This window comes from Piliocolobus tephrosceles, chromosome 7, assembly GCF_002776525.5.
Source record: "Piliocolobus tephrosceles isolate RC106 chromosome 7, ASM277652v3, whole genome shotgun sequence".
Taxonomy (NCBI): Eukaryota; Metazoa; Chordata; class Mammalia; order Primates; family Cercopithecidae; genus Piliocolobus; species Piliocolobus tephrosceles.
Genome location: NC_045440.1, coordinates 95,560,129 through 95,681,942, shown reverse-complemented (window position 1 = coordinate 95,681,942; position 121,814 = coordinate 95,560,129). Strand labels below are relative to the sequence as shown.

At 40.4% G+C, this 121,814-nt stretch overlaps 3 protein-coding genes and 1 pseudogene across 11 annotated transcripts in view; 1 reads left to right on the top strand and 3 right to left on the bottom strand.

The window, feature by feature from the left end:
- The first annotated feature begins 9,037 nt into the window (after nt 1-9,037).
- Nucleotides 9,038-25,048, top strand: CCNE2 (cyclin E2). Of its 5 annotated transcripts, none has more exons than XM_023222900.2 (12): nt 9,038-9,181; nt 10,447-10,486; nt 10,572-10,668; nt 10,747-10,800; nt 11,722-11,873; nt 14,395-14,530; nt 17,216-17,362; nt 19,744-19,839; nt 20,100-20,234; nt 22,071-22,182; nt 22,688-22,845; nt 23,533-25,033. In XM_023222900.2, the coding sequence occupies exons 2-12, from the start codon at nt 10,473-10,475 to the stop codon at nt 23,644-23,646; spliced, it is 1,215 nt and encodes a 404-aa protein (XP_023078668.1). In that variant the 5' UTR covers nt 9,038-9,181; nt 10,447-10,472; the 3' UTR covers nt 23,647-25,033. The 5 variants fall into 5 exon arrangements, with proteins under 5 accessions (XP_023078668.1, XP_031791739.1, XP_023078667.1 ...); XM_031935879.1 differs by lacking the exon at nt 9,038-9,181 and adding an exon at nt 9,453-9,530 and having other exon boundaries at nt 23,533-25,048; XM_023222899.1 differs by lacking the exon at nt 9,038-9,181 and adding an exon at nt 9,492-9,538 and having other exon boundaries at nt 23,533-25,048.
- INTS8 (integrator complex subunit 8) lies at nt 24,945-82,080 on the bottom strand. 2 transcript variants are annotated; one of them, XM_023222897.2, is made up of 27 exons: nt 81,790-82,064; nt 80,315-80,489; nt 78,293-78,433; nt 77,922-77,993; nt 76,348-76,399; nt 72,884-73,066; nt 68,820-68,927; nt 66,873-67,028; nt 63,603-63,703; nt 62,745-62,886; nt 55,024-55,094; nt 54,468-54,643; nt 53,175-53,308; nt 50,937-51,047; nt 47,544-47,745; nt 44,893-45,014; nt 39,803-39,987; nt 39,302-39,335; nt 38,301-38,357; nt 38,164-38,225; nt 33,493-33,611; nt 32,014-32,117; nt 30,906-30,956; nt 29,361-29,434; nt 29,223-29,287; nt 29,022-29,065; nt 24,945-25,154 (listed from the first exon to the last, which is right to left on the bottom strand). In XM_023222897.2, exons 1-27 carry the CDS (start codon nt 81,917-81,919, stop codon nt 25,038-25,040), a joined length of 2,988 nt encoding a protein of 995 aa, XP_023078665.1. In that variant the 5' UTR covers nt 81,920-82,064; the 3' UTR covers nt 24,945-25,037. The 2 variants fall into 2 exon arrangements, with proteins under 2 accessions (XP_023078665.1, XP_023078666.1); XM_023222898.2 differs by lacking the exons at nt 24,945-25,154; nt 29,022-29,065; nt 29,223-29,287; nt 29,361-29,434; nt 30,906-30,956 and adding an exon at nt 31,071-31,107 and having other exon boundaries at nt 81,790-82,080.
- A 17,481-nt stretch (nt 82,081-99,561) lies between these two features.
- On the bottom strand, nt 99,562-99,737 carry LOC111549737 (annotated as a pseudogene).
- Nucleotides 99,738-107,261: 7,524 nt separating this feature from the next.
- Nucleotides 107,262-121,814, bottom strand: part of DPY19L4 (dpy-19 like 4) — a 74,577-nt gene continuing 60,024 nt past the window's right edge. For all 4 annotated transcript variants that reach the window (XM_023222871.2, XM_023222868.3, XM_023222867.3 and 1 more), the window contains 6 exons: nt 119,275-119,395; nt 116,668-116,724; nt 115,915-115,997; nt 113,208-113,340; nt 108,729-108,887; nt 107,262-107,918 (listed from right to left, as the gene is read on the bottom strand). In XM_023222871.2, coding sequence (XP_023078639.1) covers nt 107,754-107,918; nt 108,729-108,887; nt 113,208-113,340; nt 115,915-115,997; nt 116,668-116,724; nt 119,275-119,395 — 718 coding nt within the window. In that variant the 3' untranslated portion in view covers nt 107,262-107,753. The remainder of the gene's footprint in view (nt 107,919-108,728; nt 108,888-113,207; nt 113,341-115,914; nt 115,998-116,667; nt 116,725-119,274; nt 119,396-121,814) is intronic.

Genomic DNA, 121,814 nt, shown 5'->3' with positions numbered 1-121,814 from the left:
AAAAAAAAAAAAAAAAGAGAAAAAAACCTTTGTTACCTTATTAAGGAGAGGTTTAAGTATAACCAAAAAAGCATGATCCATACATTTTAGGGCTTTTTTCAGTTTGTGTTTCATTTCAGGTAGTTTCAATTGCTGTTGCTTCAAGTTCACTAATCTTTTCTTTTACATTGTCAAATCTTCTATCAGTTCCATTCAGTGTCTTCATCTCAGGCATGAAAGTTTTTCATTTCTAAAAGTTTGATTTGAGTAATTTTATAACATTCATTTATTGAACCACTTCTGTATTCTACTTCTTGAACATGTGGAATTATTAAAACAAATTATTTTAATGTAAAAAAAAAAACTGCTTTAGGAAAGAAATGGGACAGAAATACAAACACACTGCAGGAAAAAAAAACAAAACAAAACAAATTACAAGGAACACAAGGGAGAAGAGACACTACTGTGAAAGACACTGTGGAAGACATAACAGAATTAAGAAAAGTAAAAAATAGGAACTTCAAATCATTAGAGAAGTGATAGGCAAATGAAACTGCATAAAGTTAGTCTCTGAAGAGAAACAATGGAACAGAACAAATTATTTTAAAACACGGTTCAAGGTTCAATTTTAAGCAGGGTTTGGAACTGGGATTGGAAGGACAGCTTGGCCCAGTTCACAGACCTAGATTTAGGAACCAAGAGGGGAAGGAAGGCCTGGAAGTTATCTCAGGGCCAGGGAGCCAGGGGCAGGGCAGAGGTGCTCTGCCCCGGGTCTCTAAGAAGAGGGAGTCACAGGAGTGGGAAAGGACAGTGCTGTCTGCCCCACACATCCTGGTTCAGCCCAGCCTCAATTATCTACAGAATTACGGGTTACAGGGTGGACGGGGGTGGGGGTAGTGAGTAAATAGTTCAGAAACAGCACCCTAAAAACTAACAAGTTACCAAATAACAGAACCAAAAAGTAGAGATTAATCTCTGTGCATCCATCACTCAGTTTATTAACTATTAACATTTTACCCTACTTGTTTCAGATGCTTTTAAAGAAATACAAATGCTACAGACATAGCTGAAGTCTATTATAAACCCCTGTGATCTCATTCATCACCTCCCCCCACCCAAGATGCCACTGTCCTGAAATTGATGACTACTTTGGTGAAGCATGCTTTTATGCTATTACTGCATAAGTATGTATCTATAACTACATGTAATTTGTATCACATGCTTTCAAATTTTATATAAATGGTATCATATTGAACATGACCTATAATTTGCTTTTGTTTTTGAAAAACATTGTTTCTGAGATTTATCCTGGTTGATACACATGGCTGTACTTCATTGTAACTATGGCAGTTTTGTTGTTGTTTTCTTTGTTTTTTTCCAGACAGGGTCTCTCTCTGTTGCCTAGGCTAGAGTGCAGTGGTGCAATCTCAGCTCACTGTAGCCTCAACCTCCTGGGCTCAAGTGATCCTCCCACCTCAGCCTCCTGAGTAGTTAGGGCCACAGGGGCACAACGCCACACCCAGCTAACTTCTTTAATTTTTGTGGAGCGAGGGTTGCCCAGGGTGGTCTTGAACTCTTAGGCTCAAGCGATCCTCCCGTCTCCACTTCCCAAAGTGCTGGGATTATAGGTGTGAGCCACTGCACCCAGCCCCTATTAGTTCTCAAAATAAAATATATACCTAGCCTGTGACCTCACAATTCCACTCTTAGGTATATGTTTAAAAGAAATGAATACGGGCTGGGCGCGGTGGCTCACGCCTGTAATTCCAGCACTTTGAGAGGCCAAGGCGGGCGGATCACCTGATGTCAGGAGTTCGAGACCAGCCTGGCCAACATCGTGAAACCCCATTTAGTAGTCTCTACTAAAAATATAAAAATTAGCTGGGCGTGGTGGTGGGTGCCTGTAATCCCAACTACTAGGGAGGCTGAGGCAGGAGAATTGCTTGAACCCAGGAGAGGGAGGTTGCAGTGAGTTGACATGGTGCCCCTGAACTCCAGGCTGGGTGACACTAAAAAAGAAAAAAAAGAAAGTACGTATGTCCATAAAAAGGCTTCCTTGTGGACATACAAGAATGTTCACAATGCCTTTATTCACAATAGCTAATAATTTAAAAATAACAAAGTGTAGTATATCCATACAATGGAATACTAAACAACAAAAAGGAGCAAAGTACTGATACATGCAACAACATGAATGAAATTCAAAAACACTGTGATGGTAATGTTCCACAACCTGACAAGAGTTTGGGTTACACAAGGCTATTTATTAAGATTATATACCTAAGATTTATCTTTTCTTTTTCTTTTTTTGAGACAGGGCCTCACTCTGTCACCCAGGCTGGGGTGCACTGGCATGATCTGGGCTCACTGCAATGTCCACCTCCTGGGTTCAAACAATTCTTGTGCCTTAGCTTCCAGAGTGACTGGAATTACAGGCATGGATGGGTCATCATGCTGAGCTAATTTTTGTTTTTTAGATAGGGTTTCACCATGTTAGCCAGGCTGGTTTTGAACTCCTGGTCTCAAGTGATCCACCTGCCTTGGCCTCTCAAAGTGCTGGGATTACAGGTGGGAGCCACCACGCCCGGGCTATACGTTTCATATTGAACTGCTAATGCTATGCATGCTAAAGTACTTAGGGAGATGTGTACTGATATCTCCTGTTTTTTTTTTTTTTTTGGAAATATACCAGAAAATAAGAGGGAATCATGGATGGATAGATGGAGAGATCTGTGATGAAGTAAGCATAGCAAAATGTTGATAGTGGAACGTAGGTGATATGGCATATGGGTGTTCATTATAAAATCCTTTCAACTTTGATGGATGTTTAAAATTTTTCATAATAGGCTGGGCACAGTGGCTTACGCCTGCAATCCCAGCACTTTGGGAGGCTGAGGCCAGAGGATCACTTGAGGCCAGGAGTTGAAGACCAGCCTGGTCAACATGGTGAAACCCTGACTCTATAAAAAATACAAAAAAAACCCCAAAAACTTAGCCAGGCACGTGATGGCATGCCTGTAATATGATCTACTTCGAAGGCTGAGGCATCAGAATCGCTTGAACCTGGGAGGTGGAGGTTGCAGTGAGCTGAGATCGCACCACTGCACTCCAGCCTGGGTGACAGGGCAAGATGCTGTCTCAAAATAATAATAATAAAATGTAGAGGAAATTTTAAAACATTTAACCTGTCCAAAACCAACTCCTGATTCTGTCCTACCCCACAGCTGTTCCTCTGAGTGACAGCCATTCACCCATCTAGTTGCTTGCCTTTTACTTGTCTCTGTCGCCTCAATCTATCCATCAGCACAGCTCTACTTTCAGCGTATATCCTTTGTGTGCTTCTCCCCATCTCCACCACCCAGCCTGCTCCCACAAACCATCCCCTTCCCTGCATTGCACCCATCTCCTATCCAGTCTCCCTGCTTCTACTCTTTTCCCCTGCTGGAGTCTATGCTTCACAAAGCAGCCAGCTGGATGCTTTTAAAACATTCTCTCCCACTGCATCTCCTTTCCATCACTCCCTTGCTCACTACATTCCAGCCATATTCCTTGTGCACTAAATATGCCAAGGTCCTCCGGGCTTTTCTGTTCCTCTGCTTAGGAAGTTCTTCCTTCCTATCTGCATGGCTTACTCTCTCTTCATAGCTCTCTGCTCTAATGTCTCACCAAGACACCTTCCCTGAAGAGCTAACATAGCATCTCCTGTTATCTCTTACCCTGCTCCTATTTTTCATCTTAGTTCTTATTACTATCTGACATATTTACTAGTTTCTATGACATTCCCCCTCCCTTACACTAGATTTAAGCTCTAAGGGGCAGGAATCGTTTGCTTTACTGTGCCCTAGTGTTGTTGAATTAATGATTGAACTAAATAAAATGTCACCTCCTCTGTGAGTCCTCCCCAGATCACTCCCCGCCCCTGCAGTCCCCTCTGCCATATCATCTTTTCTTTTGCATCACGCTTAACAATAGTTATCCATTCCACATTTATCCTCTGTTCCCCAGTCCAACAGAACTCAAGCTCTGGGGACACAGAACAGTGTTTCTTGGTGACTTCCATATCCTCCTCAGTGGAGAGCAGGGCCCCGGCCACAGCACTCTGTGCCCTCCCACCTATTCCAACCTCCCAGAGCTTCTGGATTTCCATCACTGCCCGACTTTTCTGTTCTCTCTCCTCACTGTGGAGTTTCAGGGATCATGAAGGAGCTGAACTGACCATCTCTGAGGTGTGCTGTCTACGTCTCACAATCTACAATGCCTTCCTTCTTAAGGGCCCTCCCTCTGAGGTGGCAGCCAAGCGCAGCACTGGCAGAGCCAGAGGCTCATCTGCCTAGACTCCCTGGTGCCTCTGGTGTACTCAGAGCTCAGGAGCAGAGGTAGTGCTCTGCTGCCACCCTGCTGAGCCCTCCAAGGTGCCAGCTGCGAAGCTCTTTCAAGAAGTGTTTCCTGGAGTTAGGTTCCAAGGGCCACCCCAAGAGCACACCTCTGCCCCCTCCCCTCCATTTATTCCACAAAGAGGACTGGGGTCCACCAGGCCCCAGGCCAGCCCTTAAAGTGATAGTCCCTGCCCTCAGGGGCTCCCTACAGCCTGGCAGAGACAAGCAAGGGTAGAGGCAAGCGTAAGTTGGAGAACAGATGGTATAAAGGAAAGTCCTACTTCAGAACAGGGCAAGACAACTTTCTAGAAAAGGCAGTGTTTGAGTATTAATGAATAAATGGGATCTAGCTGGGGAAAGGCAATGGGGGTGGGGAGAATGAGGTGCAGGTGCAAAGGTCCCAAGGTGTGAAGGGCAGGGGATGTGGAGAGCTCCATGTAGGGGGATCTTCTGGGCCCAAGAGGTCTTGTGTGTTTAAGTTTTGGGATTTGACTGTTAATCCAAGTGGAGGCATAAAAAGGTTTTAAGGAGTGGCATCTGTGCTTTGGAAGGGCAGTTTGGCAACAGGTTGGAAGGCAGACGGCAAGGGGCAATGCATGTCAGGAAAACCAGTTAGAAGAGTATTGCACTGAAGACAGAATGGTGTCCTGAAATAAGGCAGAGAGAAATAAAGCATGAATGTGGAAATGACTTGGAAACAGAACAGAAAGGAATTTGGTGATAAATGGAGGCAGCACAGCACAGGGGAGCTGGAGTTAGACTCTACTGTGGATCTTGGGCAAACTACATTTGTGCCTCAGCTTCCTCATTTATAAACCAGGAATGATAGTCATTAGCACCTGTCTCAGTGTTGGTGGAAGACTGAAGGAGTGAATAGTATGTGAAGGCTTGGGGTACAGCCTATCACACTATCTTACCCAGGAAATATTAACTATGATTATGGAGCTCAGAAAAAAAGAAGAAAGGAATGACTAAGTTCACTCCCAGGATTCTAGTTTGGGCAACTATCTATGCAGTTCTCAAAGTGTGTTCTGTGGACATCTAGAGGTCCCAATGACCCTTCCACATAGTATGTGAAGTCAAAACTATCTTACAGTAAAATGTATTTTAACAATAAAATTGTTTTTAAAACTGCATCTCACCTGATTCTAATTTTAAAAATTGGCCAGGTGCAGTGGCTCCTGCCTGTAATCCCAGCACTTTGGGAGGCTGAGGTGGGCAGATGATTTGAGGTCAGGAGTTCAAGGCCAGCCTGACCAACATGGTGAAACCTCATCTCTACTAAAATACAAAGTGTTTTTTTCGTTTAGGTATGTTTTAGATAAGCATGAAGGATAAGCAAGTTTCATTAAATGCGAAGAAAATGTTTTATTCCTTTCTTGTTACGTGAGAAATATTGATTATCATTAAGCACCATTCATTTTTGCTTAGCTTCAAATGAGTCTCATGACAATAAAACCACGTGAAAAATACCTTGGTGAAAGTTTTGAACAATCTGACCAACAAAATAAATGTATTATTTAATTATAATTCAAATTATAAAATGAATACCCATGAGTGCATACTGATAGGAATAAATGACTAAGTTAATGAATGGGGAAGAAGAGACAAATCTCTAATGCAGAATAAATTAAAATAATAGAGATACTTCACCCTAAAAAAGATCACTCCTCAGTCCTTAGGTGTGGGCTGCACACAGTGACTTCTTTCCAAAGAGCACAGTATGGAAAGGGAGGAAAAAGAATAATTTTACAACGGAGAAACCTGACAAACATTACCTCAGCCAGGTGATCAAGATCAACATCAATAGTAATAAATCATGATGTCGGTATGAACTCTTAGTACGATGTGATGGAAATGGTACTTTATCTCTATGATCTTCCTCCCCAAACCCATAACCCCAGTCAACTCCTCTACTGGAATTCATCTGATGTTTTTGTCTCATGGTTAGTCTACAAAATACTTGACCAGCACTCCTCAAAACTGTCAAGGTCGTCAAAACAAGAAAAGTCTGAGAAACTGCCATGGCCAAGAGGAACCTAAGACATGACATCTAAATGTTATGGTTATCCTGGATGAGATCCTAGAGCAGTAAAAAGATATTAGATAAAAACTAAAGACACAGGAATAAAGTATGGACTTTAGTTAATAATAACACATTGACATTGATTCATTAATAGCAAACACATCATAGGGTAATAAATGTCCCATACTACAAGATGTCAATAACAAGGGAAACTGTGCATGTGTGGTGGGTGGGAGACGGGAGCGGGTATATGCAAGTCCTGTTCCACCTGATCAATTTTTCTTTAAAACTGTTCTAAAAAAGAGTCTATTAATGTTTTTAAGAGTCTGATATTTACTGGGAATAATTCCACCATCCATCTATCATCCATCATGGTAACCTAGAGACTTAAAGTTTTGTAACGGGATATCCTACACATAATTCAAACCAGCATTTACCCAAATCCTACTATATATGCCTTTGAACTGCTGAATACTGGCTAGAAAAAGGTGAACGAAACGACTTCCGAGGCCTAGCTGGAAATAAAAGACATTTAATTTTTGTCCTGTAAGATGAGCATAACTGTAGCACAGAGAAAAGGATCTGTGAAGCTTCGACAGAGGAGATATACTAAAGAAAAGGTATAGAATAAAGAAATGGGTGGGCTAAGCCTGAATTTTTTTTTTTAAGCCTGTGCCTCCAAGAATCTTCTGGGGTTTTTTCCTCCTGAAAATGAATGTTGGAGCAATCAAAACAGTTACCCCAAAGAAGCATGGTAGAGGCCAACAGTTTATTTACCATGGTGTTTTAACTTTACATGTACAATAGGGGAAATATACTTTAGGTGAATTTTAAAACGGATAAGTAGGAGAAAAAAGCAAGCTAAAAACAAACATACCCGCCCCCCGCCCTTTATTTTCTCTTTTTTTTAACAGACCCACTTGTCTACTGACCAGGTACCTGTAATATGGGAGAATTCACTCTATTCCTTTCCACACAAAGAAGTCTTGGAATTTTCTAATTTCTCCTTTACTATGATTGTATTCTGTTGACATAATAGCCAAGAGTATGGCAAAGGACATTTATAAGAGCAGTGTCTTTGAAAACCAATTTACTAGTTAACTCAGTACTGAGCATACATTCATCATTCAAAGATGAACCCCACAAACGTTACTCGACATACTGGTTTTCAGTACATTTAATCAAATTCAACCACGAGGGCCACCAGTTCTGCTCACTATCAGGTGATGTTTGCTGGGAGACCCCGACCCCTTTTCTTGACATCATGCTGTTGGACCTTTAAGCTAGCTATACCGGTAACTGCGTTTTGAGTGACTGCAAAAGGGAGGCAACTTCTGCCCCGCCCAGAACCTTCCTAAGCGTTAGAAATGGCAGAAAGTTTCTTGGGACTGACAAGGCATGAACTTCTCCTGATGCTGTCACCTTGGGCAAAGCTCTTACAGGTAAATTAGGGAGAGAAACAATTACTTTGTCGGCGTCACGAGACGAAGAATGGAAAAAGTGTGGAAAAGGACTTCGCCCGCCCCAAAGCGACCGTCCGGCGGCGGCTATTTCCCGGGCCTCAAGCGCGCTCCAGCGGCGCAGCACAAAAGACCGGGCGGGAGCCGGGGTCGCCGGGCGCCGCCTCCCGGTGCATCTCGGGAAGGGCTCCCGCCCGCGCAGCTCCGTCTCCCCTGCGTGGCCCGCTCGCCCTCCCGCTCGCTCAGGGCCGGGGCAGACGTGGCCCGCCCGAGCTGCCGCGGGTCTCCGAGAGGGCTTCGCACTGCTCCTCCACTCGGGGGATCTTTGTTCCCAGATCTGTTCCCCGTCTCGCTGCTCCCGCCGCAAAACCTCTTTGCGGAATACCCGCCGCAAGTCTAACTTGACGATGTGCAGTTTTGGGGTGCGCTAGTTGTGGGGGCATTCATAGAGGCAGCGAAGGGACCCCTAAGTTTAAACACTCCGGGACGGTAAAGGAAGAGCGTCGGGCCCGCCTCCTCCCAACAGCGCTCGGGCGCGAACGGCGCCCTCCCGCGCTGCCGGCTCGCGCGGGCTCCGCAGGGCGCGCTGGCGGCGGCGGCGGGGCGGGGCGCGGCAGGCAGGTCCGGGGCCTGCACGTGGTGGCGACCGTTCTTCCCACCCGGCCATGTCCCCAGGGACCACCGCGCTCATGGGAAGGGGGAATGCCGTTCTCGGGCCCCGCTCCGAAGAGGGGTTTTACCCTCGGGGACCCCAGAATTGGAGATGGGGACTAGAGAGGGAGCAAGGAAGGGCGCGGCGTGGCGCGAGCGTTTCCTGCGCGAGGACTGCGGGGTGGCAGCTGGAGGCCACTGCAGGGGCAGGGCGGCGGGCTGAGGGAGCGACCCACCCAGGGGGAAAGAAACCCGGTAGGGGGGGCGGGGAGCCGGAAAACAGGGTTGATACATACCTGGGTGGGCGGGCTGGAGATTCCTTTCCTGAGCGTGCAGCGCAGGGCTGGGGGAGCAGACTCGGAGTGGTCGCGGGCCGGAACTGAGGAGCACAGAGCCGCACGTGGCCCGGCGCGCGGCTGAGCGATGTTTACATTCTGCAGCCACTCCACGTTGTGCTGCCGCCCGCGCTTCCCATTGGCCAGCTCTTCAGCCAACGCTTCTCTCCTCCCCGAGGGGCGGGCCCTCGGGTCCCCGCGTCGCTCAGGAAAGACCCCGGTTCCCTGAGGCCTTGGCGGGACAGCTAGGGCGCGACCCAGGACGGCCACTTCCCAGCCACCCTATGGTCGCCCGAGTCGCGTCACCCTGTTATGCGCCCGGGCTGAGCTGCAGCCTGACACCCCCGAAATGCAGTAGGAGGGAGCAAGACCAAACTGGCGGGAGATGCGGGAGCCGGGCGGTGGGGAGGCTAGCCGCGGAGAAGGAGCCCCTGAGAGTTTCCCTGCCACCGCCGGCCGCGACGTGGAGCGCGGTGGACGCGGGCCGAAGTCCTGGGAGAGTGGACCCCGCAGCCGCTCCGGGTGGCGGGCGCGCACTGAGAGCAGGGCGCGGCGCGCGGGCGCGCGGGCTGACGGGCGGGAGAGGGGAGCGCGCAGTCCGGAGGTGTCAGTCTGAGGCGCATGCGTGTGGGGCGGGCCCGGCCTGGCCTATATATTGGGTTGGCGCCGGCGCCAGCTGAGCTGAGCGGTAGCGGGTCCGGCGGTGAGGAGGTGCTGCGCGAAGGGGGATGCGGGAGGAAAGAAAGCCCAGTTGGGCCGATCCCTTACCACAGGCGGGAGCCTCAGGGAGGAAAAACGGGAGGGCTGAGAACTAGACGGCTGGGGGTCATGGGTCCCCGCGTTCCGTCCCTGTCAGGAATCTTGGCAGGGGACCGGGAAGCAGCAGGGCATGGAGAGCCGCCCCTCATTCTAGGAGCTTCTCTATCCCATCCTCATTTAGGGAGCTATCCCGTGGGAGAGAGGATGGGAGGCCGGGTCCCCTCCATGGGGAGAAAAGTTCCCGGCCAGCCCAGTCTCCCCTTTCTTTAGCTCCTTTTCCTGCTCTCCCCCTCCCCCCCGCTTCCCATCTGGAGTTGGGGTCCGGGTGCCTCTCCGAGCGGCGGTAGGGCGGCGGGACCGGGAAGTAGGGAAAGGAGACTGAAGGCCGTGACACCAGTCTCGGTTCCTCCGCCCCCTGCTTCCCCGCCACCGCCGCTCTCCAAATTGGCGCGGAACCGGCTTCTCCACAGCCTTTGCCTCCACAACCCCCTCTCCGCGCTCGTCTAGGATGGGAGGCGGGACGTGGGGGCGCTACCCAAGCCCCACTCTCGGTGTACGGGGGAGAGGGTGGAGGACCCAGAAAAACCCGTTTGAGGAAGATGTGCCTCCCTACGTGTTCAAGGTGCCAGGAGTGCTTGGTAAATTTTTGGACACCCGCGTCCCGGCTGTACATTCAGTTGAGAAAATGCAGGCGTGTATCCAAAATGAATTACCATGAGCTAGCTAACATAGCATAGAAGATGGCAGGGTCACACGGCCCAGGCCCCCTTCGGAGGGACTGAGCTTTCACCTCCAAATCAGCACTTGGAGAATGTGAATGACAATGTACTTGACTGCGGCTTTTCCTCTCCCCCCTTCAGCGGTTTTACACACCTGAAAGAAGAGAATGTCAAGACGAAGGTAACATCTGTCTTAGAGACATGTTTCAAATTAGTTGCCGCCTTTAACTTACTAATTACACTTCCTTTTTAAAAATTCACCACAGTAGCCGTTTACAAGCTAAGCAGCAGCCCCAGCCCAGCCAGACGGAATCACCCCAAGAAGTCCAGATAATCCAGGCCAAGAAGAGGAAAACCACCCAGGTGATTTAAGGAGAAAGAGGGAGGAACGAAATGCCATGCTGGGACTTTAGTTTACCAATGGTCTTTTCTACTTTCCAGGATGTCAAAAAAAGAAGAGAGGAGGTCACCAAGAAACATCAGTATGAAATTAGGGTAATGCAGAACTGGACGGGTGGGTTTGGGGAGAAAATGGAGGATAGACGAATAAGAATAGAATTATGTGTTTATTGCTTTGCAATAGATTCCTCTGACACTTTTACTTTTTTAATGCCCCTAGAGGTCAGCAGGAAGGCGCTAATCTTTGGGTGGTTTCTATGTGCCCGAATCCTACTACAGCTGCAGAGTAAGTGCCTTCAAGCAGCTGGTTCCTTTTTGTAAATCCCTCCCTCTTGGAACTGCCTGGTGCACCAGGGCCCGCCTAATCTGTCCAATATACTGCTCTTTGTTCCCTCGCAGACTCTAGTAGACGGTCCTAATAGCTGCTTCTTGGGCATAAATAGGATGTGAGATCATTGACAGCCTGGCACGCAGCCCTTTGGTACCTCTTCTTCCTATGTGTTTTACAGAAAGCACTTTGGAGATAGTGATTGCCTTTGAAACCAACATTATTGGGAAAAGGATCCTTTAAGTAATTGATTCCATTTTTAAGGTTTTGCCTTCAAATATTCAAAGGTATCAGAGCACACTTTTTTTAAAAAGAGCTTTTTATTTGGGGGAAAAAAAAAAGTCCCTGCTACTATTGCTAGATACAGAGAACTGCGATTCTGTGGTCTTGAAAGTGATTAGTATTTTAGACTACAGATGCATTTTGTTATTACTGCCTCCTTCAACACCTAGTGTCTTATATTACCAGAATTGCATTTTGTTGTCTAAAATATCCTATTACTCTATAAAAATCAACATGAGTTATATGGCTTGTTTATAAAATATGAATGTCAAATTAGCTATATTGCCATCTATGTTAGCTAAAATTACAATTCTTTAGACATATTAGCTTTCATTTATAAAAGATCCATTATAAAAACTAAGGTTTTCCTTGCACAAATTGATATTCTTCTTTATTTTTAATGACAGAATTGTTGGCCACCTGTATTATCTGGGGGGATCAGTCCTTGCATTATCATTGAAACACCTCACAAAGAAATAGGAACAAGTGATTTCTCCAGATTTACAAATTACAGATTTAAAAATCTTTTTATTAATCCTTCACCTTTGCCTGATTTAAGGTAAGAAAAATTTCAGTAATTTTATTTCAAAGATATAAAGTTGTGCTGATTTAATACATGGCACTATTTTGTCTTTTGCTGTCATAAAATAGAAAAACTTGTAAAAATTGTTTTCTTTACTAATATTTAAACATATGTCATTTTATCTAAGAGTAGTGCAAATGATATGGGTATTTAAAACGCCGATTCCATAAAATTATTTTCATTTGGTTGCTGAGGACTGTAAAGATTTAACAGGACTGAATTAGTTTTTTGTTAAGATAGAAACATTTTTTCATGTACAGCTTTTTCCTTTAAAATTTTTATTCTTGTTTCTTGCAGCTTCAACTCAAAGGAAGCTTTTTCAATAGATGTATCAACCCTATTTATTTCTTACCAAACTTAGTAAGGTCTATACTACTTTTTTCTAGTCCACAAGTATACTAAAGGTACAGTTTATACAAAACATGTAGTGTATTATGATTGGCCTTAATAAGGAATTTAATGGAATCAGACACTTAAACTCATCAATCCCCCTTTCCCTGGACTCTGTCCCACCTTACCCATCCCATAGGTGATCCTGCTATAGATGATCTATTTAGAGGTGACTGAGACTTCTCAACTGTGATCACATGCTTTACGTATTTAAATTTTTGTATTGCTCTTGAGAAAACTTTTTTTTTTCACTTTTAATTGCATTATTTTAATGCTGAATTTACTTCTGTGCCATAAGTTTTTGTTTCTTCTGGGATATCTTTTTCTTCTGGGCAACCTCCTCTTCTGGTGTAAGAACAATTTGTTCCTTTTCACTAAAGATCATTTCGATGCGGCAGGGAGAGATCATGTATGAGTTAATCTGACCATGAGCTCTGTAGGTCCGTTGGCACATCATAGGTACTTTGTTCACTCGGAGATGCTCAATGACCGGAGACTCTACATCTAAACTCTTAAGTTCAGCATTACTCTCTGCATTTTTAAGCATGTGCAGCAAACATTAAGCACTCTTTGGACCACCAACCTTGTGTCCAGTCCCACTGCTTGGCCTGGGCACACCTACCAACTCCACCATTGTAATAACAGAATGGTACATGCTGTTTCTGTAAAGACATTTTAAAAATACTTCATGGTGTTTCTTTTCTTTTTTTTTTTTTTTGGAGACGGCGCTTCGCTGTTGTTGCCCAGGCTGGACTGCAATGGTGCGATCTCGCTACCTCCACCTCCCAGGTTCAAGTGATTCTCCTGCCTCAGCGTCCTGAGTAGCTGGGATTACAGGCATGCCACCACACCCAGCTAATTTTTTATGTTTTTAGTAGAGATGGCGTTTCACCATGTTGGCCAGGCTGGTCTCGAACTCCTGACCTTAGGTGATCCACCTGCCTCGGCCTCCCAAAGTGCAGGGATTACAGGTGTGAGCCACCGTGCCTGGCTACTTCGTGGTTTTCCATATATGCATACCCTTGATAGCCTGGGCAGTTTCACGAGTGTTCTTACAATGAACACAAAGATTTGAACCTCTTGAGTTGCGTGATTTTTTTGGGGTTTTCCAGGTCAAGTGAATAGCCAACCATTTTCACAGATTACCTCAGACCACTTAGGGGAAAAGCAACATGGTTATCTTTTATCAGCAACCTTTGTAAAGTATAAATAAGTGGGACTAGAAAGCACTTCCTTGAAATCTGCGAGTTTGGATGATCATAGTCCAGGTTCCCACTGTTATTTCAGGCTTCTATTTATTCATGCAAAGGAAATTGTTTCCAAAAATTAAGGTAGAAGTTTTTTTTCTAATTTACTTTAAGAGTTTCTTCCAAGTTCTAATTAAAAGTTGCATTTCAGGCCGGGCGCGGTGGCTCAAGCCTGTAATCCCAGCACTTGGGGAGGCGGATCACGAGGTCAGGAGATCGAGACCATCCTGGCTAATACGTTGAAACCCCGTCTCTACTAAAAAAAAAATACAAAAAGCTAGCTGGGTGAGGTGGCGGGCGCCTGTAGTCCCAGCTATTCGGGAGGCTGAGGCAGGAGAATGGCATAAGCCCGGGAGGCGGAGCTTGCAGTGAGCTGAGATCCAGCCACTGCACTCCAGCCTGGGCAACAGAACGAGACTCTGTCTCCAAAAAAAAAAAAAAAAGTTGCATTTCAGTGTCTGAAAGTTGAATTTTATCTATGTGAAACAGAGTTTGTATATTACATGGATTGCACAATTTAAATCATGGTTTTTAGCCGGGCATGGTGGGTCACACCTGTAATCACAGCACTTTTGAGTGGCTGAGGCAGGTGGATCACTTGAGGTCAGGAGTTCAAGACCAGCCCAGCCAACATGGTGAAACCCCATCTCTACTAAAAATACAAAAACTAGCCAGGCTTGGTGGCAGGCACCTATAACTCCTAGATACTTGGGAGGCTGAGGCACAATAATCACTTGAACCCAGGAGGTGGAGATTACAGTGAGCCAAGATTGTGCCGCTGCACTCCAGCCTGGGCCACAGAGCGAGACTCTGTCTCAAAAAAAAAAAAAATTATGGTTTTTTTCCCTCTCTTTCCGTAGCTGGGGATGTTCAAAAGAAGTCTGGCTAAACATGTTAAAAAAGGAGAGCAGATACGTTCATGAAAAACATTTTGAAGTTCTGCATTCTGACTTGGAACCACAGATGAGGTCCATACTTCTAGACTGGCTTTTAGAGGTATGTTATACCAATACAAATTTCCTTTGTCTCTGTATGATGGAAAAATATTTAGCTGTAAATGTGCTTTCCATGTACTCTCCAGAGTTTATTGTTCATCCCCAGGAAGCTGTCTTTTTTGAGGTACTTACTGTAGCTGATGGTACCCAAAGTGGAAAGTGACTCTATAAATAAGAGTAAAATGACAAACCTACTACATGTAACTAAACCCAATCCAGAACTCCTGTTATCTGTGGGTACTGCTATGTACCAGCCACTTTCTAGGTGCCACAGATACACAAGGTGAATGGAACGTATAGTTGATTAGGTTTTGAATTATGCTACACAAAGTGAAGAACTAGAACTAGGCTTTAGGGCCCTCTCAAGTCTTTTTCTGTATTAACAAAATCAACTGATCATGAGGAATCCTGATTTCTATATCCTAAACCGTAATGAGATTATGGATATCTGGAAGCTCTAAGCCCTCTATAGTCCAGACACCTTCTTTTTATTATATTATTCTATTCTTTTCTGAAATATAAAATTAATTTGAAGGAATGGTGATCCTGAAGCCCCTATATATTTGTGCCAGAATTTTCTCTCTTATTTCGGTCCATTCCTTTTCTCTGGATAATAGCTCTAAAAAAGTCTCTAAAATTATTATTGAGGAAATGATTACCTAAGTTGATGACAAACTGATTTTTCCTCCAACTCTTGGGTATTTACTCTGTAGTCTGTCTTTAAGACAGAGATGAAGCATTCTAAGGGAAAAAGACCATAGACTTTTTGGAGGAGTAGCACATGGCAGAATAGATCTCAGAAGCTATCAGAACAGTTTTTAAGACTATACAATGTTGTCCGTTTGCATCAGGTCATCTTTTTCCTTATTCCGACTAGAAGGAAAGATTGTATTTTATTTTATTTTATTTTATTTTATTTTTTTTGAGACGGAGTCTCGCTCTGTCGCCCAGGCTGGAGTGCAGTGGCCGGATCTCAGCTCACTGCAAGCTCCGCCTCCCGGGCTCACGCCATTCTCCTGCCTCAGCCTCCCAAGTAGCTGGGTAAGGCACCTGCCACCTCGCCCGGCTAGTTTTTTTTGTAGTTTTTAGTAGAGACAGGGTTTCACCGTGTTAGCCAGGATGGTCTCGATCTCCTGACCTCGTGATCCGCCCGTCTCGGCCTCCCAAAGTGCTGGGATTACAGGCTTGAGCCACCGCGCCCGGCCAAGATTGTATTTTAATTGTGGGCACAAGAAGGCATTGGGTTTTGACTTTTTCTGAGTGTCTAGTGATCATGGAATCAACCTAAGCATAATTACGTTAATTTTTAATTTTTTTCCTTTTTGTTATACCGATATTCATCCAGTCATCCAGTGGTCATCCTATTCAATTTATTCCTCTTTTTACCTAAATATGATTATGTATGGAACAGCATAGAGAATATATCAAATCCGGCAGTGTTAAACTCTGTCTTAGTATATTCTTCACTCTAAGAATGTAAACTTGATTCAACATTTGAAAATCTATTCATGTATTACCTTAACAGTAAATGAGAAAAATGCTAAGATCTCAATAGATGCAAAAGATATGTTTTGAAATTCAACTTTTTTTTTTTTTTTTTTTTTTTGAGGTGGAGCCTTGCTGTGGTCGCCCAGGCTCGAGTGCAATGGCACGATCTCGGCTCACTGCAACTTTTGCATCCTGGGTTCAAGTGACTCTTGTGCCTCAGCCACCTAAGTAGCTGGGATTACAGGCGCGGGCCACCACACCTGTCTTTATTTTGTATTTTTAATAGAGATGGGGTTTTACCACATTGGCCAGGCTGGTCTTCAACTGCTGACCTCAAGTTATCCGCCTGCCTTGGTCTCCCAAAGTGCTGGGATTACAGATGTGAGCCATCGCACTTGGCCAGCAAATGAGATTTTCTTAACTCATTATTAGAAACTCAGGTGGCCAGGTATGGGGCCTTACACCTGTAATGTCAGCATTTTGGGAGGCTGAGGCAGGCAGATCAGTTGAAGCCAGGAGTTTGAGACCAGCGTGGCCAACATGGCAAAATCCCATCTCTACTAAAAATACAAAAAATTAGCTGGGCATGGTGGCACATACCTGTAATCTCAGCTACTCAGTAGGCTGAGGTAGGAGAATCACCTGAACCTGGGAGGCAGAGGTTGCAGTGAGCCACTGCACTCCAGCCGGGGTGAAAAAGTGAGACCCTGTAAAAAAAAAAAAAAAAAAAAAAAAAAAACTCTGGTATATATCTCTATTTCCTCACCTCCAAAATGGGGATAATGGTACCTACTTAAGGAGTTACTGTGCGAATTAAAAGCTTTTCCTAAAAGTGTGGAAATGACAGATACTATTTATTATTATTAACAATATTGAAACATCAGGGCAATTCCTATCAAAGTCAGAAATAAAGGATAAGATTTTATGACCAATGTTAAACATTCAGTATCCTTCGATAATATTTAACTAGTGCAGTAAAATATGAAAAATAAATGAGGTAAGAAAAACTGTAAAACTAGTAAATGTGGATAGTAATAGATCTGTTTATCCTAAAAACACGTTAGTTTCTTTTTTTCCCTTCCTATCTTAGCTTTGCTATCAGTTTGGCTTAAACATATTTTAAAATCTGATATGCTGAGAGATGACTTTCTAATCTGAGAAATTCAGAGTATAATATTTAAATGTTTGGATTCTTTAGGTATGTGAAGTATACACACTTCATAGGGAAACATTTTATCTTGCACAAGACTTTTTTGATAGATTTATGTTGACACAAAAGGATATAAATAAAAATATGCTTCAACTCATTGGAATTACCTCATTATTCATTGCTTCCAAACTTGAGGTAAGTTCTCAAAGTGTATCCTTAGATATATTTATCCCAAACTTTTTTTTTTAATCAATGTATTAATCCCAAAGAATACTATGTCTTATATTAACTCCTTAGAAAAGTGAATGTTTTTGTTTCTCAGTACATTTTCTGAACATTATCACAGGGATAAATGATAAATTATCATAGTTCCCTCTGTAATGTCTGAGCCTTATTATAAATCTCTAGTTTAGATTGTGGGATTAGTATCTAAGTGAAATGTCCCATGGCTCATTCTGCCAAACGAAACATTGATGCTCTATTTGTATACATAGTTATAGCATTTGTATTAAACAGAATGACCTTTGAAAACTAAACAGCTAATAAAATGAAATGAAATGAATACTGTGTTGGGTTAGAATAATGGTTTATCCAGCCTTTTATTTTTATTTTTATTTTTTTTTTGGAGGCAAAGTCTCACTCTTTCACCCAGGCTGGAGTGTAATGGGATGATCTGGGTTCACTACAACCTCTGCCTCCCAGGTTCAAGTGGTTCTCCTGCCTCAGCCTCCTAAGTAGTTGGATTACAGGCGCTTGCCACCACACCCAGCTGATTTTTGTATTTTTAGTAGAGATGGGGTTTCACCATGTTGGCCAGGCTGGTCTTGAACTCCTGACTCAGGCGATCCACCCGCCTCGGCCTCCCAATGTGCTGGGACTACAGGCATGAGCCACCGCACCTGGCTAGCCTAATATTTTTGTATCTGATGGTGCTGCCATGATAGAAGGCAACCCCTTTCTTAAGGTTTCCTTCGCATAAGCTCAATTTACTTTTCTTAATACGTGATGGATATCATCGGTACTTTCACCTAAGACTTTTATAGCTGGTATCATTTTGAGGGAAGAGAGATTGTGATCATATATTAATTTTTTAAGTGTTTTCCTTTTTCTTTTAAATGTCTTTTGAGCTTTAAGAGCCATCCCCAAATTCTGCTGAATTTGACACATAAACTTGTGTTCAGTCTATACTTACTTGAAATTATACTGTTTTAGACAGCTTTCTAGACTGAAATCCTGATCTTTTAGCCTGTTCTCCTATGTGGGAGACACCTAATCCTTTGATGATTCTAATTCTTCTCTGGAGTGCTAAAACGGACCTGTTAGCCAAACTGCACGAAGTATTTTTTGACTAACCATTATTTTTGTACTAGGGTAAAGGAAATGTTTTTAGTTTCTAGACCTTGTTTGTTGGGTGCTTTGCTTTTGTTTTTTGAGACACGGTCTTGCTGTCACACAGGCTGGATGCAGTGGCACTATCACCCCTCAGTACAGCCTCGATCTCCCAGGCTACAGCGATCCTCTCACCTCAGCCTCTGGAATAGCTGAGACTACAGGGATGCACCACCATGCCTGGCTATTTTTTCTTGCAGAGACAGTGTTTCTCTTTGTTGCTCATGCTGATCTTAAATTCCTGGGTTCAGGTGATCCTCCTACCTTGACCTCCCAAAGTGCTGGGATTATACGTGTGAGCTGCTGCACTGCACCCGGCAGGGTGTCTCCTTTTGATCTGACCAATGTATCAGGCAATCTTAAAACAAGTTTGGCTGTTCTTTAACTGAAATGACATAAGATATTCTAGTTGTATTAATGCAAATTCAAAGTCAATTCTATGAAAAGAAGTCTTGATAATCAATATAGTTACTAGATACCTAGATATGAAAATGTCTAAGTTTGACTATAGAATTATTTTACTGAGATTTATATTTACTTAGTGAAGCTGTCCTTAAATCTGAAGCTTGTGTGTGATTTGTATATAGATGGTCCCCTACTTACCAGGGTTTGACCTACAATGTTTTGACTTTATGATGGTTGAAAACCTGCATTCATTATGCCCCTTGACATACAACAGGGCTATGTCTGCATAGGTTGAAAATACCGTAAGTTGAAAGTGCACTTTCTGGCCAGGTGCGGTGGTTAATCCCAGCACTTTGGGAGGCCAAGGTGGGCAAATCATTTGCAGTCAGGAGTTCGAGACCAACTTGGCCTACATGGTGAAACCCTGTCTCTACTGAAAATACAAAAAATAGCTGGGCATAGTGGCACACACCTGTAATCCCAGCTACTGGGGAGGCTGAGACACAAGAATCACTTGAGCCTGGAAGGTGGAAGTTGCAGTGAGCCAAGACTGCACCACTGCACTCCAGCCTGAGTGACAGAGTGAGACTCTGCCTCAAAAAAAAAAAAAAAAGAAAAAAGAAAATGTACTTTTTTTATTTTTGCTTATTTCTCCAAGAAAATAAAAATGTACTTTTTACTGATAGTTTGGTTTATTGGGATGTAACCCCATTGTAAACTGAGGAACATTTGTAATTAATTTCTATCTCAACTGTACTCAATAAAAAAATTACAATTTAAAGGAAATCTACGCTCCTAAACTCCAAGAGTTTGCTTACGTCACTGATGGTGCTTGCAGTGAAGAGGATATCTTAAGGATGGAACTCATTATATTAAAGGTAATAATAATTATATTTTCCTAGTTGCAAAAAAGAAACCGTGTTACGAAGTAACATAAGTAGTTGTGATTGAATCTCAAATACTACAATGTAAAAAGTCAAAACTGAGGTATTAGGATCCAGTTCTAAGACGTTAATGCATCAAAATATTGACAATGGTTATGGTTGGATGGGGAATTTACTTAACCTCTAAACTCTACCATATAACGTGGTATATGTGTCTACATTCATTAACAGCCATTTTTAAATTTTGTTAACAGGCTTTGAAATGGGAACTTTGTCCTGTAACAATCATCTCCTGGCTAAATCTCTTTCTCCAAGTTGATGCTCTTAAAGATGCTCCTAAAGTTCTTCTACCTCAATATTCTCAGGAAACATTCATTCAAATAGCTCAGGTACTGACATTTTTATTGATTCAATGGTAATATCATTATTAATTACAGGTTTTAGTGTATAGTCTTAAATAGGCTATATCACAAAATAATGACACTGACTTCACTCCTTAATTCTAGAACAAAACTTTTGATGCATAAAGTTCTGTCCCCGTTTATGTTGCTTAATGTTTCTAGAAAACAAAGTCCTTACACTTTTCTGAATACTTTCATTCTTTAGGAGTCCAAACTAAAGTATCTTTTTGATATAAAATGGGGAAAAGCATTTTTTAGCCAGTTGTGTTTAAGCTTTGTAATGGCACAGAATTATTCTGTATGATGTCTTTACATTTGGATACACAGAGTACCTATCAAGTTAAATATCAGAATTAAAATTACTTTGTTAAAAAAAATTTTTTAGAACATAAATTCAAAGTAAACTTTTCCAGGCTAGCATATTTAACAAAGTAATTAGAGGAGGAGGAGGATCTGGCTGGGCGCTGTGGCTCAGGTCTGTAATCCCAGCACTTTGGGCAGATGAGGCAGGCAGATCACTTGAGGTCAGGAGTTTGAGACCAGCCTAGCCAACATGTTACTTGGGAGGCTGAGGCAAGAGAATCGCTTGAACCTGGGAGATGGAGGTTGCAGTGAGCCGAGATCACACCACTGCACTCCAGCCTGAGCAACAGAGTGAGACTCCATCTCAAATTTTAAAAACAAAAGGATATCCCATTCTTTCTTGCTTACTTCTCGTAAGTAAGCTTAAGGCTGCTGTATCTGTCATATAACAAAAGTGAAGAAAATCTACATTCTTATTCTGTGTGGGAAGTGAAAAATTCAACATATGGAAGACATTTGGGGATGAATATTAAGCCACCTAGGTTAAAATTTGTGGGCAATGGTGCTTACATCTAGCACATTATGAATACTCAAATTGGATAACCACTAAGTATACTGGAATTGGTTTATAAAACTTTTTATTAAAAGCTTAATTTTTTCATCCAGAATTCCTAACATCCCAGATTGTCCTAGGCAGCTATTACCTTCTGATAGGGTAAATCTTTGATAAGCCAATAAACAATGTAGAGTTTCTAGAGGTATATAACAGTAATATTTCACTTCCAATTCCCAACTCTTCTCCCATTTCTCTTACTTTCTGGACCAATGAGGACAAACAGAATTGAAATTTAATTCCGCTGCACAAGTATCTTCTCAAATGTGTGAAATCTTGCCCTTTTACACTATACCATTCTACTGCTACTTGTTCAGCTCTTATTGCCTAGATTATTATACAGCCTTTTAACTAATCTCACTGCTTAATAAACAGGTTTTCTTCTAGTCTGTTTTACTGCATTCTAAGGTATCTTTCTTAAAATGGAACTTTCTTGATTTAAAAATCTTCCAGTAGCTTCAAGAATCAGCCTATGAAGTTCTGACTTCTTAAAGACCCTTTGTGATCCAATCTAGACCATGCCTCTCTCTAGCCACCACCCCTCATCTTTCTTGATAAGAAAAGAAGGAAAGGTACTCCTTGCTTATTTCATATTTTTCACCTTAGGAGTTCTGAACTATGAACTGAGTTCCAAGTGATGTTCCTATACCTAGAACATTCTATGCCTCCCAATCTTCCTGGCTACTCTATAAGACTCATTTATGGCAATTTGAGGCCATCACTCTCTTTTCCAATCTGGATTTAGGTGCCCTTCCTGCTAGTACATGTCACATTGTATTGCAACGGTCCTTCCTTGTCTACTTCCTTCAGGTTGGTGGCTTATCTCTGGGTCCCTAAAGTTTTAGCAAGAGACATTTAGTACTCATCTGTCTCCTAAATTGCTTGTACTTTTGTTTTTCCTTTGTTAGCTTTTAGATCTGTGTATTCTAGCCATTGATTCATTAGAGTTCCAGTACAGAATACTGACTGCTGCTGCCTTGTGCCATTTTACCTCCATTGAAGTGGTTAAGAAAGCCTCAGGTAAGACTCTCTATTTGTTGTCTTCTTACTTTTTCACAACTACTAATGGGACTATAGTCTCTGAACTTTAACATTCTGCTAAACGTGAATTTAAAACTTTGGCAAAAAAAAAAAAATTAGCTGTTCAGTGATTACCTTTCTGTTAGAAGTACTTTCCAATCCTGAATGTGTATCTACAAACAAAAAGACCAAATGGAATTTAAATATAGTTGAAACGAATCAACATTACAGTTCTGCTTTAAGAGTTCTTTGGGATTTGACCATTTCAATTTCACATGTAGAAGGTACTGGTTAAGAAGTTCTTTAGTCCCTTTTCCCTTCAACATAGTCAAATAAATAGTTTGAGAGTGATAATCTGTTCTGACATGCTAAACTTTTTGGTTATGATTTGTTTTGGTTTCTTTTTAAAATAACTTGTCTCAAAAACAGCACCAAGTACATCAGGCATATGTAAGATAGTTTCTGAAGTACAACCTTCATGCTTTTCTAACTTTTTTCTATCTAGGTTTGGAGTGGGACAGTATTTCAGAATGTGTAGACTGGATGGTACCTTTTGTCAATGTAGTAAAAAGTACTAGTCCAGTGAAGCTGAAGACTTTTAAGAAGATTCCTATGGAAGACAGACATAATATCCAGACACATACAAATTATTTGGCCATGCTGGTATGTTTTTTTGTGAGTTTTTTGGCTTTGCTATCTGAATCTAGTAAGTAACTGAAACTGATGGTAGGAATAGAGTTCTCCTTCAGGCAGTTACGTAAGATGATCAGGGGAAAGAAAGCTGTAATGGGCACACTGATTTCAAAATGTAGAAAAGTTAATAAAATTACTTTGAAATCAAAGCAAGATGTGTGAAGTGTCTCAAGATCAATGCCAACAGTCTAAATAAGAGTTAAAAATATATATAACATATTACAGAAACTTTCAGAATATGACCCTTCACACTTGCAAAGACATAAAATGACTATTAAAATTAGACCTAGGCCGGACGCGGTGGCTCAAGCCTGTAATCCCAGCACTTTGGGAGGCCGAGACGGGCGGATCACGAGGTCAGGAGATCGAGACCATCCTAGCTAACATGGTGAAACCCCGTTTCTACTAAAAAATACAAAAAACTAGCCGGGTGCGGTGGCGGGCGCCTGTAGTCCCAGCTACATGGGAGGCTGAGGCAGGAGAATGGCGTAAACCCGGGAGGCGGAGCTTGCAGTGAGCTGAGATCTGGCCACTGCACTCCAGCCTGGGTGACAGAGCAAGACTCCGTCTCAAAAAAAAAAAAAAAAAATTAGACCTAAATAATCTCAAATAAGTACCCAGAAATCTGGTTTGACTATGATTTCTTCCCATGTATAGGAAGAAGTAAATTACATAAACACCTTCAGAAAAGGGGGACAGTTGTCACCAGTGTGCAATGGAGGCATTATGACACCACCGAAGAGCACCGAAAAACCACCAGGAAAATACTAAAGAAGATAACTAAGCAAAGAAGTTGGAATTCACCAAGTACTGGGTAGAACTGGTATCACTGAACTACTAAAGTTTTACAGGAAAATAGTGCTGTGATTGATTGTCCTAGCCAATTCATAAGTTACACTGCCATTCTTTGATTTTAAAACTCACAATTGGCACTAAAGAATACATTTAATTATTTCCTATGTTAGCTGTAAAAGAAACAGCAGGACTTGTTTACAAAGATGTCTTCATTCCCAAGGTTACTGGATAGAAGCCAACCACAATCTATACCATAGCAATGTTTTTCCTTTAATCCAGTGTTACTATGTTTATCTTGATAAACTAGGAATTTTATCATTGGAGTTTTCGACTGGGTAAGTGCTACCTTAAAGGGTATATACTAAGTGATATAGTACTTTGAATCTAGTTGTTAGATTCTCAAAATTCCTATACTCTTGACTAGTGCAATTTGGTTCTTGAAAATTAAACTTGTTTACAAAGGTTTAGTTTTGTAATAAGGTGACTAATTTATCTATAGCTGCTATAGCAAGCTATTATAAAACTTGAATTTCTACAAATGGTGAAAATTAATGTTTTTTAAACTAGTTTATTTGCCTTGCCATAACACATTTTTTAACTAATAAGGCTTAGATGAACATGGTGTTCAACCTGTGCTCTAAACAGTGGGAGTACCAAAGAAATTATAAACAAGATAAATGCTGTCGCTCCTTCCTAACTGGGGCTTTATTGACATGTAGATTGCTTGGTAATAACCTTTTTGTATATCACAATTTGGGTGAAAAACTTAAGTACCCTTTCAAACTATTTATATGAGGAAGTCACTTTATTACTCTAAGATATCCCTAAGGAATTTTTTTTTTTTAATTTAGTGTGACTAAGGCTTTATTTATGTTTGTAAAACTGTTAAGGTCCTTTCTAAATTCCTCCATTGTGAGATAAGGACAGTGTCAAAGTGATAAAGCTGAACACTTGACCTAAACTTCTATTTTCTTAAGGAAGAGTATCAAATATATACTGACTCCTAGAAATCTATTTATTAAAAAAAGACACAAAAACTTGCTGTACATAGGCTAGCTATTTCTAAATATTTTAAATTAGCTTAAAAAAAATCCAGCATCATAAAGTAGATTTAATTAGAAAACTAGATTGCTAGTTTATCAGATATGTGAATCTCTTCTCCCTTTGAAGAAATTATAAATTTAAGCTATTGTTATGGTATGAAGTCTTCTGTATAGTTTGTTTTTAAACTAATATTTGTTTCAGTATTTTGTCTGAAAAGAAAACACCACTAATTGTGTACATATGTATTATATAAACTTAACCTTTTAATACTGTTTATTTTTAGCTCATTGTTTAAAAAATAAAAGTTAAAAAAATTTAACTGCTTAAAAGTAAAGTTTTGCCATTGCTTGGAGAAACTTTTTTTTCCTTCTCTGCGCTGCCAGCTGTAACACTTCTTCTGGATTGCTTGCATTCAACTCTGTCTGGCCGATGGCTTTGATCTTCCAAAACAGAAAAGTGATGTTATTAGAGGTGTGTCAAAAATTAAGTTTTGTTGGTACAAGTAAATATAAAGCTATCTACATGCTAACAATGATAAAGTTTAATGATTAACTGAACCTCTAACTGTAAAACCCAAGAGTCTTGGGAAAAAATTAACATAAAGATTAACCAGGCCAGGCGCGGTGGTGGCTCATGCCTGTAATCCCCGCACTTTGGGAGGCCGAGGTGGGCGGATCACGAGGTCAGGAGATCGAGACCATCCTGGCTAACACGGTGAAACCCCGTCTCTAGTAAAAATACAAAAAATTAGCCAGGCATGGTGGTGGGCACCTGTAGTCCCAGCTACTCGGGAGGCTGAGGCAGGAGAATGGCATGAACCCGGGAGGCAGAGCTTGCAGTGAGCCGAGATCGCACCACTGCACTCCAGCCTGGGCACAGAGCGAGACTCCATCTCAAAAAAAAAAAAAGAAAAAGAAAAAAAATTAACCAGAGCCACTCTCAAGGAAAGATGGACTGCTGAGCCATAGTTTATGGAATTAATTAAGTGGCATTTTAATATATTAAGTAAATTCATATAAATTTATTTCAAAGTATAAGTAAGCTCTACATGGTAATTTTTAGAGTTAAACTAGGGCTTGTTAATGTGCAAAAATAACCAGTGGCTCAGCACTATAGTGGCATACAGTGGCTCAACTTCACGATTAGAAAGAAGTGCCTCAACCAACTAAATATACACTAGTTTTTTTGCTATGGAGTGTTTAGGACCTTAAAATCTATAGATTTTTTTTTTAAAAATTAGAATTTTTTTTTTTTTTTGAGACGGAGTTTCACTCTTGTCGCCCAGGTTGGAGTGCAATGGCGTCATCTTAGCTCACTGCAGCCTCTGCCTCCCAGGTTCAAGGGATTCTCCTGCCTCAGCCTCCCAAGTAGCTGGGATTACAGATGCCCGCCACCTGGCCCAGCTGATTTTTGTATTTTTTAGTAGAGACGGGGTTTCACCACATTGGCCAGGCTGCTCTCAAACTCCTGACCTCAGGTGATCCGCCACCTCAGCCTCTCGAAGGGGTAGGATTACAGGCGTGAGCCACTGCACCTGGCCTAGAATTTCTTTAAACAATAAGACTTCTGATATGTGGCTTGAAGAGAGAGATGACTATTCAGATATGATCATCAGGTATAGGAAGTTAGGGAATAGGAGAAATTGCTGGATGATGCCATTCAACATGAAGGAATGCATGTGGCAAAAGTTGGTAGCAGAGTATAACCACAGTTGTTTCACACAGGTATCCCAAAGATAACTGGCTATAATAACCCGAAGTGTGAGACAGAAATTGGAACAGGAGCCAGATATTTGAGAGAAGTAATACACCCCATGTGGACACTAATCAAAACCAAGAGTGGATTAAATTACCTAGGGGGAATGTAGGGTTATAGAAAAGTAACCGAAGGACTAACTTCTTGAGAAAACCAAGTTTAAGGAGTAGGCAGAGGGAGACACCCACAACAAAGAAAAGGAAGAAATAGAGAAAGCAGTCCAATAAAAATGATGTCAGGGAAGCCAAAGGAATAAAGACTTTCAAGAAGGAAGGAGATGTAATCAGGAAAAGGACTGGAAAGTATCCAGTGGATCTGGCGTTTAGTGGCTCTTGAGAGAAAAGTAAGAGCAGTGATAGCATTAGTCAAATTGCTGGCTTGAAGAGCTTCAAAAGCTAGGCTGAGAGGGATAAGGGGGCCGGAGGTGGAGGCACAGACAACAAAAACTTGTATTAGGATGAAATATCTTACAGACTATGGAGAGGCTGACGACATAGGAAATCATATAACTCATTAAAAGGTTACTGAGGGGAGAGAATTCAAAGCATAAAAATTTGCCTTCATCAAAGAGTAGTATAACCTCTTACGGGCTGCATAGTGGGCTTAACAATGAGTACAGCTGTAGATTATTTTAAAGGCAAGAAGCAGCGAATGAAATAGGAATTTGAAGCTAGCACTCACAAGGTCACCATTCCCAAGACTAACATCCATGAGGACAGAGCCTGGCCAGTCTTCACTGGTATATGCCAAGCATAGAGGAGGTAAAGAAGTATGGAAAAGGTAGAGAGAGGACGGGGGCTTAAACAGGAAAGTCTAAAAATTAGAGTACACAAAGAGAATGTGGACCACCGAACTAGTGGCAGGTAAAAAAGCTGACGGGCCAACTAAGGTTGGAGACTGGTTTGGCAGTGGCACCAGTTGTAGAACTTTTTCCAATAGTCTCAGTGGCCCAAGAAAATAAAACACGTAAGTTACTGAACTTATGCAGGGCTAGGGCTTTCCCAGGTCAGGTAAAGGATAAAGTGAAGATGCTAAAAATATTGATCAAGAGTAGCTCTATCATAGCAGGGGTTCCCAAACCTGGTTCATCATCAGACTACCCGGGCAACAAAAAAGGGATTCCAGGGTCCCACTTCAGACCAACTGAATCAGTATTTCTCAGTGTGCAGAATGGTATTTGTCGTACTTGAGATAAGTAGAGAAGGGAAGATGGAAGGGAATGACTGGGAAAAAAAATGTCACAAACCTGAACATCTCACTGATCGTGAGGGGCTCAGGAACCAGGAAGTAAGAGAAGGATAGGTTATGGGCAGAAAGTGGGTTGCAGTAAGATCTTACGTAGAGTAATTGTGAGTGGCTGGTACAGAGTAAAAATAACACTCCATAGATCTGAGGCTGACAAGGACTTGTAAAGTCCTTGGTGACGTCAGGGTGACAGGTAAATTCATCACGTCTTTTGACACATGTAGACAACAACCAGATGCTTACATGAGCTAGTAAGGAAGTAAGGTATGAAAGATAAGGGTCTCAAAAAATGATAGAAGTAGAAGTGGTTTGGAAATAGCAAAAGGGAGCTAGGAAAATTTTTCAATATTGCCTTCCAGCCCCAGGTAAATCAGAAAAGGGAGAATGAATAGCCTCCAATCAAGTAGAACTGGCCTTCATGTTCTTTTTACTTTTTTTTTTTTTAAGTGCTGTTATTATTCTGTTTCTTCTAAACAATGGGCATACACTTTAGTCCAAGTACAAAGTTTAAAAGACACTTAATAAATAGCATTTTTTTAAATGTAAGTGAAAGAACAAAGAAAAGATATGTGGTGATACTGCTGCAGTAAATGTTAGACAAGTAAATATGGCCATACAATTTAAAATGTTTTGGCCCATACATCAAATTTAGATACAGAGTTCATCTAATCAGTGATTCTGGGGCACCTAATATGTGCCAGACACCATTCTAGGTAACAACTATGACAAAACAAGTCCTTATCCTCATGGGGAAATAGATATTAGGTAAATATACAGTATGTTAGATGTTGACAACTGTTCCAGAGAAAAATGTAAAAAGAAATGAGAATAAGAGTACTGGAGGGAAAAGGAAAGCAGACATTGTTACTTTATAAGACGATCCGGAAAGGATTGAGGAGATACCTGAGGGAAGTTGGATGTTCTTGGAAGAGAAAATTTCAAAGGCCCTTTTTAGGTGGTGAATGTTCTTGGCTTGTTCAAAAAACAGAAGGGGTACTGGTGTAGCAGAAATTAGCAAGGAGGAAAAGTCAGATGGATAGGCTAGAGGTCAACTTGTATATAGCCTTATAAGCCATTGTAAGACTTTTAACTTTGTGTGAGATGATAAGCCATTGGAAGGTTTGGGGCTGAGAAGTGACATGGAACAGCTAAAATTATCAAAAAAGGATCTTTTATGACGTAAATACTGATGATAAAGTTCTGGCAGTAACTAGGCACACAAAATCTATTTTTTGTTGGTTCACATCTTAACAATTGTTTAATATTCTGGGAACTATACCACTGAAGAAAGGTGTAAGGTAACTTACTGCAATTTGTCTTTTATCTGTTTCTCCTCTTTTATGATGAAGATCTAATGAATCAGTTAAGAAAAATAAATCTGACAGTATTAAATATGAGAGAATCTCAACTCATTTTCAGTTTTGATTTGGAAAATATACAATATTAAATATTCCTTTAACTTATAGAAATGGATCATTCTAACATCACACACATTGATGAAAGGATACAAGTCAAGTATTCCAAAATGGTAACATCCCATATGTAGTCATAGTAGGAGTCCATAGCATCGTGACTGAAAGACAGAATTCAGTTACTTCTTAAGCAGAAAAATGTTGACCTCATTATTTTAAAAAAATTATTCATACCTGTTTTGTTCTTGCAGAGATTTAAACGCTGTTTTGTAGTCAATTTCTCTGAGGAACTGACATAAAATGGCCACCTACATTAACAAAGATTTGAAAATGGTTTCATGTAATGAAAGCTTGGTTTTACAGAGTAATCTTGAATTATTTATATGAAGAATATATTCTTTAAGAAGCCTTATAGATCACATCGAATCAGCTCATTTATGGATTCCACCCAATTTTAAGTTCAAAAACCTTTATACACGTGTCTGTCTGACCAATATTTTCTTCATCAGTGACCTAAACCACAAATTTTTAGAGGTCTGTTTGAATGAGAAGCTGGCAAAAAGCCAGTTCAGAAAACTGAAAGGGGTGGAAAACTGCCAAGCAAAAGTGTCATGACATTCAAGGACATACAGAGCAGGCAATTAAACCTTTCACAGCTGGCAAGTATACATGCTCATTTTGGCAAAATTTAGGCTGCCAGTCTGCTTAACATAGAAAACATTTCACTCAGGTCATAATGTCCATCTCTTTAAAAAATAGTTTTTATTGATTTAATTCACAAACCATAATAGTTACCTTCTTAAAGTACCCAATCTCGTGGGTTTTAGTATATTCACCAAGTTGTACAACCATCACCACTATGTAATTTCAAAACATTTTCACTATTTCCCTCAAAAAAGTCCATTAATTAGCAGTCACTCTCCATTCCCTCTCACCTCAAGCCTCTGATAACCACTAATTTACTTTGTCTCCATACTCTGAACATTTCATATGAATGGAATCATAGACTATGTAGCCTTTTATGTCTAGCTTCTTTCACTTAGCATAATCTTTCAAGGTTCAGCCATGCTGTATCACGCAACATAACTCATTCCTTTCTATGGCTGAATAATATGTCATTGCATGGATATGCTGCATTGTGTTTAGTCATTCATCATTTGATAGACATTAGGGTTGTTTCTACTTTTTGGCTATTATGAATAAGGCTGCTGTGAACGCTTGTGTACCACTTTTTCTGTGGACATATGTTTTCAATTCTTTTGAGTATACACCTAGGAGTGAAACTGCTGGGTCATATAATACTTTTTTACCTTTTTGAGGAACTGGGAAACTGTTTTCCTGAGGCTGCACCATTTCGATGCTACACCACTTTATATTCCCACCAGCAACATATGAGGGTGCCAGTGTCCCCACATCCTCACCAACATTTGTTTTTAAATGTCTTTAGATTACGGCCATCCCAGTGGGTAGGAAGTGGTATCTCATGGTTTTGATTTGCATTTCCCTAATGACTAATGCACATTTCTAATCTAAAGTATCTTTAAAAACTTGAAAAATACTTTTTTCCCATTTAGGAGGTTTAAAGGTCAATGTTTTTAATTCATACTTTCATTTTAGTTGACACTGTATAAACTATTAAAAAAATTAAAGAATATGCCAAACTCTTACATACCCTAAGTGATTTCGATATGTAAAATAAATATAATTTCCAGTTCAATGCTTCATTATAAACTCTAACATACATAAAAACAAAACAACTTCATAATATTATAAACTAACCTGTGTGTGGCAATTCAGCAAAGAACAACATTTTATCATTCGTTTTATTACCTACAAAAGCAAAATTCTCATTATTTTCAAAAACCAGCTAACATGGATTGTAACAAATGTGCCACTTCACAAATGTGAAGCTGTGTGTGGAGGAACAGGGTATATGGGAACTCTGTACCTTTTATTCAATTTTGCTGTGAACCTAAAAGTGCTGTAAAAAAAAAAAAAAAACTAAAAATCTAATAAATGTTCAATCTTATTTCAAAAGCCATTATAAGTGTTTTTAAAATATCATTTAAGTTACGATACTGGTAGCCTACATCGGAGGAAATAGCAACGCATATCAAAAAAAAAAAAAAATGGACAAAATTTGATACCAGGTGCAGGAATGAGGAGGAAATGGGAAGAAGTAGTTCAAAGGGCACAGATTTGCAATTAGAGTAAGTCCAGCAAGCTGATATACAGTATGAGGACTAGAATTCATTATACTGTACTGTATACTAACAATTTGCTGAGAGATTTTAGGTGCTCTTATCACAAAAAATGGGTAACTAAGGAAGGCAACGGATATGTTTCTTTGTAGTAATCATTTCACTGTGTATATTAAAACATAATTCTGTATATCTTAAATATACACCAAAGAAATTAAGAAAAAAAAAAAGGGATTTAGGAGATAGAATCTATATGATTTGAGAGCTAACTGGATGGTGGCAGGAGGATCAGTAAAGAAAAAAGTCAAAAATGATGGCCAGGGTTTGGGCTTGAATAACTCAGATGGTTAAACAAAAAAGTTTGTTTGGTATTTTGCAGTTTTTTTTTTGTTTTTGAAAGGGCACGTGAATTTATTAGGAGTGTATTAGGAGTTTATTACTTTATGGTAAAGTTAAGATACAAATCAGTTTGGACAAGTTGAATTTGAGGTGTTTTGGGGGAATCAGGATAGCTATAAGTGCTAGAAATAGGGACAATGAAAATACGGAGAGCAATCTGTTCTAGAGTCATGAATCTGGGACTTACAATCACATTACAAGGAAATGGGTAAGTTCAGCCAAAAGGGGGCCCATGAAGAACATATACAGGTAGGCAAGAAGCCAGCCAGCCCATGAAAACAATTTACCTGGTCTGTATAAACATCAGGGGGCACAGCCTTGTTAAAGAAGTCAGAACACACAGCTCCTGCCTGGAGGTAATAGTGAAGAGCTGCTGAATACTGATTCGTTGCTGAAACAGAAAAACAGACATAAAGCATTAGAGGTAACAGCTGAAAAACGGCTTCCTTTGTGAAGAGTCAGGTGAAACTTCATAAGTTAACACAAGCAGATTAAACCACAGATCTAGAAATAAAACATTAGTTCATATTTCTTGCCAAATGTCCTAGCACAGAATTTAGTATTTGGAGATTTTACTTCCCAAATGTCCAAACTAGAAACAAATTATAATTTTGTGAAGTAGTTCAGAATCGGTATATCAAGAACTTGACAGCTATCAAGCTGATATCTTGAATTTGATAGATATCGAGAACCTGATAGCTTCTTTTGGGGACTGGGGTGGAAATGAGCATTAAAATCAGCATTTGCGTCAAAGTAATCCAGAGGAGAGAGGAATGATGTGGGAAAGGGCACACATGAAACAAGACTGGCCATGAGCTAATTACTGTTAATTAGTAGCTGGGTGGTAGATACATGGGTGTTCAGCCCACTATCCCTTTTATCTTCATATCTTGAACTTTCCCTTTAAAAAATTCAACTCATTAGGAAACAAATACGATAGGAAAAAAATCTTAATAAAAAACCAACTCCTAAAACACAGATTCTGAAATGATTCTAGTCAGAAATTTTATTTGATCTGTAGAGTGACAGAAGCACTGAAAGTTTCGTACCAAGTGGGAAAACCTTATCACATACAACCTAGCACAGGGGTAATGGGAAGAGTTAGGATCTATCTCCAAGAATAAAAATAATGATCAAGTGTACCTGGAGAGAGTTTAGAACCTCTAAACAGCATTTTAAAAAGAAAACCTCATTCTCCTTAAAGATGTTTTACCAATTAGATTAAAAAAATTCATGCCGGGCGCAGGGACTCACGCCTGTAATCCTAACACTGTGGGAGGCCGAGGCGGGCGGATCACCTGAGGTGAGGAGTTCAAGACCAGCCTGGCCAACATAGCAAAAACCAGTATCTACTAAAAATACAAAAATTAGCCAGTCATGGTGGTGGGTGCCTATAATCCCAGCTACTTGCAAGGCTAAGGCAGGAGAATCGCTTGAACCCGGGAGGCGAAGGTTGCAGTGAGTCAAGAGATCATGCCACTTCACTTCACTCCAGCCTGGGCGATAGAGCAAGACTCCATCTCAAAAAAAAAAAAAATTCACTACTTTTTTAAAAAAGAGAATAAAGGTAGCCCACACAAAATCAAAAGCATCTGAACCAAAGGTTCCACACTAAAAAAAAGTATAAATACTTTTACCACTTTAATTTACTAAAGTAAATCTCAAGAAAACTTAACAAGTATTGCAATAAAATAGGTCATATATTTACTTTCACTTCAGAAAGTGCTATAAAAACAAAACACAAAGCAACTAAACATCTCACTTACCAAAGTAAATATCTGCCTGGATAATTAACCAGGAATGGTTATTTGGATTTATACTTAGTGTGTATCGAACTAGCTCTTTCACTGTGATTGCCACAGCTTCAAAGTCCACAGACTGCAGGCTAAAAGGAAAGTCACATAACATTAATCTCTATTTTAAAAGTCAACTTTAAATTCCATGCATGCATTTATTAAAAACAAAAAGACTCAGCCAAGATTTAGGTGAACATAAATATAATGCTAAATACTAGGAGTAAATGTACTATAAGAACTATCAACACAACTAAGTCTAAGAAAGTGTGATGGGCTAACCTTTTATGAGGGGTTGAAAACAATCTGATATTTGTTCTCTTTTCTTCAAAATGTCAAAGGTAGACAAGGCTGCACCAAGAAAGTGTATTTGCATCTTTTACAAATGATTAAAGCATATAAAAGTAGTAAGACACTTACCTTTGCTTTTAGCACGATTTATGGGCAACAAAAGAGACTCATAAAATGTCCCCAAATTATTTTTCTTTTTCTTTTTTTTTTGAGAGTCTCACTCTGTCGCCCAGGTTGGAGTGAAGTGGCGCGATCTCAGCTCACTGCAACCTCCACCTCCCGGGTTCAAGCGACTCCTCTGCCTCAGCCTCCTGAGTAGCTGGGATTACAGGCACCCACCACCACACCAGCTAATTTTTTTTTTTTTTTGGTATTTTTAGTAGAGACGGGGTTTCACCATGTTGGCCAGGCTGGTCTCAAATTCCTGGCCTCAGGCAATCTGCCCATCTCAGCCTCCCAAAGTGCTGGGATTACAGGCCTGAGTCACCGCACCTGGCCCCCAAATGATTTTTAAGTTCTGTTATCTATGAGAAGCCACAAAAAAATCAAGGACTCGACACTGACAATGTTGCCATGTGGCCTTACATCCACCTTAAGGCTTCTTGCAAGAGTTACTGACTCCCCTCGAGATGTTTCAGGGGCCCTAATGGGGTGAGGGGCTGGATGTCCAAGTACATCACGTCAGTGCATTTGGCAGCCCCCAAGAATCAAGAAAAGGGTACTGTGAGCCTGGCTAAATGTGGACACCTTGAGGTACAGAAGATGGAACTGTGAAGAGAAAAGCGAGGCTGGCACTCAAGAAACTGCTAACTGCTACCACCTCCTAAGAGCAGTAAAGCACAGGGGTAAAGAGAATACAAGCTGTGGATTCAGACACATGGCTCTATCATTTACAAGGTGAATTCAGACAAGGTACTTCTGTTTCCCTGAGGGGTTACAGTTTACCCTAACTCACCACTGTGCCCAGTACAGTGGAAAATGAATTGTGGGATTATTAGCAAATAGTCAATTATTTACTTAAACTTAAATAGTTATATAAGTTAAATTGGCTTATAATTGTATAGACATTTACAAAATATTACAAATCTAAGAATTCTATACATCAAATAGTTGGTTTTAAAAACGTAATCTTCAATCCAGTGCCATTTCCACTATTCTTGGAATCAATAAAGACTCCCACTCAGGAGAAATACTTTTCTCTAGTCAAACATTTAGTCATATTTTGTTTTCTCTGGGTCAATTTACATTAAAGTATTTTCATCATGAAGATAATAGTTAAGCCTACTATGTACCAGTCTTTATTCTAAATATCTAGCTTAGAAAATGTATTATTTCAGGCAGGGCACGGTGGCTCACACCTGTAATCCCAGCACTTTGGGAGGCTGAGGCAGGTGGATCACAAGGTCAGGAGATCAAGACCATCCTGGCTAACACGGTGCAATCCCGTCTCTACTAAAAATACAAAACATTAGCCAGACGTGGTGGTGGGCACCTGTAGTCCCGGCTACTCGGGAGGCTGAGGCAGGAGAATGGCATGAACCCAGGAGGTGGAGCTTGCAGTGAGCCGAGATCACGCTACTGCACTCCAGCCTGGGTAACAGAGCAAGACTCCGTCTCAAAAAAACAAAAAATAAAAAATAAAATTAAAAAAAGAAAAAAAGAAAAAGAAAAGAAAATGTACTATTTCATCCTCACAATTCTGAGGTAGGTACTATTTTAGAGACGGGGAACATTGCACAGAAAGCAACTTACTGAAGGCATATACCTCTAAGTGAAAAGGCTAGGGCTCAAACCCTGTGTGTCTGACCCATAGCCCCTAGGGTAAACAATTCCTATGCCTCATTTATAAACACGCTGGAAATCAATCATTACAGTCTAAACTTAGGCCACAGAGGTAATACTACAGAGGCTAAAAAACACAACCACTGGGTGGGGCGTGGTGGCTCATGCCTGTAATCCCAGCACTTTGGGAGGCCGAGGAAGGCAGATCACAAGGTCAGGAGTTCGAGACCAGCCTGACCAACATATTGAAACCTCATCTCTCCTAAAAATACAAAAATTAGCTGGGTGTGCTGGCATGTGCCTGTAATCCCAGCTACTCAGGAGGCTGAGGCAGGAGAACTGCTTGAACCTGTGAGGCGGAGGTTGCACTGAGCCGAGATTATGCCACAGCACTCCAGCCTGGGCAACAGAGCAAGACTCTGTCTCAAAAAAAAAAAAAAAAAATTAGCCAGGTGTGGTGGCACATGCCTCAGCTACTCAAGAGGCTGAGGCTGGAGAATTGCTCAAACCCGGAAGGTGGAGGTTGCAGTAAGCCGAGATCATACCACTGCACTCCAGCTTAGGTGACAAGAGTGAGACTCTGTCTCAAAAAAAACCCCAAAAAAACCAAAAACGCAACCACTGAAACCACCAATTAAAAATGCAAAACTGGGCTGGCCACGGTGGCTTATGCCTGTAATCCTAGCACTTTGGGAGGCTGAGAGGTACAGATCACCTGAGGTCAGGAGTTTGGGACCTGCCTGACCAACATGGAGAAACCCTGTATCTACTAAAAATACAAAATTTGCCAAGCGTAGTGGCCCACAACTGTAATCCCAAGTACTCGGGAGGCTGAGGCAGGAGAATCGCTTGAACCGGGGAGAGAGAAGTTGTGGTAAGCTGAGATTGCGCCATTGTACTCCAGCCTGGGCAAAAAGAGTGAAACTTTGTCTCAGAAAGAAAAAAAAAAAAAATCCAAAACTGGCAGGCATGGTACTCACGCCTATAATCCCAGAGCTCTGGGAGGCCAAGGTGGGCAGATCTCTTGAGGCTAGGGGTTCAAGACCAGCATAGGAAACATGGTGAAACCCCATCTCTACTAAAAATATAAAAATAAATAGCTGGGGGTGGTGGCGTGCACCTGTAACCTCAGATACTTGGGAGGCTGAGGCATGAGAATTGCTTGAACCTGGCAGATGTAGGTTGCAGTGAGCTGAGATCTCGCCACTGCACTCCAGCCTGGGCAAGAGAGCAACACTATGTCTCAAAAAAAAAAAAAAAGAAAGAAAGAAAAAGTGTTTCCACCTGATTCTTGGATTGCTATCTAACAGATTTTATATAAAAATCAGAAACACAGCATGACGGACTCTGCAGTTCAAATGCTGTGAAGCACGCACATGTGCTACATGCAGCATGGTGCTCCCTTGGGAAACAAGCCTCAGTAAGTGGAAGGCAGGGGCACTCACCTGCTCTGACCCTCCAAATCCCTGGACAAGACAAGGGAGCTTTTCCAATCTCTAAGATTGAGATGGAAATAAATTCTTTACTGTTATTCTATTATCAGCTTGCCTATGCACTGAAATCTTTTCTTCCTCAAAGATACCACTAAGAGTAATAACACAAGGCTTGGACAAGCACAAAGTAAGAAGAGTGAGAGGGAAGGCAGGGAGGAAAAACACTTGGGAGGAAACAAGTGGATTCCCCTATATGAGAAGTTGCTATGTGTGGGAAAAGAAAAATGTAAATGATTCCTTCAAGTAAATGAACACTTTTTCCTTCCCTAAAAAATGTCCCCATCATCTTACTGTGATTCTTAGGTAATGCATGCAAAAGGAAATATTTCTCAAAGTAATGAAAGAAGTTTAGCATAGTTCCTACAGCAACTAAAAGAGATTGGGAGACTTTTTGATAACTGCAGCATTAGATGAGACATACAAAAAACTTATGAAAAAACAAATCACTTTCAAATGGATACTTGTAAAAGAAATAAGATGCTGGAAACCTGATAGAAAGTCATTCTTTCATTGGCCCCAATTTTCAAATTCTACTGACAATCAGGACCACTTTATCTTCTGTTCTAAGGCTGATAAATCTTAACTCCTACTTAAGAGTTATGCTGGGCCGGGTGTGGTAGCTCCTGCCCGTAATCCCAGCACTTTGGGAGGCTGAGGTAGGTGCATCACTTGAGGTCAGGAGTTTGAGACCAGCCTGGCCAACATGGCAAACCCACGTCTCTACTAAAAATACAAAAATTAGCCAGGCGTGGTGGCAGACACCTGTAATCCCAGCTATTTGGGAGGCTGAGGCATGAGAATCGCTTGAACCCGGGAGACGGGGGGTGCAGTGAGCAGAAATTGTATCACTACATTCCAGCCTGGGCAACTGAGTGAGACTCTGCCTCAAAAAACAAAAAAGTTATGCCTTACCCACAATCTATAGGAAGATAATTATCAAATAGAGAAACACAAAGACTGTAGAATCTTAGCAGATTTCTGGTCCCTTAATAAAATTATCTAAAGGTATCTTTGCTAGTCAGAACGGTTTCCAAATACATAACTCATTTAATAAAATATAAGCTATACCACTACTTACTTGGGAATGGAAGATGGCCAAATAGAAATGTGTTCAGCTGTAATATCATTCACAATGTCCTCCTTTAAAAAGAAAAAAGGTGTGATTTACAAAGAAATTTCTTTCAAAATTTTTAAATGAAATTATGAAATACTTACCCGAACATTGTGAAGTTTCACAAAGAGTGATAAAATAATAGTCAAAACCAGTGGTTCCTATGAGAAAGAAAACACAGAATCCTTAAATAGTGTGTGTGTATATTTATTTTTCTCCTGTCAACCTCACAGACATCAAGCAATTTAAAAGACCCTTGCCTTTTTAAAATTTAGCATCTGTTTTAGCATGTGCTTTAGCACACTAAAAATCAATTTTATTTTTAATCGCATGTGGGCAGGGGGGTGGATCACAGCACATAATTTATATAAAATTAGCATATTTAAATGTTTGGCTTATGGTGCTATCTCCAAGCTCAACTCCTCACATAACTCTTAAGTGACTTTTTATTCCTTCAAATAATGTTAAAAGGGTGAAACCTAGGTTATGTCCAGTAAATAAATATGACATTGATCCTACTAAGCAAAAATTAAAGCCAGGCTTCACACATCTAGTCCCTATTATGAAGACTTTTTTTACAATTTAAAGAAATACCTGCTCCGTTCACTAAAACATAGTAAAGTAAATTTCCAATCAGATTATCCCACCCAACAATAATGATCACTGAAGAAAAGCACATTAACAGGCCACTGTAATAATTTAAGCAGAAGCCAGGCAAGGTGGCTAACACCTGTAATCCCAGCACTTTGAGGGGCCAAGGAGGGAGGATCATGAGACCAGGAGTTAGAAACTAGCCTGGGCAACAAGGGGAGACTTCATCTCTACAAAAAGTGAGCTGGGCATGGTGACATGTGCCTGTAGTCCCAGTTCCTCAGAAAGCTGAGGCGGAACGACTGCTGAACCTCAAGAGTTAGAAGATGCAGTGAGTTCTGATCACACCTCGGCACTCCAGCTTGGGTGACAGATCAAGACCCTGTCTCTTAAAAAGAAATTTAAATTAAAAAACAAACAATAATTTAATCAGTATTTGAAGTACCCAGTAATTTTTAGTCATAGTCTACAATAACCAGCAATAGTAATTAGAGCAATTTTTAATAAAACTTACTCGTAATTTTTTGATAAAAGAAAGCAGTTCGCTCCTACAAAACAAAAATTTTTGAATACACATTAAATATCAGAAATTAAAAATAAAATCAAGAAAGTAAATTATAGATGAAGGATTATTCTTAATGCTCCAATTCGGCAAGTATGAAAAGGAATGTAATATTCTATCGTCATACTAACCTAGTAACATTTCTTCCCTGTTTTAATCACATGTGAAGTCTTCAATACTATCCAACCTTAAACACTACTGATTTTTAATTCCAGTTGATTAAATGATTAATAGTTTCTTAAAATGACATATAAACAGAAGATATTTCCAAAGGTGGCCAAGGCAGACAAGTTCATCACAGATGAGTACTACAGAACTCGTAAGATTGTCCAACTTTATGATATACACAATAAAAGCTGATGTTCTTGAAATCAACCTTTAATAGGTCAATAGTATAAACAGGACAATTATTAAGAACTCGAACACAACTGACAGAAACATACCCATACATACCGATACATGATACCTAATGTAGATTCCCTCTGCTTTATTAGACTAACTCTGCCATCATTTCCTCGTTTGTGCTGACTGGACACACTACAGATTTGAACAACAACTTCCCAAAGGTCTTTGGCAGTCCGTCTACTTTCTTTAGGGCCTGGAAGTTCTTTGCATGTAGCTGCTAAAAGCTGTCCAAGCTATAACATGAAAAACAAAACACACAAAAGATAATCTGTAATGTCATGCACATTAGTTCTATTATCAAGGCACACTGGAGGAAAGACGGAATGACTGCCCAAACATACTAAGCACAGTTATTTTATGCTGTGCATTGTGTACGACCTTTGAGGAATTTAGGGCTCACTGTCTACTGACAGATCTGAATCTGAGAAAGATCCTCTGGTTCGAGCATACAAACTTTGTCTCTGAACAATTATAGTCTAGTGAAAATGAAAATGAGACAATGGGAAGAGATAGGTGATTTATTAAGTGGAAAAAAAACCGAGATGCTAAATACACATAGTATTATCCCACGTTACATTGGGAAAAAATTGTGTAATGGAAGGCATACACCTAGATGTTAACTGTAGTAAAAGCCCAGGGGGTGAGATTAAAATACTGCTTAGATTTTTTCTCTCTCCCTTGCACATATATGCACACATACAACTTCTAACCACTTAAAAAAAAAAAAAACTTGTTTCAATGAAAAAAATAAGGAAAAAAATAAGGAAACTGAAGTTGGTGGAATTAAGGGATACAGATTTAAAGCAATTTTTCTCTAAGAAAATTGGTAGCAACTGGGAATGGAGCTACTGCTCATCTGAGGAGGTAGAATTAAGGCAGGACAGGTTATATAAAGTGACTGGTGTGAATAAATGCAGCCTCAAGGACCTAAGACGTAGGGAGCACCCAGAAATAAAGAGTGGAGAAGCTAAAAACAAAAGACAGAGAAACACTAACTTACAATAAATTCAGAATTTCTTTTTTTTTTTTTTGGAGGCAGGGTCTTGCTCTGCACCCAGGCTGGAGTGCAGTGGCATGATCTTGGCTCACTGCAACCACCGCCTCCCAGGCTCAAACGACTCTTGTGCCTCAGCCTCCCGAGTAGCTGGAATTACAGGCATGTGCCATCATGCCCAGCTAATTTCTGTATTTTTAGTAGAGATGGGGTTTCACCATGTTGGCCAGGCTGGTCTCAAACTTCTGGCCTCAAATGATCCATCCACTTCGGCCTCCCAAAGTGTTGAGATCACAGGCGTGAGCCATGGCACCTGGCCAAATTCAGAATTGGGACCCGTTATTCTTGTTCATATTAACTTTTATACTCCATGGCTCTTGTAGAGGGTGCAGTAACAAGGATAATTTCAAATCCATCAGGAAACCCTTGTTTCTACTTAAAATGGACCTAGAAAATTTTCTAGGGGTCCCTACTGCTTAAGGCAGCTTTTTTAAGGCAGCAGCAAGATTGCGACAAAGACAAAAATTGGTGGTTTTTCTCTACATTTTCTGTTACGAAAAATTTCAAACAGAAAAATAAAAAAAAAAAAATTCAATAAATACCTGACACATTGTGACTATTCTGCCATGTTTGCTTTATATATCTACATAAATTGTTTTGTTAAACCATATTAAACTAAGTTAGACACAATATTTCATCCCTAAATACTTCCATATACATCTTCTAAGGACAAGGACATTCTTCTCCATAACCACAACTCTGTGATCATGTCTAAGAAAATTAACAAGAGTACTGTGGCTTTCCAAAGCTCATAAGAATAACATAAAAACCCTACCTATACCAGGTGAATGGATATGGACCAATGGCCTAGTAGGATATTTCATCCTGCATGCTCACCTAAAATACTCGCCTCTGACAAATGGAATCATGATACACGCAGCTATTCACTGCAGTGTAACGCCAGGGCTACCGGTGCTCTTAGTTCAAATTCATCTTCTGTTGTCAGGGATCATATGCTTTAGGTCACTGAATTTATTACATAAATTACATTTTTAAAATGTTCAGAGGTCTTAGGCCCCAAATCAACTGAATTCCACAAACATTCTTGAGCACCGACTATGTGGTGGGCATCATGGAAAGCACAACATAAAAATTAACTGCCCTGAAGCAGTTCATTGTCTTATAAAGAAGACAAGTGGATAAATAATTTATTATTCAGCATAAACACAACAAAAGAAATAGTCAACAGTACAACAGTACAAAGGAAGCAAGAAGATGAAGTGATTTACTCATTTACAGAGAAAAGAATATGGGAAAGCATCGAAGAAATCACACAAACAGGCAAAGCTGGGAAGGACATCCTGGCTAAGATGACAAACAGCATGTGCACAGGTGCAAAATGGAAACATGGCGTGGGCATGCTGGTGCTGCCAGCACAGGGCTGGAACACCAAGGGGCAGGTGAGCTGCATCTGGAGGAGGAGAAGCACGCACACCTTAAGAGGGTGGTAGGCCACATGAACAACCTAAGGTTTTAGCCTACACTAGGACCACTGTGGCTGCCAACCCCTACTACTACCACCTAGGCTCTTATCATCTGAGTGCCTATAAACCTGTGCCCTTTCCATTATGTGACACTACCACTCACTCTGATCTAAGGGGCAGACTAGACAGTTTTACATTATTTCAAAAGGGTGCATTTTAGTCACATGCTTAAGAATTTTCTGTGCCTATTTGTGTTACATAATACATGAGTAGGAAAATATATAACAGAATAGAAAACATTAAAATCACTAATACCCCATTATCCAGAGATAATGGCTGTTAATATCCTTTCAGACTTTTTCCTACACGTGTGTGCGTGTGTGTGTGGTGTATTCCACACCAAACTGGAAGTGTGGACACTGATTCAGATTATATTTGTTTTCAAAACACCATCCCTCATTCTAAACTTTCTCTAATTCCTTTTTCCTTGACATTAACAAGGCAGTGAGAGGGCAATTATGTATGGAAGGTGGCACACAAAACCTTAACCACCAGATGACATATGAGGAGACACCTAAGTGACAATTCTTTCGCAAAGTCACCACACATCCTTCCTGCTTTTGGACCAGATCAGGGGAACTGCAGGAAGCAGTGAGACAGCCTCTCCCAGAGTTAGGCAACCAACAAAACAATTTCCTGTGTCCTTACACATTGCAGACCCTCAAGCATTCATTACACAAACACATGCCTATCTCTCCTGGTGCAAAGCTCCACAGAAGTCACTGCCAGAGGTAAAGAGAAGAGTTACTCTACTGTCTTTGCACTCAGTGACAAGCTACGATTCTAAGTGTAAATGATAGTAACCTTGGAACAAAATGGTTCCCTCATCTGATTTTCTTAAAGGCTAAGAAAAGACCGTTGGGCATAATGAGACAAGTACCCAAGATATTAAGAACTCACATTCCAGAAAGTTCACTAAAGAGATGGAAATGATTCAGGCTGGGTGCAGTGGCTTATGCCTGTAATCCCAGCACTTTGGGAGGCCCAGGCGGATGGATCACCTGAGGTCAGGAGTTCGAGACCAGCTGTGGCGAAACCCATCTCTATTAAAAATACAAAACAAAACAAAAAATTACCCGGGTGTGGTGGCGCACGCCTGTAATCCCAGCTACTTAGGAAGCTGAAACTGGGAGGTGGAGGTTGCAGTGAGCTGAGCCGGTGCCAATGCACTCCAGCCTGGGCGACAGAGGGAGACACAGTCTCCAAAAAAAGAAGAGATAGATATGATTCAATGCCTGAAATTTCAAAGAAAAGGATAATTCAAGTATGGCAATTTTCATGAGCAAGTGTAAAGATAACAAAAAGAGGGGGAAAACTGAAAAAAAATCAATAAACTCTCAATAAATCCTCAAAGGGTTAAAATGAAATCAGCTCAGTTTTTAAAATGACATACATGAAATATGAAGGAAGAAACAAGTAACCAAACACAAATGTTACAAAGTGGTACAGTTTTACAAGAGTTCCCAGATAAACACAGATTTAAAGGATTTTGTATTACTAAAGACAAGTTGGGACAAACAAGGAAGAATAACAAGAGGTAATAGGAACACATAGAAATAATGAGAAAATCTGAAGGACCAAATATACCCAAAAAGGAGAGTGGGACTTACAATGTTAAATCACTACATGTTTCACTTTGTTTCTTGGTGTTTTTTTTGAGATGCAGTTTTGCTCTTGTTGCCCAGGCTGGAGTACAATGGCGTGATCTGGGCTCACTGCAACCTCTGCCTCCCGGGTTCAAGCGATTCTCCTGCCTCAGCCTCCTGAGTAGCTAGGACTACAGGTGCCCGCCACCATGCCCAGCTAATTTTTGTATTTTTAGCAGAGACAGGGTTTCACCATATTGGCCAGGCTGGTCTCAAACTCCTGACCTTGCGATCCACACACCCTGGCCTCCCAAAGTGCTGGGATTACAGGCATAAGCCCCTGTGCCTGGCCTTCTTTGTTTTTTTAAACTGTAACACCAGAAAGTGAGAAAAACCTACTACTTATTCAGTGTGTATAATACTAACACATGAAAGATATAATCTTAGAAAAAACCTCCAGTTTCTCATTAGTTTTGATATTTTCTGTACTCAGAAGCATTTTAGGTTGCAAAGGATGTAATTAAGACAACAAAATAAACAACTTACTACCAATTTACTGAATAAATTCTTTTATTAAGGGAATAATTACTAATAGCAAACCTGTTAGAGATTCAGAGATAGCAAACTTAGAAGGGTAAAACTCTAAAGAAGAATAAAGTGTTCAAATGGAAATAAGGAGAAGTGCATCCCTGACGGACTCCATCAGTCTAGAGTGTGATTATAGCAACCAAAGCAAAGAAAGTCAATCTCTCATTATCTTAGGATTACACCAACGTGTTATCTGTTAACTAAATAATCTGTGACTACATGCTCATGAATTATAGGGCATTAGAAAGAAATATTAGAACAAGGTCAAGTGCATGAATTACCAAAAACTATCCTTCAACTAAAAATCAACAAACATTTGTCCAATCATTTGTATCACAGAAATTAGACAAGTTCCCAAACTAGTATAAAGTTAAAGAAACAAGTATAATACTATCCTCACAATCCTTTTATTTAAACATTAATTACCTTAACATATGGATTACTCTGAAGCAAAAATGCAGGAACTTGGAGTGTAAGGTATTCACTTTCCCTCCAGTTTAACATAAAGGCAACACATTCCTCAGCTATAACTTGACGAAGAGGAATATCTAAAAAGCAAAGAGGAAAACAGTTGGAATTACCATCACAACATTAAGAACAAAGCAAATACTTGCTCAGATTTCAACTGAATAAAAAAACAGGCTGGGTATGGTGGCTGACACCTGTAATCCCAACACTTTGGGAGGCCAAGGCAGGAGGATCACTTGAGACCAGGAGTTCAAGTCCAGCCTGGGCAACAGAGTGAGACCTTGTCTCAAAAAACAAACAAAATTTTGTAGAGACAGGGTCTCGCTCTGTCACCAGAATGGAGTGCAATGGTGTGATCACGGCTCACTGCAGCCTTGAGCTCCCAGGCTCAAGCGATCCTTCCACCTCAACCTCCCCAAGTAGCTGGGACCACAGGTCCCACCACACCTGGCTAATGTCACCATATCTGGCTAATTTTTGCATTTTTGTAGAGATGGGGTCTCATACGTTGCCCAGGCCGGTTTTGAACTCCTGAACTCCAGTGATCTGCCTGCTTCGGCCTCCCAAAGTGCTGGGATTACAGGCATGAGCCACCACACCCAGCCTCCTTATTTTAAATACTGTTTATAAGCACAAGCTATAGGACAAGTTGCTGAACATTTAGTAAGTTAGGAGTTTACAAAAATTATATGCAGAGCTATCAGTCCTTTACCCTCCCTATCCCCAAAAAAGGGAAGTGAACTACAAACTGATAAGCCAAAAAGGTAGAACAAAGAGACTAATAATTTAAAGGAACTTTCACCCATTTCAAAGAGTAAAAGCACAGGCTTCGAAGTTGGGCTGATGGAGTAAAGTCATAGTTCTGTCTCTTCCTGTGTGACTGTGGGCAAATTCCTCAACCTCTCTGCACCTCGGTTTCTTAGTTACAAAATGGGGATAAGGAAACAGCAGCTACTTCACAGAGCTGCTATGAGGACTAAATGAGTTATGCACCTGAAGCTTAGAACAATGCCTGACATGTAGTTAGCACCCAACAAACATTAGGGTTTAAACATTCTGTCTCATTTCAGAAAAACCATGCATGGAAAACCTACCTCCCACTTTTACAAAGTAAACATGCATACAGCAGCATGTGTCTTTTAGTGCCAGCATATTATTAGATCAATTCTCATGAAGACATTACAATATTTAAGAGCACTGACGTGTTAAAGCTCAAAGGCATTCTCTCTATAGGGTACTAAAAAGTTGTGATCTATCACTGCATGCCCCTGCTGGAAACTAGACTTTAATTAGAAATTAAGTTAACCCCATAGGACTCAAGATGGTAGCACTTGCTTCTGTTCTGACATTACTATCACCTTCCTTTATAATGCAATTCCACTGTTTATACTATTAAATGTGTACAGTATGATTTAATTGCTCTAAATACTCCTAAAGCAGAAAAATAAGAAACTGCTTTAACTAAGAAAGATTTATATGTGTCACAGATGATCATTTATATGGTAAGCCCCTTTTCATAGTAAGATATTTACAATTAGAATCTAACACTCAAGATGTGTTCCAAAATTAGCCACCAGTGAATTTCTAGCCCACTGGCAATCAGTGTGAACGCATTTTATGGCTGTAATGAGGAAATAAAACTTCAATCTGTATACTAAAGGACATTTTGAATCTTTCAAACACCTGAAAATTGCAATATAGTTTCTCTAGTGTGTAGAAGTATCCCCTAAAATTCATGTGTACCTGGAACCTGAGAATGTGACCTTATTTGGAAATAGTCTTTGCAGATGTAATTAGCTATGATCAAGTCAGCTGAGTTAGGGCTGAACCTGGATCCAATGATTGGTGTCCTTATAAGAAGAGAACATGGACACACACAGGGAGAAGGCCATGTGAAGACAGCAACAGAGACTGAGCAATGCAGCCACAAACCAAAGATTGCTGGGCCGCCAGAAGCTAGGAAGATGCAAGGAAAGAGTCTTTCCTGGAGCCTTTCCGGGCAGCACAGCCCTGTAGACACCCTGACTTCAGACATCCGGCCTCCAGAACTGGGAGATAATGTATTTCCATTGTGTTAAGTTACCCAGTTTGTGGTACCTTGTCACAGAAACCCAGAAACGAACAGTTTCCTTCATTTTTCCCAATGTTCTCAAGTGAACACTAAACCCAAATTCTGTTTTAGGAGTGAAATAACTTTTTTCAAAGATGATAAAAACTCAGTTGGGTGTGGTGATTCATGCCTCTAATCCCACCACTTTGCGGGGGCGAGGAGAGTGGATCACCTGAGGTCAGGAGTTCAAAACCAGCCTGGCCAACATGGTGAAACTCCATCTCTACAAAAATACAAAAATTAGCCGGGCATGATGGGGGGTTCCTGAAATCCCAGCAACTCAGGAGGCTGAGGCAGGAGAGTCACTTTAACCCAAAAGGCAGAGATTGCAGTGGGCCGAGATCACGCCATTACACTCCAGCCTGAGTGACAGCCACATTCTGTCTCAAAAAAAAAAAAAAAAGATGATTACAAACTCAAATAAATGTGCTTTTAAATTTTCCCCCACAATTATCTAAGTACTGAGTTTCTGAAATTTGTCTTTGTGAACCAGTCTTACCAGGAAGCCTCATTTCCAGATAGCCTCGTACCCTACTTATAAGGTCGGACGGCGGTCTCTCTCCTGCCTGCCCTGTCCCAGCTTCATGTGTATGAATATCCAAAAGCAACATCTCATTCAGCATGACTTGACGAAGCTTTGGTGAGAACTCTGTTACCAACTCCAAACAAGCAGCAAAGAGCTGTTTAGCATGGGAAAAGTCCTATGAAAAGAAAAAGAATAGCCTGGGTCACCTTTCCTTTGGCACCAAAAAATGTGTGCCTTTATGACGACAGAGCGAAGAGGAGAAGGATTAGTTCAAATGGTTAACGTTGCTTTTCTCAGGGAGTAAGGCTCGATAGGATTTTCATCTCTGTATTGTTGATTTATTCCAATACATATTTAATACCTTTGTAATTTAAAAAAATCCAGTAAACAATATAAAATACCTGCTATATTATGCAACTTTCATAAAAGTTATAAAATAACCAAAGACTTCTGTATTATACAGGTTAAAATTCTATTACAAGCACCCTCCTCCATCCAACATATTCAGAATTACATCTTAGACCATTCAAGGGTTACACATTTCAAAATCTTTGCACACCACCCTACTAGCCTAGAAAATTGGCTAACAAATAAAATGAAATAAATCAGCTATGATCCAAGTCCTTTCCTACGCATCTCTTATGTTTCTAAAGACTAGATTCTATCGCTCCACATACTTCATTCACTCCCATAATCTGGCTTCTACCCCCATCATTACAAAGAAATAGCTCTCACAAGCCAAAGACCTTTTTCTTTTTTTTTTTTTTTTTTTTTTGAGGCAGAGTCTCGCTCTGTCGCCCAGGCTGGAGTGCAGTGGCTGGATCTCAGCTCACTGCAAGCTCCACCTCCCGGGTTTACACCATTCTCCTGCCTCAGCCTCCCGAGTAGCTGGGACTACAGGCGCCCGCCACCTTGCCCGGCTAGTTTTTTGTATTTTTTAGTAGAGATGGGGTTTCACCGGGTTAGCCAGAACGGTCTCGATCTCCTGACCTCGTGATCCGCCCGTTTCAGCCTCCCAAAGTGCTGGGATTACAGGCTTGAGCCACCGCGCCCGGCCAAGCCAAAGATCTTTTAATTGTCCAATCTACTGAACACTCTTCTGTTATCTTACAGGAATTAGGGGGCTGCAACTCGGTGCTGTGTATTGCCCTTTTCTTGACATTTTCTTTTCCCCTAGCTATTACACCTTCTACATTTGTCTGATCCTCACGCCCATCACACCACTATTTCTTGGACCTAGTATTGCATTCCCGAGGGTCTCATGCTCTTTATATTCTCTCTGGGTGATCTTTGGTAACTCCCAAATCTGTAACTCCAGTCCAGACCATTCTCCAAGCTTTAGGCTGTTTCCAACTGTAGCTTCAAATTAAAATTTTAAAAATAAACTCGTAATCTGCCCTGCAAAAATGTGTTTCTGCACATTTACTTGCTAGCATTGCCACTGGTTCTCTGACTCTCAAACCAGAAGTCTGAGCATCAAGCTCAATTCGTTCTCCTCTTGCCTTCCACATGAAGTCAGTTACCAACTGCTTCCAGATTTTATCTCCTAAATATTTCTCTAATATGTTCTCTTCTCTCTATCCCTTCTAACACTTGTGATACTTACTAGCTGTGTGCCACTGGACAATTTAATACCTTTAAAACTGAGATAATACCTTCCACAAAGTTTTTGTGAATAAATGCAACAATAAACATATATGAAATTGCAGAACAGTCTCTGTGCCCAGTAAATGTTATTTTAGGTGTGGAAGGAGAAAAGCTGCTAACTACATTCCTCCTATTAAAACTTTTCAATGGCTTACAATTGTCTCATGATGCACTGTCCAATATGGCAGCCACTAGATAAGATGTGGCTATTGAGCATGTGAAATGTGACTAGTCCAAATTGAGAGATTCTGTAAGTATAAAACACTTACTGGATTTTGAAGACTTAGCACATACATTTTCAAAAGAATACAAAACATCTCAACTTTTTATATCAATTACACATTGAAATGATAGTGTAGACACATTGAGTTAAATAAATCATTTCAATCAATCACACTTTTTAATGAAATTATAGATTACACACGTGGCCTACATTATGCTTCCACTGGACAATGATGGTCTACAGCAGCAGTTCTCAAACTTTAGCATGCAACAGAATTACTTTGAGGGTTTATTTAAAAAGATGTTGGGCCTCATCCCAGAATTTCTGATTCATTAGGTCTAGGATGGGACCCCCAAATTTTTATTCCAGCAAGTTCCAGCCACGTGCAGTGGTTCATGCCTGTAATGTCAGCACTTTGGGAGGCTGATGTGGAAGGATTGTTTGAGCCCAGGAGTTCAAGGTCAGCCTGGGCAATATAAGGAGACGCTGCCTCTGAAAAAAAAAAAAAAAAAAAATTCTTTCAAATAAGCTGGGCATGGTGGCACATGCCTGTGGTCTCAGCTACTTAGGGGGCTGAGGTGGGAGGATTGCTTGAGCCAAGGAAGTCCAGGCTGCAGTGAGCCGTGATCATGCCACTGCACCTGGTCTGGGAGACAAAGCAATATCCTGTCTCAAACAAAAAGTTTCCAAATGTCACAGATGCTGCTGGTGTGGGGACGTAGTTAACTTATTTAAGCCTCAATTTTAGTTCATTTCTGCCTTCCAGATGCTGTCTTTAACCTTCCTAAAGAACTCAGTGTATGATCAGTCACGCAACTGCACTGTCTTATATGATTTAACATTACACTTAAGTCTCAACATCCCAGACTACAAACTCATGTAAAATACACTACAAAAGTAATTTTTAAAAATTTTGTTTTTTAATCTTGGTACACAATCTTTACTAGCTGAATCCTAAAGAATACAAATAATATCTTTGCATATTCTCTAAACTTTTAAAAAGGCACAGAGCAGTATTCATTTGATCAAGACCATTTCAGTATAACTATAACAGTAAAGGAAAGAGAACAAACCAAAATGCCTTTTCAAATATCCTTTTAAGCCTATGATTGTGATTTTAAAGATTAGGAAAAGGTAAGTTCTGGTTCCTGACTTCCTGCTAAAATTAGTAAAGCATATTCTTTTTTTTTTTTTGAGATGGACTATCACTCTGTCACCCAGGTTGGAGTGCAGTGATGCAATCTCAGCTCACTCCAACCTCCACCTCCCATGAGATTCTCCTGCCTCAGACTCCAGAGTAGCTGACATTACAGGCACCAGGCTGATTTTTGTATTTTTAGTAGAAATAAGGTTTCAACATGTTGGCCAGGCTGGTCCTGACCTCAGTCGATCTGCCCACCTCAGTCTCCCAAAGTGCTGGGGATTATAGGTGTGAGCCACGGCACCTGGCCATAAAGCATATTCTTAACAAGTGTTTGATACACACTTTTACTCACCTTAACAGTACTGCAGTGCAAACCTTTGGCCATAAGAATATAAACCAAATCTCTTGTTAAATTGTCTTTAATTCCCAGGATAACACCACTATAGACAGAAGGTACTTCCCACTAAAAGAAACAAAAAATACATACATACATATATATATATGCACACACACACACACGCAGAGAAAGCCAAATCTAGATAAGAATCTTTCAATAATCTTCAATCGCATTAAAAAAAATTAATTCACAGGTCGTCTCTTAAAGAGAAAGGAAAATCACAGCCATAATATAACACTAATGAAAATGAACACATTCACTACAATCAACAAGTAATAAATAATGGATTGGGATTACTATTAGGAAAAAAAGACAAAGACTAGGAGTTTTATATATATTAATTCAGGTAATCCTCAAAACAATACCAAGGTAAGTACTATTATGCTACTACTGTCATTTTGCAAATGAGAAAACTGCAACACAAAGAAGTTAAACAACTTATTCAAGATTATACGGCTATTTAAGTATGAGCTGGCATTCAAGCTCAAGCAGGCAGTTAGTCCCAGAATCCCCTATCATAACTATTATGCTATACTTGTTCATCTTAAAAATTTTTGGTTTTTGATTTTTGAGAGTCTTGCTCCATCACCCAGGCTGGAGTGCAGTGGCGTGATCTCTGCTCACTGCAACCTCTGTCTCCCAGGTTTGAGTGATTCTCCTGCCTCATCCTCCCAAGTAGCTGGAAATACAGGTGCATGCCACCATGCCCGGCTAATTTTTGTATTTTTAGTAGAGACGGGGTTTTGCTATGTTCGCTAGGCTGGTCTTTAACTCCTGGCCTCAAGTGATCCACCCACCTCAGGTCCCCAAAGTGCTGGGATTACAGGCATGAGCCACTGCACCTGGCCTTCATCTTAAAAATTCACACTAACAAATAGCATCAATACTAAAAAAAAACTCAACTAACTTTTAGAGCAATTTTTTTCTTTTCACGCTACTTGTATGTTTAAACCCAATTTTAAAAAATACAGGTCAGGCGCAGTGGCTCATACCTATAATCCCAGCACTTTGGGAGGCTGAGGCAGGCGGATCACCTGAGGTCAGGAGGTCAGGAGTTTGAGACCAGCCTGACCAACATGGAGAACAACATGGAGAAACCTGTCTCTACTAAAAATACAAAATTAGTCAGGTGTGGTGGGGCAAGCCTGTAATCCCAGCTACTTGGGAGGCTGAGGCAGGAGAATTCGCTTGAACCCAGGAGGCAAAGGTTGCAGTGTGCCAAGATCGCACCACTGCACTCCAACCTGGGCAACAATAATAAAACTCCGTCCCCCCCCAAAAAAAAACCCATACATTTCTGGCTGCCTTTTTACTACATCTTCAGCAGAGGAAGAGTAAGTACGTAGTTAATCAGGAGCATTACGATATTGCTTTAATTTCTACTGTATCTGTAGATTACTTCCCTTGTATCTCTAAGCTACATTCCACTGATATGGCATTTTAAAAGCTATTTTCATTTGCACTTTCTATGCAGGAAAACTTTCTAATACATAAACTCAGAAACAGGTAAATGTATTAGCTGGGAATTTTTAAAGGAACATTTAAAGCCAAAAATGCTCCATAATGAAGTATTATGCTACAGAATGCATAAATAATATACCAGTTACATATATTTACAACTGTATTTAAAATGCAGCCAGGCGTGGTGGCTCACACCTGTAATCCCAACACTCGGGGAGGCAGAGGCGGGTAGATCACTTGTGGTCAGGAATTCAAGACCATCCTAGCCAACATGGTGAAACCCCATCTCTACCAAAAATACAAAAATTAGTCAGACACGGTGACAGATGCCTGTAATCCCAGCTACCTGGGAGGCTGAGGCAGGAGAATCACTTGAATCTGGGAGGCAGAGGTTGCAGTGAACCAAGATCATACCACTGCACTCCAGCCTAAGCGACAGAGTGAGATTCCATCTCAAAAAATAAATAAATGAAATAAAATGCATATATTTTTGTCAACAAATGGAAAAACTGATTTTTAGATGTTATTCATTCAATGGTATCTTTTTGTTTCTGATATTTCCTATTTTTTCTGTCAATGGATGTTAAAAATGCAAATATGGTCATGTGAAGGTCTTAAAACTGTTAAGTAAAAGTGGTCCTTATTATCAAAAAGGTTAGGGAACAGCTTTTCTACTAAATTACCTCAGAAAACAACAGCAATTTTCTTATTTGTTCTTGACATAGGGTTTACCTTATTAGACACCGTCCAGAATTGGCGCTCTGAAGTCATACCATGTAATTCAATCAAAATTTGTCTAATCCTCCAAGGATCCACTGACAATATCAGTTGATGCTCTAACTGACCAATGTTGACACTTGCTGAAGCTAAAAAAAGATTTATATTTCAAAGATATACATATGAGAATGAAAATTTACTTAAAATTATGTATTCTGTATTACATCTATAAATTAAAAGCTGCTATCATCTTGAGAACTAATTCAACATTGTGTATATTACATATTAACTTTATCCTCACATAGAAAACCTAACACAGTTTTACTATATCTACATTTAATAAATGAATGCATTTTAAAAATAAAGATAATGAAAATATAAACAAGATAAAATCAACATTTAATTCATGCAAAGAACTATGTGGAATATATGAAAATAATTAACTTATACACAAACTTACACACTACTTATACACTACTTTTGAACATCATGTGTTAACAAAAGCATATATAAAATGTTAATTTTGAGTAATAAACATTAAGCATGTGGTTTTTGAGAGAAAGGGGCATGCTCTTCCCAGAGAACCAAAAATGATGACCAAAATACCTAATTACAGCTCAGCTATCAGGCACAGTCTTCAATAATGCATTTCCAGCATTTCTGTATGTGTTAACCTTACCCTTTTCCTTTACAACTGGACATTCAACCAGTTTAAATCTAGTGAAGGTCAAAGAAACTAAAATTTTGCTTTTGTTAAACCAACTGAATTCTCTCTCATCTATATTAAATGTTGAAGTGTATGTTTCTTATTTAAAACTAGCATTGTATTTTCTACTTATATTTGTAAGGGCAAAAATGGGGAAAAAAAATAAAATAAATAAGGCAAAAATGGCAATATTGACAAAAATGTTCAGCCAGCAGATACTAGCAGTGATACAGACTGACATGCACGAAAGTCTGTCGTCTTTTTGGTCCCAGCATCTCTCATCACTCCTCTCCCCTCCCCACTTTTTTTTTTTTTTTTACCTCCATGAACATATTGGCAGCAGTGTTACCTTGCTCTATTTCCCCAGCTAAAATCTTTTATGTATCTAGGCCTGAATCTGCACTAATCATTGGCTTGGCAGAGCTCCAGAGCATAGCTGCTTATACAGAAATCTGATATGGAAGACAGGTGAATTTCTATTAATTACCAACACAAGTGTTAATTAAAACAAATAAGAGAGAATCCTCAAATATATTTCAATGTTAATTTGAATAGAGGGGCAAAACATGCCAATATTTTGGCTGGCAGACTAGAGAGCTAACCTGGGATATCATAAAATGAAGTTACAGGTTTAATGCACAGATTTACTCTAGGGGATCTCTTCCTCATCTGATCAACAAGTAGCTTTCGTTCTTCATCTTTCAACAATGTAATGAAAAGCTCATGTGAAGAAATCATGAAAACATACTGCAGATCTTCCAACCCCAGACACACATTCCTAGATCAGTAAGAAATATTGTGAAACAAAAAAGTGTATAATTTAGTTTGAGAAAAACAATCATATCAACCAATTTTAATAAGCTATTTAAAAAGTCACCATTAAAGAAGCTGTATAACGATATTTTAAAATAGATTTTAAAATTTCCTTTTGGTCCTTATTTAAAATTGTGATGTCAATGCCACAATATTAAAAAATGGTAACTATATAATCCTAACGTCTCATGTGGCTATACAAATTTGAACTTAATGGGTTCTCAAACACCAGTTACTGCTTGGTTAAAAGATACCCAAGACAAAAACAAAAGATAATACAGATATTTTTTTCACAGGACTAAGTTCAAAGTTAAAAAAATAAAGAAAGAAAAGAAAGATACTTACTTTAGAAAAGCAGCCATGTTTCCTTTCAAAGACTCTGAAGCTTTTTCTAAATTTATTGATCTTGAACATACCTAGGAATTTGAGTAATTTTCATTTGAATATGGGTACTTTTAAAAATGTAAATTATAATTTGAAAAGGTAGGATTTAAAAACAACTGAATTTTCCTTTTTCAACCATGTACCAATCACAGATTTGGTTAAGTAACTTAACAGAAGAGATGAGACCAAGGAATAAGAACCCATCACAAAGAGGGAATGGAATGTGACCATTTTAATAAGTACAGGTGTATACATGTACCAAAGAATAACCTAGTTACCATGCTATACAGTTCTCACAGAATTTATCAAGTATGTTGCCAAATTATATTAAGTGATAAACCACAGAAATCAGTAGCTCCTGTCAGAAAAGAGTTAAAAAAATAAAAAATGTTAAAACCAAAAAGAAAATAATTGAAAAGAATAACTGATTTATCACAAATATAGAACTAATGGTTCTATATTCATGAGCTATTCATGAATAGTTTAAAAAGGTAAGCAAGGTTTAAAAAGTAAACAATGCAAACAAAGAATAGAAACTAGTTATGGTTATATCACTTATCTACAAATAATATTTTCATATTATTTTGAATTTATTCATTAGATTAGGATTCCTCCCCAAATATTATTTATAAGAAGCCAAAATAAAATATAACTAGCATAAAAGTCCATAATCTCAAGAAATTGCTAAATATTTTCTACGTTGACACACACAAAAAATAGAACATTCATAGTAGTACTAATCACAGTAGCCAAAAAGTAGAAATCACTTGCAGTCTACCAACTGATGAACACACAAACACAGTATATATCCATTCAATGAAGTACTATTCAGCCATAAAAAATGAAGTACTGATACACTTTACAATATTGAAAACATGCTAAGTGAAGGAAGCCAGTTACAAAAGATCATCTATTTCATAGTTCCATTTACATAAAATATCCAGAACAGATAAATCTATAGAGATAGAAAGCAGATTAGCAGTTGCCTCAGGTGATGCGAGATTGAGAGAAAATGAAGAGTGACAGGTAATGAATAAGAGATTATTTTTCTAGGGTGAAAACAGGAAGTGAAGTGATAGTTGCCCAACTCTATACTAAAACCCACTGACTTACACACTTTAAGTGTGTGAACTATATGGTATGTGAATTATATCTTGATGAAACTGTTATTTAAAAAAACAGGCTGGGTGCTCCTGCCTCTAATCCCAGCACTTTAGGAGGCTGAGACAGGTGGATCACCTGAGGTCAAGAGTTTGAGACCAGCCTGGCCAACATGGTGAAACCTTGTCTCTACTAAAAATACAAAAAAAATTATGTGGGTGTGGTGGCGCACACCTGTAGTCCCAGCTACTCGGGGAGGCTGAGGCAGGAGTATCACTTCAACCCAGGAGGCAGAGGTTGCAGTGAGCCGAGATCAGGCCACTGTACTCCAGCCTGGGCAACAGAGAGAGACACCCTCTCAAAAAAAAAAAAAAGCAGTGTTTTAAAAGTACTGTGTTCAAATACCATTCTCTGATTAACAAATTAACCTATCAGTAAATAATATCTGAGCATCTTGGAATATGTATTATACACTTACATTCTAATAATTTTGCTCCTTTGCTGCCATATGTAAATATATTATGGTAAGTAATAAATATCTGAGTCTCCTTTTACAACAGATTATTTATTCACATAATGAGATGCATTTTACATGTGTCATGGAACAATGTAGGGAACATGGGTTAACTTCTGATTAGCAAACCTAACAATATAAAGAAAATTAAGCAGGGCATGGTGGGTCATGCCTGTAATCACAGTGCTTTGGGAAGCCGAGGTGGGTGGATCACCTGAGCTAACAGATCATGTTATGTGAATTTCACGCACCTCAATTTTAAAAAAGAAAAATTCAAACTAGTGGGCATCTCGGTAGATGCTTTAATATTAAAATAATAAATTTTAATACTAATAAGATGAAATGGACAAATCCTTAGAAAGTAACTTTTAAAACTAACTCTAGAAAAATAAGAATACAGCTCTATGATCACTGATCAAAAACCTTCCCACAGAAAAATTACCCAGGCCCAGACTTTACTGGTAAATTCTACCCAACACTGAAAGAGCAATGACTTCATTTTTACACAGACTCTTCCAGACAACAAAAAAGACAGATGCCTCAACTTATTTATAAGGCAAGCATGACCTTGACACCAAAATCAAAGGCAGGACAAGAAAAAAAGAAATTTGTGCATCGGCTGGGTATGGTGGCTCACACCTGTAATCCTAGCACTTTGGGAGGCAGAGGTGGGAGGATCACTTGAGATAAGGAGTTTGAAACCAGCCTGGCCAACATGGTAAAACCATGTCTCTATTAAAAACACAAAAAAATTAGCTGGGCATGGTGGTGGGTGCCTGTAATCTCAGCTACTCTGGAGGCTGAGGCAGGATAATCACTTGAATCCGGCGAAGGAAGTTGCAGTGAGCCGAAATCACACCACTGCACTCCAGTCTGGGCGACAAAGTGAGACTCCATCTCAAAAAATAAAAAATAAAAATATGTGCATCAATCTCACACATGAATGTAGAAAAAAAAAAACTTCATATATTGGCAAACCAAGTTCAGCAATTTCTATTAAAAAAAGATCATGACCTAGTTGCGTCTATTCCCGACATGCAAAGGTGGTTTAACACTTGAAAATCAATTATACTTTATCACATGAACAGGTAAGGAGAGAAATTATGTGATCACTTCAAAAGACATAGAAAAAGCATTTAATACAATCTACAAATAATTCATTATTTTAAAAACAGGACCTTCAGTGAACTAAGGAGAGAAGGGAACTTCCTTAATCAGATAAGGAATAGCTACAAGAAAAACCTACAATAAACATCATTCTAAATGGTGAAATAGTGCAAGCTTTCCTTCTGAGACTGGGAGTGAGATGAGGCAGTTCACTATTCCCACTTCTACTGAACACTGTACTGGAGGTAATAGCCAGCACATTAAGAATAAGTAAAACGAGGCCGGGCGCGGTGGCTCACACCTATAACCCCAGTACCCTGGGAGGCCGAGGCGGGTGGATCACCTGGGGTCGGGAGTTTGAGACCTGCCTGACCAACAAGGAGAAACCCGTCTCTACCAAAAATACAAAATTAGCCGGGCATGGTGGCGCATGCCTGTAGTCCCAGCTACTCAGGAGGCTGAGGCAGGAGAATCACTTGAACCTGGGATGCAGAGGTTGCACTGAGCAGAGATCGCATCATTGCACTCCAATCTGGGCAACAAGAAAGAAACTCCATCTCAAAAAACTAAAAGTAAAAATAAATCAAAATTAAAAGGTTAGAAAAGGAATAAACAAAATGCATTCTTTACAGATGACTGCATACATAGAAAAATGAAAACAATATGGATAAAATAGAATTTTTAGAAGCTAAGCAAAGTCGTTGGATATAAAATTATCAGAAAGTTAAATTATACCTCTGTATCAATGCATAAACCATTTTCAAGTCTACATTTTAAGAACTATATAAAAATTTCAGACTTCTATGGAAAAATTAGAAAGTTCTAAAGGATACTAAAGACTACCTAAAGAAATCAAGAGCCCTCATACCCATTCACGGGTTAGGACACCCAATAATGTAAAGATGTAAATTATTGGGGGTCTCCCTAAGCACACTTTGGCTTGGGACACTGCCCATAAAATTTTTTCTAATATAAAAATGAAGCTAAAAAAAAAAAAAGAGAGAGACATAATTTCTTTCTAAACTGGTTTCTAAATTTAATGTAATTCCAAACAAAAATACAACAGATTTGTGGAACTTGACAATCTGAGTCTAATGTTCACACATAAAAATGCAAAGGACTACCGGGTGTGGTAGCTCACGCCTGTAATCCCAGCACTTTGGGAGGCCGACACGGGTGGGTCATGAGGTCAGGAGTTTGAGACCAGCCTGGCCAATATGGTGAAACCCCGTCTCTACTAAAAACACAAAAATAAGCCGGGCATGGTGGCGCATGCCTGTAATCCCAGCTACTTGGGAGGCTGACGCAGAAGAATCGCTTGAACCCGGGGGGCAGAGGTTGCAGTGAGCTGAGATCATGCCACTGCACTCCAGCCTGGGCAACAGCATGAGGGACAAGAATAACCAATACAACCTTGAAAAAAAGGTAGAACTTGCTCTCAATGGTATCAGGATGTGGACATAATGAGGTATGGATAAACAAATAGAAAAGTGGTATAAAACAGCTCAGAAACAGGCCCGTACATATATGAACACCCGGCATACAATAAAGGTGGCCCTAGAGATTGATGGAAAAAGATTAACCTTTCAGTAAATGGTGCTGGAACACTTCCTACTTCACACAAAAATCAACTGTAGGTTGATTAAAGATGTAAATGTGAAAGGAAGGCTATGCTATAAAGCTTTTAGAAGTTATAACAGAAGAATATCTTCATGACATGATAGGAAAAAGCTTTCTTAAGCAACACACAGAAATCACTATAATGGAAAAAAATTGGTAAACTTGATATTAAATTTAGGAGCTTTGGAACAATATAAAGAAAATTAAGCTGGGCATGGTGGCTCATGCCTGTAATCACAGCACTTTGGGAAGTCGAGGTGCGTGGATCACCTGAGCTCAGCAGTTCAAGACCAGCCTGGCCAACATGATCAAATCCCATATTTACCAAGAATAAAAAAATTAGCCAGGAGTGGTGGCACGTGCCTGCAGTCCCAGCTACTCAGGAGGCTGAGGTGGGAGGATGGCTTGAACCCAGGAGGTGGAGGTTACAGTGAGCTGAGATCACATCACTGCACTCCAACCTGGGTGAGAGAGTGAGACCCATCTCAAAAAAAAAAAAAAAACAAAAAAGAAAAGTCAAACTCAGTGAAGATATCTGCAATATTTAAAATTGGTTAAAAAAAAAAGAGAGAGCCAGGCGCAGTGGCTCAAGCCTGTAATCCCGGCACTTTGGGAGGCCGAGACGGGTGGATCACGAGGTCAGGAGATCGAGACCATCCTGGCTAACACAGTGAAACCCCCTCTCTACTAAAAAATACAAAAAACTAGCCGGGCGAGGTGGCGGGCGCCTGTAGTCCCAGCTACTCAGGAGGCTGAGGCAGGAGAATGGCGTAAACCCGGGAGGCGGAGCTTGCAGTGAGCTGAGATCCAGCCACTGCACTCCAGCCCGGGCGACAGAGCAAGACGCTGTCTCAAAAAAAAAAAAAAAAGAGAGAGAGAATATACAGATCTCCTACAAAAATAAAGCTCCTTCCAAAAAATAGATCAACAATGTAAGAGAAAAATGAGGCATAACATGGCTGGGCATGGCTCATGCCTGTAATCCCAGGACTTTGGGAGGCCAAGGTGGGCGGATCACTTGAGGTCAAGAGTTGAAGACCGGCCGGGTGCGGTGGCTCAAGCCTGTAATCCCAGCACTTTGGGAGGCCGAGACGGGTGGATCACGAGGTCAGGAGATCGAGACCATCCTGGCTAACATGGTGAAACCCCGTCTCTACTAAAAATACAAAAAAAAAAAACTAGCTGGGCGAGGTGGCGGGCGCCTGTAGTCTCAGCTACTCGGGAGGCTGAGGCAGGAGAATGGGTAAACCCGGGAGGCAGAGCTTGCAGTGAGCTGAGATCCGGCCACTGCACTCCAGTCCGGGCAACAGAGCGAGACTCCGCCTCAAAAAAAAAAAAGGGTTCAAGACCAGCCTGGCCAAAATGGCGAAACCTCATCTCTACTAAAAATACAAAAATTAGCTGGGCGTGGTGGTGGGCACCTGTAATCCCAGCTACCCCAGGAACTGAGGCCGGAGAATCACTTGAAACTGGGAGGTGGAGGTTGCAGTGAGCTGAGATTGTACCACTGCACTCCAGCCTGGGCGAACTCCAGCCAGGCGCAGTGGCTCACACCTGTAATCCTATCACATCAGGAGGCCAAGGCAAGCGGATAACCTGAGGTCAGGAGTTTGAGACCAGCCAGGCCAACATGGCAAAACCCTGTCTCTACTAAAAATATAAAAATTAGCCAGGCATATTAGCACACACCTGTAGTACCAGCTACTCAGGAGGCTGAGACAGGAGAATCGCTTGAACCTGGGAGACGGAGGTTGCAGTGAGCCGAGATTGTGCCACTGCACTCCAGCCTGGCCAGACAACAGAGGAGGTGCCATCTCAAAAAAATAAAAAAAGCAGAACTCCATCTCAAAAAAAAAAAGAGACATAACACTTGGAAAAGTTACCTCAAAAAACAAGATCCATGAGTAAAAATTAAATGAAGAGTTGTAGAAATGAAAACCTCAATGAGATACTGTTATACAACCACCTCACAGGCGATCTGACAACATCAAATGTTAACAAGGATATTGACCAAAGAGAACACTCAGCCATCCTGGTGGTATAAGCCACTCGGTTTTTAAAAATTAATGTTGCAGATATATTTTTCCCTAGGTATATAACATAAACTGGTACATATGCACACCTAGATATATGTACAAGTATGTTCCAAGCAACAAAAACTACAAACACCACAAATGTCCCTCACCATATGTGTATATAGCCAAAAACTGTAAAAAACACAAATGTCCCCTATCATAAAACTGAAGAAATTGTGGCGTGGTCCATATAATATTCTAACTTTTTTTTTTTTTTTGGAGATGGAGTCTCTCACTGTCACCCAGGCTGGAGTACAGTGGTGTGATCTCCGCTCACTGAAACCTCTCCCTCCCGGGTTCAAGTGAGTCTCCTGCCTCAGCCTCCCGAGGAGCTGGGATTACAGGCGCCTGCCAGCACGCTTGGCTAATTTTTTGTATTTTTAGTAGAGACGGGGTTTCACTATGTTAACCAGGCTGGTCTTGAACCCCTGCCTCATGATCCACTCGCCTCAGCCTCCCAAAGTGCTGAGATTACAGGCGTGAGTCACCGTGCCCAGCCTCTTAAAGCAAGGAAAAAATTGTTATTTATATACAACTTGAGTAAATCTCACAAACCTCTTCAGTGAAAGAAGAAGAATACATATGGTATGATTCCATTTATATGAAGTTGAAAATAGGCAAATTAAAGAATGTTCTTTAAGGATGCATACAGAGGTAATACAATTATAAAAGCAAGGAAGAAAATTATGATCACAAAAGCCGGGGGAGTGGCTACCTCGAGGGAAGGTAGAGGAGGCTGAGAGCAAAGGCTTCTAAGGTGCTGGCAACGTATTTTTGGAAGTGGTATTATCTGCGCTTTATGTACTTCTCTCAATGTCTGTAACATTAAGACTGTTAAGAAAGAAGTAGAGTGATCCAGTAGAAACACAGATTCCACAGCACACATGAGAGACTAGAGGTTTGATTTGGGAGTTCTTAGTAAACAGGTGATGAAACAGATGAGTGAAGTTTTGGAAGTAAATCAAAAATGATGAGTGAGCCAAGGACAAAAGTTCCATGAAAAGAAATACTAAAGGAAGAGCAATAGAAGTCAGTGAAGGACTAAGGAGAATCCAATAAAGATGCTGAAGAAACATGGGGGAGAACTAGAAAAAGAGCTACAGCAGAAGACCAGGCAGAAGGGCAGAGTCTGTCAAAAGTGCCAACTGTCAGGTACAGAAAGGCAAGGCAGACAGGAAAAAAGGAACTGGATTTGGCAATTAAGAGGTCACTGGTAAGCTTAAAGCAAATTATAAATCAAAAGGGGAAAGAAAAATATGTCATACCTCAAGAAGAAAGTCTATTTTCTCTTTATTTGGTCTAAGAAATAGTTGGTTAAATTGAACACTAATTGTTCTGCCTTCCAGTATATCACGAACTGTATTACAGGCACAAACTTTAAAACAGATTTCATCTAGAGCTTCATTTCTGTAGAATACAAAAGTAGATCAACTAATGTTATTTTTACTACAAAAGAAAGGTGTATATTACAAAACTATATTCACAAGAATGAGCCATTTGTTCTTGAGAGGTAAAATTTTAGAATATTCAAGCGTACTAATAAATATATACCAAATCATGGGGAGAAAAAAAGCAGAATAGGTTTTGAATTTATCAAGGGACAACTTAGTTACACATTAGACAACAGAATGAAATTTTGCTATGTATTATTTTTCCCCCAAGAGCTTTTTTTTTTTTTTTTTTGAGACAGAGTCTTGCTTTGTCACCCAGGCTGGAGTACAGTGGCGCAATCTCGGCTCACTGCAACTTCCACCTCCTGGGTTCAAGTGATTCTCGTGCCTCAGCCTCCTGAGTGGCTGGGACTACAGGTGTGCACCACCACGCCCGGCTAATTTTTGTATCTTTTGGTAGAGACGTGGTTTCACCATGTTGGCCAGACTAGTCTCAAACTCCTGACCTCAAGTGATCCACCCACCTTGGCCTCTCAAAGTGCTGGGATTACAGGCATGAGCCACCGTGCCCGGCCCCACAAGCACTATTTAAAACAGACTATATTAATTTTCCGTATATTAACAACATGAAAATAATGTCACAGAGCCATAGGTAATTTGAAGATGTGGTTTTGATAACCAGAATGCACTTGCTGTTCTATTCAAAAATCAAAAAGTAATTTTTCAACTTACCCCTGTTGAGCTTTCTGAAAGAGTTCCCTTAGGACTGACTGTCGGAACTGGACAGGTAAACTCAAGGTTAAGTTGTCTTCAGTGAAAATCTGTATTACCTCCTAGAACACATACATAAAGTTGCACCCATTTCAAAAATCATGGTAAAGTGTTTTACTTTAAACAAGTCTTTGTATAATGGAAAATACAAGTTGAAAAAATCACAAAAATATCTTACTATGAAAACCTTTTCTTCCTAAAATTTTAAAATTTGATTAAGGGCAAAAACAGCCCTGCTATCCCTTTTTTAAAACTGAAGATCACAAACCAAAAATAAGAGGTAAGAAAGGAATTATTCAATAAGAGGCAATCCAGCTATGTTATTAGAAAAAAATTTTAGGCCAGGCGTGGTGGCTCATGCCTGTAATCCCAGTACTTTGGGAGGCCAAGGCAGGTGGATCATGAGGTCAGGAATTTAAGACCAGCCTGGCCAACATGGTGAAACTCCGTCTCTACTAAAAATACAAAAATTAGCCAGGTGTCGTGGTGCGTGCATGTAATCCCAGCTACTGGAGAGGCTGAGGAAGGAGAATCGCTTGAACTCAGGAGGTGGAGGGTGCTTTGAGCCAAGATGGCACCATTGCACTCCAGCCTGGTCGACAGAGCGATACTCCATCTCAAAAAAAAAAAAAAAAAAAAAAGTTAATACTCTAAGCATAAGTTCATAAAACAAACTAAAAAACACTAATTATATGGCCAGACACGGCGGTTCATACCTGTAATCCCAGCACTTTGGGAGGCCAAGGCAGGTGAATCATGAGGTCAGGAATTCAGGACCAGCCTGACCAAGATGGTGAAACCTTGTCTCTACTAAAAACTACAAAAATTAGCCAGGCACGGTGGCAGGCACTTGTAATCCCAGCTACTTGGGAGGCTGAGGCAGGAGAATCGCTTGAACCTGGGCAACAGAGATTTCAGTGAACCAAGATCGCGCCACTGCACTTCAGCCTGGGTGACAGAGTGAGACTCTGTTTCAAACAAACAAACAAATTTAAAAATTTAGCTGAAAAAACATGCTAAGAAGTGATTCTAATAAATTTAAATGATTTAAAATATATTATCTGTGAACTACAAAAAATACCCACATTATAACATACTGACATTTTCTTAGCTACTTCTCAAGAATGGAAGAGTAGAAAAGAAAGAAAGGGTGTTGGTGAGAGGAGGGGGAAAGGAGATTTCTGAAAATGAAACTAATCAGCCACTACCAGAAAAGTACTGACATAAGTGGTTTCGAAACTATGGAGCAACCACTAGCTTCACCTCCGTAACAAAACACGAGCAAGGCAGGGCTCCACAGGAGCAACACAGCAGCTTCGCAAGTGTGAGAAAACACACCTGTTATAGCTGCTCAACTACTACTTCCTCAGCACTAAACAAAACCCACAGAGTTCATGAAAACACAATCCCATTTGAAGAAATACAGTTTCTACCATACTCCTGAATGTATAAGTGATGAATCTCAAAGATGCAACAAAATTGCTATTTTCCCCTTCTTAGCTACCCATTACACTATTTTCTGATTTTCGTATTTTGGAACTTTATTAAAGTCACAGTAACATGTGCTTTTCTCTGGATGATATTCCTAAGGTCTTGTTGGCACAAGTTTAACCACTCCAGTGAGGTTTTTTGTTTTTGAGGCAGGGTCTTGCTCTGTCACCCAAGCTGCAGTGTATCAGTGCTATCATAGATCACTGCAACCTTGAACTCCTGGGCTCAAGCGATCCTCCCACCTTGGCCTCCCAAGTGCTGGGATTACAGGTGTGAGCCACCACACCCAGCCAACTTGTTAAATAAACTGTATTTTATGATAATTGATCTCACCCTTCATAAACCTTTACTAGGGAGATGTAACTGAAAGAGCTCTAGCCTTTATTAAGTTCACTTACATCGGTAATTAAACTTTAAGAAAGTTTAATTTTCTTTCCTAGGACAAAGCAATACTTTTAAAAAGGGCCAAAGACAGAGGAAAGAAGTGCCATCTTGTTTCCTCTCTTCATCTATTTTCTGTGAAAAACAAAAAAACCCTAAGTAAGAGAACTATAAAGCTGGAATAATACCCAATTAGAGACACAAAACTAAAAGTAAGTTAAGGCTTTATCATTTCATGATTCCTATTTTGAGTTAAACATGAATGAATGCACTGTTTATTCTCTAGAATGGAGGCTTTCCAATAAAGACTTTAAAAGCACAATTCTAATTCCCAGTTATTTTCATAACAAAACTGAAGATAAACACCCAGAGGTATGTGGGGGGTGGGGGGAGGGGGTGTCAATAAAAGTCTGAAGAGACTCATTAAGGCCTTTTCATGAACCAAACCAAGATGATGAGGAGGCTCAAGACCAGATGGGCTGTTTTTGTTAACAGACCATCCAAACCCACCAGAACAACTGCCGTGTTCACTGTGCTCCCTTTCTCCTTCAGTCTTACTATTTGGAAGGACTAATAAGGCTGGGCTACAAGCCACATGTCCAAAAGACACAAGACTTAATGTTTTGTAAAACCAAAAGCTATTAATATCTTAGCAGCCAACAATCCCAGCTGCTAAACAAACGCACACACAACTAAAAGCTGTCTACCTGTAATTTTTAAATGTTAAAAGTTCTGCTTACAAGCATTTCTTACAAAATTTATTTAAAATAGGTCAACTCTATACCTTTAAGATAACAGCAATGATGAAGTAACATCTGTAGAATGCTTTGCCTTAGAATTTATGAACTATAACTTCTCACTAGATTTTCTTTTCTTTTTTTTTTTTTTTTTTTTGAGACGGAGTCTTGCTCTGTTGCCCAGGCTGGAGTGCAGTGGCCGGATCTCAGCTCACTGCAAGCTCCGCCTCCTGGGTTCATGCCATTCTCCTGCCTCAGCCTCCTGAGTAGCTGGGACTACAGGCGCCCGCCACCACGCCCAGCTAGTTTTTTGTATTTTTTAGTAGAAACGGGGTTTCACCATGTTAGCCAGGATGGTCTCGATCTCCTGACCTCATGATCCGCCCGTCTCGGCCTCCCAAAGTGCTGGGATTACAGGCTTGAGCCACCGCGCCCAGCCTCTCACTAGATTTGCATAAGAATCTTAGGAAATGAGATAATTATTACCATTATGTTACAGGCCAGTCTGACAGTGTAAATGACGTGCCCCAAAAGGCATAACTGGTAAATGGGTGGGGCGAGGATTTGAACTTAGTTTTGTCTGGCTTCCAAAACTTCACTGCATCCCCCTCATACATCTTACCTGATAGTTGCCAGATCTCAAACAAATATGGACTTGACTATATGGAGTCAACTGTTGAGATGTACTGTCAGAAGAAGGTACAAGAACATCACATGCTTGACAATAGCCAGCTAACCGCTTCTCATCTATGGTACAATGAAGAGATAATGAACCTATCTGTAAAGTAAGAGGTATATACCATTATCCATTCATGTAATATAAACAATAGTCTAGCACCCCCTTAGCATATTTTAACAGTACAAGGAAATGCTAATGAAAAATTCAAGCCGGGCTGGGCACAGTGGCTCATGCCTGTAATCCCAGCACTTTGGGAGGCCGAGGCTGGTGGATCACCAGGAGTTCGAGACCAGCCTGGCCAACATGGTGAAACTCTGTCTCTACTAAAAATACAAAAATTAGCCAGGCATGGTGGCAGGCACCTGTAGGCCCAGCTACTCGGGAGGCTGCGGCAGGAGAATCGCTTGAGCCTGGGAGGTGGAGGTTGCAGTGAGCCAAGATGGCGCCATTGCACTCCAGCCTGGGTGACAAAGCGAGACTCCATCTCAGAAAAAAAAAGAGAGAAAAATTTAAAACTGGAGGAATTAAAAAACAAAAGGTTAAAGGTTTAGAACAGGGGTCAAAAAACTATTGCTCATAGGCCAAATCCAGTCTATTGTCTGTTTTTGTCTCTCTTGAGCTAAGAACAATTTTTATAGGCTGTAAACTACGCAAAGGGGACAAAAAAATAGTAAGAATATGCACTAGAGACTGAATGTGGCCCAGAAAGCCTAGAATATTTGCTAACTGGCCCTTTACAAAGAAAGTTTGCTGAAGCTTAGAGTTTTCAGGTCAACATACAAAAGGTGGACATGATTATCATACCAAGTAGGTATGACAAGACATTAACAAAGAGTGCTAACATTAAAAACAAGCTTAAAGGTTTTAAAAGACATATACCAGCAGAGATTTAAAGGAGACAGCAAAGAAAGCATAATCATCACTCAATTGGGAAGAACAGAAATGCTTCTACCCAAACAGGATTTAAAAAAAAAAGTTTGAAAAAATATGTAATATTAAATTACTATACCTGAAATGCCGTAAAATTAGAAACCAGATGAATTTCCTAGGCAAAGTAAAATGGGGATTTCTAACAGGTCTATCTAGAATAGCTAGAGTACTTAAACCTCTAGGGTATTTAATCAATATCTCTACTAAGAATAGCAGATTGAAGTGGGAATTTTTCCATACACCAGGCATACAAAAACCTAGCTATATATATATATACTTTACAATTCAGTCATCTGAATCATAAAAAGAAAAATGCAAATGAAAAACACAGTAAAAATGTTTACCCATATTAGGAATTAATGAGAGGCAAGTTTATAAAAGATACTATATTTCACGCATCAGGTTAGCAAAAAAAAAAAAAAATTGTTAAAAACTCACTGCTAACTGAAGTGCCCTGTGAGAAATTTACCTAGAAAGTAATTTGGTTTGATAAATTATAGCCTCAGAAAAATAAATAACCATTGACATGGTAATAACTGTAGGAACTTAAACGCATCTGCAATCTGAAGAAACATTTAGGCTTCAAGGTACAAATATTGCAGCTATATAATAAACAACCTCAATGCCCAAACATAAGGGAAATTAGTACTTCCCCATAACATGGTACATGTATAATACCTAGTCAAAGATTTAAGCAAGATACAGAGTATCTACGATATGAGTTTAACTGCACAAAAACAGAGAGAAAAGAAACTGGAAGAAAATTTACTAGATTTATAAAAGGGGTTATATTTCCAGATTATATTATTACAGATTTTTAAAAACCAGTTTTAGTACTTTCTTGAACTTCACACATTTATAATAATGAACATGTTTGTATCATCAGAAAAATCAAAGCCAAAAAAATGTATAGATGTTTTAAAGAACTGAATATTAAGTGCCCATTATGACTGGACTTACCTCTGCAATTAGTTCTTTGGTTCTAAAAAACTTTTCCCTGGCATTTTCATAGACAGCTGAATTTGTGGAGCCTTGCTGGAAGTATGCTGCGCCCAAATCATAGCACACCTGAAATAATAATGAACACCGATTTGCTTAACAATTTCCCAGGTACTTAAGAGCTGACAGAACCAAAACTGTATCTCAGGAAAACACAGAAGAAAAGACACACACAAAAAATACATATTCCAAGGAGCGGTGCTGCCATCAGTGTTCTTAGTCACAAGCAACATAAACCAACTCTGGTCAATTTAAGCAGAATATTGATTTACTGAGTAGATTTTAGGTCGCCTACAGAATTGTTAAAAAGGCTAAAGAATCTGTCTAGAAAAAAGGGCAGGGGAGGCATGCAGTCAGGATGACAGCCAACACTAGTCTAGTGAAGAATCTCAACAGTAGATTCCACAGCTCCTGTCACCCGCAGCCACCAGGACCAGACCCTGAAAGCAGCAGCTACACTCCTGCAAGTGCTGTCCCCGGAAACTAGATTTTACTGTCACTGTTATCGCTACCCACCACCACAATGGATTCCATCACCCTCTATGCTATGACTTACTAGGACTAGCTCCTGATTCAGTCTAAAAGAAGCATACCCATCTGTTTGTGAAACTTACATGATATGCCGGCCCTCAAGCCAGATAAGGCTAGAGAAAGCTAGTATTGGGAGTTTTTAGTTTATTCTGTAAGAAGCAGGCTCTGCCTCCTGCAAGTCTGAAAAGAACGGGAATTCTTATCACACAGTAGAGGGAAAAAAAAAAAAGCTGAGGAGCCCCTCAAAAGTGAAGATGGTGCACATCTACCATAACATACTGGTTAAATTGAGAATTGAATGCTAACTATAAAACTTCTCCAGTCGTATGTTTCTATGACAGAATTTGTATGTAAGATGTGGACACTAGGCAAAAAAGAAAATAATTTGTATGTTTTTCAAAAAGCTTATATTGACACCCGGAATTACCGAATGCAAACCTCAAAAGACTCAGATTATTTAGTTCAACTTGGCCATTTTATGGATAAGAATACAAAGGCCCAGAAAGTGACATGAAAAGCATATAACCAAGTAGTGGAACAGCCAAAGTTTGAACTCAGATTCCTAAGCTCGTAATATTCTGACTTGAATTTATTCTACACATGGCTGACAGATCAAGTCTTCTTAATCTGACTAAGAAGTCTTCAATTATTCCCCAAAACAGAAGAAAGTTCAAACTCCTCGGCTTGATCTCTAAGGATCTCAGAATCTGGCCTGATCTCTCTTTCCAAACCTCTCTACTGTGCTCTATTTTAATCACATCAGCCTTCCCAAGTCCCCATTCACATGAGATCCTAGAAATATGCTTCATTCCACACCCCTTACTCCTTTTATACCACCAAACCAACCTTTGGCAACAGATACTTACTCCTCTTCCAAACTCCTAAGCTATGATCATGCCTGGTATTCATCATGAAACCACTCTTCACTGATATGCTTTATAAATACAGTTCTGTCCAATTCAATGAAACCAGGTTAACTCTCCTTAGCTTCTACAACATTGCTTTGCACTATTTAGTCCACACTACATGTTTGGCCTTTTTTTTTTTTTTCTGAGATGGAGTTTCACTCTTGTCACTCAGGCTGGAATGCAATGGTGTGATCTCGGCTCACTGCAACCTCCTCCTTCCGGGTTCAAGCGATTCTCCTGCCTCAGCCTTCAGAGTAGCTGGGATTACAGGCACGTGCCACAATGCCTAGATAATTTTGTGTTTTTCGTAGAAACAGGATTTTGACACGTTAGCCAGGCTGGTCTAGAACTTCTGACCTCAGGTGATCTGCTCATCTCGGCTTCCCTTGGCTGATTTTCATTCTAGAGAGTTTCCTCATTTAGCATAGGGATGCTAAAAGAGCAAAAAATACACACATACACACACACACACACCCATGCACATATATGCGTACTTACTATAGTTATATATAATTCCCCTTTCTAGGCAAAGATAGACTGCAAAATACCAAAAAGATATTTTCAAGTATTACTCTAGCAATTGACTAGCCATTACAATGAGTTTAGAGGTTAAGAAGTGGTCAATGGATTTACTGTAAAAACAAAAAAGCCTGATAATGAAGCTGCCCTGAAGGTCAATAAGGCCTGGTTTCACTGGGAAAAAAATAACAATTTTTCTTTTTAAGTCTAAGGTAAATTTTAGCATTGTAAAGAACCTACTTTAAATATGATCTGGTGACTACACCTGTAATCCCAGCACTTCGGGAGGCTGAGGCGGGTGGATCACCGGAAGTCGGGAGTTTGAGACCAGCCTGACCAACATGGAGAAACCCCATCTCTACTAAATATACAAAAATTAGCCAGGCAAGGTGGTGCACGCCTGTAATCCCAGCTACTTGGGAGGCTGAGGCAGGAGAATCACTTGAACCCAGGAGGTGGAGGTTGCGGTGAGCCGAGATCATGACATGAGGCACTCTAGCCTGGGCAACAAGAGCGAAACTCCATCTCAAAAAAAAAAAAAAATTATCATGCCAGGGAATGAGTGTTACCACTAATTTGCCTTTCAAAACACAGGAATTGTCACTCAGCTAGCACATACAGATGTTTTATAGGAGTTTTGATTTCAGGTTGTATCATCCACCATATTGTGAAAATCAGAAGTGTCATCAACACTTTTAAACAGGTTCTGAAAGATTATGAGATACTAAGTACCAGTAACACTCCTATATGCAAGTTTCATCAGTGATTTTAAAAGGTTACCAAGTATCCTGTTATCCCAGCACTTTGGGAGGCCTAGGTGGGAGGGATCCCTTGAGCCCAGGAGTTCGGGACCAGCCTGGACAACATAGGGAGACCCTGTCTCTATCAAAAAAAAAAAAAAAAAAAAAAAAAAGGTTACGAAGTATCAATTCATTACTCTTACTACTGCTGCAAACTCCAGCTCATCAGGCCTTGAATAAATGATTACCTTTAGCTCTAGAAATAGCTAATCTGCAAAGGCACCTTCCCAAAACTGTCATTACTATTTTTACCCCTTTCCAGAAAAAGAATTAGTGATCAAAGAAGCCATGCTAACTCATACGAATAAGGAAAGATGATACAGTTTAGAAGGTACAATCCTAGTAGCCCTCTCTAGGCAACTGCTGAATACTTTAGAATTTTCATTTTACTAAAGGTCCTATTATAGAAAGTAAGACACAGAACATACAAAAAAAAGATGTCAAGGAGTTCATAATCCAGTAGGGAAAAAGAAGACATAAACACATAATATAATATGTGACAACGAGCATCAACTGAAAGCTGTGAAAGGAACTAGGGGCCCAGAGTTAGAGAAAGCGAGCAAACTTAAGATCCCTGAAAAGCTAGACACTATCTCTTGAGGTCTAGATTTTTCAAAGTCTAGCACAATATTAGTTCTTGTTTTCTTCTGGTCTATTAGATTTCTAATCATATGAATGAACTGTAAATCAATTACATATAACTGTATTCTCAGTACTTAAACTCTGTCTCCTAAACACAATCCGGAAACTATTTCAGAGACAACAGACGACATAAAATTTCCCTTCCATTTCTTTTAGAAAAATGTCAATTCTTATAAATGTATAAATTTAATACAATGCAGTTTTAATAGCATCTTAAGAGACAAAGGCAGAAATAAATTCTAACTAAAAATAGGAGGATGATCTCATATTAAGATTTTCCAAGGCCGGGCGCAGTGGCTCACACCTGTAATCCCAGCACTTTGGGAGGCCAAGATGGGCAGATCACAAGGTCAGGAGATGGAGACCATCCTGGCTAACATGGTGAAACCCCGTCTCTACTAAAAATACAAAAAAAATTAGCCGGGCGTGGTGGCGGGCGCCTATAGTCCCAGTTACTTGGGAGGCTAAGGCAGGAGAATGGCGTGAACCCAGGAGGTGGACCTTGCAGTGAGCTGAGACTGCGCCACTGCACTCCAGCCTGGGTGACAGAGTGAGATTCTGTCTCAAAAAAAAAAAAATTTTTACCAAAAAATTGCCCTACATAAATTAAATATCAAATGAATACCTGGCACTGCATTTCTTCGGTTTTGACTTTCAATCCAGCAGTAGAACTCTCAGTTTCTCCATTTACCATGCCTGGTTCCATGGCCAATAAATCTAGAGTTCTCATCGTATGGACATAAAGATCCTTGTTTAATTTTAGGGCTGCTTCTAGTACCAAAATAGAATCAGCGGCTTGTTCTTTCAGCTACAGAAATCAATAAACAAAAAAAATACAAAAATAGCAACTGATTATAATAACCAAAAATATTTACAGTCTATTTAGTAGCTCAGTACACTAAGCTATTAAAAAAAAAAATTTAACACAGCAAGAATACAATTAAATTTGTTGAAATAAAGTTACCTTATATGAAAGAAAATAAGTTTCTATTGTGACGTTAGAAAATATAAAAAACAGGAGGGCTCGGCACGGTGGCTCACACCTATAATCCCAGCACTTTGGGAGGCTGAGGAGGGCAGATCATGAAGTCAGGAGTTTGAGACCAGCCTGACCAACAGGGTGAAACCTCGTCTCTACTAAAAATACAAAAATTAGCTGGGCATGGTCGCACACGCCTGTAATCCCAGCTACTCAGGAGGCTGAGGCAGGAGGATCGCTTGAATCCGGGAGGTGGAGGTTGCAGTGAGCCAGGATCACGCCACTGCACTCCAGCTTGGGTGACAGAGCGGGACTCCATCTCAAAAAAAAAAAAAAAAAAAAGAAAAAGATAATATAAAAAACATGAAAGACTGGTATCTCTTTTTCTGTAGAAAAGTTAATACTTTCGGTCTGGGGCAGTGGCTCAAACCTATAATCCCAACACTTTGGGAGGCCGAGTGAGGCAGGAGGATCATTTGTGGCCAGGGGTTCAGGACCAGCCTGGCCAAGATGGTGAAGCCTGTTTCTACTAAAACTACAAAAATTAGCTGGGCGTGGTAGTGTACACTTGTAATCCCAGCTACTCGGGAGGCTGAGGCATGAGAATTGCTTGAACTCAGGAGGCAGAAGTTGTAGTGAGCCGAGATCATGCCACTGCACTCCAGCCTGGGTGACAGAGTAATATTCTGTCGAAAAAAGAAAAGTTGGCCGGGCGCGGTGGCTAACGCCTGTAATCCCAGCACTTTGGGAGGCTGAGGCGGGAGGATCACGAGGTCAGGAGATTGAGACCATCCTGGCTAACACGGTGAAACCCCGTCTCTACTAAAAATGCAAAAAAATTAGCTGGGCGTGGTGGCGGGCGCCTGTAGTCCCAGCTACTTGGGAGGCTGAGGCAGGAGAATGGCGTCAACCCAGGAGGCAGAGCTTGCAGTGAGCCGAGATCACGCCACTGCACTCCAGCCTGGGCGAGTGAGGGAGACTCCGTCTCAAAAAAAAAAAAAAAAAAAAAACAAGAAAAGTTAACGCTTTAAAGATTTAGCTGGTGGCTGTGCACGGGGCTCATGCCTGTAATCCCAGCACTTTAGGAGGCCGAGAGGGGCAGATCATGAGGTCATGAGTTCGAGACCAGCCTGGCCAACATGGCGAAACCCCGTCTCTACTAAAAATACAAAAATTAGCCAGGCATGGTGCTACCTGCGAGGCTGAGGCAGAAGAATCACTTGAACCCAGGAGGTGGAGATTGCAGTGAGCTGAGATCGCACCACTGCACTCCAGCCTGGGCGACAGAGCAAGACCATCTCAAAAAAAAAAAAAAGACTTAGCTGGACACAGTGACTCATGTATGTAATACCAGCACTTTGGGGGGTCTGAAGTGGGTGGATCGCTTGAGTCCAGAAGTTCGAGACCAGACTGAACGACATGGCAAAATCACATCTCTACAAAAAATACCAAAATTAGCCAAGTGCAGTGGCACATGCATGTAGTCCCAGCTACTGGAAACACAGATGGGAGGATCACTTGAGGCTGGGAGGTGGAGGTTGCAATGAGCCAAGATCAGGCCACTGCACTGTAGCCTGGGCAAAAGAGTCAGACCCTGTCTAAAAAAGAAAAAACTTGCATTGTTCCACTTGATTTATTCAAGGAATGTCTATGCTTCACTGTGCCAGCCATTTTATTAGGAACTAGATAATAACAATGAAATGATACAGGCTTTGGCTTCCACATTCAAAATACTACAGCATATTTGCTATAGTGAGATACAGATCATTTCTTACCTTTTTCTCTCCTCACCCAGCCCCTATACCTCACATGGTAATCTGGAACATTGTTGGTGCTAATTACAGAAATCATTTCTAAATTACAGAAACTGTCAGGTTTCTAATTTTCCATTATGTAGATCAATTTAAAAATAACTGCTAGGCCAGGAGCAGTGGTTCACACCTGTAATCCCAGCACTTTGGAAGGCCAAGGTGGGCGGATCACTTGAGGTCAGGAGTTCGAGACCACCCTGACCAACACGGTGAAACTCCGTCTCTACTAAAAATACAAAAAATTAGCTGGGCCCAGTGGTGGCACATGCCTGTAATCCCAGCTATTCAGGAGGCTGAGGCAGGAGAATTGCTTGAAGCCGGGAGACAGAGGTTGCAGTGAGCTGAGATCACACCACTGCCTCCAGCCTGAGCAACAGAGCAAGACTGTGTCTCAAAAAAATAAAAAAAAAGTAAAATAAAAAAAATAAAAATAAACTGCTATTATAAAAGTAATTTTAAATTATAAACTATACATGTTTATCATAGAGTTTTTGGAAAATACAAAAGACTATAAAGACATCATCTGTAAAATCAGTTTCTCATATCTACTAATGTATCATGAAATAGTCAAAAATAGAATCAATCAGTGGTAAAGTACTCTACTATTAAAACTGAAAGTCTACACGTGATTTAGAATACTACCTACATCCTAATAGTAAAAACCTTAATGCCACGGCACTTAGACCTTCACAACTCTCATGTCCCCAAGATTAGAAGATACATCTATACATGCTTTAAAGGCAGGGGTCCCCAAGGCCATGGACTGGTACCAGGAACCAGGCTACACAGCAGGAAGTGAGCAGCGGGTGAGCAAGAGACGCTTCATCTGTATTTACAGCCGCTCCCCATCGCTTGCATTACGGCCTGAACTCCACCTCCTGTCAGATCAATGGGGGCATCAGATTCACATAGGAGCGCAAACCCTACTGTGAACTACACATGTGAGGGATCCATCTTGCGTCCTCCTTGTGAGAATTAATGCCTGGTGATCTGTCACTCTCATCACCCCCAGATGGGACCATCTAGTTGTAGGAAAACAAGCTCAGGGCTCCCACTGATTCTACATTATGGTGAGTTGGATAATTATTTCCTTACATATTATAATATAATAATAATGGAAACAAAGTACACAATAAATGTAATGTGCTTGAATCATCCTAAAACCATCCTCGCCCCCCACCACATCCGGTTTCATGGAAATTGCCTTCCACAAAACCAGTCCCTGGTGCCAAAAAAGTGGGAACTGCTGCTCTAAAGTTGTTCCTGAAATGTTACTGTGTAACTGATGCCAATACTTACCACTTTCAAAATGTTTTCTGTTAGCTCTTTTTCCTGTTGCATTTGATTCATCCTAAAAGAGAAACAATGGAAAACAAAAGTATCAGAAGTTACTCTCAAGACTAAAAAATTCAAAACTTAAGAGAATCATTCTTGAAAGTCAGGTTCAATTTAAATAAGAGTGTTTTTAATGTTATTTATTTTCATGTTTGAAAAAACAAAACCGTCAACTATTACGACGCTTATTAATGTACCAGTATTTTCTCATTTACTTTGTTTGGGTTTTTTGTTTGTTTTTGAGACAGGGTCTCCCTGTCACCAGTTTGGAGTGCAGTGGCAGCCTCAACCTCCCGGGCTCAAGTAATCCTCCCACCTCAACCTCCCAAAGTGTTAGGATTACAGGTGTGAGCCACAGCACCCAGTCTCATTTACTCAATTTAAGAGCAAAACTTACAACAAAAGCTCATTTGAATCAAGTTAGAAACTATGCTCTCTAGCTCCAAATGTGGGTAAGCTGCCATGTGGAAATTAAGAATCAGGTTTAAAACTCCATCCTCCACTCCCCCTGCTTCACTTGATTAGCCTTAAAAATAAAAAATTTTAAAAAAAGGAAACCTCCAGATATGATCAACTTTTGTAACTGTACTCTAATATTTACATATATTAATTTCCCCACATACAAATGTATCTTTTTCAAGACAATTTAATTAAATGAAAAAAATAGGCCGGGCGTGGTGGCTCAAGCCTGTAATCCCAGCACTTTGGGAGGCCGAGACGGGCAGATCACGAGGTCAGGAGATCGAGACCATCCTGGCTAACACGGTGAAACCCCATCTCTACTAAAAAATACAAAAGACTAGCCAGGCGAGGTGGCGGGCGCCTGTAGTCCCAGCTACTCGGGAGGCTGAGGCAGGAGAATGGCGTAAACCCAGGAGGCGGAGCTTGCAGTGAGCTGAGATCTGGCCACTGCACTCCAGCCTGGGCGGCAGAGCGAGACTCCGTCTCAAAAAAAAAAAAAAAAAAAAATGAAAAAAATATCAGGCTGGGTGCCATGGCTCACACCTGTAATCCCAGCACTTTGGAAGGCCAAGGGAGGGGGATCACCTGAGGTCAGGAGTTCGACACCAGCCTGGCCTACATGGCGAAACCCCGTCTCTACGAAAAAATGCAAAAATTAGCAGGGTGTGGTGGCACACACCTGCAATCCCAGCTACTTGGGAGGCTGAGGTGGGAGAAACACTTGTACCCAGTAGGCGGAGGCTGCAGTGAGCCGAGATCGCACCACTGCATTCCAGCATGGGTGACAGAGTGAGTCTCCAGCTCAAAAAAAAAAAAGCTGTACAAAACAAAAAAGGCCTTAGTGCTTTCAGATAAATGGCACAATTCCTAAAGCACTTCCCTTCTTAGAACTCTGTATCTAGCACATTACCTGACTCTCCAGCCCCTCTAACTCCTTCAAACAAACCTTCACACAGGCCTTCTGCCCTCCTATTCCTGTTCTACTTCTTCCATAGCAGAGGTTATTAAAAACTTGCAAATATTTTTAAAACTCTAATGAAAAAAGGGCCAAGTAAGGGTCATAGCCACCAACTTACACACTTAACTGAGGGGGTCCGGGTTTTGCCTGTTTGACTGGAAAACTACTTTGAACAATTGTCCTAATTGCCCTGAAGAAAAGACAGGAAAAAGAAAATTTCATACTTATAAATGTCATCTCAATTATTTTTTCAAGTACTCCTTAGGTTTGCATAAATTATCTGAAGCATTAAGTGATAAATCATCCACATTTTTATCAGACTGCCTTTCATCTATGCAGTCACAAATTTTCTCCACCATCAGACTCGCAGTTCCCAAGATTTGGGAAATCCCTGCAACAGAACGGGTCCATTAAAAGCATACCCTTGAAAGCCACAGTGCAATAAAACAGAGGTTGCCCAACGCATTCTGAGTTTCTGAAAATATTTACCATCTATTGTAGAGAAGTACAGCCATGGCAGTGGTCGGAGGTAAAGTGGCCAGATCCATGTCTACATGCTTCGTCCCAGGAGGAACTTTACTGATGCAGAGTAGTTCATTTAGCAGCATATTCAATACTGGAACAGACAAACTTAAAAGGAAGAAGCAAAACGTACATGTTTGCATGTTAATTGTGAAAGAAACACAAAATACATGCAGAATTCCATATCCTCACTGAAAATACCTACTTTGTTAAGGAACCACATCTCCGGGTTTAGCTATCAAATGCGAAAAGATTTTTAAAGCTTTTTATTATGAAAAAACTATGAAAAAACTTAAAACACAAAAGTAGACAGAACATAATGAACCCCTATGTACCATCATTTAGCAATTATCATCTGATGGCCAATTTTATTTCATCTCTACTCTTTCCCACTTCCCAAATCATTTCATCCATAAATATTTCAGAATATATCTCAAAAAATTAACTCTTAATATAAGCACAATATTAATTTCGCATCTAAAAATTTAGACTTGCTTACTGTCAAACAGCCTATCAGTGTTCAATTTTCCAGCTGCTTCATATATACCATACTTCTTTGTACCCATTGCTATCTGTTGATGTCTCTTCAGTTTGTAACATACAGGTTCCCCCCCTTAGGTTAAAAATATGCTTTATGGTGACGGACGCCTGTAGTCCCAGCTGCTCGGGAGGCTGAGGCAGGAGAATGGCGTCAACCCAGGAGGCGGAGCTTGCAGTGAGCCCAGATCGTGCCACTGCACTACAGCCTGGGTGACTGAGCGAGACTCCATCTCATAAAAAAAAAAAAAAAAAAAAAAAACACACTTTAAAAATTCTAATATTTAATGCTGAAGAATGTGGTTAAAAAGAGGATTTCTGAATACTACTGGTGTGAGTATAAACTCTTTTGGAATGCAATCTGGCAATATCCATGTGTCTTAAAAATGTTTATACTGCATGATCCAGCAATTTAAGGAGCTATCCTAAGAATCCAACTCAAAATACAGATAAATTTATTGTACGGGCAAAGATATTTAAGTCCTGTGATTTATATCAGTGAAAAACTAGAAATAAACTAAATGACTGTCAATTAAGGAACAGTTAATAAATTATCCATACAAAGGAATTATCTCCAAAAAATAAAAAAGGGGAAATATTCATGATACTGGTAGGTGAAAAAAACCAGAAATCAAAAAGAGTATATAGGATATGATCACAACTTTAAGCCTATGGAGAACAAAGAACAAAAATTACATGAAAATGTTACAAAAATACTCTCTCCTCCCCCAATTATTTCCTATTTTTTGAATTTTTCCCAACTTCCTATAAGGGATTTCTTTTATATTGTGATGAGAAGGGGATAATAAATCATTTTCTAATCACAGCCATGAAAGTATTTATTTTTAAGCAAATAAGCACTGACTCTTATCAGCTGTTTTAACAGGAGACAGTGATTTATGACCAGTAAAATTAACTCAATTATTCAATAGCAAATCATCCATATTACACATCTATCAATTTTTATTCAGTTTCTTCAGATATGTAAAAGTCACTTGAGAAATTTACAACAGTTTAGGTGTGGATTTTCTCTAGTTACCACATCAAAAGTAATGTTATACTTGCATATTTTATCAAGAACATATAATCTTTATTTTTTTCCCAAGTATTACTCTATCGCCCAGGCTGGAGTGCAGTAGCGCCATCTCGGTTCACTGCAACCTCAGCCTGCTGGGTTCAAGTGATTCTCATGTCTCAGCCTCCCAAGTAGCTGAAATTACAGGCATCCTGCCCAGCTAGGGACGCGGTTTCACCATGATAGCCTGGCTGGTCTCAAACTCCTGACCTCAAGTAATCCGCCTGCCTTGGCCTCCCAAAGTGCTGGGATTATAGGCGTGAGCCAAGGCGCCCAGTCTGTAAGTTCTAAGAGCCAATATCATAAAAGCAGATATAGAAATAAACTAAGATATCTAAATAGTACTTCAAATGAAATTTCACTGAAATCTTATATACCTTTTCTCTAATATGTCTAAGTCCCACTTCAAATGTGCAGCAACTTTAAGAGCAAGTAGTTTTAAAATACGATTTCTCTTGTTATCAGGCGGAGGTTGAACTTGGTTTTGTTCATTAACTGAAGGTTTGGAAGCCTGTTCCAAAAACTGAACTATAAGTTGAACTGGTGCAGGATCTAGGATTTAAAAGAAAATAAATTCTTAAATTTAAGTTTTAATTATGAAGATACAAAAGGATTCACTATTGGTTTTTGTTTGTTCTTTTTTTTTGCCACAAAAGGAATCCAAACAGCTGTGCTGTTAAAATGACTAAGGAATCCCATATGTAAGAAGTGTGCTTGGGGGTTAAAGGAGATGAGGAAGAGTGGTAAGGAGGAAGGGTAACAGATTAGAGTGGAAGAAAGCAAAAAAAAAAAAAAAAAACCTCACGGGGAAGAACATAACAGTCACAGATTTCTGGTTCTGCAAATAACCACTGCCAATTAGAAGACTGAGATACAAGTATTAGAACTACTATTTTGACACTTAATTAGGGGGACCTCCATCAAGTGACCTCTCTGCACCTGTTTCCTCCAATGCAAAATAGAAGATACTATCACCTACCTCACAGGATCATTATGAAGATTAAATTAAAGGAGTAACAGCTATGAACAATTAAGCACAGTGCATAGCACCCTGGCAGCACTCAACAAGTATCTTTCAAAAGGAATGAATTAAGGGCATCATACAGGTGGCAAAACTGCCTAAGTACACTAACTTCTTACACAGTGATCTCTATCAGTTAAGGCCAGTCTACGAGACTGAACAAGCCATATATAGACTTGAATTTAGAAAAATGTTATCCGAGGAACTTACCTTTTGGTGCCAATACCTTTTTTGAGAATACCTGGAGTTTTCCTCCTCCGCCCCCATCACACCCATTTAACTGGGCTATTAATCATTATCATCACTATACAAAACCATCTTGCAAACGTGCAGCAGTTCCTGCTTTCAAAGATTTTCTTTTAATTTACAGCCCAACTTTGGAATAAGAGTCAATAAAATCCCCTCATTGAAGAACAAAATGTTTAAATAAGAACCTAAGATAATAACTAGCGTCAGGATCAGCATCCAACAGCTGATTTCTCCCCATCTTCATGAATTTATTCAGCTTGGGGTTCAGTGAAGGAGGGGTCTGGTCAGCCTCCCCGACCCAAGCAACCACAAGACCCGCCTCGCAGGCTCTAAAACCCCAACAGTAAAAAGGTAAATCGTAAAAAGGACCAAAGGGTTTGGGCTGACAGCGCCAAGCCCTCCCCTCCGGGGTTAGGAGGGCCTTTGTTTCGAGCTTTTCTTTGACCTCCACCCGGGCATGTTTAAGGCAAGCGAGGAGCCTGGCCGCAGCTTCCGTGGCCGAGAAGGCGGGGAGCGGATGGAAACCGGGCGAACAGCTCCGGTGGCAGTGTCCCGCTCCCCAGGTGCAGGCGCCGCGCTCACCCGGGCAGGGCTTGCGCAGATGTTTCTCCAACAGTGACTCCTCCAGCAGGAACTCAAACCAGCAGGTCTGCGGCGGGGTGCAGGGCCGGCTGGAGGTGGCCGCCTCCCGGTCCGCCGCCTCCGCGCTCATCCTGCCCCCGCCGCCGCTACCACCAGGGCCGCTTCCTGGCTCCAACCTGACACTTGGATGTGGGCCGGGGCCTGGGGTCTGCGGAATCCAGCGAGAGAGAGGCCGCGTTCCGAACGTCCCGGAAACTCACACAATCCAAAATGGCGGCGCGGGCCAGCCGGACCAGCGATCCTGGATCCGCCTCCCCGCGCCTCCGCCGCGCCTTCGGACCAATCGTTGTTCGGGTTGGAGAGGATAGGGGCGTGGCTAACACTCTAACCACGCCTCCTCCCGGTTGCCATAGGAGACGGCGCCGCATGAAGCCGGGTAGCGGGTAGGCTTTCCCTGTTCCCTGATAGTTCTCCGGCGAGAATATTTTCTCAATATTTTGAGAAATAAAGGCCTCAATATTTTCGTAAAGGCGAAGCGATGGGTTCTAGCTGTGACCCAAGCAAAGTTTATCTCCTGTGCTTTCAATTTCCCCGTTTCCATTTTTGAGATTTCCTTGCACCTGGGTCCTCTCCGCAGATGCTCCCGCTGTCCTGCCGAGAACACCAGCTTCCTACCCGCTTTCTGGACGGATGGCAGCATACAGTGATATCCAGCTTTGCTGCTTCTCAGGGCTAGCTCCCGATACTTAGAGCCTAGTTGATCCTTTCGATGTCCCCGCTAGAGGCGCTGTTAACCCTATCTTACATCCGTTCTGTGATGTTCTTGTATTTTTCATTAACAAACGATTAAAACTGAAAAATCAAGATGCATTCATAGATCGTGAACACAAGGCCAGCCTGACCAATATGATGAAACCCCGTCTCTACTAAAAATACAAAAATTAGCCGCGCTTGGTGGTGGACGCCTGTAATCCCAGCTACTCGGGAGGCTGAGACAGGAGAATCTCTTGAAGCCGGGAGGCAGAGGTTGCAGTGAACCGAGATCGCTCTAGTGCACTCCAGCCTGGGCAACAGAGCGAAATTCCGTCTCAAAAAAAAAAAAAAATTTTTTTTTTTAATTAGCCGGGTGTGGTGAAACACACGTATGGTCCCAGCTACTCAGGAAGCTGGGGTGGGAGGATCACCTAAGCCTAAGAGATTGAGGTTGCAGTGAGCTATGATTGTGCCAGTACACTCCAGCCTGGACAACAGAGTGAGACCCTGTCTCACAACGAGAAAAAAAAAAAAAGAAAGAAAGAAAAAAAAGGAAATCAGTACAGATTAACTTGACATTTTGACATTTATATTACATGTATAAAAAGTGTTTTAATTAAGGAAGAGTTCATTATTCCACTACCATCTAATACAATAACAACATTATACAGTTTCATTAAGTCCCAAGGTGCTTTATTTAGATTCAAAAATGTCCTGCCATAAAAGTGTTACAGGTTAAAAAAAAAAAAAAGTGTTACAGCACTGAACTCCCCTTTTCAGAGTGGAGTGAATACCTGAAGGTTGACAGAGATCTTGAAGTTTATTAAACTTAGAGACCCTCTCTTAGAGGGAGTCATAGTTTAAGACTTCATCAACATTGGAGGAGTCTAATGAACTCGAGCTTCCAGCCAGGGACTCTTGTCCCTCTGAGGTAGGGCAGGTGACCCCCCAAATTGGGACTTCCCCCGGAGAGTTCTTTGCTTTGTCCAGGAAAGAATTCAAGTGTGAGCCAGTGTTACAGCTCTGTGACTGCCCCTGGAGAGCAGGGCTACCCCACAGGCAGTGCGCTGAGAATAGCAGCTCAGGGCAGTTCTACAGGCATAATTACACCCACTTTTAATTGCATACAGATTAAGGGGAAGTTTATGCAGACATTTCTAGGAAAAGGGTAGTAACTTCTAGGTCATCAGGTCATTACCATGGAATGGGGTGGCAATGCCCAGGTGTTGCCGTGGCAATGGTAAACTGACATGGCACACTGTTGAGCATGTCTTACGGAAAGCTGCTTCTGCCCCATCCCTGTTTTAGCTAGTCCTCAATTTGGTCCGGTGTCCAAATCCTGATTCCAGAGTCACATATCACCTCCTACCTCACCTCTGAGCAGTATGTTTGGAGGGTGTCTGTCAGAAGACCCTCAAAACCACCAGTTGCTTCTGCTTTGATGTGAGACACATATCCCAGCTGTGGCCAAGTTTGCTTGCCTGGGTCTGGAGTGACACACCTTTCCCTGTCAGGAATATCAAACATGACTTTTCTCTGCAGTCGTCACTACCTCCTTGGGCAGGTAGGCACCCTGCTGTATGTGGCCATAGAGCTGTGCATCCCCGTCATGGCATTCATCTCACCTCCTTGCAGGTACCTATTTAACAGTCTCACTTCCCGAGTAGACTCCGAGATCTTGGAGGTGGGGGTGGGGGAGAGCAGGATGGTGGTTATATCGTTTACCTAGTACAGCCTCTAGTACACAGCAGGCACCCAGTAAATATTTGCTAAATAAATAAATCTTTTATTGAACACAAAGTACCTGCATTTCACATGCACACAATGCTTCCCTATAAACCAGATCTACGAACCTTTATTTAATCTTTGTTTTATCTAACCTAAAGCATTATTGACCTGTTCTTAAGATATTTATGACTCATTGCTATGTTCTAGGTTTTATAACCAGCAATGAACTTAAAGCTTGTTGGGGCTCAGAAAATGATACCCCAAAATGAAGGCCCCAGAGACATAGTTTCTCTCTGACCCTCTCCTGACCTCCTGTCTCTGGACCATCATTCTCCCCTGAGGCTCGCCATAGAAACCAGAACCTCTTTTCCCTGGAGCCAACCATCAAACCTAATAATATGACTCTAACTTCACCCCACCCACCCACTTTTCTGTGTAAAAACTGGCATTAAAAAATTATCTGAGCTTCCTTGGTTTTGGGGTTTTTTTGTTTGTTTGTTGCTTTATGAGACAGGGTCTCACTCTCACCCAGGCTGGAGTGCAGTGGCGCGATCTTGCCTCACTGCAACCTCTGCCTCCCAGGTTCAAGTGATTCTCCTGCCTCGGCCTCCCTAGTAGCTGGGACTGCAGGCATGCCACCACCACACACAGCTAATTTTTGTATTTTTGGTAGAGATGGGGTTTCACCATGTTAGCCAGGCTGGTCTCGAACTCCTGACCTCAGATGGTCCACCTGCCTTGGCCACCCAAAGCATCCAGCTACCTTGTTTGGTTATAGGTCATGAGACCCCCATTCTAGAGAGGGTACTGCCCTGTCCCCAGAAGGAAGGAATGCTGCACTGAGAGGCCAAGAAGAATCTAGACAGGCCTTGCAGGGTGTCCCCACTCAGTCTATTACGGTTAAGTCGTATTCTTTTTGTCCAATTACATCTCTATACGGCTGTTCATACTTTGTTGAAACTAAGCATACAATAGACAGGTTCCCCGGTATCTTTGGGTCTTCATTCTGAAGGCTCTCATGTCACAAAAAGCTACGATCAAATAAACTTATATGCCTTTTCTTCTATTTACCCGCCTTCTGTTAGTTGATTTTCAGTGAACCTTCAGAGGATGAAGCAGAAATTTTCCTTTACCTCTACAGCTCTTCCAAGCAGTGTCCATGTCTATACGTCTGTCTTTGTGTTCTCCATACAGCACCTAGCTGAATGGATACCTGAAGGTAGACCTTATTTACCTAATGGAAGGAACAGGTGTGTCCTTATTGCCATAACATAGCCAGAGCAGAGGTCATTCCGCTTTCATCTGGTAGCCGCCTGCCACCTTCCTTTATAACCTTCTGTACAGTGATTGCTATAGTTTGGATGTTGTCCCTTCTAAATCTCCTGTTGAATTGTAATGCCCAGTGTTGAAGGTGGGGCCTAGTGGGAGGTAATTGGATCATGGGGGTGGATTTCTCATAAATGGTTTAGCACCATCATCTTGGTGGTGTCTTTGCAACCCTGAGTGAGTTCTCTTGAGATCTGATTGTTTAAAAGTGTGTGGTACTTGGCCGGGCACAGTGGCTCATGCCTATAATCCCAGCACTTTGGGAGGCCAAGGTGGGCAAATCACTTGAGGTCAGGAGTTCAAGACCAGCCTTAACGACGTGATGAACCCTCCATTAAAAATACAAAATTAGCCAGGCATGGTGGCACATACCTGTAATCCCAGCTACTCAGGAGGCTGTGGTAGGAGAACGGCTTGAACCCAGGGGGTGGAGGTTGCAGTGAGCTGAGATTGTGCCACTGCACTCCAGCCTGGGTGACAGAGCAAGACTCTGTCTCAAAAAGAAGAAGAAGAAAAAAAGTGTGGTACCTCCCCTGCACTCTCTTGCTCCTGCTGTCACCCTGTGAGATACCTGTTCCCCTTGCCTTTTGCCAGGACTGGAAGCTTCCTGAGTCCTCCCCAGAGGCAGATGGCAGTACCATGCTTCCTGTATAGCCTACAGAACAGTGAACCAATTAAATCTCTTTTCTTTATAAATTATCCAACCTCAATTATTCCTTTATAGCAATGCAAGAATGGCCTAACAAAGAGATAGACAGGCTTGATTGGGGACTGGGTCAGACAGACTCTTCCATCTCCCTTTCTGCATTGCTCGGCCTCAGTGTAGGGAAGGGCTCAGTTCTTCAGACTGGTTAGTGGTCTGTCACGTACATTCGGCCAGCTGGCATCTAGAGGAAAAGTCACAGGAGCTTTCATTTTAGTCTTTCTTTTTGTTTTTACTTCCAAGTACTAAATGTTTCCTTACACTAAAGGCTTTAAAGCATAAAAATCTCTCTGCATACAGATAAACAGGACAAAATTTCAAGGTGTGCTTTTAGAATCAGAACTTTCCTGACATTCTCAGTAGGTATAAAAAAGATTGTCATATTAATATATTATCAGGACACCACAGGCTGTATTTACTCCTGTATTTCCCCATGCTGTTGAAAGATCATAATCGTCTGTGGTAGGCACACAGTTCTTAGCAAGCAGTTGACTTCATTCATTATAATGGCATAAGCCAAGTTTCCAAAGTCTTATTCAGACAATTTCAGAATCAGAGCAGATGAAGGCCAGGCACGGTGGCTCACCCTGTAATCCCAGCACTTTGGGAGGCCGAGGCGGGCAGATCACGAGGTCAGGAGATCGAGACCATCCTGGCTAACACAGTGAAACCTTGCCTCTACTAAAAAATACAAAAAATTAGGCTGGCATGGTGGGCAGGTGCCTGTAGTCCCAGCTACTAAAGAGGCTGAGGCAGGAGAATGGTGTGAACCTGGGAGGCGGAGCTTGCAGTGAGCTGAGATGGCGCCACTGCACTCCAGGCTGGGTGACAAAGCGAGACTCTATCTCAAAAAAAAAAAAAAAAAAAGAATTAGAGCAGATGAGCATGTGCTGGCAAATAATGTGGTTTATTCAAATATCCTGCTCTTAGACCACATACACACAAAGCAGAGAACAGAGATATTCAAAGTATGATTCAAAGACTGGTGTCAGCTCCGAAACTGTTACTGATAGGTATCAAGATAAGCACTGGAATTTATAGTATGAGTTTCCAAATTGTTACTGCAATTTGACATTGTCTTGACAGCCAAGTCAATGATCAGAGGTCTTGTCTGGGGGAGCAGGGATAGAAGAGTTTAGGTGTTGGGGGACTTGGGTGGCAAATTCAACATGCAGAGCTGTGAACTAGTCCTAAACAGTAGGACCACATATCAGTATGCAACAGATTGCAACATAGAACACAAAATAAAACTACTTCTCCACCATAGCTATTTCGAGAAGCACTATTGTTTTTTTTTTTTTCTTTTTTCTTTTTTGAGACGGAGTTTTGCTCTTGTTGACCAGGCTGGAGTGCAATGGCACAATCTCGATCTTGGCTCACTGCAACCTCCGCTTCCTGGGTTGAAGTGATTCTCCTGCCTCAGCCTCCCAAGTAACTGGGATTACAGGCATATGCCACCACACCCGGCTAATTTTGTATTTTTAGTAGAGACGGGGTTTCTGCATGTTGGTCAGGCTGGTCTCGAACTCCCAACCTCAGGTGATCTGCACACCTCAGCCTCCCATACTGTACCCGGCCAAGATGCACTATTCTCTAGAATTCATATGGAAGGAATTCTCAGCCACACTTATTTATGCATTCATTCATCTTTTTTGGTAGAGATGGAAATCTTGCTCTGTTGCCCAGGCTGGTCTTGAACGCCTGGCCTCAGATGATCCTCCTGTCTTAGCTGGGATTACAGGCACATGAGGCACCTCCTTGGGCCTCTCAGCCACATTTAACAAAGCTGAAGTTCACTGTATTGTAGAGATGGGGTTTCACCATGTTGGCCACGCTGGTCTCAAACTCCTGACCTCAAGTTATCCGCCCACCTCATCCTCCCAAAATGCTGGGATTACAGGCATGAGCAACTGTGCCTGGCCTAAGAGGTGATTTTTAGAGAAGAATAAGATTAGACCTAGATATAAGTATGCTATTACAGTGCTATTTATAAGCAAAACAAATAGTAAGAAATTAAAAAAATAAGCACAATGTCCCATAGCAGGGGAATAGTTAAAGCAGTGTATTTCACCACAAAATGAAACATTGTATAATACCACAATTTTTGCTTTTGGAGAATAATATATACATAATTATATAAATTTTATAAATATACATTTTATATAAATGACTTAAATATTATATATATATATATATATGTTCATGACAAAATACAAAGCATAAAAGCAGGACCATAAAAGGGTGCAGAAAATTTTCCTAATTTTGTTAAAATTAGAAACACACATACACAAACACAATACAGGCTGTAAAGAAATATACCAAACAAATCAAAATAGGGGCCATCTCTGCACAGTGGAATTCAACAGTACAGTAGTTGTCTCAGGTGATCGTGTGGCTCTCCAGGACTCCAGGAAGCTAGAAACGAATGCTTTTCAGGGACATGTGCAATGACTCTGCTTTTTCCCTAGAGAAGGCTGTGGCTCTGAGTCTGGTTCACAAACCAGGAAAGCCCAGGGTTTGTAAAGATTCCCACTGGTGGCCACACATTCATGGCTGGGTAAGTTCTCCCACGGAGGGCAGAGAAAGCCCCACAGATGCCTGCGATACAGAAGGAAATTCAGCTTCTCTGGTTCGGCCACGCAGTGCCAGTAAGATTTTGCATTCATGACAAATTAAATCAAGATCTCAATTAACCTGAAGGTAAGAGTCGTGTATAAATAAACGTGTGTGCACTCAAACGGTTTCTCCCCAACAATCCTCAGTCCACTTGAATTTTACACGTTTTTCTTTATAGGTTTCTCTCTTTTCCTGATTTCCTACACTGATCATGGATTGCTTTTGATCCATACTATTTAAGGATAGAAAAAACTAGAAGACAGAGGCAGCTTGGCCATTAGGTGAGGAGCAGTCACCCAGGGCTCCCCAAAGTCCAGGGTGTTACTAGGCCATAGACTTCAACTGTCAGCTCTGTGGCCTTCGAGCCTAACAAGAAAACATGAAAGATCAACCTTTATTTGTGAACACATTCCTGCTCCTCTAAAAATGAATGAGATCCTGTCATTTGCAATAACATGGATGGAACTGGAGATCATCAAGTAAAATAAGCCAGACACAGAAAGGCAAAGTTCACATATTCCCACTTATTTGTGGGAGCTAAAAAAGAAAACAACTGAACTCATGGAGATAGAGAGTGGAAGGATGGTCAGCAGAAGCTGGGATGGGTAGTGAGGGGTGGGGGGAGGTGGGGATGGTTAATGGCTACAAAAAAAATAGAAAAAATGAATAAGACCTAGTATTTGATAGCACAACAGGGTTACTATAGTAAATACTAATTTAATTGTATTAAAAATAAGTAAAAGAGTATAATTGGATTGTTCGCAATACAAAGGATAAATGCTGGAGGGGTAGACACCCCACTGACCATGATGTGATTATTATGCATTACACGTCTGCATCAAAGTATCTCACATGCCCCATAAATATATATGCCTACTATATACCCATGTAAATTAAAAATGAAAAATGGTAAAAAAGAATCGATTTTTAAAAAATGAGTCAACTAATAAAACACACCTGACTCCACGACTTCATCCTCTAGCAAAAAGAGCTTCTCTATTTATAAAAGAGAATTTTCTCTGAAGCACCACTGAAAGGTTTCAGAGAACACAGAAACGGGGCACCTTGGAATCACGGCTGGTCACACGCATGCTTGAGAGGAGCAGTGGAGAATCCCCACTCTTACTCTCATGGAATGTTGAAAATAGAGAATGTGTTATGTGTTCTTTGAAGAAAGCAATGTATGAAGAAACCTTTAGTAAAACCTTTGGTGGTGGAGTTGGCTTCCAGACTGACCAATTCAAAGGGAGAGAGATACCTTCTCAGCCTCACCCTGCCACCGTCCCAGCATCATCCATCACTTTCACTCAAGTTATAAACAAGAAAAAAATTTCCCAATGACATTTTCTAAGTTTTCTTGCTACTTGGAAACAGAACCCTCTTCTTGACACAGCTTTTCTCTTCTTTCTTTTTTTTTTTTGAGACAGAGTTTCACTCTTGTCACCCAGGCTGGAGTGCAATGGCAAGATCTCAGCTCACTGCAACCTCTGCCTCCGGGGTTCAAGCAAATCTCCTGCCTCAATCTCTAGGGTAGCTGGGATTATAGGTGCGTACCACCACGCCCGGCTAATTTTTGTATTTTTAGTAGAGACGGGGTTTCACCATGTTGGCCAGGCTGTTCTGGAACTCTTGACCTCAGGTGATCCGCCCTCCTCGGCTGCCAAAGTGCTGAGATTAGAAGCGTGAGCCACCGCGCCTGATGGCAACAGTTTTCCCAAACTAAAGGTGCTCTGCCTTGGTAGATACTATACAAGTAAATTAAACGAGAATCACCTGCTGCAGGACAGTTCTCCGGGTGACCTTGGACTAACCCAGTTCTTTCTTCTTTCTTGCTTGTACTTCTCAATAATAACTAGGCTGGGTTCAGTGGTTCACATGCCTATAATCTCAGCATTTTGGGAGGCCGAGGCAAGAGGATCGCTTGAGCTCCAGAGTTTGAGACAAGCCTGGGCAACATTGTCAGACCACTGTCTCTAGAAAAAAAAAAAAAAAATTAGCTGGGCATAGTGGGTGCACCTGTAGTGCCAACTACGTGGGAGGTTGAGACAGGTAAGTTGCTTGAGCCCAGGAGTTTGAGGCTGCAGTAAGCCACAAGGCACTGCTGCACTAGCCTAGACAACAGAGCAGGATCTTGTCCCTTAAGAAAAAAAAAAAAAATCTGCGGAGTAGTGGTCACCTATGGAGGTTACTGATAGTGGCTCTTGGTACCAATGAGCCACTGGGTTTCTGTGTGTAACTGTACTTTATTGTAGGTTTGTACAGCTGAGAGTTTTCTTTTTTCTTTTTTTGAGACAGAGTCTCGCTCTGTCGCCCAGGCTGGAGTGCAGTGGCGCCATCTTAGCTCACTGCAACCCCCGCCTCCCGGGTTCAATCAATTCTGTCTCAGCCTCCTGAGTAACAATTGAGACTTTTCTACTTTATTTTATTTCTTGCAAGTATTTCCAATGATGAACTTTAATAAGGTTGGTAAGAGTGGCCAAGAAGACATTTAAATCTACATCCAAACGAGAGAAGACGCTACAAATGTGTGTTAGTAAGACAACAACAGGGCTCACCTAAGGCTTAACATAAAAGAAATTTAAAACAGTACTATTCCTATCAAAAGCAATTGAAAACTCTACTGTTTATGCATATTATTTGTTTGCTTTAACTGGGGACGGAAGGTGCAGGAAAAGTTAGGAATTGTTCTATCAGTTCACTTTTTAAATTAAATGAACATATATTTATTTGCCCTTGTAAAATAAATGTTTGAGAAACTTTTACAATGTTCACTTCTTCCCCCACCCAGCTTATAAAAATGCTTTTTATTAAAACAAGCCAAAGTGAAAGCAAAACAAAACAAAAAATTGTGTTCTGGACATGCAACAACTTGAGGTAAGGAGGAATTGGATGGAACAGCCCAGACTCTGCTCATCTTCCTCTAGAGCACGTCCTACAATACTTTAGTCCAGTGATCACATGGCCCCGGGGCATAAAACCCAGGGCAGACTGCTTTCCAGGGTCCCCCAGCTGTCGTGAAAGTGAGGCACATGCAGACAAGACTTCATCTGGGCAGCCTTCCTGAGCTTCTGTTGTCCTGGCTGCCTATCCGTCAGTAATAGACCTGCTGCGTGGGACCTGTGTGCGAGTGTTCTGTCTTCTCAGATTCTTGCAAATGATAGAAACTGGTATAGCCAAGGGTACAGTGGGTGAGATGTTTAGAGTCTTCCCCTGGTAATGACACTGGCCCACAGTGAACCTGCTTCACACCTGTTACTTGGCAGGTTGGTTTGGAAGATAGGAGCTAGTTTGGAGGAACAGTTAACTGGCATCACTCCAATCCACTAGTTCTCAAAGTATTGTTCCTGAACCAGCAGCATCAGCATTATCTGAGAACCTGCTAGAAATGAACATTTTCAGATACTACCCCAGACCTACTGAATCAGAAATTCTGGGGTTGAAGCCCAACCAGCTGAGGTGTATCAAGTCCTCCAGGTGGTTCATGATGCATGCTCATGTTTAATGCACATTAGAATCACCTGGGGAGCTTTTACAACTCAGCTGGCTCAGCCACACCCAAACCAATTAAGTCAGAAGCACAGCAAGCGGGACACAGCTATCAGTATTTTTGCTTTAATTTCCTAGGATTCCATTGTGCAGCCAAGGTAGAGAACCAGTGTTGGGTCTAAACATTTATTTTTATTTTTATTTTTATTTTATTTATTTATTTATTTTTGAGATGGAGTCACTATGTCACCCAGAATGGAGTGCAATGGTGCAATCTCTGCTCACTGCAACCTCCGCCTCCCAGGTTCAAGCAATTCTCCTGCTTCAGCCTCCTGAGTAGCTTGGATTACAGGCACCTGCCACCACACTAGGTACTTTTTGTATTTTCAGTAGATGGGATTTCACCATGTTGGCCAGGATGGTCTTGAACTCCTAATCTGAAGTGATCCACCCACCTCGGCCTCCCAAAGTGCTGGGATTACAGTAATGAGTCATTGCGCCCGGCCCATTTTATTTTTTGACTGAGTTTTCTGCTGTCTTTCCTCATTACTCATAGTGGCTATAAATGAAAATGGAAGTATACTTTTATTATTTGTGTTCATTGCTTAATCTGATGTTCAAATTTTTATGGTTATAAAATAAAGGCTTTTCCTACTTTAATAATTGTATTTCCTTTAGTTGGGTGTGGTGGTGTGTGCCTGTAGTCCTAGTTACTCAGGAGGCTGAGGCGGGAGGATTGCTGGAGTCCAGGAGTTAGGGGTTACAATGAGCTATCATCATGCCACTGCATTCAAGCCTGGGCCTGGATGACAGATGAAGACCCCAACTCAAAAAAAAAATTATTTCTCGCCCAGCAATGTGAATGTACTTTATATATATATACATACTATATATATACACACATACTTCATATATATATGCTATATTTAAGGTATGTTCACATTGCCCTATATATAATATAGATAACAAATGCAAATATTTCTTTTAAAAGGTAATCTCTCTTTTCATAAGTGCCTAAGTCCTTTTCTCCTAAAAAGTTTAATTCACAGATCAACATAGAACATATTTCAATACCCCAAGGATTTACTACATTATAGCAACATATATAATAATTTTCCCAATTTTTACATACTTATTGAGGTGTAACTGATATACAATAAACTGCATGTACTTATGTAAGTGTATGTATTATATAGTACATGCTATATAATGGTACAGTATTATATAGTACATGCTATATAATGGTACAGTATTATATAGTATATTATAGTATAGTATATAGTATTATATAGTATATAGTATAGTATTATGTAGTATATGTTGTATATATCATTACATTGGGTAAGATTTCACATTCATAGACACTTGTGAAACCTTTACCACCATCAAGATAGTGAACGTGTCCATCATCCCTAAAGGTTTCCTTGCATCTTTTATAATTCCTCCATCCTGTCGCTCCCCAACCTCTACACCCCATCTCCAGGCAACCACTGACCTGCTGTATATCGTAATAGGTGAGTTTACATTTTCTAGAACTTTACATAAATAAAATTATACAGTATGTACATTTTGACTTCTTTCACTTAGCACAATTATTTTGAGATTCATTCATGTAGTCATGTTTATCAATGGTTTATTCTTTTTGTTGTTGAATGGTATTCCACTATATAGATGAAATACAATTTGTTTATTCTAAACTTATATATTTTTCTGGTTTTGGAGTTAAAATGTCTTTTTCTTAGAAAAGGGTGTTTTTAATAAATGATGGACACCTTTCTAGTGTCCTTATGTACCAAAAGAAAAGTTATGCTGGGCACAGTGGCTGGAGCCTATAATCCCAGCTATCTGGGAGGCTGAGGTGGGAGATCACTTGAGGCCAGGAGTTCGAGACCAACCTGGGCAACGTAGTGAGACCACCCCCCCCCCCATCTCTAAAAATGTGGTGCATGCCTGCAGTCTCAGCTACTCTGGAGGTTGAGACGAAGGATTATGTAAGCCCAGGAGTTCGAGGCTGATTGCACCACTGCAGCCTAGGCAGTAGAACAAGATCTCACCTCTTAAAAAAATAAACAAAAAGTTGGCAACCTAATGTCAATCCCCCAAATATATATATATATGTGAATTTTAGAAATATAAGGATCTGCAAAATCCAGAAGCCTGGAAAGAACTGCCCAGTAACTTCCTGTTTATAGACTCAGTCTCCTTTTTTCAGACAAGTGGTGTAGGGGACGGCAAATACCTTGGGCCTACCAAAGCACTGTACTTTTGCTGGGGCCATCATGAAAGATGTTCCCTCCTTGTCTGGAATTTGGAGCTGCCAGCACACTTTGCTGTGGTGTGCGGAACGCCTGCTGATCATGAAGCCAGGTGAAGGCAACGAACTGAGAGGTGGAGCGAGGCAGAAAGAGTCATGGTAACACTGGGTGAACCTCTGGATTTATCCCTTCCTGCACCCATCAACAATTCAAAATTCCCTAGTACAAAAGAAAATCAATTCCTTTTCTGCTCAAGCTGATTTGAGCTGACTTTTTGTCACTTGCAACCAAGGTCCTGACTAACAAATCTGTTTATATACAACATGTAGCACTGGTCAGATAGAAATATATGCAGGAGAAAATATGGCTTTTAGAATAGGTTCTCTCATGTGGTGAGAAGAAAAAGCTCTGTACTTTTCTCTCATCACTTTTTGGAAGCTGCAGTGACTCCCATTCCTATGTTAATTTACCTGCCTATGCTAATTTACTTGTTGCCCTTGACAGAACTATTAAAATCCAGACTCCAAGTCCTTGTCTGAAAACCGTGAGACAGGTTACCTCTGACAAGCACGTGCCCCTGTAGTCTAATTCCAACATTAAGGGGACAGCTTAGTGCACTGATCCATCACTTCCAGTAACAGAGAAGACAAAGAAACCAAACTTCTGCTATTTATTTATTCACTTACTTATTTACTTATTTGTTTATTTATTATTTTTGAGATGGAGTCTCACTCTGTCGCCAGGCTGGAGTGCAGTGGTACGATCTCGGCTCAATGCAACCTCCGCCTCCCAGGTTAAGCAATTCTTCTGCCTCAGCCTCCAGAGTAGCTAGGACTATAGGCACCCACCAATGCGCCTGGCTAATTTTTTTGTAATTTTAGTAGAGATGGGGTTTCACCATATTGGCCAGGCTGGTCTCGAACTCCTGACCTCGTGATCTGCCCACCTCGGCCTCCCAAAGTGTTGGGATTACAGGTGTGAGCCACCGCGCCCGGCCTCTGCTTTTTATTTATATTTTAACTCCATCAAGCGCTTATTTTAACTCGCAGTGGCGTGACGACAGCTTACTGAAGCCTCAACCTTCTGAAAAGAAACACCTTTCTTTTCAGTAAACCCATCCCAAACTAAAACATCCAAATTCTCAGACCACAGTTGTGTCAGGGCTCAGCTCTTCCTGCAGAGCATTCAGGGAGAGTGCAGTGGCACTACGGCCTCTCCTTCCCACGCCAGATATGTCATGATCCTTTACAAACACCAGCATCAGCCGAAAGTCAATGTGCTGTTTGGCTGCCGATGACTACTGCATTTTAAAGGCCCGAGCAGCCAAAAATGCACCAGAAATAGAGAAAGCTCCCTTCTCAGAAACTCCTACTCATCCTTCAGATCTCAGCCCCAGAGCTCCTTTCTCAGGGGCCCTTTCTTATCCCAAAATCCAGTCGTGTCCCCCACCTTTTTTTTTTTTGATTGTTTTTTTGAGATGGAGCCTCACTCTGTCACCCAGGCTGGAGTGCAGTGGCATGATCTTGGCTCACTGCAACCTCTGCCGCCCGGGTTCAAGTGATTCTCCTGCCTCATCCACCTGAGTAACTGGGATTGCAGGCGCCTGCCACAACGCCCGGCTAATTTTTGTAATTTTAATAGAGGCAGGGTTTCGGTACAGTGGTCTCGAACCCCTGACCTCAGGTGATCCACCTGCCTTGGCCTCCCAAAGTGTTGGGATTACAGGCATGAGCCACTGTGTCCGGCCAGTCATGTCCCCTTATTACACTTACATAGAATCCTGCATTTACTCCATTACATTAACCCATTTATGCCTAGTGTTCCATTATTGAAACGCTAAGCTTGTGAGAGTTGTTTATATCCTACTGATCAAGGTCTGATGGCAAAAATTAAAAAATTTGCAACCTCCAGCATAAATGGGTTAATGATGGTTTTTACTTACATTTTTATTTGTATCATTGGTTTTCTATTCCTCTTCCCTGTCACCTTCCCTCAGATCACGAGCTCCGAGAGCCCAGTCACTTGCTGTGTTTCACTCCCCAGTGTCCCGGCATCTAGGAACACAGCAGGTGCACAATCAATAAAGAACAGAAAAACACACTTTCCTCTCAAACTCTGCTGTTGTTCTGCAAAAGATCTTCCAGTCTTTGATGCATGTGCATGACCGTGGGTGCAGCCTTGGCATTTGCACATTCCTCTGTTCCGGTCTTCAGAGTCATCATTTTTCATGGGAGAGCAGAACTTTTTGTTTCCCTCTAGCAACAATAGTCCTTTTAAGAATCAGTTCTCAGCTCCCAAAACATCTTTCTTCATGGTCCATGTTTTCCAACTCTGAAACCCACAGGCAGGGCCAAGTGTTAGGAAGACAGGACATTCACCACTTCTTGGCACCTTTGCTCCAGAAGAGTTTAAGTGTCTATACCTACTCCAGACCCACTTCAGATGGCCAGCAGGCAGCCCTTGGATGCCCCGCAGCCCAGTGTCACCAATAGCCCACCCTCTGCACCCACTCTCAGCACCAAAGAAACTGCCAAAGGAGCTCCCAGGACCCATGCCTTGGGCTCCCTCCCTCCACCTTGGTGCCTTAGTCTCCTCCCCGCATCATCCTTGAGAGGCATTATCTTGAGGGGAGCCTTAGGTTTTGCCATTTTACCAGACAGAATGAGAGCCTCAGGTGAAATGTTTTTGTTCAGGAGCTGTGTTTTGTAGGAAGACACTTTATTTATTTATTTATTTATTTATTTATTTATTTATTTATTTAGATGAAGTCTCACTCTGTTGCCCAGGCTGGAGTGCAGTGGTGTGATATCCGCTCACTGCAACCTCCACCTTCTGAGTTCAAGTGATTCTCGGGCCTCAGCCTCCCGAGTAGCTGAGATTCCAGACGTGCGCCACCATGCCTGGATAATTTTTGTATTTTTATTAGAGATGGGGTTTTGCCATGTTGCCTAGGCTGGTCTCGAACTCCTGACCTCAAGTGAAACGCCTGTCTTGGCCTCCCAAAGTGCTGGGATTATAGGTGCGAGCCTCCGCACCCGGCCTCAAGACACTCTTTTTGTGACAGGTCTGAAGTCTGTAGCTACAGGGCTATGGGGAGACCCCTGCACCACCTGGAGGCCAACTCAGCCCGCAGGCTGGTCAGGAGAGAGATGGACAAGGCATCAATTACAACAAATGTAGGGGAGAGGAAGAAATGCATTTTCCTCACCCATGGTAAAGGTCATGGCCGAAGTTCATAAAACTTTAAGAACACTAATTTAAGGGAATTATATACTTGCTTCCCCCAAACCCCATCGCCCCTGCAGTTCTAGATACAATCGAGTTTGTCTTGGAGAAGACCATTCAACCATGAGAGGCTGGGAGAGGGTTGCAATGATGCGCCACCCAAGAGCTGAGAGTTTCCAACCCCTTAGGCAGAGGCAGAGCCCAGCAGAACTTCCCGGTCGGGTGGGACAGGGATGCCTTGCTCCGTTTGTATTTGTAGCTGTGCCCCAAACTTCCTGTTGCAAACTTCATTTGCATCCGCCACCATGAAATCAGAAACAAGTGTGCAAATATCAGTGCCACTGAGTGAGACCAAAAGAAAAGGAGAACCCATCTCTTTTAAAAAAGAAAAAAAAAAAACAAGCAACAAATTGGGAAACAATACTTACAAAACACATATCTGATAAAGGACTCGCATCCAAAATAAACAAAGAACTTAAAATTCAACAATAAGAAAAAGACAGAACAGGCAAAAGATGAATAGCTACCTCACCAAGGAAGATATACAGATAACAAATAAGCATACAAAAATATGCCCAACATCATATGTCATTAGGCAATTGTCAATTAAAGTAACAATGAGATACCACTATACACATTAGAATGGCTAAAATCCAAAACTGACACCACCAAATGCTGACAGGGATATGAAGCAACAGAACTTTCAGTCATTGCTGGTGGGAATGCAAGACAGTACAGCCATTTTGGAAGACAGTTTGGCAGTTTCTTATTAATCCAAAGGTAGTAGTACCATGCCATCCAGCAATTGCACTTCTTGGTAGTTACCCAAACGGGTGGAAAACTTATGTCCACAAAAACCCTGCACATATTTATGGCAGCTTTATTCACAATTGCTAAACTTGGAAGCAACCACGATGTCCCTGAATAAATAAATACCCACATACTCATACAATGGAACGTTATTCAGTAATAACAAGCAATGAGCTATGAAGCCATGAAAAGACGTGGAGGAGCCTGAAATGCATATTGCTAGTCAAAGAAGCCAATCTGAAAAGGCTGCATGCTGCATGATTCCAAATAGCTGACATTCTGAAAAGGCAAAACTACAGGGACAGTAAAAATTCAGTGGTTGCCAGGGACTCAGGCAAAGGGAGGGAGAGACGAATGAGAGCACACAGGAATTTTAGGGCAGTAAAAACTGTTTACTCCATGATGCTGTGTTAGTGGACATGTGAGACCCACAGAAACATTTGTCAAAACCCACAGAACAGTACACCACAAAGAGTGAATCATACGTAAACTATGGTCTTTAGTTAATAATTTATCAATTTGCCTCAATTGTAAGCAATGTGCCGTTCAAATACAAGGTGTTGAGTTAGAGGAAACTGTGTGTATGGGTGGAGGGGAGCAGGAGTGTATGGAAATTCTCTGTATGTTTTGTTCAATTTTTCTGTAAGCTTAAAACTGATCTTTTAAAAAAGGCAAAATAAAGACATTCCCAAATCAACAAACATGGAGGAAATTCATTGCTAACAGATTCATCTTTTAAAAATTACTAAAGGAAGTTCTTGAAGCTGAAAGCTTCCCAGACGATAGTTAAAATTCACTGAAAAAAACAGAGTATTGGTAAAAGTAACATTTAATTATAAAAGATAGACACATATTTCTTCTCTAAACTGATTTTTAAAATAATTGTATAAAATAATCTGTATATAATTATATCGTTGAACCTACATTTTAGATACATATAACATACACTTGACATAACAGCACAAAGGAGGTAAGTTGAAAGCAATTAGCAATAATCGCGCCTCGGATAAACCTCATTGGCTACGATACTGCCACTGCGCAAAGCTGGTAAGTTGAAAGCAAAGCTGTATTGGAGTAAGACAATGACATCAGATTGTATCTTGAATCCATGGGAACAAATAAAAAGAACCAAACATGGTAAATAAGGTTAATATAACAAATACTACATAAAGTTTTCTTTTGTTCTCTCAGCTCTTTAAAAGACAAAATTATCTAAAGCAATAAGTGTATTTTTTTTTTTTTCGAGACAGAGTCTTGCTCTGTTGCCCGGGCTGGTTCTTGGCTCACTGCATCCTCCGTCTCCCGGATTCAAGCAATTCTCCTGCTTCAACCTCCCAAGTAGCTGGGATTACAGGCATGTGCTACTACGCCCAGCTAATTTTTTTGTATTTTTGGTAGAGATGGGGTTTCACCATATTGGGCAGGCTGGTCTTGAACTCCTGACCTTGTGATCCGCCCGCCTCGGCCTCCCAAAGTGCTGGGATTACAGGCGTGAGCCACCGCGCCCGGCCATAAGTGTATTTATTATAGGGTTTATAACATATATAAATGTAATATGTATAAAAATAATAGTATCAAAGAGGGAAGAGGGAATAGAGCTTTCCCTTTTCAGGACTAATGGTTCTATATCTCACTGGAATTAAGTTAGTATAAATCTTCTTAGTATGATAGCTGGGTGCAGTAGCTCACACTTGTAATCCCAGCACTTTGGGAGGCCAAGGCAGGCAGATCACTGGAGCCCAAGAGTTTGAGACCAGACTGAGCAGCATGGAGAAACTCCGTCTCTACAAAAAATACAAAAATGAGGTGGGTGTGGTGGTGCCTTCCTGTAATCCCAGCTACTTGGGAGGCTAAGGGAGGAGGATGGATTAAGCCTGGGAGGTCAGAGCTGCAAGTGAGCCGTGATCACACCATTGCCCTCCAGCCTGGGTGACAGAGCAATATCCTGTCTTAAAAAAAAAAAAAAAAAAGCATATGATAAGCCCTTAGAGTAACCACTTAAAAAAAAATTAAATGAAACATTTAGAAAAAAAGTAAAATAGCAAGTGTAAAGCCAACTACATCAAAAACATTACATGTGAATGAAGAGCCTAAGAGTTTGAAACTGTAGTGAGCTGTGACTGTGCCACTGCACTCCAGCCTGGGTGACGGAGCAAGACCCTATCTCAAAAAAAAAAAAATGAATGAATTAAATAATGCAACCAAAACTAAAAGCATTTGTGCTTCAAGGACACTATCAAAAAAGTTAAGAGAACCCACTGAATGGAAGGAAATATTTCCATATCATATATTTGACCCTATATCTAGAATACATAAAGAATACTTAACATCTCAATAATAAAAACACAATCCAACTAAAAAATGGGCAAAGAGGGCCGGGTGCAGTGGCTCACACCTCTAATCCCAACACTTTGGGAGGCCGAGGCAGGCCGATCACCTGAGGACGAGATTTCGAGACCAGCCTGGCCAACATGGAGAAACCCTGTCTCTACTAAAAATACAAAATTAGCTGGGTGTGGTGGTGTGCACCTGTAATCCCAGCTACTGTGGGAGGAGAATCGCTTGAACCCAGGAGATGGAGATTGTGGTGAGCCGATGTGGTGCCACTGCACTCCAGCCTGGGCAACAAGAGCAAAACTGTCTCGAAAAAAAAAAAAAAGGCAAAGAATTTGAATAGACATTGCTCCAAATAAGATATACAGATGGCCAATAATTACATGAAAAGGTGCTCAACATAATTAGCTATAATGGAAATGTGAATTAAAACTATAATGAGAAATAGCTGCATTCACTGGGATGGGTATAATCAAGAAAATAACAACTATTGACAAGGATGTGGAGAAATTAGAATCCTCATCCCTTGTTGGGGGGATCTTAAAATGGTGCAGCCAGGCCAGGCGCGGTGGCTCAAGCCTGTAATCCCAGCACTTTGGGAGGCTGAGACCGGCGGATCACGAGGTCAGGAGATTGAGACCATCCTGGCTAACACAGTGAAACCCCGTCTCTACTAAAAAATACAAAAAAAAAAAAAACTAGCCGGGCGAGGTGGCGGCACCTGTAGTCCCAGCTACCCGGGAGGCTGAGGCAGGAGAATGGCGTGAACCCGGGAGGCGGAGCTTGCAGTGAGCTGAGATCCGGCCACAGCGCTCCAGCCTGGGTGACAGAGCGAGACTCTGGCTCAAAAAAAAAAAAAAAAAAAAAATGGTGCAGCCACTTTGGAAACCAGTCTGGTTGTTAAAGCTAACCACAGTTACCATATGACCCAGCAATTTAACTCCTGGATACATACCTAAGAGAAATGAACATATACAAAAACCTGTATACAGATAATCCTATCAGCATTATTCATAATAACTAAAAAGTACAAACAACACAAATGTCTATCAACTAATGAATGGATAAAATGTGGTATATACATACAATGGAATATTATCTGGCACTAAAAAGGAATGAATGATACATGGAACAACATGGATGAACCTTAAAAAGAGTCCAGGTGAAAGAAGCATGTTGTATGATTCAATTTATATGAAATGCCCAGTAGGCAAACATAGAGATAGAAAGTAGATTAGTAGTGGTTGCCTAGGGCTGGGGAGGATAGAATGATTGGGGTTGACAGCCAGAAGGGTATGAGGTTTCTTCTGGGAGTAATAAAAATGTGTTAAAATTGATTGTGGTGATAATTGCACAATTCTGTGAACATACTAAAAACCACTGAATTGTATGTTTTATTTCTATTGATTGATTGATTGAGACAGGGTCTCCCTCTGTCATCCCAGCTGGAGGGCAGTGGTGTGATCACAGTTCACTGCAACCTCCACCTTGCTGACCTAAGTGATCCTCTTGCCTCAGCCTCCCAGGTGGCTGGGACTACTCTGGCTCCATTTTTGTATTTTTTTTTGTAGAGATGGGTTTTCTCCATGTTGCCCAGGCTGGTCTCAAACTCTTGGGTTCAAGCAATCTGCCCACCTTAGCCTCCCAAAGTGTTGGGATTATGGGCATGAGCCACTGCACCTGGCTGAATTATACATTTTAAATGGGTAAATTGCATGGTATATGAATTATATCTCAGTAAAGCTGTCACCAAAAAAATTCATGTATAAATAAAAGAAAACTTAAAATTCTGAAAATAGTTTTATTATGGAAACAAAATAAGGAGGGTAATTAAGCATGGAATAATTTCATTCTTGATAAAAGCATATTGATTATTACAAAATTTGAAGTGTTAGTTTATAGCCCAAATCTTTTAAAGAATTTGTGTCTGCTGAAATGAACTTTCATCCTTTGCAAAGATGCAACTTTAGTTACAGGGGGAACATATTTAATCTAAATACACATTGTCATAGATAAGACTCAGAGGATAATATATATAAAGCTAACTGTACTCATCTGTGTTAAATAGCTATACAAAGCTACTAACCTAAAGTATGAAAGGGTTGTTTATGAGACATTTCAAACTATAAGTTTGGAATTCTTGTTCCTTTGTGATACCCTTATTATACTAAATACATTTAGTGGTTACAAGTCCAGTGTACCTCTTATAGAACAGCACATAGAATTAGATATGCCAAGATTAAAATATTGCACATTTTAGGAAACTCAGAAATAATTCAAAGATGCTTTTATACTAAACTCAGCAAATTTGGTTCCAAAATGTCTTTATTATGAAAAACAAGTAAGCATAATGTTTAGACATTAATGTACAGAAAATAGTTGTCATATATATTCCTTTACAATTTTCACACCTGTTTATTTAAAGTGTTTATTCTACACATTATAAAACATAATAATGAGATCATGTGTCAATAGGAAATTGCTAAATTTTACTTGCAAATTTTTGTAGCTATAATTCTAATACACATTGGGATCTAAAACTATTGGTAAACAGCAACAATAGAGACTACATATTTTCTAAATTGGGCAAATGAAAGGAGAATATATTGAGATGTAAATCAGGAAGTAGTTATTCGCTTTACAAAAAGGTTTTAAATATGCAGATTAATTCATAACATACACCCTTTAAATACTAAAGCATTTAAAATAAGTTTAACAAAAAAGGCAACTTACATACTTTTTAAAACTCCATCAGCTGTATAAAGAGAGGCACTACTTTTATCCACAAAAAGCATCAACATTTTTAACAGTTCAAAAATAGGAGCCCAAAACAACTGATTTATCAGAAACAAAACAATACAATGGCTATTCACAGTGTAAGAAATTAAATCTATTTTTTAAAGCATGTTTTTCAGTCTCAATTTATAACACACTTTGACTTCTACTTCTGCTTTTCCTTAAATCAATCTGGACTGTGTGGAAGAATGCCGTAACATGAAGCTATTAGCAATCTGGGTTAATGCTCTACAAAAAAAATATGCTGTCTATATACGCAGAAAGTAATGAAGAAAAAAGTTAGCGCTGAAGTACAATGCATACTCCTTAGGTTCTGAAACTATCAGTCTAACAGAAAGCACCAAGATACAGATGCCAGAGTTAGAAAAAATACAAAGCAGCTCAGAATCAATATATCTTATTCAAGGTAAATTTTATGTTAGATTGTTTGTCTGGCATTTGGGACGCTAAATTAATTTAGGAGGCTAGATATCCCATCTCTACTTTTTTTTTTTTTTTTTTTGAGACGGAGTCTCCCTCTGTCGCCCAGGCTGCAGTGCAGTGGCAGGATCTCGGCTCACTGCAAGCTCTGCCTCCTGGGTTCACGCCATTCTCCTGCCTCAGCCTCCCGAGTAGCTGGGACTACAGACGCCCGCCACCACACCAGGTTGAGTTTTTGTATTTTTAGTAGAGCCGGGGTTTCACTGTGTTAGCCAGGATGGTCTGGATCTCCTGACTTCGTGACCCGCCCGCCTCAGCCTCCCAAAGTGCTGGGATTATAGGCGTGAGCTACCGCGCCTGGCCTCCATCTCCACTTTTAACAAAGATTTGCTTATTACTGAATTAACGTTATTAGTGAAAATAGCATAGTGAAGACTCTTTTTTGTGTTTATTGATGAGAAAACATTACTAAAATTTTCTTATGGAAAATGAGGAAATATATAATAATTTTTTGAAAATAAAAAGTAAACTTAGAAATAAATTCAAGGCAGTCAGGTGCAGTGGCTCATGCCTGTAATCCCAGCACTTTGGGAGGCCGAAGTGGGTGGATCATCTGAGGTCAGGAGTTCGAGACCAGCCTGGCCAACATGGCAAAACCCCGTTTCTACTAAAAATACAAAAATTAGCCGGGCGTGGTGGCAGGTGCCTGTAATCCCAGCTACTCGAGAGGCTGAGGCAGGAGAATCACTTGAACCTGGGAGGCAGAGGTTTCGGTGAGCTGAGACCACGCCATTGCACCCTAGCCTGGGAGACAAAAGTGAAACTCCATCTCAAATAATAATAATAATAATAATAATAATAATAATAATAATAATAATAGTAAATTCAAGGCACTTGTATCAGTGAGTTTGCAATATCAAGGGCAAAGAACATTTTTTATTTCTTCCAGAAATTCCTTCCACCCCAAACCCATAAACTCTTCTCCTCTCATAGTATATCTTTATTGTCAAACCTAACAACGGTAAGTTACCTAAGTGGAATTATTTGCAGAATTGTGAATCATTTGTTCACTCTACAAATAAGCGAAGAAATAAATGCTTTCTACTTAAAGTTGTCTAGTACTATTGTTTTAACTGCAGTTAAAGTAGAAGCAAATAAACTTATCTGTCATATTCAATATTGTCATTTCCATAATAAAGCTAACTTTTCCTTTTCAACTGAAGCTGGATGAAACATTCATTATTTAAAACACCCCATTAACAATTTTTCCAGATCGATTTTATTTAAGAAATAAGTTGACATAAAGAAGCAAAAGCAACCTACTAATATGTCAAACAAAACACAAGTACCAAACCTAATTCAGCACAGGTGACATAATATAAATCGATAAAAATTCAATTAAATATTTCACACTATGTAAAAAGTAGGGTGTTCTATTTCCCCTTCAAAATATGGAAGATGACTTTTATATTACATTGTTTTACATGCTCTAATCACAAGTACTACCATGTGACTATTCATTGTGTGCTTAGGTAACTATGGTCATATTTTCAGAAGGCTTGAAACAAAATACTAGTGACTCACTAGTCAGATGTACAGAGTCAACCTGAAGTACACTGCCTGCAACTATCTTAACATAGTTAAAAAATTATGTATAAAAGTGAAATGAGAACCACTGAAACGAATCTATCAGATATATGACATCAACATCAAACAATTCTTAAGCTCCAAAAGAGCAAAGCATCTGAGAATTAGTCTAAGAGTTCATGTACTTTTACAACATATGTATAACAGAAAATAAAGACAATGGAAAAAGCTCCCTTCTAATGTAGTGTACTTTACAACACATATATAACAGAAAATAAAGACAACGGAGAAATGTTCCCTTCTAATGTAGTACTTTAGAGTACTGAAAATGCAATTTTTGCAGCACTTTAACAAGTCAGAATTATGAAAATCTGTTCACTGAACAGGAGTATAAGGAAAAACTAAACATGTATCCCAACTTATGACACATCTATAGACTCCATCTATCCTGAAACTCTTAATAAGGCCAAATCAACGTTTTAAAATTTTCTCTTAATAAATGATTAAAAATATAAAAATACTTAAAGGAACATAGCATTTAGACTGTGAAACTGTATTGTAAATGTTATTATAGTTGTCATTTTTTCTTGATGTTGAAGACTGCATCACAGTTTCATAAATAACATTGCTTGTGTTTTATAATATATCTGCATGCAGAGGCACGTTTAACAACATCTGCATGTATCCCCAGAAACTGTTGCTCATTTTAGAACATTATTTTTATTCTGATAATGATTTAATTTTTTACTTAGTACTTCAGTAGAAAATATGTGAATAGATTGTATGCCCCATATCAGTATTTTAAAAAAAAACCTGAACAACATTCTTTTAAATGTCCATTAAAAAAATATATGTAACAGTTATTGTTTTATCATGATTAAATTGGCATCAAATTAATAGGCATAAGTGAAATAACTAATCATTTACTAGTCATTTAAAAAATGCAATAACATCATGCACTATGTATTACTAAGAAAGTGCTCACTTATACAAGCAGCGGATGAGGAGAAGAGTATCATGAAAATTCTAGATATATCTTTATGTATATCCTTAAAAATCACTTTCCTTTATATAATTTCCATTTTAATTAATTAATTAATTAATTAATTTTTTTTTTTGGGACGGAGTCTTGCTCTGTCGCCCGGGCTGGAGTGCAGTGGCCGGATCTCAGCTCACTGCAAGCTCCGCCTCCCGGGTTTACGCCATTCTCCTGCCTCAGCCTCCCAAGTAGCTGGGACTACAGGCGCCAGCCACATCGCCCGGCTAGCTTTTTGTATTTTTTAGTAGAGACGGGGTTTCACCGTGTTAGCCAGGATGGTCTCGAACTCCTGACCTCGTGATCCGCCCGTCTCGGCCTCCCAAAGTGCTGGGATTACAGGCTTGAGCCACCGCGCCCGGCTTCCATTTTAATTTAAATGCCACATATCTTCAGCTAACATTTAAATTAGTTTTTATTGTAAAACTTCAGTTGTTATACATCATAAAACACCTTCAGAAACTTGTTTGAAGGTAGGAATATTCTTTCCTTCTATTAAATAATTATATCACATTAAGTATTTATTAAATGTTATGTTTGAGAAATGTATTCTGACCTAGAACATATTCAAATTCAAGATCAATAGCATAATAGAAGGAAGATTTTATGGGGAAAATGTTGCAATCAGTAAAAGTGTTAAAGACCATGTAACAGTAAGGAAGATACCTGTCTGGAATATTGCGGAGTGGTATGCATCACATTTAATCAAAGGAGAGTAATGCTTGATCTTCTATTTCCCACAGAACTCTGGATCCAGTTAAGAGCAGAAGGGGGAAAGAAGCAGCAATATTTCAAATGTCCATACTCTGATCTGCAAAAGACACCGAGTAGGTAGAAGAAAACTGCGTTTTACTTAAGGTAGTCTTTGAAATGAAGGCTCTGTTATTTTTCAAGACTGGAAGGATATCACAGTGTTGATTTTATATACAAAGTAGGATCTGTTCCAGTATACTCTAGTGAAATAATTCACATATGGAGAATAGTTAATTTTGACCTCATGACAAAATCGCCCATACTTTGAGTAGGTTAGCTTGTCACCTTCTTCACAAACCATCTATTAAAAGACATAAAACATGATATTAAAAAGCTTATTAAGCTTATAGCAGAAATGCAATCAATATACAAATGACTATTATTTATATGAAAAAACACATTACTGCTAAACACTGTCTATAAACCATCTCACTGTTAGCAAACAGAAGCCTCTTCGTGAGTCACCACGCCCACTATACTCCTGAACTTTCTATTGACACTGAGAAACCAGTATGAAGGCTTCCAATTTTTAAAAGATTTAATCCTAAAATTTAGAAGGCAATATTTCCATAATCCATTATCACTGCTCGGAAGAACCTTATCATGCATCCTACCAAGGCTGATGTTTTCTTTTGTATGTTGAAAAAATACTTCAAACTACTTTTAATAAGCTGTCCCCATTATTACATAACTCAATTATATTCTTAGTTAAGTTCCAAAAATAAAGTTTAAAGATTACGAGTTTGCCGGATGCGGTGGCTCAAGCCTGTAATCCCAGCACTTTGGGAGGCCGAGACGGGCAGATCACGAGGTCAGGAGATCGATACCATCCTGGCTAACCCAGTGAAACCCAGTCTCTACAAATAAAAAACACAAAAAACTAGCCAGGTCAGGTGGCGGGCGCCTGTAGTCCCAGCTACTTGGGAGGCTGAGGCAGGAGAATGGCCTAAACTCGGGAGGCGGAGCTTGCAGTGAGCTGAGATCCGGCCACTGCACTGCAGCCTGGGCGACAGAGTGAGACTCCGTCTCAAAAAAAAAAAAAAAAAGATTACGAGTTTAAGTAAAGTCGTTTTTCTAAAATAAATAAATAACTTTCCAAATGGTTACTTACATGGCCATTTGCAATGTCTAATAAATCTTTAACCCTACAGCCTCTCATGGTTCCCACCTCATTGCAGATAGCATCCTCTACAATTAGGTAATTAGCTTTGTAAGATGTCAGTATTTTATAAATATCCTCAGCAGATCGCTTTGAATAGATTTGGTAGATCTGAAAGAATATAATTAAAATAAATTTTAAAGGACATTTAAAACTTCAATAAATTGAAACCATACATCGAGCACCTACTGTGTTCTCAGTACTGAATATTACATATGAAAAATATATTTATTTTTATATTTATCAAAACTCATGTTTGGATTATGTGGTGCTTTTTACCATAGTTTTGCTGAACTTATTAGATAATAAGCTCTGGATCTTATTAGATAATAAAGCTTCTCAGTCTTTCTGAAATGTTAATATTGGATCAGCTCTTGTTATCCTTCAAAAAGTAATAAAATCACAAATATTAGGCCCATAGTATCATATACTATTTGTCCTGAAAATACTGAGATTTGAAATCTAGAATGAATAAGATTCCAATCTATTTGCAGAATATCCAGTAGCTGCCTCCTACCTGTCACCATAGCTGCCTAGCTAGTACCCTCAGTTCCCGTGTCAACTGACATGCTAGGAATACCTACTTTCAACATTCTGCGGCACACAGAATGGTAATACATCAAGAGGAAGTGTCTCTCTCATTTCACACTACTAAATACGTTTCAGTGGGAATGGTTCTATCCTATCCAGCCTATACCTATTGATAGTTATTTACAATTTTATTTATTTTTAAGTGTTAAGAAACTGAAACATGCTATTGGGGCATTTATAAAAAAAAAAAAAAAAAAAACATTTCTACGCAATTGTAGTAACATTACTGATAGCCTAGAGCAGAGTTTCTCAACCTTAGCACTATTCACATTTTTTTTTTTTTTTTAAGACGGAGTCTTGCTCTGTCGCCCAGGCTGGAGTGCAGTGGCCGATCTCAGCTCACTGCAAGCTCCGCCTCCCGGGTTCACGCCATTCTCCTGCCTCAGCCTCCCAAGTAGCTGGAACTACAGGTGCCCGCCACCACGCCCGGCTAATTTTTTGTATTTTTTTAGTAGAGATGGGGTTTCACCGTGTTAGCCAGGATGGTCTCGACCTCCTGACCTCATGATCCGCCCGTCTTGGCCTCCCAAAATGCTGGGATTACGGGCTTGAGCCACGGCGCCCGGCCTGCACTATTCACATTTTAGGCCAGATCATTCTTTGTTGGGACAGGAGAGAGGATGTTCTCTTCAATGTAGATCAGCATTCCTGGTCTCTACTCACAAGATGCCCATAGAACCCCTCTTCCTGTTATGACATTGCAACAATCAAAAATGTCTCCAGACACTGCCAAATGTCCCCTCAGGGAACAATCGCCCCAGGTTAGGAATCACTGGCCCAGGGGATTATACAAAGATTAGCCACATATTACGAATTAGAGACTCTGTCTAATTTAACTGATATGGTCAGCCAGGTGCGGTGTCTCATGCCTATAATCCCAGCACCTTGGGAGACCCAGGCAGGCAGATCAATTGAGGTCAGGAGTTTGAGGCCAGCCTGGCCAACACGGCAAAACCCCATATCTACTAAAAATACGAAAATTAGCTGGGCACGGTGGCATGAACCAGTAGTCCCAGCTACTTGGGAGTCTGAGGAAGGAGAATCGCTTAAACCTGGGAGATGGAGGTTGCAGTGAGCCGAGATCACGTCACTGCACTCCAGCCTTTATGAAATTCTCTAAAACTGAAAAACAGAATATTGGGAACTCAGGTTCAGTTAATCATTGCTTTCAGATATGAAGTTACCATTTAAATTCATACAAGAGCGAGACTCTATCTCAAAAAAATAAAATAATTAAAAATATAAATAAATAAATAAATGGCCGGGCATGGTAGCTCACGCCTGCAATCCTAGCACTTTGGGAGGCAGACGTAGGCAGATTGCCTGAGCTGAGGAGTTCAAGACCAGCCTGGGCAACATGGTGAAACACTGTCTCTACTAAAATATAAAATATTAGCCAGGCGTGGTGGCGTGCGCCTGTAGTCCCAGCTACTCGGGAGGTTGAGGCAGGAGAACTGTTTGAACCTGGGAGGCAGAGGCTGCAGTGAGCCAAGATTGCACCACTGCACTCCAGCCTGAGTGAGACTCATCTCCAAAATTTTTTTTAAAAAAATTGTAATTAAAAATAAATAAATGATATGGTCTCATTTATGAAGTTCAGTTTGGATTTTAGCTTAACAACAAGTTTACTTAATACCTGCTATGTGCTACATACCGTAGAGAAAGAAAAAAGTTTGAAAAACAGTGGTTACTTTTTCTCATAGACAAGTTACATAAAACTTAAAACTCTAAAATGTTTAAATTAAATTAGAACCTAACTAGAACTCTGACCTAATTACAAGTAACTCTGAAATACCATATTAGAAAAGACCAATCAAAAGAAAACAAAGTCACAGAGTTTGTTGTTTTAAATCCACAAAAAATAAAATTCAGGAATATGCTGTCTATATTTTGCCTAAGCAACTCTATGTTTTGGAAGTGCAGCAAATACTCATCAGAGATGGCTGCTGTCTCTCAAGGAATCATTCTCAGGTCGATCTCCCCATCTCTGATCTCTCCCCTGCCTGCTTCAATCTGTTCTTTCTGCCATGACCATAATTACGTCTTCAAAGCAGATCTAATCATTCCACTGCCAGGTTTACTAAAAGTCATGTCTCTTAACTGCCTCAGGGATAAATCTAAATTTTTCAGCATGATATTCCAGGTCTGTCAGAATTCAGCCTCATTTTCTTTTCCAGTTTCAAGACTATACAAATTCCTTAGCTCATGTTACTTTTTCAGCCTGGAATCATATATATTTCTTTTCCAAACAAGTTTCTAATCATCCTTCAAAGCCAAGATTGAGGGACTGCCTTTTATAACAACTTCTTAGATTTTTGTAGGCAGAATTGTTTGACTGTTCCTGCTTTTTTACTCCTCTTTGTACCTTGTGTGTATCCATGTGTATGTGTATGCATGCAACGACCACTTAATAGTACAGAGTAATACCATAATAGCTAACTTTAAAATTGTACTGTGTTTCAGGCATTGTACATTATCTCATTTAATTCTCACAAGTAGGAGGTGAGAACTATCATTCTCACCTAATCTCCAGATTTAGTAACTCGCTCAAGGTCACAAAGCTGATACACAGCACAGCTAGCATTTGGGTTCAGGTACTCTGATTCCTGAGTCTGCATTCTTAATCTCTATATTACTGTATTTCTTCCTTAACTTAGAATGTGCTTAAAAACTGTATGAAATTATCTAAAATTGAAAAACAGAATATTCAGTTCATCATTGCTTTCAGATATGAAGTTACCATTTAAAGCCATATCAAACATTCAAAATAATATATTATCTAAACTATAATTAGATACCATTCTAATGTTATACTGAGTCAATAACTGCCCATTTATTAAAAAATAAATTAGTGTTTTATAAGCAATAATAGAACTTTGGCTGAGAAAGACAAAGTGTATTAACAAGACATTAATTGACAGTCTTCTTTTAAAAATTGGATTGAGGGCTGGGCACAGTGACTCACGCCTGTAATCCCAGCATTTTGGGAAGCCAAGGCAGGTGGATCACCTGAGGTCAGGAGTTCGCCACCAGCCTGACCAATATGGTGAAACCCTGTCTCTACTAAAAAATATAAAAATTAACTGGTCATGGTGGCGGATGCCTGTAATCCCAGCTACTCGGGAGACTGAGGCAGAAGAATCACTTGAATCGGGAGGCAGAGGTTGCAGTGAGCCGAGATCGTACCATTGCACTCCAGCCTGGGTGACAGAGCAAGACTCTGTCTCAAACAAAATAAAAAATAAAATAAAAATTTGATTGAGAACAGTATTTTAAAAAGAATGTTAGCCAGCTGTGGTGGCGCATGCCTGTAATCCCAGCTACTCAGGAGGCAGAGGCAGGAGAATCGCTCGAACCAAGGAAGTGGAGGTTGCAGTGAGCCGAGATTGTGACACTGTAATTCAGCCTGGGTGAATTAAAAAAATGTTAGCTGGCTGTGGTGGTGGGTGCCTATAATCCTAGCTACTCAAGAGGCTGAGGCAGGAGAATCGCTTGAACCCAGGAAGGGGAGGTTGCAGTGAGCTGAGATTGCACAACTGTATTCCAGCATGGGTAAAATATTACACATTAGGTACCTTGACACTTTGTGGAACATTAGGTATTTTTCTTAGAAACATATCAATATTATTCATAAAACAAAGAACCTAATATTTTAATTTTGGGTCTCCTCTTGGTTAAATGTATTATGAATTACACAGGTTTTCCGAAACGGAAGTTAATTAACTCTTTTAAAATTGTTTCGACTCTTCTAGCTACCTAGAAGCATACATATACTGCAGACTATGCTAAAATACAAAGTGCTGGAAAAGAGATCCAAATGCAGAATTGAAAATGCCTTACATTTTCATTTCTCTTGAGAAGATCATCATCATTGTAAAGAGGCAAACTTGTCACCATCCATCCAGTGCATAATTTAATCGCACCCATTAACTGTGGACTCCCTGCAAACACAGCTGCAACTGGAGCTTGCCTTCTGCAAAGAACCATAAAGATTTGCACACTGAAAAGGCGAGTATACTATTTAGATCACTGATCTATATCAACTCTGAAACACCAGACAACTTACAATGTTTATACATTTAAATTTCAACGTCAGTTTTCATTTCATTTCATTTCATTTATGGATTCATTAAAAAAAAAATGGGCACCTAACTATGCACCAGACACTTGTGCTGAAGATACAGAAACTTTTCTAAAAAGAGGGAGCAGGGGAAGGCAATAAATAGTAAACATATATATTGGGTGGTGATAATATGATTAAAAATAATGCAGCGTAAGGGGACAGTAACCAGAATATATTATTTTAGATAAAGTGGCCAGTTCAGTGGTGATACTGTGAATTCTCAACTCCATCTTTTGCAAATTAACTACGTACAACCCAGCTTCTTCCAAATCCACCTCTCCTTCTGCTCCTTCTCTGTCTTTACCCATGTGTCTGTCTCCAGGCGGAAAATATAGGATTTCTCCACTCTGAATCATTATCCCAAGTCCCAGACAGATGCTACTTGCAAGGTGGAAAACCTACAAGCAGGTCCCAAAGGGCTGTTCTAATACATTCACTTATTTATTCACTGTCTGAATTTAACATTAAGCACCTACCTCTATGTGCTAGGGATAGTGCCAGGCTATCAAAAGAAAGAGATGGCATATATATATGGCCATAGTCCTCAATAGTGAGGAAGCAGATATAAAACACAGTAATTGTACCCAGTAACATAAATGTTCAATAGGTAATTGTTTGGGCCTTTGCTGTCTTTGAAAATACTGTTGTAAATCATACAGAGATGTAACTTCCTCTTTTGTTCATGATAACACAAGGCAGTATTCAACAATAGCAAATAGAATTCACAAAAAGTATTAATGGGCAATAGTTAAGGATGATCTAAAGAAAACTATTTTTATAAAATACAAGATGTTATAGTAACAAGACATTATAATAAAACCTTGTTTCTGTATACCTATTCTATAAATCAATTTAAAATTTCTAGAAACACTTTTTGTCTTTTTCCCCATATTTTTCTGGTCTTTTTTGATAGTATTTCATCACTTTTTCATGTCTTCTTATCTTCTTTTATGTCTTTAATAAATTTCAATGTAGTTATTTTGTAGTCTCCATCCATGGAATAGACTGGTTACAAAAATGGCCACAATAATTCCTCTCCCTATGGTCATGGTCTTGGAGGGAACGCTAGTCATCATCATGTGACTTGCTTTGGCCAATAGGACAATAGTAAGCACTGTGTAAGCAGTGACTTAAAACATGCTTGACATTGAGAATTGCCCTCTCTTGCTGCTCTTGGGAGTTCTACAACTACCACCTTGTAAACAAGCCCAAGCTAACCTGCTAGATGATGAGAGACAGAGGTCCAAGTCAGTTTGATCCCCTCAGGTGACACAGAGCCAACCCTAGACTTGTGACAGAGACCCTGCCAGACTATCCAGTCCCAGTGAAGCTGGGCCAGACCAAAAGAATCCTCCCCAGCACCCTAACCCTGCTAACTCTCAAGATGGTGTGGAATAACCCATGTTTACTGTTTGTAGGCCACTAAGTTTTGTGGCATTCTGTTATGCAGCAAACCCTAAATGATGACACAAATTTTATTATCAGAAATAGCTAGAGGTCTAATTCTGCTGTTTATCACAAGCTTCGTTGAACTGCTTATGTGTTTTATAATTTTAGAGCTTACCCTCATGAAACTTTACTTATGGAATCCTGTATAACATGGGTTCAAGATGTTAGCATCCTGTATAACATGGGTTCAAGATGTTAGCATCTGTATAACATGTTCCAGACCAACTCCAAACCACTTTTAATGCTAATTTTTTAATTTGGGGTTTCTTAGATTACACAAGCATAATTTCAAATTACACTAGACAAGTATAATTTCAAACTATAAATCCACATGAATTCAGATCCATTGCTATAAACTGAGAGGGGAGAATTTTTCTGACCAAGAGATGAATGCGAGAGAGACATGCTTTCTTATCTTCTTTCTCTACTGCTTGGTATCCTGCTATTCCATCCTTCCACTGACTAGGTATTTGCTCTTCTATCCTTTCACTGTCAGTGTAGCCTTCTGAGGGTCTCTGAGTTACATATGTGTGTGTTGGGGGGTTCTCAATTCCAATTCCCTGCTTCCATAGGCCTAAGACCACATCTCCTGTCCTGTGTGGGCATTAAAATCTAAAACCCCTGGTTATCAAAGCTAGTAATCCACTGACAATTCACCTCCAACACAGGGCAGAATAAGCATCCCTTTGACTCTCTAAATAAAAGGATAGCTCTTCTTTTTTATCCCATATTTCTAAGTGTTTGACAATGGCAGTTTCAAATCTCATACCAACCAATGCTATATTTTCAAGCCCACGGAGATGAGCAGAAAATTAGAATCACTAAGGTCCAACAAAACCTAAATACCCCTAAAACTCCTGAGTTTGATGAAAAAATTTGGAGAAGTATTAATTTATTATTTCCTGTGAATTCATTAGATAGCATGCAGTGATTAATTAATAGCTTAATAATAGTCTTGGGCACTTCAATCCTTACTTTATCCAGGTCATAAGTTCCACTGTATCTGGGTCATAGAATTCCTGTAGTTCCATTAATTCTGTCATTAATCTTGGAAAAAACTAAAATGCAAAAAAAAAAAAACCCAAAAGGTGTATGTCAGTAATTAGAAAGTTTAAAGCTGTTCCACAGTATTTCAAAAGACTAACAGACTAACTTAAGGCAAATGATATTACAACACCTTTTGCATGGAAAAAATGTCATGATGGATCTCTTTGCTTTCCTTCAATGGCCTGCTTATTTTTCTCAATCCAAATAATCTATTTTATGGTTAATTCACTGCTTTGACTCAATAAATAATTTTGTCATTACCAAACAATAATAAATTGATCATCAGTTGTATCTTTCAGGCACACACATAATAAATAAATAAATACATTTTCAGTTCCAATAATTTGCAGAATTTATATCATTTCATAGATGATAAAGTTTTGGAGTTACCAAAATGTGTTTCAATATTAATTCCTATTTACTCAGCAATTTCCTTTGCCAATTATAAACTGAATTAACACTAGCATTAGACTGCAGAAAACAGCATCAGGTGGCATTCTAGAAATGTTTTAGCCCTTCTACAATGCTCCTAACAACAAAAAAAATTAAGCATTACTAAGAATATTACATTTTATTTTGTTAGGATAGTGTCTCAACATGTTTCCTACCCACACATATAAATTTATCACTACCCTTGTAGATAAAGTACATTTTATTAATATAAAAATCTAATTTTTTTACCTCTTTCCATAAGCTGAGACCTATTATAGTAGGCACAGCCATGCTCAGAATAAGAGCCTAAAATATGAAAGCAAAAAGGATTACAGATAAATACATTTCAGAATACATGTTAGAGGTAATAGACACTACTCTATGATCAATCATATATCTCTATAGTTATACAAAATTTCAAAAAAAATGAAGTCAACATAGAACCTAGTTCACAGAATAAGATGTGTGAAAACTAATGACTTTCAAAGATATTAACTTGGAAGTAAAGTGAGACATAAACATTTACTATAAAAATTTAACACAGAACATTAAAAAGGTAATGCTCATAATTTCAAATGGCAAGTCGATATTTGAAAAATTTGCCAGAAATCTGTGTTATACAGATCTTACAAAGGATAGTACACTACTACATGAAAAGCTATCAACAAAAAAGACAATGAATTAACACAAAAAAAAATAACTAATATACATTAGTACACTAGTCTGTTAAAATAAGAATGCATAAACTCTCCTCGAAATAAGACTGGCAAAATACAACATGAATATTATTAAAGATAATGTATCATCGTCCTGCTATAATAAAACCTGTTCTGCCTACTGTCCCATGTCTTTTAGTGACCCTATGATCCACCAGAAACCCAGGAAACATCTAAGATATCTCCCTCTTCCTCATTTCCCCATACTTAATAAGCAGTGAGGCTTACTGATCTTCTGACTACTTTTTCATTCCAATCTGGCATACTACTAATCGAATGGGCTTTGGAGTCAGAAAAACCTGGGTGTGGCTGGGTGTGGTAGCTCACACCTATAATTCCAGAACTTAGGGGGCCAAGGTGGAAGGATTGCTTGAGTCCAGGAGTTTGAGACCAGCCTGGGCAACATAGAGAGACCCTGTCTCTACAAAAAAAAATGTTTTAATTAGCTGGGCATGGTGGCGTGTGCCTGAAGTCCCAGCTACTCAGGAGGATGAGGAAGGAGGATTGCTTAAGCCCAGGAGTTTAAGGCTACAGTGAACCAGGACTGTGCCACTGCACTCCAGCCTGGGAGAGTCAGACTCTGTCTCAAAAAAACAAAAAAAAAAAAAAAAAAAAGAGAGAAAAGAAAATCCTGGGCGTGAATCATGATTTCCATACTTAGAAGCTTGGCAATCTCAAGCAAGTTATTTAGCCAATTAAAGCCTTGTTTTTATCTATAAAACAGAGAAAATCTAGGACTGAATAGCATGTGAAATGCTTCAAACAGTACCTGACATAATGAGCATTCAATAAATTGAAGCTTCAATTACTTCTATCCACTCTGCCTCCTCTGTGACTGAAGTTTGTTGCCTGTGGACTATCCTTCACAGAATTGTAAGAGTGAGCAAATAGAAAATACAAGTCTGACTCTCTCGCTTTCCATGAGGCGTACACATCCCAATTCCTTCCCACTGCCGATGGCATGAGAGCCAGCTCCGCAGGATGACACTTAGGGACCCCATGGCCTCACCTTCCTCCATTTCTCCAGTCTCATTTCTTGACCACCCCTACCTACCTCACACTTTGTGTGCCAAGAAAACTAAATATATTGTGCCTTTTTCCCAGTCCCTTTGATTACATCATGTTCTTTGCCTACCTCTGTGTCTATTCCTTCTACCATGAATACCCTCTCTTTCCCCTTCATTTGCCTAATAACTAAATATCTTTCCAATCTCAGATTGGAAAGCCTTATTTGAGTGCCTAAAAAAAAAAAGAAAAACAGAATTAAGTAGCCCTTCCCTATGTTCTAAAAGAACCCTATGAAAAGTTCTTTTTGTTTTTTAGGAGGCAGGACGGGGAGAGAAGGAAGAGCTGGCAGGTTGGAGAAAGTGGAAGCGGAGGGAGCAGGGGACAGAGGGTAGAATTCTTATTATCTGTTTTTACGCCCAGAGATTATAATCCACTTGATGAAATTAACTAAGCTATAATTATCTTTGTATCCCAAGCACACAGCAGGCAGAATGGAATGTTCCATTCATATAGAAAACATACCATAGTTCTAAATTAAACCAAGAAAGATATTATAAAAATTAATTCTTGGTGGCCTCTCACATTACTGATTCACTCACATTTTTACCTTTTATTTTTTAAGCTGTATGCATTAAAATGCATTACTTTGATAATCAGAATTTTTTTTTTTTTTTTTTTTGAGACAAAGTCTTGCTCTGTTGCCAGGCTGGAGTGCAGTGGTGTGATTGTGGCTTACTGCAACCTCTGCCTCCTGGGTTCAAACAATTCTCAATTCTCAGCCTCTCGAGTAGCTGGGACTACAGGCATGTGCCACCATGCCCAGCTAGTTTTTTTTGTATTTTAAGTAGAGACAGGGTTTTACCATGTTGGCCAGGCTGGTCTTGAACTCCTGGCCTCAAGTGATCCACCCATCTCAGCCTCCCAAAGTGCTGGGATTACATGCATGAGCCACCGCGCCCAGCCCAGAAATTATTGAAAAAAATGTTTTGCACAGGATCTGTTTTTCTACCTGTAAGTCATCACGTAATTTACTCATGCTATTTCAATTGTATTCAATGTAGTTTCCACTTATTAGCTTTGATTTTATATAATTAGAAGAGAAACAAATACTTAACGCAAAATAATGACTCACCAACAATATTGGGTGTACAGTTCTTAATCGAAGCCACTTGAAAAGTGTCATCCAAAGTTCAGGAGAACATACACCAAATGCTGCTAACATGCACACATAAGGAATCCAGATGTACTTCAAGCTGGAAAACACAAATGGAGTCATACATGAGACATCCTGTGAACATCATTATTATCTAATTTCTCTCCTTTGAGCTCCTTCCTGCTACTCACGAAAATACCAAAATGTTAAGGGACAGTGAAAAAGCTTAGCCTCTAATTTTCAGCAACAGATTGTTATCTAGTTTTTTAAAAATCAAGCAGACATGTGGTCTAGCAAATTAGGATAAAATAAAAGCATTAATACTGATGAGGATACAGGAAAATTGTATTCTTGGAGAGAATATAAACTATAGAGTCTTTTCAAAAGGCAGTTTGGTGGACTGGGAGTGGTGGCTCATGCCTGTAATCCCAGCACTTTAGGAGACTGAGGTGGGTGATCACTTGAGGCCAGGAATTTGGGACCAGCCTGGGCAACACAGTGAAACCCCATCTCTACCAAAACTACGAAAATTAGCCAGGCATGGTGACATATGCCTGCGGTCCCAGCTACTTAGGAGGCTGAGGCAGGAGGATCACCTAAGCCTGGAAGGCAGAGGTTGCAGTGAGCCAAACTTGCACCACTGTACTCCAGCCTGGGTGAAGAGCGAGACTCTGCCTTAAAAAAAAAAAAAAAAAAAAAAAAAAACCCTCTAAGATAGGCAATGCTATTTCTAGTAATGTAGCCTGAAAATATATTAGCATAAGAGTATAAAGATAGACACACAAGGGGTCTTTTTTTTTTTTTTTTGAAGCGGAGTCTCACTGTCGCCCAGGCTAGAGTACAGCAGGTGTGATCTTGGCTCACTGCAACCCCCGCCTTCTGGGTTCAAGCGATTCTCCTGCCTCAGCCTCCCAAGTAGCTGGAATTACAGGCACACGCCACCATGCCCAGCTAATTTCTGTATTTTTAGTAGAGACCAGGTTTCACCATGTTGGCCAGGCTGGTCTCAAATTCCTGACCTCAAGTGATCCACCCGCCTTGGCCTCCCAAAGTGCTGAGATTACAGGCGTGAGCAACCACGCCTGGCCACACACAAGAGTTTTAACTACAGCATTTTGTTTTACTAGCAAGAAAATTGGAAAAAACAAAAACAAAAACAAAAAAAAAACTTCTGTTCTTCAATAGGTATTGACTAAATAAATTATTATAAGAAACAAAAAAGCAAAATGCAAAACTTCATGTGCAATGTTAACCTAATTTTTGCTTTCTGTTTTTTTAAATGTAGATATATGGCACAAGCAAAAATAACACCTGGGGCTGGGCGCAGTGGCTCACACCTGTAATCCCAGGACTTTGGGAGGCTGAGATGGGCGGATCACTTGAGGTCAGCAGTGTAACACCAGCCTGGCCAACATGGTGAAATCCCATCTCTACTAAAAATACAAAAATTTGGCCATGTGTGGTGGCTCTTGCCTATAATCCCAGCAAACTGGGAGGCTGAAGCGGTGGATCACCTGAGGTCAGGAGTTTGAGACCAGCCTGGGCAACATAGGGAAACCCTGTCTCTACTAAAAATACAAAAAATTAGCCGGGTGTAGTGGCAGGTGCCTGTAGTCCCTGCTACTCGGGAGGCTGAGGGAGGAGAATGGCTTGAACCCAAGAGGCGGAACTTGCAGTGAGCCGAGATCATGCCACTGCACTCCAGCCTGGATGACACAGCGAGACTCTGTCTCAAAAAAAAAAAGTTAAAAATTTAGCTCTTAAATTAAAAAGATTAAAAATCAAGGTGTACAGAAAAAAATTAACTTGTATCATTAGAAGAAAATACATTACTTTATGTTGTAGATGTTAAAGAAAACAAAAGGAGCCCATCTCCGTAGGAGATGCCAACTGCTAAAAATGGAAGAGGAAAAGTTTAGAAAAATTAATAGATATCAGTGCTTAGTACAGATTATCAAGAAAAAAATAACATTTCAAGGGACAACTTTTGCAATAAATACTAAGGAGAACAACCAGACCCTTCTATGATATATTCCCTGGTGTCAAACTCAGAAGAGACTGGAAGAACCTGGGCCTAGAGTATAAATGTTAACCACTGCAGTTTTATAAAACAGCAAAGCCACGGAATGGAGAAAATAAAGAAATATCCAGGTGGGGTACAGTGGCACACGCCTGTCATCCCAATACTTTGGGAGGCCAAGACAGTAGGATCATTTGAAGCCAGATGTTCACGACCAGCCTGGGCAACAAAATTAGACCCTGCCTCTACAAAAGAATTTCTTTTTTTAATTTTCAAAAATTAAGAGGCTGGGTGCAGTGGTTCACACCTATAATCCCAGCACTTTGGGAGGCTGAGGCGGGTGGAACACCTGAGGTCAGGAGTTCGAGACCAGCCTGGCCAACATGGTGAAACCCCATCTCTAATAAAAATACAAAATTTATCATCATCACTGGCCATCAGAGAAATGCAAATCAAAACCACAATGAGATACCATCTCACACCAGTTAGAATGGCAATC

Coding starts and splice junctions, on each gene's coding strand:
- CCNE2 (XM_031935879.1), top strand. Junction 10,669..10,746: donor AGAAGAGGAAAACCACCCAG/GTGATTTAAGGA, acceptor TCTACTTTCCAG/GATGTCAAAAAAAGAAGAGA. Junction 22,846..23,532: donor CAAATTATTTGGCCATGCTG/GTATGTTTTTTT, acceptor TCCCATGTATAG/GAAGAAGTAAATTACATAAA.
- INTS8 (XM_023222897.2), bottom strand. CDS start 81,919: ATGAGCGCGGAGGCGGCGGACCGGGAGGCGGCCACCTCCAGCCGGCCC. Junction 80,490..81,789: donor TCTGCGCAAGCCCTGCCCGG/GTGAGCGCGGCG, acceptor TTTAAATCCTAG/ATCCTGCACCAGTTCAACTT. Junction 29,435..30,905: donor TGCTGAATTGCCACACACAG/GTTAGTTTATAA, acceptor TTGTTAATGTAG/GTGGCCATTTTATGTCAGTT.